Source organism: Amia ocellicauda, chromosome 2 (genome assembly GCF_036373705.1).
Source record: "Amia ocellicauda isolate fAmiCal2 chromosome 2, fAmiCal2.hap1, whole genome shotgun sequence".
In the NCBI taxonomy this organism is placed as follows: Eukaryota; Metazoa; Chordata; class Actinopteri; order Amiiformes; family Amiidae; genus Amia; species Amia ocellicauda.
The window spans coordinates 34,185,830-34,330,008 of NC_089851.1; the positions used below are offsets into that span (position 1 = coordinate 34,185,830).

At 39.2% G+C, this 144,179-nt stretch overlaps 1 protein-coding gene across 1 annotated transcript; it reads left to right on the plus strand.

Moving 5' to 3' along the window:
* The first annotated feature begins 24,012 nt into the window (after positions 1 to 24,012).
* cnbd1 (cyclic nucleotide binding domain containing 1) lies at positions 24,013 to 69,685 on the plus strand. The gene is given in 11 exon segments (XM_066689870.1): positions 24,013 to 24,143; positions 26,344 to 26,457; positions 42,422 to 42,567; positions 46,713 to 46,807; positions 47,096 to 47,233; positions 48,886 to 49,018; positions 55,930 to 56,019; positions 56,022 to 56,126; positions 57,284 to 57,351; positions 60,344 to 60,403; positions 69,560 to 69,685. Coding segments are annotated over 11 exon segments (1,206 nt in total).
* Positions 69,686 to 144,179: the final 74,494 nt, after the last annotated feature.

Here is a 144,179-nt window from a genome sequence, read left to right on the forward strand (position 1 = left end):
GTAGTTGGCCACCAGGTTTGCACACATCTCAGGAGGGATTTTGTCCCACTCCTCTTTGCAGATCCTCTCCAAGTCATTAAGGTTGCGAGGCTGATGTTTGGCAACTCGAACCTTCAGCTCCCTCCACAGATTTTCTATGGGATTAAGGTGTGGAGACTGGCTAGGCCACTCCAGGACCTTAATGTGCTTCTTCTTGAGCCACTCCTTTGTTGCCTTGGCTGTGTGTTTTGGGTCAATGTCATGCTGGAATACCCATCCACGACCCATTTTCAATGCCCTGGCTGAGGGAAGGAGGTTCTCACCCAAGATTTGACGGTACATGGCCCCGTCCATCGTCCCTTTGATGCGGTGCAGTTGTCCTGTCCCCTTAGCAGAAAAACACCCCCAAAGCATAATGTTTCCACCTCCATGTTTGATGGTGGGGATGGTGTTCTTGGGGTCATTCCTCCTCCTCCAAACACGGCGAGTTGAGTTGATGCCAAAGAGCTCGATTTTGGTCTCATCTGACCACAACACTTTCACCCAGTTCTCCTCTGAATCATTCAGATGTTCACTGGCAATCTTCAGACGGGCCTGTACATGTGCTTTCTTGAGCAGGGGGACCTTGCAGCGCTGCAGGATTTCAGTCCTTCACGGCATAGTGTGTTACCAATTGTTTTCTTGGTGACTATGGTCCCAGCTGCCTTGAGATCATTAACAAGATCCTCCCGTGTAGTTCTGGGCTGATTCCTCACCATTCTCATGATCATTGAAACTCCACAAGGTCAGATTTTGCATGGAGCCCCAGACCGAGGGAGACTGACAGTTATTTTGTGTTTCTTCCATTTGCGAATAATCTCACCAACTGTTGTCACCTTCTCACCAAGCTGCTTGGCGATGGTCTTGTAGCCCATTCCAGCCTTGTGTAGGTCTACAATCTTGTCCCTGACATCCTTGGACAGCTCTTTAGTCTTGGCCATGGTGGAGAGTTTGGAATCTGATTGATTGATTGCTTCTGTGGACAGGTGTCTTTTATACAGGTAACGAGCTGAGATTAGGAGCACTCCCTTTAAGAGAGTGCTCCTAATCTCAGCTCCTTACCTGTATAAAAGACACCTGGGAGCCAGAAATCTTGCTGATTGATAGGGGATCAAATACTTATTTCCCTCATTAACATGCAAATCAATTTATAACTTTTTTGAAATGCGTTTTTCTGGATTTTTTTGTTGCTATTTTGTCTCTCACTGTTAAAATACACCTACCATTAAAATTATAGACTGATCATTTCTTTGTCATTATGCAAAATCAGCACATTTTATATCATCATTTTATAATGAATTTTGATTTGTTTAAATTATATTGTTCCTATTGCTTAGCAATTGTCACTAAAAGTAGGGAGGTCGAACATCTAAACGCACAGCGACTGTCGAGACACAGGCTTGGATCTCTTAAAACTGGTATAGGGGTTATGGAAAATGATGATGTTTATGCTTTTTTTCTCCATTTTATGTTATATTGTAGACATTGGAAACAAAACAAAACAAACAAAAAATGTATTTTTGAGCTACAGTACGGAGGTAGTTACTTGGAAGTCTATAATGGAGAGTGTCAAGTAAAAAAAAAGTGTAAAAATAATCATCATTATGACTGATTTTTATTTTTACAGGCATATACTTTCATGACCACGAAGCATGTTATTTAAACCTGGTTACCCTGAACGCATAACCGCAGGGGCAGTGCCTCACCTGACTGCACAGTGCTGCTGTCATGCTATCTGACCACAGGCCACAGCACAGGCACTGCCGCCACAGAGAACATGTGCGCGGAGCTCTGGGCACAAAGTACGAGTTCACAGCGTCGCCTTCATCTGAGTACGATCAGACCTGCGGAAACTCACCTGGGTCTCCTGTGTTGCGCAGCACAGGCGACTTCATTGTTCGTTCGTTCTTTTGTTTTTTAAATGCACTTGGTATACTACTACTACTACTACAACTACCACAACAATTAAGAATAGTAACAAAACATACACATTATTATTATTATTATTATTATTATTATTATTATTATTATTATTATTATTATTAGGTGACAGGGTAATAGGGTTACTTTAAAATAACTGCTTTTCATTAAATATTGGGCCTTGAACATTTTATTTAATAACTACTAGTTAATTCATGTATGAATTGCTAATGTAATTGAAGCGTGGTTTAAAAACACCTTGAAAGACCCGCACAGTTCTTAGTTCAGAAATAAATAAAAAAAATGCAAAAGAGTATCTACACAACATGTTAACTGCTACAACATATACAATTAACAGTAAATAGACTTTAGATAAAGTATACCATACTAACTCTACCTCTTTTGCATAAAGCAAGGTCATTTATGCATGTATGTATGTAGATACCATTCGTTTAAAATGTGTTGAATAATATGCATGCAGCAAATTAGCTCGCTACAAAACGATGCAATTTAATAATTATTTACATCAATCAATCATTTGTTTGTATGTGTCATATATGTGTGAATTAATTATACAATTATGTTGTTTAGCAGAATCTCAGAACACTGTTGGTATAGACTGCTTTCATCTGCAGGCTTTGTGTAGTATCAAGGGGCTCCACCACAGGTAAATATACAGTTATGAATTAATGCTGATTGCAATAGTCTGTCATTTTACTTAGATGTGACTGATGTGTCCAAAGATATTAGATGGTTATGAAGTTGCATGCTATCTTCTGTAGTAGTTATTGTGTTGTTTGTATGGCTGATGTTTGGATTCATTTCCATTGTAACTTTATTTTTTATGTTTTTATTGTATGTATCTATAAAGCAGATATCACTGTTACATATTTCCGTCATTGTTCTGTTGCTTGCCAGAGACAGTTCACAATCCACAGATGAGGCCCATGAGACATTCATGATTTTGTACCCAAAGATATTCCTTAAACCTAAGAAAGTGTTGCCCAATATCCCTTCAGCAAACACTGAAAGGTAAGTTACATGTCTATACTATATTATATGGCTGCATTCTTTTCTTCCTAGTAAACAAAGTGTATTGTTTCTTTTCTAAGGTTATTTATATGGCAGGGAAAACTAAATATGACTGATTACTACTGCAAAGTAACCTAGTACAAATGCTCCAGTGTAGAACTGCAAAATAGTGACACTTGGTACATTATGGTTGGTTATGGTTTTCATGATAAATTAGATTTTCTTTGGTCTGATTATTTTCAGGTGTCTTAGGGCAATTGCTGTTAATGATAACAAAGAGTACTACTCAGACCTAGGCTTGTGTTATCTTTTGGTTAGTATAAATACAAATCCAGTGTGAGAAGGTGATAGCAGGGAGAGATTGCTAGAAGACTTGAGGATAATGAGCTGGACTTAAAATGCAGGATTCCTGTAGCCTTTCTTTTCCTCCAGTGTCAGTCTCAGTGTACCTTTTCACAAGGTACCAAACTTGATTGTGAGGATGGATTGTCATTTGTGTTACACCTGGGTACCCTTCATGTTCCTGTAATCTAATAAAATAATGATCTACATTTTGACCATGGTAGAACATTCCTCTTACCTAGGATTTTTATGGCATTGTCCATACAATGATTGAGAAGATCATGGCATGGAAAACTACCTATCTCTCATTCTGGAATTAAAAATCTTCCATGAATATAAAAGTGATGGGTAATTGAAGCTGGACAGTTTTCATGTCTATGCTTATCTTTTCTGGTCAACAAAAAAATATGGTGTACATGAAGCAGTTAAGTGCTTTATGTCTAGTTACAGTGCCCAGAAAATAACCCATTTGTATTGGCCATCATCAGCCTTCCAGGAATAATATCCCCTTCACAGCTGACAACCACAGATCCACAAAGGCTTTTTAACATAGATTAACCTGGCATTCAGGTTATCCCAATAGGAATTTTCACTTTGACCCCAAATGCTGGCAAACAAACAACGTGTCCCAGTTTTCAGCTTTACAAATCTGGTCACCCAAGCACTACGTCATTGAAATGTATTTACTTAATACGTTACTGAGTTTGAAATGTAAGAGACTAAGGTTATACCTTTAGCATTTAGAGAGAAACACATTGTGGAACCATCTCGGTATTAATCTTATTGGTTAAAACATCTACAGCTGAGCCATGGCAATGTTAATGAGACATACATGAAAAGAGCTGTCTTCACTCAAGACTGCTACTGATCTCTGGGAAGAAAAACCTTCAAAAGGTTGGCAGTGTGAGCTGATAACAGCAAACACTTATAATTAGCTGCATTTACAGGGGGCTGTCCTACTCTGCATTAGTCACAGAATGGGTTTTTCTATAAGACCTTCCCTTTTGTTCAGGATACAGAGTCAATGTCAGTGCCCGCCGATCAAATCTAAAGACCAAAGACTGGCTAATCCAAAGCTCATTTACTGCATCAGCACCATATGCATGCCCTGTTTGAGAAGCCATATGACATGTGATTTTTTACAAATGCAGGCTCATGCATGGAGAAAGTTAATTTGATTGTTTTTCTTATTTTTTCCCTCTCATTCCACTCCAGTGTAAAACCACTGAACATGCTTTATCTCATTCTACTCAACCATTAAGTGTTACGCACTGTTTCCCTGCACATCACATTTCAAGTGCATGGAATTTACCATTTAATTAAAGCTGTTGGAAAAGTGAAAGTATACAAGAAGCCATGTTTTCTTTTTATAGGGTCATTTTAGTTTTTCTCTTGATCTGCTGAAAAAAGCCAGATGAAAAATACAATCTTGATACAGCATTTTATAGCTATAGCACAACAGCTAAATGTATTTTGCCATATGTTACAAAATTAAACATGTAGGCCTAGACACAGCATATTGATGAAAGATAACATGTTTTATAAGTAGTAACATTTGAGTCACGAATAATGTTTTATGGGGGTGGGTGTTCAGATTTTTGTTTTTGATGTTTTGTAGAATTATATTGTAACATGGCAACATAGTTCTGTTCTGCAAGCAATGCAACAATGTCATTTGAAATAAACTTTTAAGGTATTCTTATGTGATGTGATTCTATGCCACTCTAATAAAAAACAAATACATATAACCATATAACATATAAAATATAAAAACTGTAAAAAAAAAAGTTATACCTGAGTTCGTAAATAAGGTTCCCTCGATATAAAAACATATTACTGTGTAGATATTTTTACCTAGCTTATCATATATAGTATAAATAGGATTTTTAAATATTATTTATTATATATTTATTTTATATTTATTTATGTATGTATTTATTTTGTTACTCAAAAGACAAAATAAAGCTAAAATCATGTTTGTAGGTGATGTTAACAGTCCCTTCACACTTTATTATAAAATTATACATGTTTAATTAAATATATGTATGTTTTGTAGCATTAATCCAAGACTGAAAAACAATGAAAAGAATGAGTCTTGGGAAATCTCCAAGAAACAGAGCCAATGTCAAGTGAGACAGAAGATACTGGAACCTACTAAGACCAACAATAACCAGATCAACTCATTGACAAAGATACTCAAGAAAATGTGAGTGTTGCTCTAAATTCAAGCATAGCTCTCTGATGCAGCAGTCATGTTTCTATCAGGATAGAAATACGGTTAAAAAAATTTGAACTGTCATTGATGTTGCAAGATGAATTTTTAAGCTGCAAAAGTACCTTTATTTACTACAGAATACAATACAAATTGAATTCCCTTTAAGTCTTGTCAGAATTACTTAGACTTATTGGCATAATTAAGTCTTCAGCTTTGTTTTAAGATGAAAAACTACCACTATAGCATGAGTGAAAGATTAGCTCTGAAATGAAGGGAAGTCAATTCTTGCAGGGCTAGGAATTCAGATTCTGGCGATTATAGCTTTTGCTTATCTGTGGATTTAGAGGTCAGAATGATAGCTCAATGAGTAGAGATAGGGGCAATCTGAATGATTAAAAAGATTTTAGATGCATTGCATAACCTGACTACAAAGCCTGTTGAGCTGAGATGACTACTGAGATATAACAAAGCAGGATTTGTGCCACATGCAATTGTGGACTCGCTATTTTGAAAGATGTGTAATCATAAGTTCAATGCAAAGGTTCAACTTGCAGAGATGTGAAGAAAAGGCAAAGGTCCTACAACTATTTTCACATCCACCGTGAAGATTTCCTGTAACAGGTAAAACTACATTTGTGTTCTAAGGGGAAACAAAATCCTGAAAAAAGTCCATTCCATTGTAGCAGGACGAACAGTGTATGCCTTCCTAAAGATTAAGGATGTTTTGTTGTTGTTGCATGTAATAACATTCAAGGCATATGTGTTGGAGTGTTTTGTACCTTTCCGTGTTATGCAACTTTCCCATTACAATATCACAAAAGAAAGACCAGGTAGAAAGTAAAAAGCTGGAGGGACTCCAGAGATAAATAAGTGTGTGGGCCATTCTCAATTGATTCTAAAAGTTGGAATGAAGGTATGATTCAGAGGAAAGGGCTGATGCATGATAAAAAGGGTATCTCTAAAGTGGTAGTAGTGATAAAGTCAAATAAAAACTGAATTTTCTCCCTTCAGTATCTTGCATGGAAGAAATCGTGGGAAGACTAAATGAAGTACAATTGATCTTGTATATCCTGGACATGACAAGAAAGCCGGATGAATATATCCTGCTGTTGAGATTTGAAACTGAAGCTCAGAAAACACAAAAAGCCTGGTATAATAGACACATATATATAACACAGGTTTTTTGAAACCACAACACAAGGTCTTATTATTGTTGCCACCTTTGGAAAGCAAGATGCTGTCTAAATGGCAAGGTTTTTAGATAATTGCCATTCAAAGTAAACAGTCAAACCTGAAGAGAAATAGATTAAAAATACTTATTGCATGAACTCGGTTAAAGAATGGATAGAGAGAGGTTAACCTGTTAGTTGATCAGGATACAAGCAGTCATTTACCCAAGTTTTGGACAAGGCTAATCCTGATTTTAGTCACCTTTTAAGAGCAAGATCAAATCCCTTTAACCTGATTTTACAACAGCCTCCAGATTTCTTTACACAATTTATCAAGGATGAACAAAGAAAATAAAATAACTATTATCAGAGGGTGCCAGTACTGATTTCCACAGCAATTTGGCACTTGGGGTTATTGATCTTTAGTCCCCAAAAAGGATAACCATATTCAGTTTTGTATAGACTTTCAAAGATTAAATGCAGTTTTGAAATCGGACCCCATTCCCCATCAAGTGATGACAGTGATGGAAAAAGCTGCCTACATTGCAACTCTTGATCTACTTAAAGTCTATAGACAATTTCCCAAGGTGACTAACGTAGGAGAGTTAACTGAATTCTTTACACCATTTGGCTTGTATTAATTTTCTATCATGCCATTTGGATTTAGTGGATTTCTAAGTACAGTTGCTGCCCGTGGACAGGATCTCTCTGCAGCATATTTCGACAATGGGGATGTTCAGCAATAGTTGGGAATAGGGCAGTGAACACATAGAAATAATCTTCAGAAAAGATTGAAAGAAGCTGGGATAAATATCAATGGCTGTAATAGAACTATTTCCAAATCTTAAGCCTACTATTTGATCTATAAAATAAATTAATCTACAGGTAGATACAGTCAAAGCCATTTTGTATTTTCTACTTCAAAGAAGTAGGTGAGTTATTTTTTAGGACTTGCTGGCTAGTACTGCCACCTTGACCAGGATCCCTCTGAGAATGCATCACCTGTTCAGTGCATTTTGTTCTCATCTAATCTGAAATAGACCTGCCATTTCAAATGTAAACTGCTGCTTCAGGTATGTGTGACTCAGAGCTGTTAGCACAACAAACATCCGCAGAAGAAAAAAAACAATCACTGTTTTCAGTCAAAAGATTTTGGATCACTATTTGGCAGTGGATAGCAAACGTTGGGCAGTAAAGTGGGCGTCAGACAGTTTTAAATTCACATATGCTGCGATGACACTTTGAATTAGATACTGCCATCATGCCTCGCAGTGGTCAGAAAAGATGCAGGAAACCAACAGCTGCATCATCAGATGGCGTATATCCTAGCATCCTTTTTCCTTCACTGTGCATTACTGTGCGGGACCAACAAACACTTTGTCAACCTACAGCTTACGAGTTGTGAGGAGGGAGTGAACCATGACTGAGCTGGTGAACATTCCCCTCATTGTCCCAGGACAAAAAAATGAATGTGGTTGTGTACATACTTTCCTCTGATGAAGACACTGTACAGAGAATGGTATTAAAGTTTATGAAAGAAACATGTATCCTATTGTTGCATAGCTGTTATGATTTCAAATACCCAGATGTAACTGGGAAGCCATATGATAGAAGAAGAAGAAAAACAATTAGAACCCCATGGATATTGCTTAGTTTGGTATTATTTTGTGCTGGGATTGTTTAGTTGTAATTGAGTCACAATGTTATTTTGGGGACTAGGTGACCACTAGGTGTGGGGATGGAGTAGGATATTGTATAGATGAGATCAGCTGAAGTGAGTCTAATGATAGCTGCTTGAGAGTGCAGTTCCACAATAGTGGTTAAAGTTATTTAGTTTATAGCTTTGAGTACATTCTTCCATTTAGTTTAAATGCTGATGGACTCAATTTTCTAAATGAAACTTATACAAACATGCATTGAATTCCTGTCAAACTATGTTAAATTAATATACTCATTGATGTTGTGTAGGAAGGGCTTTGTAGTCTATTTGTACAATCACAGACAATTGGCTATCTGTTTCTGTTCCTGGTTTCTTTTCCAATGGTTTTGTATAGCCTCTTCAGTTATAAATGTGACCTCTAATGAGGTTAAGGTTAATGACAAGATGTAACATTTTAGGCAAAACAACATTTCATAATCTGACAAACTCACAGCACACTGTTGAAAATGTACATGTGTACTGTGGTATAAAAGTATTTCAATGTTACTGTCAAGAAGTATAGTGGGGAAAAAGTGACAGCATGCAACTCATGTAGTGTTACTAAGTATAAGTAATATAAGGTCATAGAAGACTTCTGTGCTCTCCATTAATTCACTGATTCTGAAGCAAAATAAACATTTTCATATCCAGAAATACATTAAAAAATAACTATGTATCTGAGTTTGACTGTGTTTCAACAACACATGCAGATTGGTTTAATTAATGAAGTAAGTAATAGATTCATTTATACAAAGAGGTCAATCATGTCAATGGTGTCTCTGCTCTTATTTGAACTCTAAATGTCGCTAAATGGCATCATGCTCTGTATTACAACCTTCTCCAGCTCTATTAGTCACACATCCCCTCCGGTGTCTGGATGAGGGACTCTTTCTCTTCTCCAGACCCATAGTAGTGGAATAAGGTACCTGTGAATTTAGAGCTGCAGTGTCTTACCACATTACCACATTGTACCACAAAATACCAAAGAGATCTTCTATTACCCTTAGACTGGAGTGTAGTGAATGTAGTTAGCTTCTGTACTGGAAAGCAAATACACAACAGGAAAGAAAATGGTTGGCCCAATTTTTCATAGTAAGTGTATATAGTAACCACAAGAGGGCAGCTTACTCCTTTGTAAACAGGCCAGGCATGTACAGTATAATTTCCAATTCTCCTTGGCAACTAAACTTATAAAATGTTATTTTAATTAAAATTAGCCAGATGTACTCCGGGATAATTTTCAGTTCAAGAAGAGATCATGATATATACAGTGTATTAAATCAATAACATCTGTCTGACAAAACAGGGAACACTCACCAAAGGAAAGGAGTTTATGAAGTCCTTGGCAGCCTTCTTTGCAGTCGAAGCAGTAATTTAATGTAGTTATCTTAAACAGAGGTTATGTCTTTTTTTTTTTCATAGTCAGCGTATACTGTACTTATATTGTCATGTTTCCCTCATAAGATAAAAGAGTAATTTGGACATTGGCAACTTTATAATCAGTTCAACTTATAACTGAAGTTTGTTACTGTTTTGTAGTGACAAACATAAATACATTTATTTCCTGTTTATTTCAAAAGTTGTGTTAATTTGTACATTACATTTTAAATTTGTTACCCCTTCCCATTCCCTGCCCTATTTCCTGAAGTTCATTATTCATGGTTTTATTCAATGTATTTGTTTGCTATTCATTGCATGACTACAAGAATGTATGTATATAATTTAGCTGCCCAAACTCTGACCATGTATCTCTTGTTCTTAGAAGACATTTGAATGGTCTGGCACCATCCTACCTCAAAGATGTATTTCACAATTACAATCTCTTGCATAACTTGCTTATTACAGACTCTGAATCATTATGCATACCCGAATGAAGACAGTGCTCCAAGGGCTATAGGGCATTCTGCTACAATGCACCAACATTATGGAATTGTCCTGAAAAGCACAGATCTTAGAAAATCTTAGAAAATATTTTGGCCTTTACTTTTATTTCAGTTTTATTTCAGAATTTCAGAATAACATTACATTTAATTTGTTTGATATGTGGGCTATTTTTCTTTCTATGGCAGTTTTACAGGGATATTTTTAGGTGCTATATTGTTGTTGTCTTCATATTTTACCATTCATGCATTTACAACTTCTAAAGAATTAGAGAATGAAAAATAAGTGTTATCTTTTCAAGAATATAGTCAATTGTTTGCTTTTAACTGAGAGTGTCTTTCTATTCAGTATTTATTTCCTGCTCTTGAGAAACACATGGTACTCAGTTAAAGCAAAGGAAAATAGTAAAATCTCCCTCAAAATACATGTTTTTGCTTTTAATTTTTGAAGGTTTAATTTCTATATGAATCCATCAAAATTCTGCTTGAGTAAGATAGAAAGTTGCGTTTCTCTTCTTGCAACAGATATCCCATCTATTCTGAATATACCATTATCTGCCTGTTGTTTAATGTTGTTATTTATGTATGCTTTCTGTATAGGAGTGCCCTTCTACTTAGTCAGAGTAGGCACTTGACTGTGTGTTTTTAGATTAGAACTATTTAAATTTGCCTTACGGATACAAAATGTAATGGTGCCTCATAAAGTAGATCAGTAAAGTAATGTTTGGAACAAAAAGGAACAGTACAGAATGTGTGCTTTGTGAATTATGCCAAACAAAACTGCCATACTACAAAACAATTGGATCAGCTGGTAGCCGCAGCTGCCAATATGATTATTTTCTTCATGGGAAAACAGATTTTTACAGCAAAGGTAATTGCTATGGACATGCTTCTGCTTAGCTTTGTAGAAAGTGACAGATTCATAAAATGTGGTTAGCCAAAATGCTCATTACCAACATGTTAAACAATAATAGGGGTTGCTGGAAAAATGGCAAATCTGCCATAAGTCAAGCAAAACACAGAACAGGAGATAATGTTGCCATTATAATAGTCTTGTGTCCCGCATTGAATACAGAGCCATAACTTACCATTATGCTTCATTACATGTTGCTCTACAGACTCTGTTTAAAAGGAAGAATGTTGTAGGTTCTCTCAATGAAGCTGTAGAAGCTTAGACAGGGAAAGGACAGATTATTCCTGGTACATGCATGCATTTACTTGAGCAGGTATGTGGTCTGTGTTCTGCTCATGCACTTCAACTAACCATCAGTGAGAGCTTAAGAGAAGCATGTATAAATCCTACGGCTCCTGCTGGTAGTGGATTAGTGTCATTTTCACCACTGCACCATTGCTACAATTGCAACAGCGTATACCAGGATGCCATCTGTATGTCATATTTTGGAGACACTGTAAGAACAGAGGTGGCCTGCGACCGATTATCTGATAGAAATATTACACATTGTCCAAATATTGGAATTCAGCTGACAAAAATAATAGAAAACACTGAAGTCCCTTACATGAGTCGTGTACTGTATGTACTGAATCCACTGAGTCTAGATCAACGGTATACCCTCTTACTATTTATTTTTTCTATTTAGTTTAGATTAGCCTGCTATAAATCCTTTGTATCTGTTTTAATATATAGTTGATCACCTTCTGAAGACCAATGTGCAATTTTCTTAATACTGTTGTCAGGTATTTCATGTTGGGCTGCTGAGAAGGCAGAAGTTATCAAGAGCAAAGCATGATTTTGTGAGAACAGACGTGGTGGATAAATCAATGATAATGTTAATAAACAGATTGCTTAGGATTGGTTTAACTGGTATGATACTCATAAGTGGTAAAACTTGATTTTTTATTTGAAGTAGTAAAGACATGCTGTCCAAACTGATTGGTTTTGGGAGTTGACAGTCATGAAGTGTAGTGGCGTTGCAGTGCATGGTGGAGGGTGAGGTGGAATTGTGGATGTTGCGAAACATGTACTGGAGACCTACAAATAAACAGCAGAATAGGTCATGACAGAAGCACCTCAGTAGATGCACTGTGTCCACCTCTGAAGGCAAGCTGTTGTGGTACTCCATAAAATGGAGACCCAGTGAATCTTCATCAGGAATTATGGCCAGATAATCATTACGTTCACTGTTCAGGTTTTGTAAGCACCTGTCTTTGAAGACTTTTGAGTGACCGGAAATAAGCACATAGTCCAAGATGCTCATGCTGAGGGAGTGTACAGAATGACTAAGCAGGGTTCAAAAGGAACTGCACCTTGCAGTGTCTGCTTGCAGAAAGACAGAAGAATGGGGGAAGGGTTGGCAATTATAATATTTTGGGAAAGCAGCTGAGGAAAATATATAATCCCTAATAAACAGAGGACCTGGTAGAATTGAAATGGAGTTCAGATAATCAGTAGGATGCAGAGAGGTGGAGGTAGAGTGTGCCAAGTTGGATGCCAGCAGATGGGTGAATCACAGAGAGGACACCTGCACAGGTGGGACTGGAAGAGGCGATGGAGCTTGAGACAGGAACTGAAGCAAATGAGCAAAACAGGGGATTGTGGGTTGACACTGTGCCATGGAACATGCCAGGACAAAAGAGGTTAGAAGAGAGCAGGACTGCTGTCCCAGTCATTGGTAGGGCACTTGTGGGACACCAGGGGCCATGGTATATGAAGCTTGCATGTATTTCATGAAAGGAAATTAAATTATTTAAATTTACATTATTTTTGTGTTGTGTGAAACAAAGTAGAGTTATTTATTAAATGTGTATGGGGGAGGGGGACAACATGCAATCTGTCTAGTGCATAATTCTATTTAAATAAGTCAGACATTTGCATTTGTTTGTAAAATCTGTATACGCACAATGTAATAGATAAGTTCAGATGAAGTTCAGCAACATTAAGTTTGTTTTATTTATTTTTTCCCCAACTGCCCATTTTCCAGTAAGGAGTATGGTTCTACTAGCTAAAGACCCAATTATACATTTAGAGGATATAATCTAAAAAGACCATTAACAAAGAAAAATAAACAGTATTTTTACCATTTAAGATTTGAAAAATAATGTAATTAAAAACATAAAAAATAAAAACAAATAGGGCATTCAAAAGTCTGTGCATTCACAAAGTTATCAATTAAGCTTCATAGGTTATTCCAGGACTTTGATATTGGCAAATACCATTATATTGCAGTAATATTGTTAAGGCCGGTCTACATTTTTGAAAGTATTTATTATCTAATATGTCATGCATTAAGTTCAGAGGAATCCAACTGCACATCTGTCTACTATCTGCATTAAAGAAATACACTATTATGGGGAACACACTCACATTTCAGGAGACTAGACAAATGGAGGCAAAGTAATGAAAAAAATATATAACCTAAGGAAGCGTCTTTTTAACAGCTAGTGTGACCTCTGGCTACACTGTTTTGGAGAAGTAATTGCATTCAAGGGAAAAGTTATGTGTAGACAGTGTAGACAACCCAGGTTGGGAGTAATTGTTTTCATACCATTTGAAGCCAACAAGAATCTGTCTGCTGCCTATTTTGTCAGCTGAAATCTGTTGATAAAGTGCAACAGGAGTCCAGTCAGTAGAGCACTGTACTAGTCGAGGCTGAAAGAGATGAAAGTGTGACAGAGAATGCTGACATCTGCAAGAGAGAGATAAGGAGGTAACTTTGCAATGTTTTTGGAGACGGTAGAGGAAAGATGTTGTGATTATGAGGTGTGTTTGCATCAAAGAACACCTTCTAAGTGAATGCCAACCTTTTTGACTACAGGAGATGTCATGAGGTGACACTTTGTAAACTGAAGAGAGAAGGAAGCATGTTTATGAAGTTGTGGGGTGAGCTTGAGTTCTGTCCTACAGCTTTAAGACATTTGTACTTATTGCTTCTAAACACTAGAATATAAGGATCAACTTTCATGTCTCCGCCCTTTTTAATGCATGCTGTTAAGTTGCCTGTAATGTAGTTCAGGCTCTGATTTCTCAGATTTTACAGTCATATTTGTATTTGCAAAAGCATGCCTGTCTTCATAGCTTATTCATACATTAAATGACACAGCATTCTCATGGATAAAGGTAATTATTTTATATACCCAGCAAAAGTTATATACATTGAATGGATCCCAGGAGATACATAAAAGCATGTGGAAACATCTTGGGAGACCTTCATCTCGTACGCTTGTCAAGAAGATGATGAAGAATCTAACCATGGGCCATATTAAATCAAAACTTTGACCCACCTGCTAATTGCAAACTACAAACCTGTTCATCATGCAGTTTCATCACAACCCGGTATCATGGTATCACCCTCTGTGGAGTTCTTGGGAACAAACAAAAGTATGTGACATCATTGAAAGAGTGAAAAATGTTAAATGGCAATGGGCCGGACACACTTCAAGAAGAACAGTTCAAAAGAAGCTATAGAATGGATCCCAAGAGATTAATAAATATCTAGAAGAATATGTAAAAGATGGGAAGGTGAAATAAGAAGATTTGTTAGCATGACCTGGAAAACAATTGTACATTGACACAATTCATCGAAATATGTTGGGGAGGCCTTCAACCAGTAGTGGATCAATAATGGCTGATGATGATGAAGATTATGATGATAGATACATAGATAGATATATAGACGTTACTATTTATGTTTGCTTTTTAAATTCACTAATGTGAAAAGGATCAAATTCTATTAATTGTTTATTATCCAAATTTGGCATTTTTTCCATCTCAAACTAGTTGCCTGATACTAGTGTTTTTCTTAATGGAAAGTTTGGAAGTGCTTTTATGCTGAGGATAGCATGCTATGATCAAGTTGCCATCCCCCAACTCACCTCCCACAAAGGGGAAAGGAAAGTGGCAGGGTTTAGTGCTAACAAAGGCTTCCTGCATAAACTAAGCATTCCCGTGAGAGTGTGTGATGGGGACAGGGCGTATTGGCACCCACAGGGACAGGAAGTGCTGTGTTTCCATCTGTGCTGCTGCCTCTGATCAGCAGGAGGATGCGGTAACGTGCTGGCGGGAGGAGCCCTTGATGCAAGTGCTGGCACGAGACATCCGCTTGTTCACTGAAGGAAGCGAGCATGAAGAATTGCTATGTCTGCAGTTGTTTTGTTTTGTTTGCTTCATTGTGAATCAGCGAGCTGTCTCCCTTAACATTATCCCTTCTGACATAGGAGACACAAGAAGAGATCAGGTCTACATGGGCATATTTTTTCTTTTCTTTTTTGAAAGTCACACTTCTGATCTATCTTATGTTAGATGTATGTGACAGACACATTGCATCGCCTTTGGTAAACTGCTATGTTCAATATTGTTCAATATTGAGAGATTCTTCAAGTATTTTTGCATCTCTTTTTTTTTTTAAAGGCAATCTAGTCATTTTAGTCGTTAAACTCCACATTAACAATGCTGGTTCAGGGATCATTTTGACAGGTTCATTATCTTACAAAAAGCTTTTGATAGATCATGTTCAATATTACTGACAACAGAACATTAACAGAAAAACTATCCAGCTCAATGAATTACTTCCATAGCATTCTGAAAGTTTTCGAACAAGGAAAATGCAGATCAGTATCACACAAGTATTTATTGACATCATCTTGTCTAAAGTTGCGGTTTAACCTCCGTGTGTAATGTGCACAATCTTAATTGCTCTAGTCCACCTTTAGTTGATGAAATCGACAAATACAATGAAAGTAGTGATGTTTAAAGGAATCTGTAGCACTGACTTAATGCATCTCAGCATCTATAGTAGAGGAAGGACAGTGATAAAAGATACTGATTCAGATTATTCGACCATGTGGTGATAATATGGGTTCATATTACAAGTACATCTAAGAGGAATAGTGCATTTTATATATTGTGTATATTGGCTGTCACTTTGAAATCTGTTGGTCTCTTTTCTCATGAAATGTCACTCTGACAAGACAGCATAAAGCCAAAGGTAATACAGCAGACAGGTTTCAAAGCATGATGTACTTTAAAATAGGGAAAATCAATACCTATATCTCAAGCACTTAAGCTATTTATTTTGTGATTGATCATCTCAGAATTGCATTCTCACATGAATTGGCATGTGTCTTGTAAAATATATATGTTTAGTGTTTGCAAAAAGTATCAAGCTGTAACACTTTCACCCAGGATTTTTAGCTATCCAGCTCTCTTTTGTGAAAGTTCATAAGAAATGTAGGATTTACATTAGTTGTCATTCTGCTATTTTTAAATGTTTCCTGTGGGTTATGTTAACTGTCTGATAGGGTTACCAGGTGGACATTTGGTTTGAATATGAAGGGCAATATTCATAAAAAGGCAAAGTTGAAATGAAGAAAAACTAAAATAGAATGGAAAATCTAATATTATTTGGTTTTAATTGAATTTGCTTTTGTTAAATTAGCATTCTGGAAGATTTAAATGGCACTGTCCCATTCCCTTGTGTTACCCTCCTCTCAGAGGTATTAACTTAGCATGGTGGTAAAAGCTGTATGGATATGTTCCATAATATCTTCATTAAAAAAATACACAGAACAGCTGGATATTTTATACTTAAATGTATACAGAGATTTACTTAATTAACTACATAGAGCAGATGTCATATTATTCTTCTACTCAGTATTCAATCTTTATATATTTTCTATGTTTCTCTCTTTTTTCATTCTCTTTAATGTCTAATTCCTTATGCTCCTGTCAAACTGAGGGTAAGCATAACAAAATGATCTGCACCAGACCCCAAAAACTCACCAAATGCACCCAAACTAGCAGTTTTCATTATTTTTAAACAGTTAATTCATTTAGCTTGGAATGAAGGTTTGTTGAAGGTAAACCAATTTAAATGCAAGCATTTGCATACAGGGACCACAAATTCAACCCATTCTCCTGTTTTACCCATTCTTTCATGTGCATCATATGGTGTGAGCAGGAATGAAAGTTGTCATTTTTCTGGTCCTTAAAATTCCAGTCATACCACTCCTCACAATGCATATTTGTAAGCAGGCTGTTGGGTTCATCCTTGGTTAAATATGTAATTATGGGGGTTCCTCTATGCATTTTCCAAAAATTAGGTGAAAGTGCAAGGTCTTCTCAGGTTTCTCAAATATTATAATGAGATGTTCTATAGTTCTACAGTCATTTTTTTTAGAGAACATGTTTTAAACAGTCATCATTTTTAAAAAGACCTATGATAAACCCTAACCCTTAACTACATATTTTATGATTGCAGTAACAAGGCGGTGTATTTAGCAACAATGAGTGATATATAGGCCTAGATCTTTTCCCAGCCTTGGGGTCACAATTTTGCATACCAGGGTGATGAGTGTGCTGCCAAAACAACAGCAAGTGCATCCAGAAACCACAAAAAAATCTTAAACGGCACCATAGGTCACAATGCAAAGAACATAAAGGAGAATCAATAAATTTTTTGAGTGTCATCCAAAGCATTTGGCTTGCCAGAAGTTCATTTTCAAGAACCCTATTCAGGCACAGAGAGTTACATTTGAGGAGAGTTATCGTATTGCACAGCTCTGAAGGTTGTGATGACCATATCTAAAGCGGGTGTTCTAAATGTCCTATGTCTGAGCAGGGAAACATTTTTGAGGATTTACTATTTTTTCCTCCTCTTCCAAAAATGAAATAGCCCCCCCAAGAATAAAGCAACACAAGCAATGTTTGATTTACTGAAAGGCTACAGGCAGGAGGAAAACTTCAAATTAAATAACTTGTTAGGAATCTGCACTAATTTATAAATTCCATGGAGCACAGCAAGGGACATGGAAGAAGAAAATATTGATCTTGTGCACACAACTTACCTACATGCAATGCACATGATTTAGCTATCTTGTGGACAGAAGATAAGTACAATAGAACAAGACGGTAAACTAATCGGTTTACTCTGTCTAAGCACAAGGGGCAATATGGGAAAGAGGGAGTCTGAGGAACTCCCTTTCTTACTATCTACAGAGAGCATAAAATCTGCTACGCATCACAGTTTAATCACAATAAACTAGTGCAACCAAGTTCACGGAGACACATCCCTGTATGACTGGTCTAATAGCATTTTAATACCAGCCTTCCACTGCCAAAGTCTGTCCTGACACTGCTTGTGGCTCAATAAATATTATAATTACTTGAAAGGGGGCATTAGCTTAGTATGAGAGGAGTATCTGTTAGAGCAAATGATTATGTTTATAGGTGTTGAGGATAAGAGTCAGTATGGAGTATATAAAACAAATACCTACATATAACAACTTGCTATGTTCCAGAAGATACTTGCTTTGTCTCACTTTCCTCATTTTACTCATCTTGTTTGTAGAGCATTACAAATGCAGCACGTACTGAAGTCACACTGGATTTGTATAGAGCCTTTGCTGAAGCCATCGAATGACCAACCTCACCATTCAACATGACAGAAATTAACTATTTGGTCAGGAATAATAAAGTAAAGCTGTTTCTGGTCTAATGTATCCAACATGGTACCACTGCTTCACCTTCTGTTAAGCAGAAATCATCATGGGGCTGAGGTTCAAAATAGGAAGTCATTTTTAATTTCCCATGGTGCAGTATGATCAACAGAAGGGCTATTTAGTGTAGTGTGATGCATCTCACTATGACATTACTCAGATGGTCACACAAGCCAAGTGGTTAAATATCCAGGAATCCTGCTCATGTTGGAAAAACAATTAAACAATTAAAACATTAAGTTCTTTAGGAGAAACAGCATGCCTCACATACCCATGAAACTGGAAGAGTCTATACCAAAAATGCAGAATGTTCACAGGACTGAATAAAGGGAAAACTACATCACCCTGCTCCATTGGATGTCCACCTGGCAGCCAATTGCCCAGGATACTTTGAGACCAGAGAGGATTTTAATCACCACTAAACTGAAATAATTTAGCTTGTAAATGTAGTGTTAAACTATTGCTAAATATGATTGCTTTATTGCTAAAAGGAAGCAATGCAAAACAATATAATTAGGATTTTCAGCTTGTCCTACAATTCCTTATAGATATAAAAGATTAAGATATTCATTGACAACTAAGAAAACACAGCTTGGGCCATAATTGTAAATTATATTTTACTTTAGGGTTTTATATAGTGTCTAGCTCAAAACATAACACCTCTGAATTCATTAATCATACCCTGAGACCTAGTTTCATCATTTCCAATCCAGTGCTCACAAACAATTAACCTTGGCCTTCTCCTGAAGACAAACCGTATGCCACTAATTTAACTTTAAAACTGGGTAATTTCTAAATTGAATTACGCCATAACGTTAATTACCATATATATGGCATAGATCACTGACATTTTTCACAGGTACTGGACACAATTATTACTGGAATCACTGATTTTCAATGTTTTAGTTTTTATCAGAATTTGTTTGGTTAATTTAATTTGTGTAGAAGCCAAATTGAAAATGTTACTGGGAATGCAGGGCTTCATTTCCATATATTGTTTTAGTAAAGATAATAGATCAAAGAAAATTGCATGAATACAATTTTGAAGGACATTAACAGAAGAACATGATTTTTGGTTAGTTTTTTCCCCATTGTCATTTTACCATCATTTTAGACAACATAGTACACAGGGCTCTACTTATGGATTTATTCACCTATTTTCTGTAAATATATTCTTATTAAAACGTTCTGTGACATTACTATTTAGGTGTTTCTGTCAAACATTCTTCAATTAAAACTAGAGAGGCATTAAAGGACATCTTATTTTAATGTATTTCCTTTCGTAACAGTTACTACAGGCCATTATGTTGGTAAATATTCTCAGTGAGTCATTGCAACTTATTTATAGACAGCAACATAGCAAAATTTAGAAAACAAAACAAATCTCCGCCAAAACAAGCTGAGGAGAACACACTATTGTAGAATACCATACCCTAGGGGTAACCAAAGCCACATTTGTAGATTATTGGATTAGCAAACAGCAATCCTGCCAGTGTACTCTTCCTAACCCCACATTTGAAGATCATCATCTATATAATCTCTTTGACTACATTTTAGCCTCATTAAAATAAGCAAAATAACATAATCAACTTGACTGAATTGTCTGGTTTAGGCAATTCAGAGAGCAGGATTGCAGACCGTGTTAATACTCCAACTGTATGTCCTAAAACAACCCATTTTTAAATTTGTTGTTCACCTTAAATGAGATTAAGAACCAGTTAACACACCTGGATATATAAATTTATAAATATATAAATATATACAGTACTGTGCAAAAGTTTTAGGCAGGTGTGAAAAAATGCTATAAGTAAGAATGCTTTCAAAAATAGACATTTAAAAATATTATATTTATCAATTAACTAAATGCAAAGTGAGTGAACAGAAGAAAAATCTACATCAATATTTGGTGTGACCACCTTTTGCATTCAAAGCAGCATCAATTCTTCTAGGTGCCCAAGGGGGAGGGTTTGTCAGCACGCATCGCTGGAACGTATCAAAGACATTTGTCTATCAAAGCTGCCATTGGCCCTTGTGCCCATCACTCAAACAGGACCCCTCCGCTTCCTGTTTGTATAAAAGGTGACGTCTGCACAAAGACTTCTTTTTGCCAGGAGCTAGAACTCCCGCGTGACCTTGCAACCCTTGGGCAGGGTCCAACCCACGGTTGCATACACAACCTATTGTTATCTTTCGAGTTAGAAGCACTGCCCAAGGGGGAGGGGTTACTGTATAACCAAACCGTCGCAAAGGAGGAGGCAGTGAGCTGATAAGAGAGCCTGCCCCGAGGCGTACCTACTAGGAGCCGTACCACAGGGGCCCCATGGGGCCATATCTGGGCTGCCCAGACGCAAAGTCCGCAGTCACGCTGAACTGGGAAGAAATAAGCAATGGTGAATCCACAGGCAACAAGAACCTTGTGCCTACCGTGAAGCCTAGTAATAGCGACCTCCTGCTGTACTAGCAGGGCTAGGAGTGGGGCCAATACCAAGACCACACTATATAAGCACAGGGTGCAGTCTCGAACCCTGTGCTCATCATACAGCGGGCTAACCAGACAGGAATGCCACTGTTAGATAGTTCAATTAGATAATGGAACTATATACACAGCGGAACAACAAGAACCAACCCAAATGCCCTCCGCTGGACACAGCAGCAGTGGCTTCCAGCACATGTAGCATAGCTAGGGCGGGGCCACAGATTGCTGGCAAAGGAACTATATACATAGCGAGGCACGCGTGCCCTTGCTAACAACAGGAGCAGTTGTCCATGCTCAACTTAATAAGGAGCGGACAAGCTCAACTGTCTATTCCAATGAACTGTATACACTGCGGGGTGCAGGAGCCAGCTCATGCACCACACGCAGGACACAGGAGCAAGTTACACACTGCCGACCAGCAGCTAGCGGCAACAGATGCTGTACTGATGTCAATAAATGAACTATATACACAGCGGGGCACAAGAGCAAACTCAAAGCCTACCACTGAATACAGCAGCAGCGGCCCTCAGCACAGCTAGTATAGCTAGGGCGGGGCCAAGGCCTGCTGACAAAGGAACTATGTACAATGGCAGGGTACAGGTGTAATAAACACATGCACTCCTACAGAATGAACTATATACAAGTCACAGTCTGGTAGGAAGGGATAACGGTTCTGCATTGCTTTTCCCAAGCATGCTCAACAGGGGCAGACAGGGATAGAAAAGCCAGGAGCCAGTGTCTGATAGGCTACTGAGGCTCAACTGAAGCCAACACCGGATTCCCAATAGAAGGAACCGGGCCTGTCACCTCCAGCCTGTAGAACCGAACAAAGGTGTGCCAAAAAATTAGAGCCCGGAGGCTCGCCATCAATCCTGACATGACATGAGAAGATGGCGGCCAAATAAACCTTGAGCGTGGACGGGGACTTGCCCTGGTCCAACAGCTCCTGCAGGAATTGCAGAATGATACCTATATGGCAATTAACTGGGTCATGAGACTTCTCCTGACACCAAGTTTGAAAAGTTGCCAATATAGTGTGTGCGACCAGAGACCTCCCTGCCTGTTGATGTAGGCAACCACCGCTGTGTTGTCTGTCTGCACTAAAACATGACTGCACTGAAGGGCCAGCATGAAGTGACAGAGACCGAGGAGCACAGCTCATAATTCCAGGGCGTTGATATGGAGGGTCCTGACGGGCGCCGTCCAACTCCCCTGGACTCCCTGTCCATTGCAGACAGCTCCCCAACCTTGCTTGGAGGCGTCTGTTGTCAACACCACTCGGTGGCAGATTGGCCCCAAGGGCACACCGAGGGTTAAATTCGAAGGGCTCTACTACCAACGGAGCACCTTCCAGCATGCTTGAGTGACTGTCACTTGACATGCTCTGTCGCGGCGAGGATGCATCCCATGGGACCCAAACCACCACTGCAGAGGCCTTAGATGAAGGAGGCCGAGGGGGAGGGTTTGGGACGCAGCCGCTAGAAGGCCCAGCAGCCTCTGGCAAAGGGACACCCACATCCAGGGCTCTCAACCGGAAGAGGGAGAGACACGTGTGTATGGAGGCAACTCTCTCTGGCACCAGCCTGGACAGCATGGCAATGGAATTGAGGCGCAGTCCAAGGAACTGCGCCTGCTGAGTTGGCACAAGACAGCTCTTCTCTCTGTTGACCCGAAGGCCCAACTCGGAGAGGCGGTCGAGGATCAGGCTTGTGTAACTCTGAACCTGCTCCCTTGGAGTTCGAACAGACCAGCCAGTTGTCTAGATAATTGAGATCCAAGATGGGACAGAAACCGCCATCTTTCTTGGGCACAAGGAAGTATGGGGAAAAGAGTCCCTCGTGCTGCCCTGGAAGGGGCACTTCGCGGATCCTGCGTTGCTCCAAGAGAGCAGCGATTTTGATGTGAAGCGCCACACACTGCAATGGGTCCCTCACTCGCGTCCACACCATGCCTCTGAAGGGGGGTCAGCGGGTCTGGAACTGTAGGGAGTAGCCAACTGTTATAATTTGGAGCACCCAGGAGTCCTGTGTGCGGTGGTGCCAATTGGAGAGTTGCTGGGGGGTGTATGGGTGAGCCAGAGGCTGTTGGAACGCTCCAGGGCCGCGACGTGGGAGGTGAGGGTCCGCTGCCCGTCCTTTTTGGCCTGGTTCTACCGCTGCAGGCCTGGGTAGATGCCTGCCTGGCGGTGAGTCGCTGGCACAGGTCAGCTGGAGGGCGGGGCTGCTGTTGCCTGGGGGTGGCCTTCTAGTCCCTGCAGGTTGTCTGCGGGCCTGGCCAAGAGGTGCTGCTTGGGGGTACACTCGGGCGAGCTGTAGCGACTGCTCTCTCTCCAGGAGGGAACGTGCCAGCATGTTCTCCATGGATGGTCCAAAAGTGAACCCGGGCAAGATGGGGGCATCCATCAGCCGGGTCCTGTCTGTGTCCAGGACTCTCCTCACCTGGGACAACCAGAGTTGATGGCGTGCCTCCACAATGGTTGCCAGGGAACGGCCATTTGCACATGCCCCATGGCGCATGACCGTCACTAGGAGGTCTATCGCTGCAGCCAACTCCTCCGCGGGCCTCCCTCTCTGTCCCCTAATTCTCATGGCCAGTGTGGGACAGAAAGCAGGGTCCACCGAACCCCCACCCTCGCTTGGAGCGGAGGACAGCCTAACAATGCGGCGGCGACGCTGGCTTCCAGGACATGACTGGGACCCCGCGCACACGCGCACCCGAGCAGGGGAGGGCGCCACAATTGCTCTGCCCCCCTGGTCTGGTACAGGACAGAGGGGGAGGATCATGTCACCACTCCAAACAGGTAACGTGCAATGGCCACAAACAGCACAGCGGGGGGGGCGGGAGGAGGAGGAACGGGGTCTCTCCATCCAGTCAGTGCTGCGCTGGTGCACGCTCTGGTCAGCGCGAGCACCGAAGGCACACCAGCAGCCAAGGTGCTCTCGTGACTAAGTGCGTCTCCACTGGCAACCCAACACAGCACAGTGGGGGAGAAGCACTACACCCCAACCACACGCTACTGCACTGGGGTGCTGGATTAAAAAACCAGGGAACACTTCTACCAAATTGTGCCTTTTCTTTTGTGGCAAAAACACAGGAGGTCCCGAGGAGTAACACCAAGCACTGCAAAAGTACGCCTAACAAAGCACTGCACACTGCAAGTGCCGCACGTGCCGTACAAGCCTAGTCGCACCACGTGTGCCGGGGGGGTGGGGGTATCAGGGACACTGAGCGCCTCACTCTTCGGGATCCGGAGGGCTCACAGTAGAAAAGCCACCAGCCAAAACAGGGCTTAACACACCAGAACCACTGCACGGATGAGTGAGCGCAGCAGAGCTCAATCCAGTACACTGTAAGAGCGAGACCTCCTACAGCCACAGCTGCAGGCTGTAGTGAGCGTGGAAGCCCCTCTCACAAGCAAGGTCTCTTATGAGAGACCGAGGTTTAGGCCGGGCGGCCGGCCTCGACTATTACTGCTTCTGTGTGTGCTCTCGCTGTGGAGGAAAGTCCTGTGGGCAAAAAACCAACACAGCGAACTAGCCTGAATAATAATAGTAATATTAAACGACTAGTAGTCATGTGAAAGCTCCTGGCGCAGAGGGAACAAAACAGCATGGCTAATTTAAATAAAATGTAAATAGCGTAACAACACAACTGTAGCGAATTCTTTTTTTCTGGTTTTTATTCACAAACACAGAAGCTCTCACCTGTCTTAATGAACCAAGGCGAAGGGCAATAAGAGGAAGTCTTTGTGCAGACGTCACCTTTTATATGAACAGGAAGTGGAGGGGTCCTGTTTGAGTGACAGGCACAAGGGCCAATGGCAGCTTTGATAGACAAATGTCTTTGATACGTTCCAGTGATGTGCGCTGAAAACCCCTGCCCCTCGGGCAGTGCTTCTAACTTGAAAGATAACCACAGTTCTTCTGTGGATTTAGGCAGCCTCAGTTCTGTGGGGGCCATACCATCACTTCCAGGACTCCTTGTTCTTCTTTAATTCCATTAATTCTGACCAAATCCCCAACTCCATTTGCAGAAATGCAGCCCCAAACTTGCAAGGAACCTCCACCATGCTTCACTGTTGCCTGCAGACACTCATTCGTGTACTGCTCTCCAGCCCTTCGGCGAACAAACTGCTTTCTGCTACAGACAAATATTTAAAATCCTGACTCATCAGTCCAGAGCACCTGCTGCCATTTTTCTGCACCCCAGTGCCTGTATTTTCATGCATAGTTGAGTCACTTGGTCTTGTTGCCACGTCGGAGGTATGGCTTTTTGGGCGCAAGTCTTCCATGAAGGCCACTTCTGACCAGACTTCTCCAGACAGTAGATGGGTGTACCAGGGTCCCACTGTTTTCTGCCAATTCTGAGCTGATGGCACTGCTGGACATCTTCCGATTGCGAAGGGAAGTAAGCATGATGTGTCTTTCATCTGCTGCAGTAAGTTTCCTTGGCCAACCACTGTGTCTACGGTCCTCAACGTTGCACGTTTCTTTGTGCTTCTTCTAAAGAGCTTGGACAGCACATCTGGAAACCCCTGTCTGCCTTGACATTTGTGCCTGGGAGATACCTTGCTGATGCAGTAGAACTACCTTGTGTCTTGTTGCTGTGCTCAGTCTTGCCATGGTGTATGACTTTTGACAGTAAACTTCACCTTGTTAGCGGAGTTTGGCTGTTCCTCACCCAGTTTTATTCCTCCTGCACAGCTGTTTCTGTTTCAGTTAATGATTGTGTGATTCAGCTTACGTATTGAATTGAAAGCATTCTTACTTTACAGCATTTTTTCACACCTGCCTAAGACTTTTGCATAGTACTGTATTTATATATATATGTGTGTGTGTGTATTTTGACTCCATGGGGGGTTGCCATGCGAGGCCTCAGGGAACAGACACAGTAACAAGGGTATATGGTGGAATAGTGCAAATGTATTTATAGTGCCAGAGTGAATTGATTCAAAAGAAAAACAAAAACAAACCACCGCTGCTTGTTGAACCTAACTGCACACTAAAAACAGATTCCTCACATCCATATAATCAAACGATTGACAAAAGACAAACAGGCAACAAGTCCAAATCACAATGCAAAAGTTTCGAAGCCAAAAGTTCTTTACTAGGTTTGTTTATTCACAATGTCTCTGTTCTCAGTTCTCGCCGCCGCCGCATCATCCTCATCCTCATCCTCATCCTCATCCTCATCCTCATCCTCATCCTCATCCTCATCCAGCTTCCATACCTCACTCCTACTCTCCACAACAAATAGTGCTGACTTCCTTCTTTTATGCAGAAGCTGGCCAATCAGGTGCTTCCATAATATGATTCATCATCTTGGGGCTTCTGGGAGATTTGGTGTTGCCCTGCCAGCGAAATAGTGCTACGCCTAGCACTATGCTACATTTAGTAGTAGTGATGACAGTAGTAAAGAAGAAGAGGTCTCAATGAACACAAGTGAAATACCAGATGTGAGTCCAGAAGATGTAGGTTAAGCCATAATGAAGATGAAAAATGGTAAAGCACCTGGAGATGATGGAATCACAGTGGGGATCCTTAAAGAAGCTGGGGAAGAAATTGAGAAGATTCTGGCAAAACATTTAACAAAGTGTCTCAGAAATAAACCAATATATAAATGGAACACTGCAACTGTTACCCTCCTTCACAAGAAAGGAGACAAATACGATCTGAAGAACTATAGGCCCACTTCCCATCTTATACGAATTATTTACAAAGATATTAACACATCGCCTTCAAGACACACTGGACTTTGCCCAAACAAGAGAACAATCAGGATTCAGAACTGGATATAACAAGATGGATCATATACAAATTGTATGTGAAGTATTGGAAAGATGCAGAGAATATGAGCTTCCTCTGTGTCTGGGCTTTGTTGACCATGAGAAAGCATTTTATTCCATTTTTTTTCCGAGCTCAGAGCTCTAAGAAATCAAAACCTTGAGAAAACCTATATAACCTCTTATTAAATATATTTACAACAATGCTATATTAAAAGTCCAACTCAATATTTGTTAAGGAGTATGCCAGGGAGACACAATCTCTCCAAAGTAAGTCTTGAAGTGTTTTAGACTTTGGCCTGGCAAGAAAAGGGAATCCAGATAAATCAGCTTCAATTAAAAAGACTCTCAGATGCAAGTAAGAAAACTGGACTTAAAATGAACCTGAGTAAAACCAAAGTCATGTTTAACAGCTTGTTAAATCTAAGAAAATTGAAGTAGATCAATGGATACCCAAATAAGTTAAAAGTTATGTCTACCTTGGACAATATATCAGCAAGATGGAGATATTATGGAAGAAATCAAAAGACGAGGAAAAATGGGTTTGGAATTTGGAAGAAACAGCATGCTGTTGAAAGGAAATCTACCCACTTGCCTGACAAGAAAAGTATTTGATTGTTGGATATTACCAACGCTCACTTATGGCTGTGAAATCTGGTCAATTAATGCAAGAATGATACAGAAACTATGGATGAGGAGCATACACAGGAGCATGGAAAGATATATGCTTGGAATAACATGAAGAGACAGCAAAATAAATTAATGGATCGAAGGTAAAACCAAAATATGTGACATCATTGAAAGAGTGAAAATGATAAAATGGCAATGGGCTGACACATTGCAAGAGGAAAAGATCAAAAGTGGAAATAGGAAGATATTGAATGGATACCAAGAGATGAAAAAAGACCCTGAAGATGACCACATAAACTTTGCAGGCATGACATGGAAAAGAGAAGCTGTAGGTCGAAGCAAGTGGAAAAACACACATATATATGCATGTGTGTGTGTGTGTGTGTGTGTGTGTGTGTATGTGAATGTGTATGTGTATACACTCACCTAAAGGATTATTAGGAACACCATACTAATACTGTGTTTGACCCCCTTTCGCCTTCAGAACTGCCTTAATTCTACGTGGCATTGATTCAACAAGGTGCTGAAAGCATTCTTTAGAAATGTTGGCCCATATTGATAGGATAGCATCTTGCAGTTGATGGAGATTTGTGGGATGCACATCCAGGGCACGAAGCTCCCGTTCCACCACATCCCAAAGATGCTCTGGGTTGGGATCTGGTGATTGTGGGGGCCAGTTTAGTACAGTGAACTCATTGTCATGTTCAAGAAACCAATTTGAAATGATTTGACCTTTGTGACATGGTGCATTATCCTGCTGGAAGTAGCCATCAGAGGATGGGTACATGGTGGTCATAAAGGGATGGACATGGTCAGAAACAATGCTCAGGTAGGCCGTGGCATTTAAACGATGCCCAATTGGCACTAAGGGGCCTAAAGTGTGCCAAGAAAACATCCCCCACACCATTACACCACCACCAGGAGCCTGCACAGTGGTAACAAGGCATGATGGATCCATGTTCTCATTCTGTTTACGCCAAATTCTGACTCTACCATCTGAATGTCTCAACAGAAATCGAGACTCATCAGACCAGGCAACATTTTTCCAGTCTTCAACTGTCCAATTTTGATGAGCTTGTGCAAATTGTAACCTCTTTTTCCTATTTGTAGTGGAGATGAGTGGTACCCGGTGGGCTCTTCTGCTGTTGTAGCCCATCCGCCTCAAGGTTGTACGTGTTGTGGCTTCACAAATGCTTTGCTGCATACCTCGGTTGTAACGAGTGGTTATTTCAGTCAAAGTTGCTCTTCTATCAGCTTGAATCAGTTGGCCCATTCTCCTCTGACCTCTAGCATCAACAAGGCATTTTCGCCCACAGGACTGCCGCATACTGGATGTTTTTCCCTTTTCACACCATTCTTTGTAAACCCTAGAAATGGTTGTGCGTGAAAATCCCAGTAACTGAGCAGATTGTGAAATACTCAGACCGGCCCGTCTGGCACCAACAACCATGCCACGCTCAAAATTGCTTAAATCACCTTTCTTTCCCATTCAGACATTCAGTTTGGAGTTCAGGAGATTGTCTTAACCAGGACCACACCCCTAAATGCATTGAAGCAACTGCCATGTGATTGGTTGGTTAGATAATTGCATTAATGAGAAATTGAACAGGTGTTCCTAATAATCCTTTAGGTGAGTGTATATATATATATATATATATATATATATATATATATATATATATATATATATATATATATATAGTCAGTGATTACTCATAGATTATGATTAGCAAGTTGTGAACTAGTTGAGTCTTATCATCAATCAACTGAAAATGTATGTCTTGGCTGTCTTGATTTTAATTGTTTTATAACCGTTGGTGTTGCATCATATCATAAGCTGTTTCATACTGATTACATGACCTGCACAGTATACAACTCCAGACTCAGCTTCCTGATTAGGGTGTTAAAACAATTAACACGTTTATCCCTCTGGAATAGGGAGATTTGTCTTAGTCCAGGAGCGGTGTAATTTGAATATTTCGAATAAGGAGGAATCATAATGCTTTTCATTACACAGATTATAGAAGAGTGTGAAGTGTGATACTTTTATTTGTAAGTCTATTCCGATTTTTTTAGCATCCCTGTTACAAGTGGTCTACTTGTTTTTTTAATTTATTTATTCTTCTAAGGTATGCAGTGTGAAATGCTGATTATTGCTGTACTATACAAATACTATTAGATAACAAAAAGTAAAGTGAGGGGAAAAAAGTATTTGATCCCCTGCTGAGTTTTTAAGTTTGCCCACTGACAAAGAAATGATCAGTCTATAATTTTAATGGTAGGTGTATTTTAACAGTGAGAAACAGAATAACAACAAAAAAATCCAGAAAAACGCATTTCAAAACAGTTATTAATTGATTTGCATGTTAATGAGGGAAATAAGTATTTGACCCCTTCGATTTAGTACTTGGTGGCAAAATCCTTGTTGGCAATCACAGAGGTCAGACGTTTCTTGTAGTTGGCCACCAGGTTTGCACACATCTCAGGAGGGATTTTGTCCCACTCCTCTTTGCAGATCCTCTCCAAGTCATTAAGGTTTCGAGGCTGATGTTTGGCAACTCGAACCTTCAGCTCCCTCCACAGATTTTCTATGGGATTAAGGTCTGGAGACTGGCTAGGCCACTCCAGGACCTTAATCTGCTTCTTCTTGAGCCACACCTTTGTTGCTTTGGCTGTGTGTTTTGGGTCATTGTCATGCTGGAATACCCATCCACGACCCATTTTCAATGCCCTGGCTGAGGGAAGGAGGTTCTCACCCAAGATTTGACGGTACATGGCCCCGTCCATCGTCACTTTGATGTGGTGCAATTGTCCTGTCCCCTTAGCAGAAAAACACCCCCAAAAGCATAATGTTTCCACCCCCATGTTTGACGGTGGGGATGGTGTTCTTGGGGTCATTCCTCCTCCTCCAAACACTGCGAGTTGAGTTGATGCCAAAGAGCTCGATCTGACCACAACACTTTCACCCATTTCTCCTCTGAATCATTCAGATGTTCATTGGCAAACTTCAGACGGGCCTGTACATGTGCTTTCTTGAGCAGGGGGACCTTGCGGGCGCTGCAGGATTTCAGTCCTTCACGGCGTAGTGTGTTACCAATTGTTTTCTTGGTTACTATGGTCCCAGCTGCCTTGAGATCATTAACAAGATCCTCTCGTGTAGTTCTGGGCTGATTCCTCACCGTTCTCATGATCATTGAAACTCCACGAGGTGAGATCTTGCATGGAGCCCCAGACCGAGGGAGACTGACAGTTATTTTGTGTTTCTTCCATTTGCGAATAATTGCACCAACTGTTGTCACCTTCTCACCAAGCTGCTTGGCGATGGTCTTGTAGCCCATTCCAGCCTTGTGTAGGTCTACAATCTTGTCCCTGACATCCTTGGACAGCTCTTTGGTCTTGGCCATGGTGGAGAGTTTGGAATCTGATAGATTGATTGCTTCTGTGGACAGATGTCTTTTATACAGGTAACGAGCTGAGATTAGGAGCACTCCCTTTAAGAGAGTGCCCCTAATCTCAGCTCGTTAATTGTATAAAAGACACATGGGAGCCAGAAATCTTGCTGATTGATAGGGGATCAAATACTTATTTCTCTCATTAACATGCAAATCAATTTATAACTTTTTTGAAATGCGTTTTTCTGGATTTTTTTGTTGTTATTCTGTCTCTCACTGTTAAAATACACCTACCATTAAAATTATAGACTGATCATTTCTTTGTCAGTGGGCAAACGTACAAAATCAACAGGGGATCAAATACTTTTTCCCCTCACTGTAAACTGACACTGAATATGTACTGTTGAAGTAGAAAAAATAAGCATAAGGCTTCTGAGAGAAGGTATACTATAGTACTATCAGGACACCTATATGTCAGAGTCAAGTGAAAGAATATGTAGGTTTTATTCTAGTATAATTGGGCCATTCTAATAGAATCACATTCTTTTAAAGTGTATCGTCTTAATCAGTTTAATGCTGTGTCATTTGTAGGAGAAGCAACAATATTCAGATGTTCAGATGCACACATCAGATAATATCTAGTTTAATGAATATCTGCTTTTACATATTTATGAAGTTATGTTTTCCCCCTGGAAATCTCCATAATGAAAGTACCTCTATCATACGCTTGACTTACAGGTAAAACATGTAAGCCTTGACCAAAATAAAACTTTGACCTGCCTGTGATTAACAAATGCCTTGTATCTTATTGTATTTTGATTTATAAGTAGAAGAAAATGGTTTGAGATAAAAAATGAATCTGCAATAATGTAGAGGTTTGTACTAATCATGGTTAGGTCAATGATTGTTGATGTACTAATGCAAATTACATAATTCATCAGAATATATAGGAGAGGAAATGCAAATGTCTGTGATTGTCTGAAGTCTAAATCATGGCTCTGATGTAAGGACAGTTTTATGGTTTGCTCTGCAACATTTGCAGTGGTGGTATGTGTATTTGTGTAGCTTTTGAGCTGGGCAGTGCTTGACTTCTGAATTCTCATGAGACCCAAGTATGATTTCTGCTGTGGTTTACATGGCTTTTTAAAGCTATTTTAAGGTGCACCAATTAAGGGACATGCATTTGCATCATTTTGAGGATGTGCATATTATGTGTGATCTATGCCACAAATGTCTGACTTTTATTAATATGAAAAAACAGTTAATAATAATAGTTTAAATTTTGATCCACAAGTCAGTTAGCAAAAAACAAAACAAATGCAGATGTGTACTCTGAGACTGCCTTATCTCACTTTGCAGTCGCAGTTAGTAATAACAATTACTGTATTCCTTACAATACCCATTCATGCAAATGTGCAGTAAACAATATTTAAAAGACAGTAGCAATTTAGATTTGTTGAAATCAATTCCATCAGCCTTGAGTTCAAAGTATTTACATAATTTGTGCAATTAATCATTTAACCTGCACATTTACATGTGCAATGAGGAAAAACAGAACTCTTTGAATGCAGCATAATAATATACATTTTAATTTAAAGATTAACATAACTCAAAAAGATGTATATAAATGAAACTAGAAAATTATTTTTTGCGTATAATCATCACTAGATAAATAAACCTATGAACAGTTTAACCATTATCTGTTAAGTAGGTAATACTAGTATAGATAGGAATTTGATTTGTAATGCCAAACATGAATACATGTAAAACCATATAACATTTGGTCCATAAATATTTGGACAGTGACACAATTGTTATCATTTTGGCTCTGTACGCCACCATAATGGATTTGAAAAGAAACAATCAAGATGGTCTTGAAGTGTAGACTTTCATCTTTAATGTGAGGGTAGTTACATCCAAATTGCATGAACAGTGTAGGAATTACACCCATTTTTATATGTGGTCCCCCCAATTTTAGGGGCTCAAAAGTAATTGGACAAACTAATATAATCATGAATTAAATTGTGAGTTTCAATACTTGGTTGCAAATCCTTTGCAGTCAATGACTGCCTGAAGTCTGGAACCCATAGAGATCATCAGATGCTGGGTTTCTTCCCTGGTGATGCTCTGCCAGGCCTGCACTGCAGCTGTCTTTAGTTCCTGCTTGTTCTTGGGGCGGTTTCCGCCCCAATGTTACGAAAATGAAGGCAAAATGCCCCAAGAACAAGCAGGAACTAAAGACAGCTGCATCTTGATTGTTTCCTTTCAAATACATTGTGGTGGCGTACAGAGCCAAAATGATGACAATTGTGTCACTGTCCAAATATTATGGACCTAACTGTATATGTATCTCTGTACTAACCAGTTATACATATATATGTTTTTACTTTTTAGTCAGCAAAACTCATGTGATTAAGTGATGTTTATTAACGTTGTTTTACAATTAGTGTACATGGTCTTGTGGCACTGGCCTCACCCTTCAAGGGGCCTCTGCCCACCGGTATTTTGGTAACATTTGCCTTCCTGACCAGCTGCAAGTTGTGGGCTTCATCTTGAAGCGAATGGGCTTAAATTTGCCATGTGTATAGTAGTTAAAGTTACATTTAATAAAGTCTTAATAAAGTCATTTAATTAATGCACTAGTTGCTCTATATTTGCATTTGCTACTTCACATCATGAAGGTCAGCTAACATAAGAAAATACATTTTTCTACTGCTTTTAATTGGGATTATCATGTTAATAAAAATGTGGTGAATTAAAACTGATCTCAGATTCATACCATGATATACCTTTTCAATTTCTAACATGCATTATTTAAAAAATAATAATATTCAGAGTCATAAATAACTGTCCCATCTATTAATTGGTAATAATATTATGGGTATTTAGATATATTATTCAGTTATTTAGGTGTTTCTGGTTCTGGTCTATGTGAAAAGTCAGTGTGACATCATTCTTTGCAGATAGCCCACTCCCATTTTACATAATGCTCCCCATCTCCATAGAGTTAGAGTGTATTAGAAGTAACTGAATGAGATTATTATTCTTAATCATTAAAACCTGAGCTCCAGAACAAAATAAAGCAAACACATGACACATCAACCTGATATTAATAAGCACATGGTTAGAGTTTAATTAAATACTGCTCAGCAGACCTTTACGTTTTGGGTTTTGATGTATATAAAAATAACTTTCTTCCTGGAAAGGGATGGATTGGCCTTGTGGTCTTTCACAGGCAACACGGAATTGACATGTAATGGAAGTTTAATTAGTTTAAATGGTTTGCATAATTGAATTAGTATTTGCTTCTCTGTAGTTATTTTGGGTGGGGTGGACATTTAAACATTTAAACACTAGACGCTGTACAGAGTATGATTTATGTTTTCTGATGTAATGGGGTACTTCAAAGGAAACAAGAACTTTTCAATGTGAATAAAGTTTCCATTCAGATACTGTTTTGTGGCTTTTCTTTTCTGGCATATTGCATTTATCAGTAATTTTATCCTCACACAGTATTTTTCTGTCTGGGCCGATTTCATATTTTTCCTTCAGCTCCCGCTTAAGCCGAAAGATGCCCTAACAAAATGAAAATAAGTGGCTTTATGATAAGATACCACCATGGCTGGACTGAATCCTAGATAAAGCCGATCACAGTTATTTGTAAATAAAATAGGCCTCATCCAGTGACTGCCAGACCCAAACAACTACGGTGCCTGCATAAAGCCCCTCACTGAAACTGATCCAATAAGATCCATTTCTGCTGCTATCGCTCTAACCTTTTACTTACACAAAACTGCTTTCCACTTATCAGTATACAAGAATTATAGTTTTTTTCTATATGAAGTCTTTATACAAAATTGTATACACAGTAGAGGATACAAGCTTGCAAGTAATAAACAATACTTGTTCTAAATGTGTTATATGCAGCCTAAACAGAATAAAACATGCCATCAGAATAATAAAAAAAGAGTTTCACTTACATCGATATGTTATAGGATACTTTGTTTTGCTTTTGCATCTAAATACAAATGACTGTACACATCATGTTTTGGAAATGATCAACAGACTCCATTAATTAGTAAAAAAAAATGAGCAACTGTAATTTAACCCACCAGCCACTGTGTGACAAGTGCCCATAGAGAAAAAGTTAATGCATGTCTCACGCAGGTTATCTCTTTGTGCTTAAGATGTTCTTTCAAGGGCATCTTTGCTTAAGTGACAGCCTCTTATGCACAGAATAAAACATCTGGCTTCAGCTCTGCCGGTGTTGTGCATGATTTCTTATGCGGTTTACGAGTAAAAAACTCCTGCTTCGTGTCCACCATGCTAAGAGCCCTGTGTTGCCTCTAGCAGTACATTCCCACTCAAAGCACACATCAATCCATTGCTCCATTTACAAGAGCATCATTTGAAGCTGCTGCTGCTGTGGGATAATGCATGTCTGCTCTTGAATTGCAAAGTGTCTTAAATATTAGTCGACGGGGCTTTGCGGAAATTGACTATCCATCTTAATCTTATTACATTTTTAAAATGTGTGTTAAAAATTGGTGAACCTTGTTTGACTGCTGCGATAACCAATGTCTATCCAGGTAATTCACATCGTTTTAGGATTAGAGATAGCGATGTGTATGTAATAGTATCTATATGAGACGTGACTGTTTTTAAGTGTGTGACAGAATGATAAACAGGTATGTAGTGAAAAGGTCACTTTCAAAGTCAGAGGAACCAATCCTGGTACCAGGTAGGTCCTTAGCTCACCAGCTCCTGAGACAATTTTGAGATACACCAGTGGTTAAACACCTAAAATACATTATGTGGTTGCACAAGGTATCTCAGTAATCTGGTATTCTGTGGCTGGTAGACATCTATTTTGAGGGTGCTATCTTCCAAGTAGGAGATGTTTGCCCACATTTATGAATTATGAATGTGACTGTGTACACTTATCAATTAGGTATGTTTGAATTAGCTAATGGTTACCAGCTGGCTCAGTGCGTAAATGTGGTGAATGTTGACCTAAACAAACAAATGAAGGTCTTTGTCTGAAGCATTTTGTTTTTAATTTGAATAAATGAATTTATGAGTCTTGGGGGGACAAACATTTTTATGTTTTGATCATATGATATCTCTAAGTAGATAAAATAAAATGATGGGTATGTGAGGAATACAAGCTAACTGTCAGAAACTGGGTCAAATTAATATGGCCAAATCACAGTACTATTTAAGAAAAGACTGATGACCCCATATAATTTGGTACATTTCTTAAAGTCATTGTAACACCTCCGCTGGTTTTACATAATCCGATACATGTATGGTAACTGAAATGTATTGACATTCTGAAAAAGCTTGCCATCAACAATACGTATCTCAATATGTAAACCAACTTGAACACATCCCTCATGGTAAATTAGAGGCCCGGGATAATCATTTAACATCCCTTCATGAAGCTCTGTGTACCTGTTTTCATCCTTTCATCTTCACAGACCCCTCATGGTGCCACATACTTTTTGAGGGTCACTTTAAATACATTAATAATAACTTGCTAATGTACAGTGTTTGCTTTAAATGAGTCTTGGTGGTTAATAGCATGATTTTGCTTATTTCATTCCAATTTTTAATAATTGGATATTGAGAACCCAAAGGGGATTTGGATGAAATGTCTTTACACTGAAAAACCTCCCAAACTGTGTTGTGTAGGTTGATACTGTTTGAATGTATTGCATATAGCATCAGGGCTAGACTCCAATAAGCTTGAGCTGCTAGATTAAAGAGAACTAAGCTGTGTATCTTCACATCTCTTAAAGTTAATTATTTTCCCAGAGATACGTAGGTCCAATGTATTGCTACTTTTACAGGCTTCATAAGTCGATGTGAAAAGCAATGGTGAGAAACTATTTCTTGACATATTGTAGAGTAACAGGTAAGAATCTGTTTATTGAAAACAAGGACCATTGCAGACTGTGTGATTTATGTGAGCCATCGCCTTCATCAGTAAAAAGCCCATCACCTTTGTGAGGATAAATTGTATTTGCCTTCCAAATCAATGACAGCTTTGATTGCACCTCACCAGGGCAGGAAGCAGCCAAGCCTTTGTCAGGGTGAATCTGAGACACAAACCTGGCAGGGGTCTTACAGACATGGGAAACGAAGGGTAACAAACCAACAGGGAGTGATAAACACCATACGCATTTCATTAGCCAGAATTAGAAACAGGCATGGGCAGCCAGATGGATAGAGTAGTCTTCTGTCAGCATGGCAGAAAAGATAGGAAGCTGAGGAGCCAGGTAGGGGGCTGTGTTTCGTACTCTTCACTGCTATGAGGATGGTGTCTTATGTAACTGCAGCTCTTTTTGAGGGCGAAGTTTCTTACTAGTATTACAACAGATTCTCAGCAGGTTTTAAATTCTAAGAACAGCAATAAATAAATGAAGTTAAAGTCACACAATTCATGTGTAATGAAAGGGAATATAGTAAATACATGCACTTAGACAAGACACAGATTGCCAAACAAGACTACTATGTACCTTGCCTGTATTTGTTTCAGTATTTTCTTTTCTTCAACTGAGTTTTTAAATGAAACCCGCTGGTCTTTTCCTTCAGAGCTTCAAGCTAAAAGTTAAAATTTAAAATTTCTGATAGTCACTGATGCTCAAGTGTTGAATGTAATTAGTTGTGCAACATTTATTTTTTCTTCCAAAATAGTTTATTATTATTATCTTCACTCATAAATATGGATGAAACGTCTAGAGATGTTAATTTGGGAGCTGCAGAGTTGGCTGTCATTACACTTTGACCTGTTTTTTTTCTCGTGTGCTGTCAAATAAGGACAATAAAAAACTCTCTCATTTCTATTGCCAGTAGCATTAATTATAAAATTAAATTCCAAATTGCATATTAAATACACCTGAGGTTTTAAACATAATCTGACATATCTCTCCAGCAAATTATTAGACATGTCTGATTCCAGTGAAAACAGCCCTAGGGACAGTTCTGAGTCCGTTCGACCAACTCGGTTATAAATACCTACTGGCCATAGACAGAGGCCTAATAAAGGCTGAGATAATCCCAACGATACATTGAGACTGGGTGATCAATCAGCAGATAATTAGTTATATGTATGTTCATATTTTGTGAGATTAATAAATCAACCGCACTGAAGTTCTGTGTGAGGAAAAGTTGCTTAGGTTCCATCAGATATAAGATTTGGGAACACACATTAAATATATATTTTAAATATATAAATGACCTGTGGTATAGTATTTCTATTGGATCATACTTTCTTGCATATGCTTATAATGTTGTAAGTACATTATTATATTGCAATGCACTCTTTTCCTGTTAGTTGTATTAATATTACTACTACTACTACTACTACTACTACTACTACTACTACTACTAATAATAATAATAATAATAATAATAATAATAATAATAATAATAATATTCATCAACATTATTACTCTCAATTCTAGCCATCACATATTGTAATTTTTCCTAATTATCAAATGGTTAAGTAAACAGTTATCATTATGTCCTCCTGCAAGAGACTTGTTAAAATGTAAAGTACAGTTATTTTACATGAATTAAAAAACAAACCAAAAACTGTTAAATGGTTGCAAATATACAAAAATAACTTCAATGACCAAATGGGATGATTTAAATCAGTGGTTCCCAACCATGGTCCTGGAGAAGCCCCTACCCTGCTGGTTTGTGTTCCAACTGAGCTCTCAATTACTAAATTGAACCCTTAATTGAACTAATCATTTTCTAAAGCAGAACCTTTTAATTATTTTAAACAGTAGGGGTTTTAAGTTAAGTATAGAATTGTATAAAGAACTTATTAAAGAACCAACTCTTTTATTACACAATTTAAAAAGTCAAATCAAAGCAGATTGTTACTGCATTTAAGGTTCAATGAAGTAATTGAGAGCTCTGTTGGATCAAAAACCAGCAGGTTAGGGAGTCCTACAGGAGCAGGGTTGGGAACCCCTGATTTAATGACAATAAAATAATGTATATGTCACTTAATGTTATTGTTTTCTAGGTGGATTAAACATATGTATGGGCAGGTACTATGACACATGGCAGGATGTGCAATTTAGGCAGGATATAATGAAACACTAACCATTTAACAATGCAGGCTGACACTTTTCTCACTGAAGTTACAATAAAATAAGCAATTATGCAAAACAAGTAATAGGAAATACAGATTACAGTTAATGTAATGGTTCAAGGTATCTTGAAATTGTTAAACACCAGGCTTGTAACATAAATGCATTTGTTTTTCTCATATAAAAAAAGCAAATTGCAACTTATTATGCATGACCAAGAATAAAGAGCTGTAATTAGGTTTTTAAGTACAGTGCTGTAGATTGATTTCAAATTCTCTCTGGAGTCTACCACACTGTCTGCTTACTTCTCAGCAAAGCATTTTGGAGTCACTGATAACTGTTCTTTATTGTGCACGATCGAGCAATGGAAATTACTCCGTTCTTGTCAAAAACAACTGAGAACATGCTAAAGGGCTTACTATTCCCCAAACAAAAGCAGCAAACAGCTGTGAATCACCAAGTAAACTGCTGCAGCTGCTTCCTTTCCATAATGTAAGAGAATTTGGAATGCTTGGTTTTTCAGTCAATCTAAATAAATAGTTGAACTGAAAACTCATAGGTCAATTGGTTTCTCTTTTAAGATTTTTTTTAGAGGGAAGATGCGGTCAAGTCACAGATGTGCAATAATCATTTATTTGGACAAAAATAGGAAACTAATATCATTCAATTATATTACTGAAAATAAGTAATATTAAGCTTCTGCTGGATTACAGTAAGAAACAGATAATAGCCATTTTCTTCTTTCTCCTCACAGTACAGCTTATAGGCCAGTCTGGTCAGGCAGGAAGTGGTGTGTCTCTCTCTGTCTCTCCTCTCCAGCTCTGTCTTGTGTCTTGTTGCAGGATGAAGAAGTTAAGAGAAACTCAAATTCTCTTTGTTTTCCCTTTTATAAGGTTTCCTTCCAACCAATAGCATTTTGCCACCACCATGACTTGGGTGCCTTATGCTAAAGTAATTTAGAAGTGGGGGTCATTTTGAATTTGGCTAGGAGCCAATCAGAGGACAGGTCCCTTTTTGGTCTCTGGTCATAAAGATAGGGTTACCAGAGCTACCAGGGAACTTAGATAAAAGGGAGGAGGTCTGTTTCCTCTACCAAACAAGATGATATAGAATTTCCCATAGAAAAATATATTCTAACAAATAATATCTTACAATAACATTCAACACAAAAGCAAGAACACAGGCTAAACTTAACTGAACTTAACAAGAGGTTATTGGGAGTGCTGGGACACTGCAATTTAGTTTCAGAAAATGTGTCCCTTACAGACTCTAAACAAGTCGAAGTGCAATTACGTTCCAATTATCAGTGGTAGTTACAGCTTACCCAAGTGAGAAGTCCAATCAATTTACAATCAAAACCTTTCCATTGGTTGTTTTAAAATCAGTTCATTTGTTAATGCAGGTACTTGCAACTTTAACTGAGTACAAACCTTGGCAGCAGAATACAAGTAGGTTTTTATTTTCATTTTTTTGTCTCACATTAAGTCTGACATTAAAACTAATAGAAGTTAGGCTATAGGAAATCACAAATCTATACAAAGAAAGTATTAAATGTAGTTGGGCTATCCATTCTCATGCAGGACTTATTTACATCAGTATATTGGGGAACCATTAGAGCAGTCAATGAACAGGTTAACATAGTTCATTTGTGTAGCAGTGTCCATGGAAAATGAGGATTCCATTAATAATAGTTTCCTGGAGGAATCTACCAGTCATACAGCAATAGTGCAGCATGTCTAGAATGGAAAGCAGCTGTTTTTTTCTGAGCAAAATACCCTTTCAACAGCTGGAACATGGGAACTCTTGAATAAAATACACTGGAATCCATCAAGTCAGAAAACAATTAGGATGGCAGAACTGAGATTCAAACACTTGTTGGATTTAGCTATAATATCAGGGTGTGCCCCCCTTGCTCCCACACAAATGGATCAGGATCCTTCAAGACTGCATTATAAACAAAGCTGTAATTTTACACCGCATTCCAAACCACACAACTCAGGGGCTGATCTATAATTTTCTTGTCCAAAGGTAAGAGTCCCATCAACTGTTCCAATAACACTAGTTCATAAGACACCTGGGTCTCCCTCCATCAGAGCATAATCGTGTTTCTCTGTAGATGCAGAGGTCGTTTCTCTCCAACTCCTTCTATTACATGTATTGTACACCCAGTCGTAACAACCTGTTTCGGTGATCTGCGAATTGAAAAACGGATAACAAGCCAGTCTATGTTAAACAAAAGTGTCAGATAAGAAAATATGGGAGGTGCACACAAGCAAAGCTGATTCTCTAAAGGAGGTGGCAGAAAAATATATATCAGTTATTTGTAAAGCGGACTAGCTCCAATAACCCAAGAAACCAAAAGCAGGACAAAAAAAAAAAAAAAAAACATGTAGGGGGATAATGTGATTTCTTCTTCCACAGTACAATGTACAATGTGTAAAGTTATTATATTGGATATGACTGAAAGCTTTTAACATAACATATATTCAGAAGATACTTGAAATACAGCAGATTACAGGATTATGTGCATTTGCATACAAATAAACATCATTTGACGATTGATTTAGATTGTAGTCAGCTGCTGAATTTAATTGCGTTTCTTTTTTTTCAAACTGAAGCTTTTTGTGAGTACCTGATTGCACTACAAATTAATATTCTTTCAAATTGCCTATATACTGCTACTACTACTACTACTACTACTACTACTACTACTACTACTACTACTACTACTACTACTGCTAATAATAATAATAATAATAGATTAAAAATGATGTAAAGAGCTTCAAAGTAGTACCGATTCCAAATTGACAATTCCAAATCAGGGGGGAAAGTTATAATACTAATAATATTTAAAGGAGCCCTTGTTTGAATATTGAAAATAGAAATTAAGCACTGGTCTGCTGTCAGCCAAAGCAGATGTGTTGGGTACGGTTTATGACTCAATTGCTTGTGACTGAAAGCTGCCAGGGGTATATCACTAACTTTCAGTCAAACCTGATGGACAGTTTGAGTGATGCCAATGACCTTCTGGTAGAAACCACTACATTGGTGCCATAATTGTTTGATTGTGTTTCAATGGAGCAGATGTCTTCACTTCTTTGTTGTCCATGGAGCCTCCCTGAGTAAAAAAACTTTTCTACAAACCGATTTTGCATTTCTTTATTTTTTACATCACATCTCATCAATGTAGCCAGTAAATAGGTTTGATGCAGATCAAACTGGACCATTGCTGTCATGCCCTATTGGACACTGATATCAAAGCCCAAGGCATGCTTTCTCTGACTTTCTGTTGCACATTGATTTCCAGTCCCATTGAGAGATCCCAGGCTGAACACCAGGCTGTCTACAAACTGTTGAAAAGCCTCACCAATGTCACAGCCCAGCTCTCCCACCAAGAAATGCGACAGCTGAGCCCCTTTGTAACAGTGGAGTCTTGGGAGAAAGGGCAGAGCAGTAAGTCGGATTGTTTTGCTCAATAATTTTGTATAACTCCTTTTATTTATATAGTAAATCATATCATATTCGTATTGTGTCAGGAAGAAGCATGTTTACGTTCTCCCGCAATTGTTAATGAAGCACTGCTGTATTGAAAAACGTGTTTATGTTTCAAATCAATGCTGGGATGTAGAATACATTGAGAGATACGTTGGCCATTACATTAAACCATTGCCCTGGCTATATGTGTATAAAATAGAAAAGACTATGTTATAAGTGAAAGTAAGAGCTGACAAAGCTGAAGCAGACAGGAAATTGTTAAGTAAGACTTACTCTTACTCCTCCCATGTTGTGACCAGGCTTTCCAGCACACACTGCTTAATTGGTATTTCAAAAGGTATTTCAAGGTTTCAAAAGCTTTCTGAAACAGCCTAATATATGCCTTAGAACAGTGGTTCTCAATCCTCGTCCTGACGATAGGATTGTTAAACTGTTGTCAACCATAATTCACATGCACAGGAATTACTGTTAGATTACTGCATAACTGGAGAGATGGCAATCAATTGGTCATTAGTCACACTGTATGTCAGCTTTATCAGTAGAGGAATTAGAGTTTAAATAACGTATGAGTCACACATGTGGTTTGAAAAAGCACTGTACCATAAACTGCATATCACTATACTGTAAATACATTATTTGTCCTTATCTTGTTAAACCTGCTGTACACTGCTTTTTTCCCCTCTGTTCTATGCTCAGTTTATTTTACCATGAAATCACAGTGCTTGAATATGATTGGATAGTAAGACAAGTTTCAATAAGAAACAATTTTACTGCATACTACAACTAGTAGTAGTTTTAGAGATAATAATACAATAACTAATTAAACAAATGTTGTTTCATGGAGCAACATAACAAATCAGAACCGAACAGCTCTGTGATTAAATAAAAAACATTCACTGATTGAGAAGACATATTGCATGTTTTGTGAGAGCTGTGCCGCAATACTATCCTAATGACTTTTTTTAGTCTTTTCTTACAGCTCAGACATTGGCATTCTGCACATTTTCTATTGCTGGGTATATAGTCCAAGGCAAGGCAAAGAAACTGTCTAGATATACAAGAGTGTTTTTGTGGTTTTGTTTTTTCCACCCAACTATTGCCATTTATTATTCAGAAACTATTAATATTTCATGGTGCAAAATTGTCATTCTGAAGCATAAGTCCATTCAAAATGTGTAAAATTGCAAACACATGAACAGATATGGCATAATTACCGTAAGCAGAGGCATTACAAAATGTGAAAAACACAGTACTGGAGCATTCCTCCCATGTCCCAAGAAATGTAATAATAGATTATGTTGCTGAATTTGTGACTATATTATGAAAGAGGTAATTTATATAATCTCTTTTTAGGAATTATCCAATTCCTCACATGTGCATTTTAAAATGCATTATTCTGTATTTCCCCAGCCTGTTATATACTATTAAAAAATTACAACATGGTAAAAGCACAGCGTTCACAGCACTGTACTGCAATGCTTCACAAATTGGCCAGGAGATCACAGATTAACTTAATGAACTGTAATACCAGAATATTTAAATAATGTGTAATTAAAAACAATAAATCTAAGAGTCCCACAAGAGATCTTGCAGTACTAGTTAATGTACAATGAGTCATGAATGCAGCTTTAATTGCACAGTATTGTATTTATTAATCACATTATATATTTATTATGGCAGTGTTTCCAAATATTTTCCTTGTTTTTCAAATAATAGCATGGACTATTAAAAAAAATGCTTATTTCCTTACTGATAATCACAATATGTTAACAGGAAGGGAAGTAGATAAGAAAAGGTCACCCTTTACAATAATGGCCACAAATTCCTAATGCTGTAGACATTATATGAATATCTTGTACATCCTCTGATGTTGATTGCATTTATAATAGTTAATGTTAGGGTTACAGAGAGGGTTGAGGCTTGAAGCCTATACATGTATCAACATCAGAACTCAGAAGAAGTCCATACGATATTCAGGTTTGGTATTCATGCATTAAGTGGTGAGGAATTTGTGGCCATTGTAAAGTGTTACCGAAAAAAATATCTAATATCATACATTGTCAATGGTGATACATCAAGTTGAATGTTTGTTGCCAAATCAAATGGAAAATGGCAACATCTGACTTGCCATTGCAGTTTTGTTTCTTTAGAAATTGTTTCTCACCCTACCTGTCAATAATATACACTTTCCAGTGTCTGGTTCACAACACAGAATAATTGTCATGCTTTACTGAATTGCACAAACAATGATTTTTTAAATGTGTTTTGATGAGATGTGTTTTTTTTTTTTGTACTAGTTCTATGCAATCATCTGGCATAAAAACCAAACAAAAATATTAGGCCTACAACCTGATTAAAGTAAGAATTAAACTACATCAAAAGACAGCATAGATTAATAATAATAGACTAAACATGACTGACTAAAAGACTGACGTTTCATATCTCGTCAAATAGCAATGCTATAGTGGCTATATGTTGTGTGTTCCCTATTTTTTCTGATTAACAGCAATGCATTATATCTATACTCCTCCAGACTGTATTCAGTGTGTACACTATCCATGTCATCTCTTCTTCAATTCCCCACATAGCTTTACGTGCTGGTGGCCTTTCCTCTCTGCATTTTCTATTCCAGAAAAAAAACAGACACAAACACTAATACTATCTTATGCATCCTTCAGGGATAGCTGTACTACATGAACCTCCATCATAGTGCTCCTATTCTAAGTCATTGGATCCCTCTGGGTAACCATTGCATAAATCATTTGCACCTGTTTAAATACACCTCTTTAATCACATGACTCGTGCTGACATGTTGGTTGATGTGTGTATCTGTGATGCACACTGAGACAGGCTAGCTGTCAGGGAGGAAACCAATTATGACTGAGTCTGAAGTGAACAAAATATTCAAAATATAATGCTGACAATGCCTTTATATTTACCGCACAGTGGTATAGTCGAGGGCATAAGCAGGGCCCACTTAATTTGAAGGGAACTTTGTGTATGCCCATGTAATTTTGCATATACACACAAAGATGTAACTAATTAATTCTAAAGTCCAAAATTCTGATGTGAAAAATCTGTCCGTCCGCCATTCAACAAACCACTAAACACTCAAACCCCCCAGTCACTGAAAACATATATATTGTGGTTCCGAGCTGGGCAGATCCCGGGGGAGGCGAATTAGCTGGGCTAGCACCTGCGGGTTGTCAATAAAGCAGGAAGCCAGGCTGCTTCTTGGTGTAGAGAGGCAGGGAGGTGTTCCAGCAAGCAGGGAGAGGGGTGTGCCCATATATATATATATATATATATATATATATATATATATATATATATATATTATATGGCGAATACTACATAAACAAACTCTGTCAAAGTCATGAGAAAAAAGCACTTTAGGGAGATTTTGTAAATAAAATGGCTTATTTTTATTGTAATTGAATTCTAATAAAATCCAGATTTTTTGTGTGCAATGGATCTGTTCTTGGCTACACTGGCCTTTTCTCTGTTACAGAAGGCCGATGAGTAATCATGACATAAGAAGGTCAGCTCTTGTGGCATTTGAAATGGGGTCAGTTCTCATAACCTTGCTTTATTGAACTGAAGGCACTGATGCCATTTATGATCTCCTGCGTCCTCGTTGCTCAAGTTACTGTCTTTTTTTTTTTTTTTCAAATGATCTGATTAAGGAGTCTGTATATTGGCCCTGGAAGTACACTGGGAAGTTGATCTCATTCCTTTACATTATATTCCCTATTCTGGCTCTGCCTTTTAGGCATTTCTTCAATGCTTCTCTTTTCCAGCTGACCAGATGACTAATGGATTGAGCTGAGCAAATCTGACTGTATGCATACATGAAGTATACTGACATTAGCATACCCTCTTATTCAGCAACTTGATTTCATAACGCTGGATAAGCAAGACTACTACACATTCCCTAGGACACCTACTCACTGCACTGTTACTTTTACATAAAAAGAATTGACAGGTTTATTTAGAGACACTGCATCTCGTGTGACATAATTATAATAATAATAATGCATATAACTACAGCTGTGCTCTTAATTGTGTTGCACATTTCAGTTCTTTATACTTTTGTCTTGTAGTATTTGGAAATAATGGATTTTATGTTATACTGAAAGGATCTGTCAAATCACAGACACTACAGGAAAAGAAACAGACTGGAGAATCAGATATTGTGGTAAGGTTTCCTAGTGTTTAGCATCATTAAGTGTTTTAGAGTACTGCGATGAGACTTCATAATGACACATTCCAGGACTTCTCTTATACTGATGTTTTTTATTCTTAGGACAATATATTTTAACAGCATGTATATGGTACATTAATATAAACATATAAAAAAAAATCTCGTTTATAAAATACATCCAAAATACCTGTATTTGCCTATACATTTTTTCGTATTTTCCATAATTAAGTGTACGAAGGACACTTTTTACTTTTACTGAAATATTTTTCTCCTTATTTATAGCTAGATGTTGGTTGTTCCTTTGGAAGTCTGGAAGGAGTCCAGAATGGTGAATTAAACAGTAGAGTCCCGTGTGCCATTGCTCATGAAAATTGTGAAATCCTGAAAATCTCCCACAGAGATTATGAAATAATAAAAAAGGTTTGTGACAACAATATTAGGCTGTAAAATAATGTAATCTGCATTTTGTATATATACTAAATTCTGTGTATATATATATACACACACACACAAACAGAAAAATGTTCTTATGGGGCAAATAAGATCTAATTTCAACCTCTACATAATTCATATGCTGAAGAGAACTACACTTGAGGGAAATAATTCACCTACACTTCCTGCCCACTCAGAACTCTGTCCTTATTCCAAACTAAACTGAACACACATCTGATTTATGTTGCTTTCTCGTAGACTATAAGCTTGATTTGAATTGTTCATTAGTTCCTTATTTTTAATCTACATCAAATTATTTATTAGGTTTTGTATTGTCACCTTTTATACAGTGTTTTTCAGCACATCGTTAATTGTATGCTTTTTATTGAATTACTTGAAAGGTAAACTAACTTGAGTCTCATATCTATGATCTTATGTCATACTTTTATTGGTCCATGATAACATATACTTTAAAATCCAAAGCTGACTAATTAATTGAACATGAAAAATAAAATATTTATTGGCAATCATTCTTTGAAAAGGTTTGTGGCCTTAACAGACTAATTAAACTATAACCAGGCTCTACATATACAGCTGACTGTGTGATCAAGCCAAATTCATGTGTATCACCAGCTGTTATGCAAATCTGTTCTTGAGAGTGATCTTCATTGTGTGCAGATTATAGTTTTCACCATTGAAAGAGAATGTTTATTAAAGTGAAAGGAATATTTACCTCTTTACGTGCAAACTTTGGTTGGGGTCAACTAGTCATTCTGGTAATTGTGAATACTGATTGCTAGAAAATACCTAATCAATGTTTCTTCCCAGTGAAAAGCTTGATGTTGTTTTTCGCACTGGGGCAGTGGAACACACTAGGCAATTACAGTTGGAGAATCTACATTTTGTGCCAATTTCCTATTTACAAGAAATGATCAGGCAGATAAAAAGGTATTCATTTCAGGCCACTGATATTCAGAATACAACATGTTTGAATATATATTCATCAATGTAAACATCATATTCGTAAAATGAAGCAGAATATTTCAGCTCTGAATATTCAGTATATACTTCTAGTATTCCAAATACTAAGGTTTTCAGAGCCATGGAAACTGCATATTCTGAATATGAAGATGAACTATATAAAACACGTGTCAAAGGAGAGCCAGTGTAACATAAACATGATGACAAGAAACATTTTTTGTTTATAATGATAAAACAGATTTTGATAAGGATTTTCAAAGAATCCTTAATTACATAGAAGCTCGCTGGTCTATCCTGCAAACAACACAAAGAAGCATGGGAAAGACGCATGCTTGGAATTACAAGAAGAGACAGAACAAGTAAATAGATCCGAGAGCAAGCAAAAATATGTGATGTTATTGAATGAGTGAAAATGTTAAAATGGCACTGGGCCGGACACACTGCAAGAAGAACAGAGGAAAGTTGGACAATAAAACATAATGATGATGATAATGATGATACATATATACACACGAGATGTTATACTCTGACAATTAGGGAAATAAACGGCACCTTTTCAGATGATCGGGCACTTTCCATTTTTCCTTATCAGAATAACTTCCTTTAACACCATGCTGTGTGTAAAGCTTGTAAACAATAAAGCAATATCTTTATATCAGGAGATTGCAGCACGAGATCAAGCCCTGAAGGAAGAGCTCATTCAAGATTGCCCTTCCTACCATCAGTGACCCAAACTCTGCATTTGCAAACTGGCTGATCTGATAGAGATGAGAAACTTGCACGCTAATTACGGTAAGCTGGTTTATTATATAGTTGTATTATATCTATCATCAGTATAAATCAAATGTATCAGTGTGCACAAGGTAACAAGACTGAAGAATTCATGATACAGCATTACATAGTATGCATTAATTTAAATGTTGTATTGATTCTAAAAGGAATGTTTTATTGCAATGATTCCATATGTCTATTATTTTTTACTTTATGCACTTACAATGCTCTGTGAGATCCTGTTTTTTTATATAATTATTTCCTATTTGAACTAAATTAATTCTGACTAATGGAGGGGCATGATATATGGTAGTTTATGAGTAGTGCATCATAATGCTGTTACAGATAGGTCCAATTTGAGTTCCTGGCATTGTAAGCAAGTGTAACTGATGGCATATAACTTGCTGCTATATTTAGTCTATATGACACGCATGACCTACACTCTGGTATATTGGGTGAACATGTTACAATTGCAGACAAACTATGTGGGATAGCCATGAATGCCACATCAAACAAAATATAAAACCATCTATACTGAATCTAGACATAGACAAACCTTTACTTTACTGTCTTGATCTTTGAGTATTGTTGTAGTGCTGAGAATAATACAATGCAAAAGAGTTCATGTGTGTTGATTTTGTTTTGCAGGAAACAATGGGGACAGACAACAAAACATGATAATTAAATCAGCATTCAATTTAAATGAATCTCCTGTCATCCACATTTATATTATCCTTGCAGTACTTAGAACACATGAACATGCTGTTTTTAAACACATATTGCACAAACAGGTTCTCATTATTTAGGTTGTACCGTTTCAAGAATGCAAATTAGCTTCTACTGCCCGAGGTAGAAACCCAAATTTTTATTCATTTAAAATGTGAACGCACACTGTAATTCAGAGTTTTCAGAGGGAATGAAAATATATGAGCAATTTCTGAAACAACCCTATACATTAAAGTCAATTTCGAAAGTAAAATCCCACACTAATGTAATGTAATTCAAGAAACGGTTCTAAAGTTCAGAAGGCATCATTTTGTAAGAGTCTCCCGAAAACATGGACTTTATGTTCATTCAATCAGACTTAGTTCTAAATATGTTCACATAAACAGGGCTTGGTAAATTAAACTGTAAAGTACTGTTGTATATACAGTCTATACTTTAAATGAGATTCCTGGTAACTTTGAAATAAACCCAGTCTGATTGTTGCTTATCTGACTATGCACATGATGGATTGGCAGACGAGCATGGAAAAATGAGATGATTAGACCGGTATTTGAGCGGCTGTAGCTGGGCTTAATCAGCAGGCCTTATGGGTTTGACAGAATAGGATTTTTATTTTTTTCCCTGTCTGTCAATGTGCAATTGCTCTTGTCAAAAAAAAAAAAAAAAAAAAAAGTAATGGAATATGTCTCCTCTGTCAAACTGCTTTCACATAAAACTTCACTGCAGATTGAAATGGAATTTTCACTGTTGATTACTGGATGCCTCACAGGATATAATTGTCTATAATATCCACCTTTTAGATGCATTAGTGTGGAGGTGCACAACTGATCCTAAAGGGGTGGAATACAGATGGTCTTATGGGTCTTTGTTCATCATCAGCACCTTAAAAATGGAGAAGTGCTGTTTAATTAATCCGATGAAGCCAACAGTAAATTAAGTGAGGGTGTTAAGAGCTGAGGTGGAATTAAAACCAGCACCGAAATTGTGAAGCCCTGCTTTAGTACTTAATGACTGAAATTGTGACAAATTATGAATTCTTGGGATACGACTGGAAGCGTGTGATTAAATGTGTGAATGTGACATGCAGTGTTGCAGGCTTTATTTTGAAAAACAAACCCATGACAGGTACAGTACAGAAGTGTTACTAGTTACAGTGACAATCACGGGTAGTATGAAGCTCTGTTACCATTTTAATTACCTTTTTTTCTGGAATTAACATTATCAGTCCTCACCGGTGTATTTCACAGCTGGGTTACTTAACAAAAGAGAAATTGAAAGAGAAAGACAGACAGACCCACCAGATTCCCTGAGTATATACTGCAGACAGATTCACTGAAGCTTTCTGATTTTGCAGAAATGCTTACCTTCCTACCACTTCCTTTCTAAAGCTTAAAAAACACCAACAACCAAACAACAACAACTATAAAACAGGTTTCCTATGTAAACAGCAACAGAACAGCTTTTTCAAAAAACCTGCACAGCTTAATTCCTGTTATTACAACAAATGGCCAAGAAAAATAACAAGCTTTGTTTAACTGATAATATTTCAACTGCGTTCCTCAGCCAGCCCTAGAGACACCGCTCTATCAGGAAAGTATAACCCCCTCCAGAGATCTCTCAAACTTTTTTCGCCAATTATAGATCCCAGCACTCTCAATTAAAAACTCTGAAAGTCCCCTGTGAGGGTCCCTTTTTTTGAGGGTCCCAGTGAAATTTGGTGGTGGTCTCTATAAAGTTTATTTTCGGTGTAAAACGTTTCAGTGTAAAAAAAACAGTGTATTAATTAATTTCTTCCAAATATTCAGAATAATGTATCAGTTAAAGTAGGTTCACCGTGATTCAGTTTGACAGATGATTATTTTGTTATGAGTGCATTGTGTTCTGTCCTTTCAGCAGAATACAAACATTTTAGCATATAGTAATTGCATGTTAGAAAAAGTTGTTCTATGCATACCCTCTGAAGACCACACACAGCATCTTTGTCATTAGCATGATTTAAAAAGAAAACAAATCTACAAACTGCATACATCCCCAAACCTTGCAACTACTACAATTTATTTTTGTTTTGCTTTACTTTTAACTGTTATTGTGCCAAATATTTTCTAAGTCAGAAACATGTTACCTTTCCAGTATTTTGAGTCTAGCTGTAACAAATCTAATGTGCCCAAATCAGTGAATCCCAACTTTTTATTGTTGAGACCATTAGTTGGCCATCAACAGGACTTTGTGACCCACAGGGTTTATGATACAATTTAAATATAAAATTGTATTCAGTATTCAGAAGTATTTAGAATTTGTATTCATTTTGTTGCTTTAAAGCTTGCAAGTCATGACACTTTGAAGTAGGCATTAATATGTTATATATACACAACCTACTCCACACATTCAAAGCAAAAACTAAAAGAAAGAAGTAAATAGATTATAAATATGAAAAACATTTTGAAAGCAGGGACTAGAAACCTTTTTAGGATTCAAGGAAGAATGGAACAAAGTACAGCCAAATACTATAGGAAAGATTTAAAACAGGGGTGAAAATCCAAAGCACAAGGCCAAAGGTACACTGAAGTGGCTAAACAATAAGAAAGTGAATGTGCTTGAGTTACCCAGAGTCCTGACTTGAATCTCATGGAGAATCCCAAAGTTGGTAGTTGTCATATTTCATATTTTTCTCTTTAGTTGTTGCTGACATTTATTGTACCTTATCTCACCCTTAAAAGTCTTCAGATTGAGCATTCAAGTTTTGAATAAAATATTGGGGGGCAGGGGGGAGTGTATTTTGTAATTTCACAAAAAGGGACACCAAATCTGAGGTAAATTCAGGGTCAAATATGCTTTTGAAACATGCAAATGTACACTGGGCCAATGATAATGTTCATTTAATCACATACAAAATGAGTATTTACTTTAACACAAGCAGAACTAGCTAATTGAAATTACAAAACATTAGGAAAAATTAGACATTACAAATGCTTTAAATTTCTAATTAGACATTAGAAATGTAATGGCTACCCTGAAGCTGCATTAACAATGACATTTTGAAAATTGATTGAAAGGCATGGGAGAGTGAAGGGGGACAATGCTGACGTTATGTTGTCTGTGCTGGGTTTGCTTGCTGATGGTGTCAGCACTTCCAGTTGTCTGTGGATTGTGGAATTCGTTTTTCTTGGTCTGGTTTAACAGATAGAGATCACCCTACTCTCGCATCATTGGCGTTATTTGGTTTGATACAGGCCCATTTATTTTCTGTGAGCTCATGAGCAGAACTACAAACTAAAAAAAGTTACCACAAGTTGCTATAAAGTTCCCACAAATAATGAATGCTTGTTTTATGCTTTTCCCATAAAAATAATATAGTGTCCAGTGATTATCAATCAGTCATTTGTTGGAATCAAATTTGTATTTAACCATAGCTTCTTGCCATGTGCCATACAGAACTAAACAGCAAGTAAGGCATACATTTAATCTTCATATTTTAGTTAATGCTAATCTGATTAGCAATGAATACCTAACTGGCCCCTTTATTTAAATGTGTTATACAAATTTCATATTTCATGGAAAATATTCATGGAATATAAGGCAAATGCTGGTAAAATGCCTTACTGATAAGTGGTTACTGAAAAGTGAAGCATGGCAGGTGAAATGCAACTGTGTACACGGTTTGTTTGACACATACCGTGTTTGGGTAACCAACTGTATAATCATTCTGTGACTTATGACCTATGTTGAAAGATAATAGCTTTCAGTGAAAACAATGGTGACCCCGATTAAGCAGTATACGCTTGAAAGAGCCCTGTCGATAAAGATCTTTAGTCACAGACAGCATTCAGGTTGAGCTTCAGTAGTATATCTGAGATTGTATTAAGGTCGATGGTCGGGTTGTGTCTGGTATTTAGAATAAATTACATTCTAGGGTCTGGTCAAACCATGGTAGGGTTTAAATTTATGCTGAAGCTGACCTACACACCTCAAGAATATATGATTGTTTGGAAATTGTTGGTTAAAACCAGGCTGATGGAAAAAGTATCATCGCTTTTAATTTAGTGCTGGAGTATGGAGAGACAAAAACAACAAATGCATTGCCTCAAAAAGCGACCCTACTGAAGAACGACTGATTTTGGTTGCAATCTGAAGTTGGGAACGAGGGCCCTAAACCTTATCTAAGCCTAACTCAATCCCCATACGCTTCCCTAAGAAAAAACCTTAGGCATCCATAAAAACAAAACAAAAAATCAACAACCAAAAAAACAACAATAAGAAAGAATTGCATGCACATTTACTACAAAGGAGATATTTAGCATGCATTTAGCATATCACAGAAACCAAATGTTCACTTAAATACAACAGCTCATAAACTAATCCACCTACTTCTATTAATAATAATCATCATCATAATCATAATATGATGGGATGATGTGTATGAGAGAAATATATAGACAGTTTAGATACACAATACAAAATATAAAGGCCTATGTTTGCTGAACATTTTCTAAATAATCTCATTAGTGAAATGCACCTTGCATTACTGTACTCTCCTTCAAGTTGCTTCAGTGATCAAATTGTTCTGTACTTTGTGTTATATTTAATTGGCTTCCACTTTCATACCCGGGGGTGGTTCAGTTTCAGTGAATGCATATTGATTCAGTTCAGCTGTCATTCTGAAGTGTTCTGAAAATCTTTAACAACATCAAATATGCACAATTTATGAATATAAAAAAGCTGCTAATTCAGTCATGACACCTTGTTTTTAATTTCTGTACATTAAGTAAATGTCATTTTAGTGCAAAATAACTACTAAGATCTGGCTGTGAAAATTTTGCACATTAGTAAAGTAACCATTTCTGTAATAATAGCCCTGTGTCATGATTCCTAGTAGAGCCTCAGTTTTATGATTCTAGCAGCTAAAATTAAAAGTAACATTAACCGATACACTGTGTCTGTTTCCCTTTTTCAATGCTCCCTTTGGTAAACAGATTTAAGTGAGAGGCGACATTGCTGTCAGAAGGCAGAAAAATGGGCTGCATTAGTCCTCTGTGGCGCTCACAGAAATGGGATTTAAAAACGGCTGTCAGTGTTGATATACAGTGTTTCTCCTGCAGTTAAAGGCCCTTATAAATCAGTTTAATACTCACCTCCACAACTTGACCTTAGGTTTGTCACATGAAGAAATAATTCTAGTTCCTGTGTCTTTTGCCAAAATTGAGCACAGACCTCCCACTTACACTCCTACCACAAACATTACCAATCTATCTGCCCAAGAAGGCTATGGAATAACGAGCAATAAGGCAGATTCACAACCAAAAGCAGGGATTGTTTCAATGTTCGTTTTCAAATAAGAACCAGCCACCTAGAAACATTAGTACTGCTCTGACAGCTTCCTGCTGCCCCCTCAAAACTAATCGATTCCAACTGCACCTCTACAATATAGGATGCATTATTTTGTGACTTGAAGCCTCTCACCTGTACTGCTCTACTAAAAGTACAATTCTTGTAACTATTGGTTCTACTACATGCTTGCTATTCAACTTTATTGTATTGTAATATTTAGCTTTTATGTTATTACATGATTGAATGCATGTTACCATTGTCTTTAATATGTAATTTACTTCACTATCTTACTATTTAAGGTACTGACTAAATATACTTCAGATATAGCCTATTTAAAGCTTTAGGGTGTCATAAAATCATAACATTCATAATATTACAGTCATATAGAAAGTAACATATTGATCACAACATCCTACTATTTGGTAGGAAGGTACAGAGGATATATAACATATATATATATATTTATATATATTGTGAGCCGACACCCAGGAGGCAGGAGGCGGAAACTGAAATAAATCAAACAAAAATGGACCTGAAATATCAAACCTCAAAAATTGTCAGTTGCCTCTGTCTCCACCTCTCTCTTCTCGACACTTGGGAGCAGAGGCTCCTTAAAAAGGGTGTGGTGTCAGCCCAGGGGGATAATAGAGTAAATTAATGTAAATACATATGAATGCTGAACACTAATGAGTGTTGTACAATGTGAGTTTCTTCATTTGCTATTTTTTTATATTCATGCATTATCCAGTGTGTTTTTTTGTGACATTTTAATTACAGGGAACTTATACAGTATACCTTAACATAAGATACCATAACATGTAAGTGTTTGAACAGACTTTGGTCATGACTCAACAGTTCTTGAGTTTCTCTTGTTTCTGCAGTGATAGTGAAAGAAGGCAAGGTCTGTCCTTTCACTGCCTACATTCGGCATGGCCAGTGCACGATTTTACGGAATATAACAGTCACAGTGAAGAAGTTGTATGGAGAAGTGGTAAAAAAATAAATGTGAATTTTGTAAATTTACTGCATATGGTTTCAGAGGTTGAACTAGGAGTCATCCTTCCAGGTGCTTTGAAAGGTAGTCATTTCTTCTCTAAAGTACAGTAGCAGAGGTAGGGAGGGTGGACCGCCCTAGGGCCCGCTACTCAGATCCGCTTTTAATTTTTCTCCTGGCAATGCTTGCAAACAATCAGCACATCACTGACCAGGTCAATTTGCTAATTCATAGACAGTTTTCAAAGACCAACCAGTATTAACAGACATTTTGTTCAGTTCATGTTTTTCAGTTTTGCTAGTGAGACAAATTGATCAGATATGATGCATGTTGCGTTTTTATTTTCTGTGTCCTTCTGAACTTCTTAGTGCTAATGACGATGCACTGTGTAAATCAGTCCCTGGCAGCACAGTTCGAGGAGGATTGAGCAAGTTTCCTACATAGCTACTGTTGTTCAGAACAGTAGACGAAATACAGCAGATTGCTGGTGGTACAATTAAAACTAATCTTTTATTTTTGAAACAACGCTATATTGCCTAGTGTTTTGGATGTTGCAATGGCACTGAAACTCTTTTTAACTATACCAGCTGTGGCGGGACCAAGACAATTCTTAAAGCGGCATATTGATTCCTCAACCAACACTGCTCCAACCCCCTCTCCCCTTCACACAGGTACAAAACCAAGGGCATCCATTATTACAGAAAGTTAGTTTTCAAAACTAAAATTGACAACAAGTAAAAACTACCTAAGAAGTTCAGTGTCCCAGGGGAGACTGTCAGTACTGTAAACTTTGCGTATAGAGAGCGACCGAGCAAGGCAATTAGATGTGAAAGCCTTTTGCACAAAACAATAACAAATAAAAATAAAAAACAAAGCACCGGTTCCCCAGTTTTAGAGCAACAAGCAGCACAGATGCAGTCCAGACAGGACAAACGAGGGCTAATTCACAGAGAACAGTCCCAAGCAAAAGGTCAGATAATGGTTCTATATACAGTATGTTGGGGGGAAAGCGTTTGGTTTCTTAGGGTAGGGAAATTTAAAGTAAGATTGAAAAGAATTACATGATTGTAAGTGACTGTTGTTCATGTTGGTTAAAGGTGTTTATATATGTGTGTGCTGTATGAGAGAGGCTCCTCAGCACTGATGATGTGCTTTGGGCCCCACCGCCATATTTGTCAGGGGCAAGGGCGATTCTGAGGGGGGCCACTTACTCATACTGGTACTTTTGTAATGTTTTTCAGCTCTTGATGCAGTGGCACAGTCTCTGATGCTACAAACAGCGCAACCAACATATGGGAAACTGACTCAGGTAGGGAGAAGAATGCAGAGTTCACATTCACAAATACTCAGTACTTACCTTTTATTCCTCCACCTGCCCTATGGGACACCTTTCATCAAGACAATAGGTTACCTTGCAACCTTTTTTCAAATATATGAATTCATAACATTAATTCAAATATTGTTACATAAGAAGATCACCAATCAGCTGTAACTACAAATAGACTGTTTACCCCTGTTGCCCTCATTTCAGTTAATTTGATTACCATTCAAAATGCAAATGTTGACAACTAAACCATAATGAAGCCCTATGAGATATGTGTTTCCCGAGTCATAAAAAACCTCTTTGCACAGTCTCTTGTGCTTTGTGTGAGCTTTTTGTTGTATTTTAAATATGATTGCGTTTGTGGAACAAGCTGGTTTCTTGCACAATATCAGTTCTTCTGAATTTAGTGCTAGAGAGAGTGAGCTTCCAAGATGCATCTAATTATGTTTCCCGAATATATTTTATTAATTCAATAAAATGCATAGACCTCAGCATTTAAATTGTCATTTGATCAAAATAAATAAATAGCTGATGTTACTTGGTGTGCCATTTTCTACTGAGAAACAAAATTAATAGTTTTACTCTCAAGCGGAATTATAATTCCCTCTGAAGCCATCAACGGTAGCATCTATGCAATATATTATCATATTTGAGAGGGATTTACAGGGCCTCTGTCCTTGTCGCTTTCACCATTTAGTCAGGGATCACAGAGTTACCAACCCATCAGCATCCATGAAGCTGATCCAGAAAAAAAGAGAAGCGAAAACAAGAAGAGTGCAGATGGATCACTGTGACAACGTAATATCTTGAGATGTGTGGATAGCTGCAGGAGTATGAGAGTTAATCGCCTTAAAAGGAGCAAAGTATTTTGAATAAGAAATGGTGTTTATTTCCTTTTAAACTAATATCCCCACAGGGGGAGGGTAATTCAGTGCGGTTGTTACTTCCCATGTTGTATTAGGAGCTAAATCATAGTTTCAAATCTGTGAAGCTGTTGGAAATTGCCTGACTTAATGCCCTTGCTCTTGTTGATGGGCTTCAATGTAACCCTTCCCCCCCACCCCCCCCACACACACACACACATACACATGAACATATCCCCCCAAAACACATTAGGAATGATTGCTTACTCACAGAGCTGTTTCCGGTTGACAGAGAGCTCTTTTTCTAATGTAAATGGCCATTGATTTAATGGAAATGTTCCCATTTACACAAATAAGTCAGTTGTTTTCTAGAAAACTACAACACTGACAAAATCATTTTCACATTTCCCTTCACAGCTTTACTATCTATGAGGGGGGGAAAAATCTAATCCATAAAGCAGCTTTTTTTGTTCACTCACTCACATGGTCACAGAAGATACACTTTTATGACTGCAAAGAAAAAACCTACAAGCATCATGTTTTTACCACAATTTTCCAGTTGTAGCATTCAGAACAAAGTATAGATTCATATATAGATAAGTGTGGTGTTCAAAAATAAAAATAAAACACTGTAAAGTAATACATTATATTTTAATTGATTATCACAATTGCTTGAGTATAATAGGGAAAGGTAATGGGGACTAATTTCCCTTTCAAATACTAAACAGGGTAGAAAAGAGAACATCTGTCTGTTTAAAGATGTCAAGCTATTCAAAGGGCAAGTTTAAATTCTACATGGAAATACAGTGCCTTGTGAAAGTATTCACCCCCCTTGGTATTTTTCCTATTTTGTTGCCTTACGACCTGGAATTAAAATGTTTTCTTGTTTTTGGGGGTGGTGGTGTATCATTTGATTTACACAACAGACCTGCCACTTTGAAGATGCAAAATATTTTTTATTGTGAAACAAACAAGAAATAAGACAAAAAAAAGAACTTGAGCGTGCATAACTATTCACCCCCATAAAGTCAATACTTTGTAGAGCCAACTTTTGCAGCAATTACAGCTGCAAGTCTATTGGGGTACGTCTCTATAAGCTTGGCACATCTAACCACTGGGATTTTTGCCCATTCTTCAAGGCAAAACTGCTCCAGCTCCTTCAAGTTGGATGGGTTCTGCTGGTCATACCACAGATTCTCAACTGGATTGAGGTCTAGGCTTTGACTAGGCCATTCCAAGACATTTAAATATTTCCCCTTATACCACTCGAGTGTTGCTTTAGCAGTATGCTTAGGTGGCCACTTTTGCATAAAGCCCAGCTCTGTGGATGTACAGCATAAAGTGGTCCTATAGACAGATACTCCAATCTCCACTGTGGAGCTTTGCAGCTCCTTCAGGGTTAGCTTTGGTCTCTTTGTTGTCTCTCTGATTAATGCCCTCCTTGCCTGGTCCATGAGTTTTGGTGGGTGGCTCTCTCTTGGCAGGTTTGTTGTGGTGCCATATTCTTTCTATTTTTGAATAATGGATTTAATGGTGCTCTGTGGGATGTTCAAAGTTTCGGACATTTTTTAATAACCCAACCCTGATCTGTACTTTGTCCCTGACCTGTTTGGAGAGCTCCTTGGTCTTCATGGTGCCGCTTGCTTGGTGGTGCCCTGTGCTCGGTGGTGTTGCAGACTCTGGGGCCTTTCAGAACAGGTGTATATATACTGAGATCATGTGACAGATCATGTGACACTTAGATTGCACACAGGTGGACTTTATTTAACTAATTATGTGACTTTGTACATATGCACACACCACTTTTCCGTTTTTTTTTTTTTAATTTTTAAAACAAGTAATTTTTTTCATTTCACTTTACCAATATGGACGATTTTGTGTATGTCCATTAGATGAAATCCAAATAAAAACCTATTTGAATTACAGGTTGTAATGCAACAAAATAGGAAAAACGCCAAGGGGGATGAAAAAACGCCAAGGGGGATGAATACTTTTGCAAGGCACTGTACACTGTATATTCACTTGGGTTTCAAAGGTGAAAAAAGTTATTATATAATTTATAAGCAAAATACATCTTTACCTTATCTTCTCATCCCCCCTGTGTTGTCTCTCAGGAAGAGATTAACCAGGAATACCTGAGGCAAGAGAAGCACAAAGAGTGGGAGCACATTAAGGTAATGTACACACAGTTAATACAAAAAAACTCTAAAAAGACTTCGGAGAATAAACTAATTTCCATGTGTATCAATATACATATATAACATACCGTTTGCTACAAAACGATCCAAAGTCAAAGAAAACAAAATAAAGCTTGCTGAAAAAAAATATGGTTTGACTAAAGTAGAGATCTAAATGTGGTATCTTAATTTATTTTAGCATCACAGACCTGCATATCATTTTCTTTTCCAGAGCTTTGTAATGTAGTACCCAATCAATTTATTCTAGTTTCATATACAGTGTGAACTAAAAATATAGAACAGCAGACAGGAAATAATGCTCACTAAATCACTGAGAAAAAAATAAATATATTTAACAAAACATCTTAAATACAGCTTTAATACATTTCGATAAACTAACTACAAAATATGTTATAAGAGAGTATGAAATAAACAACTAAATATCTATCTATTAGTTAGATTAGTTTTGTCCTAAGTATACATCAAGTAATTATTTACAAACGTAGGTTTAGCATTAATTTAATGAGGACACTTTTTCTATGGTATTCAAGTGTAACAAAACAACTACTGGAGTACCATTGATTTATATTGTGCCATGGGAGATGTAGAGCACTAATAACTTGGTTTACATATTTATAAACTGTAATTTATATATCTTCGATGTGTAGTTAAAAAAATATATATTGTTGCAGCCTTTTTAATTTTTTTTTACATAATTTTACATAACAGAACTCAGCAATGAAAGAGCCCTCTTAATATCTGTTGCAGTATTATAATGACATTTTGACAGTAGGTATCTTTTCCCTGCAGTGGTGATAGGAGATGTACAGTGAGGGAAAAAAGTATTTGATCCCCTGCTGATTTTGTATTTTTGCCCACTGACAAAGAAATTATCAGTCTATAATTTTAATGGTAGGTGTATTTTAACCTTGAGAGACAGAATAACAACAAAAAAATACAGAAAAACGCATTTCAAAAAAGTTATAAATTGATTTGCATGTTAATGAGGGAAATAAGTATTTAATCCCCTATCAATCAGCAAGATTACTGGCTCCCAGGTGTCTTTTATACAGGTAACGAGCTGAGATTAGGAGCACTCTCTTAAAGGGAGTGCTCCTAATCTCAGCTCGTTACCTGTATAAAAGACATCTGTCCACAGAAGCAATCAATCAATCAGATTCCAAACTCTCCACCATGGCCAAGACCAAAGAGCTGTCCAAGGATGTCAGGGACAAGATTGTAGACCTACACAAGGCTGGAATGGGCTACAAGACCATCGCCAAGCAGCTTGGTGAGAAGGTGACAACAGTTGGTGCGATTATTCGCAAATGGAAGAAACACAAAATAACTGTCAGTCTCCCTCGGTCTGGGGCTCCATGCAAGATCTCACCTCGTGGAGTTTCAATGATCATGAGAACGGTGAGGAATCAGCCCAGAACTACACGGGAGGATCTTGTTAAAGATCTCAAGGCAGCTGGGACCATAGTCACCTAGAAAACAATTGGTAACACACTATGCCGTGAAGGACTGAAATCCTGCAGCGCCCGCAAGGTCCCCCTGCTCAAGAAAGCACATGTACGGCCCGTCTGAAGTTTGCCAATGAACATCTGAATGATTCAGAGGAGAACTGGATGAAAGTGTTGTGGTCAGATGAGACCAAAATCGAGCTCTTTGGCATCAACTCAACTCGCTGTGTTTGGAGGAGGAGGAATGACCCCAAGAACACCATCCCCACCGTCAAACATGGAGGTGGAAACATTATGCTTTGGGGGTATTTTTCTGCTAAGGGGACAGGACAACTGCACCGCATCAAAGGGACAATGGACGGGGCCATGTACCGTCAAATCTTGGGTGAGAACCTCCTTCCCTCAGCCAGAGCATTGAAAATGGGTCGTGGATGGGTATTGGCTCAAGAAGAAGCACATTAAGGTCCTGGAGTGGCCTAGCCAGTCTCCAGACCTTAATCCCATAGAAAATCTGTGGAGGGAGCTGAAGGTTCGAGTTGCCAAACGTCAGCCTCGAAACCTTAATGACTTGGAGAGGATCTGCAAAGAGGAGTGGGACAAAATCCCTCCTGAGATGTGTGCAAACCTGGTGGCCAACTACAAGAAACGTCTGACCTCTGTGATTGCCAGCAAGGGTTTTGCCACCAAGTACTAAGTCGAAGGGGTCAAATACTTATTTCACTCATTAACATTCAAATCAATTTTTAACTTTTTTAAAATGCGTTTTTCTGGATTTTTGTGTTATTCTGTCTCTCACTGCTAAAATACACCTACCATTACAATTATAGACTGATCATTTCTTTGTCAGTGGGCAAACGTACAAAATCAGCAGGGGATCAAATACTTTTTTCCCTCACTGTACAGTAATGTTACAAATAATTTACACCCTGTATGATTTTCTGCATTTTTGCATATTTGTGACACTAAAGGTTATCAGATCAGACAAAACCTAATATTAATTAAGAAGGACCCTGAGTGAACAAATAACAGTTTGAACCTTAATTCATGTATTTATTAAAGACAGGTATGCAACATCCAATACCCACTTGTGAAGAAGTAATCACCCCCTGATTATGCCACCTTTAGCAGCAATAACTGCAACCAAACGCTTCCTGTAGTTATTGATTAATCTCTCACAGCACTGTGGATGAATTTTTGACCACTCCTCCATGCAGAACTGCTTCACCTCTGTGACATTTGTGGGTTTTTGAGCATGCACTGCTTGTTTCAGGTCCTGACTCAACATCTCCATGGGGTTTAGGTCTGGACTTTGGTTTAAGAAAATTATTTAGTAATTTGGATGTAGACTGGCTTTGTGTGTTTCGGATCATTGTCTCGCTTCATGACCCACCTGTGCTTCAGCTTCAGCTCACGGACAGATGGCCTGACATTCGCCTGTAGAATTCTTTGATTTGAATTCTCTGAGCAGAATTCATGGTTTCTTCAATGATGGCAAAGCATCCAGGTCCTAATGCAGCAAGGCATCCGCAAACAATGACACTATCACCACCATGCTTGACCGTTGGTTATGAGCTTCTTACAGTGAAATGCAGTGTTTGGTTTTCGCCCGACATAACAGGGTCTACATTGGCCAAAGAGTGTCACTTTTCACTCATCTGTATATAGAACATTATTCCATAACTCTTGATCATCCAGGCAAACTTGAGATGAGCATTTATGTTCTTCATAGTAAGCAGTGGTTTCCCCTTTGCTTCTCTTCCATGAATCCCATTTTCACCCAGTGTCTTTCTGAGGGTGGAGTTATGAACATTGACACCAAACGTTCGTGTCATTTTTACCCTCATAGATTTTTCTCCTTTGTATACTATTGCAAACCACAAAAAGAACTAACCAAATTATATGTGAAATATGTTGAAAATCAGACAGGAGGCCAATATTTTTTCACAGTTCTGTCCATGAAAACACATGGATCAAGGAAATGTCAGCTGTTGTAACCTTGTTCACATAATATACAGAAAATTCCTTTGTTACATGTCAAAGATGGGGCGGGGACAAAAGAAAAGGCCAATCACATGGGTCAAGTGCATGCCGATCTCTCATTTTTCATGGTGTAGATAGGGGCTGAACTCTCTGAATCATAGTATCACAGAGTAATTTATATATTTGCATTTGCAATAACCATTACTATTACAGGTAATACTTAGGTACATTATATCACAGAGCAAACAGACCGTAAACTCCAAAAGCTCTTATTTCTTTCTGAATGAATAAGTCTTGCAATAAAAAGTAATTCTAACATGTTCAATCTGCATATTTTTAAGATTTCCTTTGTTCAATATTTACACAGGCTTCCAGTCACCAAGATTACATTTTTCAAAGGAAAATACTAGAATGAAGTTCTGTGCAGCTCCTTAGAACTAGAAACATTTTTTTTTCATTATTAAACTGAAAGAGTTTGTCAGGACAGAGAGTGATGGAAAACTCATTTTGAGCTGTAATGTATTGCCTTGACCGATTTTCCTTTCATTTCTTCTTTCCCTTTTTTCTTATTTTTGCAAATGTTCCACTTGTGTCAGTAGCTCTGTTGTTGTTTATTGTAATAGAAAAAGCAAGTCATAGTACTTTTTTGTAAATGCCAGATAATGAGGTATGCCAGCCACATACTGTATTATATGCACATTATTATATATATATACTGACAGTGAAGGTTATGCGATCACTTGGAAATGTAACTAAAATACAACTCTGTAAAAAAAATGCAAGAATGTTCTCAAAAGAAAATGCAATGCATATTATGATTTTCTGGCATACACTATGGCAAAGTTTTCTAATTAAAGTTCCACATTGTAAGCTTTTGATTGGGTTCAGGGCTTGGGGGAACAATCAAAATATTTTCTTAAAGAAACAGTTTACATCACCTGCATCATTCCTATATTGAAATTTGAATATGTTGCATATTCTGTTCTTTTGAAGTCTTTTGATGTTCCCTGCATTGGTGTCTACTTGGATTGTCAGTTTACATGTTAACCAGTGATTCCAGTAAAGGCGTTGCTGAAGGGACTTATCAAAGCTGATCACAAGGAAGCAAGTTAGACTGACCGATTTATCTGAAGACAATTAACAAAGTTTTGTCCCAAACTTAATGCACAATGATGTATTCCTTCTAATTGTTAACATTTATTATATGGGTGTGAGGTGTCCAATCAATAGAAATGGGGAAGCATGAACCTTATTGTAATTTCTGCCTCTCCAAATATAGTGTATCCATCCGAGGTGCTCTTAGCTGCATGATTAACATAAACTGACATCAACACTTCAGTTGAGCATCAGTAACGTTAATAGTTTAATTAATTTTAATGCAATTATTAGTTCAACATCTAAAAATAGATTAGTTATGAGAAATGGTTTTACCACTTAAAACAGTCTTGGGAAATCTTGGGGGAAGGAATCTGTTCCTATTGTTGAGATTTGTCAGATTCTTGATTAAGAAGAAGAATAGCAACAACAATAGGAAAAGGCAAGCTATTTGTGGAGTGTCTCAGTGTGCCGCAGATCGATGTGATATTCACATCTCCAGGACACTCAATGATTTGAGCAGATTGCAGTTTTACCATCTGTCTGTTCCTCCATTCATTAGCTCAGCTCTCTGCCTGCTGTGTCTGTGTGCTCTTTAACTCATCCAGGCCTTATTTTGTCTTTCTACCTCTTTGACTTTCCTTTCATCTGACAGGGTTCCTTTTCAATGCCTGATACTAATCACACATATGCATAACAAAACAACAGGAGGAAACAAATAAGATAAAGTGAGAGAGCACTATTAAGGCCTTGGTGTAGAAAAAAAGTGAGTTTTAATACAATAAAAGCCACTTGTTTGTGTATATATGTACGTACAAAGTAAGGCATTCCCTGCATTGGTAATCACAGAATATCTACCATCCACGGCAAGCTGACCTCCAAGGTTATAAGCAAGAGCAGCCCAAATAATGCAGAGACTGTCTGTTGATATTTATGTTAAGCTGTAAGAGTGAGATTCACATTTATCGATTCCATCTCCACGCCTAGTTTCATGAGCCAGGAAGAGTCAAGCAATCATCACAACTGGACCACAGTGTAAAGGGATGAAGTGAGGCATTCTGTTTTCATGTGAGGATTGCAGATGGGTAAATTTGGATATGGTAGCAATGCGTTCAGTGGTTCTGTCCTGGACACAAAGGGTCAATTGCAACGAGTCAGTACGGAGCTCTGTACTTGCGTACTTTCTAGTATGGTACTATCTCAGGATTATCCCCAGCTACGGACTAAAGCTAATATCCATTGCATCAAAAAAAGAGCAAAGTTGGAGACTAGCTGATCCCCAGCTTTAGTACCGTACTAAGGATTAGTCAAGGTCAGTGAAGAGGCTGGGCGTCGGCTCAACTATCAAGCCTGAGCAAAGCGCCGGTGCTGACATGCTAACGCTGCTGCGCTTTGGCAATGCTAATCGAGTTAAAATGCGAATGCCATATAACACGATATCATGATACATTTATTTTAGTAGCATATTGTGATGTAATATATATCTATATATATATATATATATATATATATATATATATATATATATATATATATATATATAATTTAATAATTCAATTGAATAATTTAAACTCAAGACATATTTATGGCACACAACTATATAGCTAAAGCTAAATTTCATTTCCCATTGCACTTTATTTACCTAAACAAGACGCAAAAACATTATTTAGACTACACATTTAATACTTTGTTCTGAATTATTTTAAAGAAAATAACGGGTGTAATTAACAGGCGGAGGTTTGCAGCTAGCGACTCCAACACCGCAACCCAACAATACCCTGCTGTATAGAGCTGCGGTCCAGAGTGGAACGCTCAGTCCTGCCTGGGCACGGTATACTGTAGAGACTGATGGTTCAAGAGATATGCTATGAAAAAAAGAAAACCCATAAGAAGGGACTGGGATCTTTCCCACCGATAGGGGACTCTGTGTCCAGGCTGGTTCAGGTGAATGCCATATTAGACAAAGACCTGCTTTGCCCTAATACACAATGCAGAACAATGGATGCTATGCTGAAGAAAGCTTATTCTGCAGAGACTTCAGCGGTCCGGGCCAATAACGCATAGGCCATCTTAATCCTGTACATGGGTCATCTGACGTGACGCCTGAGGGAGCGCCAGTCTATGGCAGATGTGGAGGAGATGGAGCTAGTCAATGCCTATATGACTGACTTGCTGCGAGATGGGGCAAAGGCCATGGGGAGATCTCTCGCAGCTATGGTTGCAGCCAGACGCCATCTATGCTTGACGCAGGCTAAGCTCCAGGACAAGGAGAAGTCTGTCCTAACTCGATGCTCCCATCACCCCATGTCAGATGTAGAGATGGTGGAACTCTCTATCGAACGGTCGGTGAAGGCTAAGGAGAGAGAGCACAGAGGCTTCAGGCCCATTCTCGATCTGAGGGGCCTCAACGTGTTTCTGAAGAAAAGACAGATGTTGACTGTACAGCGTATCCTTCAGTCCGTCCGGCCGGGTGACTGGTTAACGTCAATAGACTTCAGGGACATGGCATGGCAACAACTGAAATAGGAGATTCACTCTCTTCTCATGGTCAGTGGTGTTTAACAAATATAGACTGTTCTTGGCCAAGAACATGCACAGTGTTGAATGGCCTGCATGACAAGATGTTGCCAATAATAAAGTAGTTGTATGAAATCAGTTATTCAGAATTTGCAATATTTCCCACCAATTTTACTTAATAGTTCTAAATCATTAGTCAATCATATTGATACTAATCTGATAAGTAAATTCCTCAAATCAGTGTCCTAAACACTACATGATCAAATACACTATTTTAACAATTCCTAAATGATAGAAAATGGTTGACATAAATGCTTTATAAGATTAATTGTATAATTATAATTAGCATTCACTTTTACATTATCTACTTAATCCTTTTTTCTGATGAACGACATGGCTAACATAGCAGGTGTCTTAGAAATATTCATAAATATATCCATTTGTAACTCAATTCATGCATGCAAGTGTTCATCCACGTAACAGACCATATTTCTGAACAACTCAGGGGGAGAAAGAAAAGTCATGAATGCAAAAGTGGTGGTTAAAGTGCTTTTTCCATTTATATTTTAACAGTAGGTAGGCGTCTTATGTTTACAACTTGAAACTGTTAGAACAGAGCATCAGGTCAATAATAATAATAATTATTATAATAATTATATTATTATTATTATTATTATTATTATTATTTTAAAGAATCAGAAAATATTTTATTTTTGTTTAAAGATTTAAGGTGTCTGATTATACATTGTGCATTTTCACCCCATATTAGAACCACAACTTACTGACTCCTGCAGCTCCTCTCTATGGTGAGGAAAAGCACATCCTCCCATACGCATGAAGTCAAAGACATCAAATATTCTTCATTCTGCTATTTTTGATTCTATCACACTAATTGGAAGATTTAATGGAAAACTATTGTCTTTCCATAATTACTGGTTTTGATGTGTGTTAGTAGGAGTGTATAAGTTAAGTTTCAGTGATTTTTCTGTTCAATTTTATTTGTATTATCAACTTTAAACACTTAAAAGCAGATTCTGAATATAAACGAAGCAACCTGCTATTTCACAGTTATTATTAGCCCATTATTATTGTTATTATTATTATTATTATTATTATTATTATTAATAATATTATTATTATTATTGTAAGATGTTAATGCTAAATTAATAGTGAATGCTTCATTTTCAATTGATACCCGATCTCCAAATTTAAGGGGTTGGTATTTGCCATTGTGTATCTAGGCACTTATTTTATTTACAGATTTGGGTTTGAAACTTGAGACCGAAAATTCTGTTTTTATTTATTTGTATTTACGTTTTTGTTTCTTTGTCTCCTCTCCTGGAAACAGAAGACACCACACAAATGATTATTTTAAGCCCCAAAGGTTCATAATTATAGAAGACAAAGACTCCACACTTGTAATTGTGGTTCTTGCTATTCATGGAAAATTGTAAGCATAAGCTTGAGAATGGCTTTGGCCATTTCATCAAAGGGAGGCTGCTTGCACATTCCACAGAGATATAGGGTGTGACGCATACGCAGCCATACACATAATTGTAGAAAATAATATAAACCAAATGTTTTATTATTATTATTGTGATGATGAGGAGGAGGATTATGACTATTATAATAATAAAAAACATTAACCTAAATGGTGGCCATTGGTTTGAAAAACAATCAAACTTTCTTACATATTTAGACATAAAAAAAAATATTTAAGTCAGAAAAATCAACTGTTACTCAAGAATGCATTAAAAGAGCAACCTTTGTTCACTCGATTTCTTAAATAATATTTTAGAATTGAAAGGTATTCGCTTTTTTAATGTTTTGCTTTCCTTTGTAAGAAAGGGAATGCAATATTTATAGTTGGCATTCTTTCAGTCTGATATTCCTTTTATAAGATTAAGTAGTCATCTTGGTGCCCTGGAAGACAAACAATACAAGCTCCACTGCCCACAGAAATGCTTCAGCTGAAAATGATGGGAAATTAAAGTGTTGCTAATTAAAGACAGTTAAGTTCTGCTGTAAGTCATAGGAGTGATGAATGACGATGATTTGTTTTGAAATTCCTTTTCCTTTTTCCTTCCCCTTTCAGCAAAAAGTGATTTCTGAGACCCTGTAATACAATGGGATCCTGCCTGGAAGTGGGAAATGGTCTCTTCAAAGGGGTGGGCAACGGTTACATACTAAACTAAAGGCCTGTCACACACAAGCTCAATAAATATGCATTGGTATGCTACATAAATAAACATGCTGGCTTTTTTCTAAAGCAAAAGAAACTCACATCTCCCAATGGCAACTTAATGTCTTTTGTGCTGAACCCATATTTACAAGTCAGAATACTGACTGTTCTCGCAGATAATCCCACTACTAAACAAGCTAGAATACTGTTCTTTGAGCACTGTTCTTCAACCAAAACTTCCAGCTGTAATCCACAATGCATCATCAAAAAACTGAAACAAGTTGTAATTATTCTCAATTAGCCAGCTTGAAGTGCTTCCTAATGCCATACCAATGACTGAAAGGAAGGAAATCTCTTCCAGAGCACAAAATAACCTTATAATTAACCTACTTATCCTGACAGAGGACAGGCTTCAAATGCCTGCATAAAACAAAAGATATTTAATAAAAGCCAGGCCTTGAGTGCTTGATTCATGGTCAGCTATTACGACTAGCCACTTGAGGGATAATCCTTTTATGCTTATAACTGGAAAACATTTTGTTATTGCTGATTAGTGTTATTTAAGCCATTTTAAAAGAAATAACATCTCTGCCCAGTTCTCTTAAAGCTGTAGTTCCCTCCAATCTCTGACGTTTGACAAGGCTTTTTTGGTTGGCACTCCCAAAGGATGAGCTGCCTTAATTTCCTTTACTTTTGCAGAAAATTAAAACTTTTTTTATCTTCAATAGTAAAGTGCATTCCAGTCTTGCATGAAGCGATATTGTATTGCAAATATAGTGAATCTTTCATGAGGGCTTTAATAATTTACTGATAAGGGTATACTGCACACAGCCAATGCCCACATTTCATCAACATTTTATGAAAAAAATGGTTTCTTGGTAAGGCAATGGGACAGCAAAGAAATCATCCAGACTAGCATGGAGTCTCATAGCATCATACTGGTTTCATGCACCTGTATTTGCTTAGGTATATTATAAACACAATATAGATTTTCAGAGGATTGCTGGTACACTAGAGCAAAATAGCCTCCTTTCGTTTTTTCCTCTGGAAAAGGGCAAAAGGTTTTAAACAAACTCAGTAACACGTTAGATTGAGGTGTCATTAATAATTTAGTGTATACATGATCAATAAACCTTTATAAGATATGATTGACCATTTATAAAAATACAAAATAAAAAAGGAACAAAATACACTGCTCACAGGGAACACGTAATCATCACAGTATAACACCAAGTCAATTAAACTTCAGGGATATCAATCTGTCCAGTTAGGAAGCCTAAGCCATTGTGAATCAATGTCACCTGTTTTGGTGCAAATGAAAGTGACAACAGGTGCACTGGAGAGGCAACAGCAAGATAACCCCCAAGAAGGGAATGGTTTTGCACGTGGTGGCCACAGACAATTGCTCCCTCCTTATCCTTCCTGACTGATTCTTCTCTAGTTTTGCATTTTGCTAGTGTCTTCGTCACTACTGGTAGCATGAGGCGGTACCTGCAGGTTGCACAGGTAGTCCAGCTCCTCCAGGATGGCACATCCATATGTGCCAATGCAAGAAGGTTTGCTGTGTCTCCCAGTACAGTCTCAAGAGTATGGAGGAAATACCAAGAGATGGGCCGTTACACGAGGAGAGCTGGACAGGGCTGTAGAAGGGCATCAACCCAGCAGCAGGACCGGTATGGGCTCCTTTGTGTGAGGAGGAACAGGAGGAGCACTGCCAGAGCCCTACAAAATGACTTCCAGCGGGCTACTGGTGTGCATGTTTCTGACCAAACTGTCAGAAACAGACTCCATGAGGGTGGCATGACAGCCCGACATCCTCTAGTGGGACCTGTGCTCACAGCCCAGCACTGTGCAGCTCGATTGGCATTCGCCAGAGAACACCAGAATTGGCAGGTCCACCATTGGCGCCCTGTTCTCTTCACAGATAAGAGCAGGTTCACACTGAGCACATGTGACAGACTTGAAAGAGTCTGGAGACACCGTGGTGAATGTTATGCTGCCTGCAACATCATCCAACATGACCGGTTTGGCGGTGGGTCAGGGATGGTCTGGGGAGGCATATCCTTGGAGGGTTGCACAGACCTTCACGTGCTAACCAACGGTACCTTGACTGCTGTTAGGTACCGGGATGAAATCCTCTGACCCATCGTCAGACCTTACGCTGGTGCAGTGGGCCCTGGGTTCCTCCTGGTGCAGGACAATGCCCGGCCTCATGTGGCCAGAGTGTGTAGGCAGTTCCTGGATGACGAAGGCATTGATGCCATTGACTGGCCCTCACGTTCCCCAGACCTGAATCCAATTGAGAACCTTTGGGACATTATGTATCGGTGCATCCGACGATGTCAAGTAGTGCCACAGACTGTCCAGGAGCTCACTGATGCCCTGATCCAGGTCTGGCAGGAGAGCCCCCAGGACACCATCCGCCATCTCATCAGGAGCATGCCCAGACGTTGTCAGTAGTGCATACAGGCACGTGGGAGCCCAATTATGAGTTGCCGTGATGAAATCCACGCAAGTTGGAACAGCCTGTGATTTCAATTGTTTACTTGAGTTTGAATCCAGCCCTCAATCGGTTGGTGATTTTGGTTTCCATTGACTGTTGTTACATCATTTTGCTCTCAACAAATTACACAATGTACACTAAAGATTTTGATCTTTAATATATTTCGTTAATCGAGATCCGATGTGTGATTTAAGTGTTCCCTTAATTTGTTTGAGCAGTGTAGTATGGCTGTCACTGTTTCATCCCACACATCCCGCAAAAGCTCACCACCACAGGTCTGAAAGAAATAACATCTCAGGCTCATCACCCGAATACTAGCCCTCACATTCCTCAGTAATCAACCCCTTATGCTATGGTCCCGAGGAGCGGTCTTAGGTCCCTGCCTCCAATATCTTGAATCCCTCATTACTTCCACCGCAATCATCCCACGGCTCCGGCCCCCTGACCTCAGGGTCGCCTTCGCCACTGAGCCCATGTTGCATCAGGAGCTTCTCATGAGGAGGGGGGTTCTGTCACTCTTTCATCCCACACATCCTGCAATTCACAAGCTCACCACTAGAGTTCGTCATCACCCGAATACTAGCCCTCACATTCCTCAGCAATCAACCACTTTACATTCCTCAGCACCATGTGCACTTGCTCTATCTTTCTCAAACTCCCATTGGACCAGCACTCCCCTTCACTGCCCCCTGCTCCCCTCTGCTACACATAGAAACCCCTCTGTGACTCCATTCAATACTAAATCTAGTCTTCCTTCATGCTGCTTTTCTCAGTGTTCCCTTTGATTATTGATTCCCTGTTTTTGACCTCCTTGTGTACCTCGACCTTCGATTCCCGGATTCTCCCAACCAGCCTGTTCGCCTCATCATTGACCCTTGCTTGCCTTATCGACCTCGCCTTTGGATCCTCCTTGACATTGCGGTTTGCCGGTTTTGACCCTCACCTGTTCCTGGAATCCCTTTACTCCGCACCTGGGCTACTCACGCCTGAGCTGCTACGTTACAGTGGCTTGAGGAAGGCCAGGATTGGAGGAGTCTGGTTGTGCTTCCTCACCCTCCCCATGTGTAGGTGGTGGGAGTCATGGTGACAAGCCCAGATGCATTAGCACAATTGATGATTCCATATTTAAGGGGGGAAAAAAACACAACAAATATTTGGTGATTCCATTTTAAAATAATAATAATGTGTTAAAGGGTAATATTTTAATCGTAGTAACTATGGTATAATGTCAATAAAATGTGTCCACTTTTGAAATGGATAATTATCCATTTTTAGTTTTTGTAGTTTCCTTTTCATAGTAGGTCTTTAGCGACAGCAGAACATTCACCCTCAGTATATATATATAAATAACTTTATTTCATAAAGATCTGTTGCCAAAGTCTATTGGGTAGACCGGAAAAAAATTAACAAAATGTGTCAGAGAGTTGATTTATTTAAAGAGTAGGCTAGGTTCAATGGAAAACCTAGTGTATGTGATTAAAATAATGTCTAGAAAAAAATCACAATTTTAAAAGGTTATGGGTGTTGGCAATACTGCAATGACTGTTTTTTTTATTGTACACAAGGCAGTGGCTGTTTTAACAAAGTGTTTTGATTATATGGAAACTGTCATTTCAGCCCAAGATAAAGAATGACTGAGCAACAGCTTCTGCACTTGCAGTCTGTTTTGTGGAAGGCAAGAATAGAAATTGTATACAAGCGTTGCTGTATCATATGACACAGTTTGCAGGCTGATACCATTTGGATTATGTATGGTTTAAGAAAATAATTTGCCTTCAGCTAAATGTATTCTGCTTTGAATTCCCTGAAAATGAAAGACCAAAAAAAAAACAGTTTACTGTTCCAATACCTTTAAGCACTCCATACAGAAATCTTTCCTGTAATGTAAAAAACATACATATTGTATCATGCCTCAAAGTTACACTCCAACAAATGTATTCAGACCATTTTATCCCTGTAAATGTATTCAGTTCCTGCGGCTGATGACACTTGGGTGTTTTGTGACTAAGGTGCTTAAAAATTGTTTTTGTTTTCAATTCATGTCATCAAATTATATTATTTAATGTAATTCTGCAGCACTCCAATTGTATTTGTGTAGGTCCTCATTGAGCATGGATGGATTAAAACAATGTCTGAATTTATCAAATAAGTTGACCCCATTTCATACCGAAGAGTGGAATTAAGTGGTTAATTCTTATTCAAAAGCATGTTCAAGTAAACAGTATTACCATTTAAAATAAGAAGTGCACTTTACAAGCACTATTTGGAAGTGGTTAACTCAACAGGCCAGAGAAGGCAAGAGAGGGGCCAAAAGTTCAAAGGAAACAATTTATTAGATCAAATATACAATTCTACTTGCCCTTTTAATAAGAGCCTAGACAAAAATAAAATAAATAGAACAGAGGGTCCAAAACAAACCACGATTATCCTGACTGAAAGAAATCGAACATTATTGAGAAGTTAGCCAATTTCTGTGTGTATTAAACAGCACAGACATACTAAATTGAAGCTCATTACAAATTTCAATAATCAACTTGTTGGTGACATACAGAAGTAATAGTTTTTTTCTCAAATAATTTCAAATATTGTCATTCTTAGTATGTTATGGCATCACATTTGGCAGATATGACTAAGGCCTGTGAGCTTCACAAGTGCATAAGTGCATTGGAAGCTGTGATTAATCAATTTTTCAGTCTGCAGCCTTGTGTCAAACAAAGCGCTCCACTGAAATTGATCTAAAGAATAATTAACACACCAGCTACTGACAAGCTATAAAATATTCCCACATGATGAATAAAAACCATAAGTAAGTAATGGTGATGAGAGAAACAAAATAATATATACATTTTTAGTTAGATACCTCCCTGAGGAAGAAAGCTACTTGAATTGGTGGAATTTAATAATGGTGCTGTGCTTCATGTCTGTCAACTTGGGTTACCTACAGGTAAAAGCGAACAATTAAATTGTTGTTCACGCTAGCCCTCACTATTGACTGATACACCAATATACACTTCATAACTGATATTTGGGCAGTCAAGAGGCATATAAAGGAAATTTGCATCCTGTTCCAACCACTTCCTTCCAGCAAGCCCAGAAGATTGGAACAAATGGCATTTGAATGTGACAGTTACTTGACTTTTTGATTCCTGGAGTCCACTATGGGGAATATAGTACGGACGTGGAAGACTATGGGACATGGTCGTGGGCCAGATACAGAGAACTCGGAAATATGTGCTGAAGACAGACAGGATGTTAGGTCTAAAACCTCAGTCAGGGAGTTCAGTGGTTGTACAGGTATGTCCACAAGTGGGTTCACTGTACGAAGGGAAATGCTGCCCATAAGCCAATGATCATACCTTTGAAGGAACAGAGGATACAGTTGACCCAGGACCATCAAAGGTGTGATGCAGGACACCAGGCACACATTCTGGAGGGTCATGCAACTTCCTGTTTGCTTTCCACAGGATTAACTTGCTATAGCAAATGACCAGGAAAACCCTTCAGTGTGTTAGTGTGTTGCCCAGGCTGTTTGATGGCATTGTATGTGTCACGGTTACCTCGTGGGACGACCGTAAAGCTGTTAGAGAAAAGGACCTAAGTGCAGAGCTACTGCAATGAGCAGACAGAAACCAAGGAGAATCCAAAGGCGAGGTCGAGGTCATAGGCAAAAGGTCGTAATCCAGGAGGTCAAGAGAAACAGATACAGAACAGAAAGAGAGAGATAGAGACAAGGACAGGACAGAAAGCAAAAGAGGAAGGACAGGGAGCGAACCAGGAGAACAAGGCTTGGTGATGCAGGGAGAGCTGACAACACTTCACAAAGTGTGAGGGCAGTGAGGGGTGTATAAAGGAGAGCAGAAACTAGGAAGACAAGAGCAGGACCAATGAGAACAAAGGACAGGAGCAGAAGTGCACAAGGGTGAGGAGGAATGTTAATTGATAGAGTGAAAAAAGGAAAGCAGTGAAGGGAGCAGGAAAAGGCAAGGGAACATTGGCGGCCTCTAGTGGGGGAAGAGGGTCAGGGCTATGGTGTCGGTGCCTTTTAATTGGTTTGGATGAGGAATTCTTTGGTTAATGTAGACATTTTTAACAAAAGAATACCTGTACATTTATTAAATGAGAACACACCATATCAGAAAAGTGTGAAACTTTTTTTTTAACTGGACCGAAAATTAAATGCTATGCAAGATATGTATTGTTATATTCCAGCCAACACCTGTATCATTACACAGGTCAGTGTAGAAAATACAAATATTAAACCCCAAATAATAAATTACACATATTTGAAGATGAATTACTGCCTAATATTCTTCTATTTGAGGCCTGCTTGGCAAAATAATGAAACAAATGTGTTTAAATAGAAATTGTGTTTTACTATTGGGTTTACTAATTGGGTTTTGGGTTTTTATTGTAAGGAATATGTAGTAAACTGATTATAGAAGGAACAGACTACATAGTTAAAATACAGAATGCTTAGCATCCGCAAACCCTTTAAATAAGTTTAATGAGTTTTCATTAGACACTGTGTGAATCAACACCTTCTCCAAGTAAAGACCTGCTGAATATTAGCATCCAAGGTAATGCTGAAACAAATGCAAAACCAACTGCTTTTCCTGTCACTTAAATGTAAGTTGTAAAAAAGCAACAGTAACTCTGTGGATTTACAACACATACTATTTATAAAGCTAACAAATTACAGCCTGTGACTTGAACACCTCAATGAACAGTTAACATATTTATTTATTACATACGCTTTTGCTAATACGAGCTCCTAGATAATTGCATAATATAAATAAGGAGCTAAGGAAGCAGCTTTTGCGAAGATTAAGGCATTGATTAATAGTGAAATAGAAGTGTAGTGCTTGTATATGAGTTATGAATAATTTAAGTACAGACTATAGTTAATGACATGGGCAGGAAAGCTTAGCCCTTTTTATTATATGAATTTAATCCAAACTGACATTTATTCACTTAATTGACACTTCACTGAAAATTGGCCTTGCTGCTGAACATCACTTCAATTATTAAGGATTTTGTTGGGGAAAAGACTTGCAATGGAAGACAGTACAAGTGGTAAGATTGTTGGGTTCATTTTTCACCAATCAAAATAAAAGATATTGTGCAATTTTAGTTTGTTACATAACTTATCAGTGCTTTTCCAGTTTACAATTGTAAGTCTTGCTGGGATTGTGTGTTTTGTTTGCTGGACTAATGCAGATCAAGTCACTGTAAGAGTGAATAATGAGATGCTCAGTACCTCAGTACCAGTGGCAAGTAGGCACTGTGGATATCAAGATTTTTTTTTCTGTGTTTGATTATTTGATTTGCCTCTGCATATGTAACCTTAATGCTTAACATGCCCTATTTATATGTGCACTTTTAAGATATTCTTCTAGAGCTGCAGCTGAACTATGCAGGACAATACATAAATGCACTGCACTTTTATACTTCTTGTGTGGCCTGACCTCTGTGCTCTCTACATTCAAACTCTCAAACAGTAGAATTTTCTGCCCAATCTAGCTGGCAGTGTGCTGTACATAGTGGGAAGAAAATAATCCTTTGGGATGTATACAATGTTATTTGTGGAGCAATTATCTCACACAGGCCCAGGCAATGTAAAACTGAGGCAAAGTTACATGCAATGGAATGAAACCTCTTTGTGTGTCACTCAAAATCACCTCCTAAAAGAATGACCTGCAAAAGTATGAAATTGTGTTGTGTAATCACTGTGTTTTCTTACACATCAACCTTAACTCATAAAGTATGTTCAAGGTATTCCTTAATCCTTGATTCAGAGAGGTCTATAAAACCATCAGCATTGTGGCTTTCCAGGAACAACTGTCAGCTACCACTGCCTGAAGTATTCATAGAATGTGATTATGAATCAAACACAATCATATTCCAAGCCATATTTATTCCTTTGAAAGGGTATCCTCAACTGTGGCACCATGGGGAGGATGACCATGGTGCTTTGCTCTTTATAAAGGTGGCATATGGTGAAAGAAGGGAATTTCTTATACTACAGTGATCTGTGATTCAATTGAAATAGACATCAAAGGTAAACAAAACCTACATTCCACCTACCTAAACTTTAAACACAGATCCCTCTCTCCGGATATACAGTTAGGTCCATAAATATTTGGATAAGGACACAATTTTCATGATTTGGCTCTTTATGCCAACACAATGGATTTGAAAGGAAACAATCAAGATGTGCTTTAAGTGCAGACTTTCATCTTTAATTTGAGGGTAGTTACATCCACATTGGGTGAACGGTGTAGGAATTACACCCATTTTTAGATGTGGTCCTCCCAATTTTAGGGTCTCGAAAGTAATTGGACAAACTAACATGATCATGAATTAAATTAGAGTTTCAATACTTGGTAGAAAATCCTTTTCAGTCAATGACTGTCTGAAGTCTGGAACCCATAGACATCACAAGATGCTGGGTTGCTTCCCTGGTGATGCTCTGCCAGGCCTGCACTGCAGCTGTCTTTAGTTCCTGCTTGTTCTTGGTGTTTTGCCTGTAGTTTTGCATTAGAAATCAAAACACACCAATCAGAGAGATAGCAAAAATATTAGGTTTGGCCAAATACAGAGGGTTTACCACAAGATGTAAACAGGAAACAGGAAGGCCAGATTAGAGTTTGCCAAAAAACATGCAAAGAACCCTGTACAGTTCTGCAACAACATCCTATGGACAGATGAGAAAAAGATCAACTTGTACCAGAATGATGGGAAGAGAAGAGTATGGAGAAGGGAGCATGCATTTCACTTGCTGAAGGCAAAACTAAATGCAAAACACCCCAAGAACAAGCAGGAACTAAAGACAGCTGCAGTGCAGGCCTGGCAGAGCATCACCAGGGAAGAAACCCAGCATCTGGAGATGTCTGTGGGTTCCAGACTTGCAACCAATTATTGACACTCACAATTTAATTCATGATAATGTTAGTTTGTCCAATTACTTTTGAGCCCCTAAAATTGATGGGACCACATATAAAAATGGGTGTAATTCCTACACCGTTCACCCAATTTGAAAATCTACACTAATGAACATCTTCTTTGTTTCCTTTCAAATCCATTGTGGTGCAAATGGAAATCCAGTAAATCCAAAATTATGACAATTGTGTCACTGTCCAAATATTCATGGACCTAACTGTACTTATAAAATACACAAGACACATGTTCCAATCCAAACCTGTAATCATAGTCGACTTCTTGAAGCAAAGTTCATTACCATTTTAAAGATCTTTATGCATTCCCTTGCTTTCTCTCATTCATCTCCCTCAAAATACAGGCAGGGACAGTGCTTCCTGAAGTGACCCCAGCATGGCATACACAATTTTAATTGCTCTATTTGCAATGATGTCATTGGCTTTTCTAGCAGTCATCCTTGTTTATTCCAGAACTCATCAAAGCTGTCTTTGATACCTCCAAGCCCAAACCTGAACTGTGGTTTATTTGCCTCAGTGTGACTAAGATTAAGCGCTCAAGCTGTATTTCCATTCACAACAGTTACAATGCTTGACTGGCATAAAGCAAGATTTCCAATTCTGCTGGTATGTACAGTGAGGGAAAAAAGTATTTGATCCCCTGCTGATTTTGTACGTTTGCCCACTGACAAAGAAATTATCAGTCTATAATTTTAATGGTAGGTGTATTTTAACAGTGAGAGACAGAATAACAACACAAAAATCCAGAAAAACGCATTTCAAAAAAGTTATAAATTTATTTGCATGTTAATGAGGGAAATAAGTATTTGATCCCCTATCAATCAGGGAGTGCTCCTAATCTCAGCTCATTACCTGTATAAAAGACACCTGTCCACAGAAGCAATCAATCAATCAGATTCCAAACTCTCCACCATGGCCAAGACCAAAGAGCTGTCCAAGGATGTCAGGGACAAGATTGTAGACCTACACAAGGCTGGAATGGGCTACAAGACCATCACCAAGCAGCTTGGTGAGAAGGTGACAACAGTTGGTGCGATTATTCGCAAATGGAAGAAACACAAAATAACTGTCAGTCTCCCTCGGTCTGGGGCTCCATGCAAGATCTCACCTCGTGGAGTTTCAATGATCATGAGAACGGTGAGGAATCAGCCCAGAACTACACGGGAGGATCTTGTTAATGATCTCAAGGCAGCTGGGACCATAGTCACCAAGAAAACAATTGGTAACACACTACGCCGTGAAGGACTGAAATCCTGCAGCGCCTGCAAGGTCCCCCTGCTCAAGAAAGCACATGTACAGGCCCGTCTGAAGTTTGCCAATGAACATCTGAATGATTCAGAGGAGAACTGGGTGAAAGTGTTGTGATCAGATGAGACCAAAATCAAGCTCTTTGGCATCAACTCAACTCACCGTGTTTGGAGGAGGAGGAATGACCCCAAGAACACCATCCCCACCGTCAAACATGGAGGTGGAAATATTATGCTTTGGGGGTGTTTTTCTGCTAAGGGGACAGGACAACTGCACCGCATCAAAGGGACGATGGACGGGGCCATGTACCGTCAAATCTTGGGTGAGAACCTCCTTCCCTCAGCCAGGGCATTGAAAATGGGTCGTGGATGGGTATTCCAGCATGACAATGACCCAAAACACACAGCCAAGGCAACAAAGGAGTGGCTCACGAAGAAGCACATTAAGGTCCTGGAGTGGCCTAGCCAGTCTCCAGACCTTAATCCCAAAGAAAATCTGTGGAGGGAGCTGAAGGTTTGAGTTGCCAAACGTCAGCCTCAAAACCTCAATGACTTGGAGAGGATCTGCAAAGAGGAGTGGGACAAAATCCCTCCTGAGATGTGTGCAAACCTGGTGGCCAACTACAAGAAACGTCTGACCTCTGTGATTGCCAATAAGGGTTTTGCCACCAAGTACTAAGTTGAAGGGGTCAAATACTTATTTCCCTCATTAACATGCAAATCAATTTATAACTTTTTTGAAATGCGTTTTTCTGGATTTTTTTGTTGTTATTCTGTCTCTCACTGTTAAAATACACCTACCATTAAAATTATAGACTGATCATTTCTTTGTCAGTGGGCAAACGTACAAAATCAGCAGGGGATCAAATACTTTTTTCCCTCACTGTATATTACCATATTATATGACCATATGACCATATGATATGATATTGCAGATGTTAGAACTAGTGATGTCCTGACTTTCACCTCCATGTAGTAGACTGGAGAGTTCAGTCTAGTGGCAGTAACCTTCACTGGGATATAGGGTGAAGTGAGGAGACAGACACGCTCACACACACACACAAAATGTACAAAATGTGCTCACACTGTATTATAAAGTGCAAGTATTTCCCATTGTGAACTGTTATCAAAATGGTTATAAACACGTTTATAACAACATTTTAACAGTAGTGACAAAGAGCCCCCCAACAAGATAATCCTCCGTGGTCTGACACCAGGAGAAATTACACTGCCCTATTTTCTAAAATAATTCTCTCATCTTAGCCTTTGACAGCCAAATTGTCACTATTCAGACGCAGGATGTGGACTGGTGTTATAAATAACATGAGAGGTAACGCTCTGTGGCCCAAGCACTGTCCAGTGGGATGCATTAATATTGCATTAGACCAATGAAGAATAAAACCTAATGGAAAGAGTGGTCTTATTTATCATTGTTCTAATGCGATATGGGTTAGTCTCCCTAAAAATGGTGTTTGAAACGTTTGAAAACATTGCTGTGTTCAGTTTTTGCTGCTACTCTGCTGTGTAAAGAAATAGCCTGTCTATTTCATGCTATATTAAAAGAAACAAGAAGAGGAACTTCAGGAGAAGGACCCAGAATCCAAGCTTCAGTGCCAAGGACCATACACGCCGGTAAACAGGAGAGAGCCTAATGGTTTTTATCCCAAGTGCTAACCCAGCTTTTCAAATTGCCTGATCAATTGGAAAATACACAGCTAGCTTTTGGATTAAATATCAACTCTTATTGTATGTTCTTGAGACCTCAGTTAATGTTTCATTAATAAGAACATAAGAAAGTTTACAAACAAGAGGAGGCAATTCGACCCATCATGCTCATTTGGTTTCCATTAATAACATAGTGATCCAAGGATCATATCTAGTCTATAATAATCTCTGTCCTTTACTGTTATTAATGTAAGTACAGAGTGTTCAATGTCATATTGTTGCTTTGTGTGATAATACATGTATGTGCCTAGCTCTATATGTCTATCTCTCCCTATATATAATAATACAGGTATCACTCGGGTATCATTCCAGGTGTCTTATTGAGGTTTCTATATTTGTCTTTCACATTACATACACTCACCTAAAGGATTATTAGGAACACCTGTTCAATTTCTTATTAATGCAATTATCTAATCAACCAATCACATGGCAGTTGCTTCAATGCATTTAGGGGTGTGGTCCTGGTCAAGACAATCTCCTGAACTCCAAACTGAATGTCTGAATGGGAAAGAAAGGTGATTTAAGCAATTTTGAGCGTGGCATGATTGTTGGTGCCAGACGGGCCGGTCTGAGTATTTCACAATCTTCTCAGTTACTGGGATTTTCACGCACAACCATTTCTAGGGTTTACAAAGAATGGTGTGAAAAGGGAAAAACATCCAGTATGCGGCAGTCCTGTGGGCGAAAATGCCTTGTTGATGCTAGAGGTCAGAGGAGAATGGGCCGACTGATTCAAGCTGATAGAAGAGCAACTTTGACTGAAATAACCACTCGTTACAACCGAGGTATGCAGCAAAGCATTTGTGAAGCCACAACACGTACAACCTTGAGGCGGATGGGCTACAACAGCAGAAGACCCCACCGGGTACCACTCATCTCCACTACAAATAGGAAAAAGAGGCTACAATTTGCACAAGCTCACCAAAATTGGACAGTTGAAGACTGGAAAAATGTTGCCTGGTCTGATGAGTCTCGATTTCTGTTGAGACATTCAGATGGTAGAGTCAGAATTTGGCGTAAACAGAATGAGAACATGGATCCATCATGCCTTGTTACCACTGTGCAGGCTGGTGGTGGTGGTGTAATGGTGTGGGGGATGTTTTCTTGGCACACTTTAGGCCCCTTAGTGTCAATTGGGCATCGTTTAAATGCCACGGACTACCTGAGCATTGTTTCTGACCATGTCCATCCCTTTATGACCACCATGTACCCATCCTCTGATGGCTACTTCCAGCAGGATAATGCACCATGTCACAAAGGTCGAATCATTTCAAATTGGTTTCTTGAACATGACAATGAGTTCACTGTACTAAACTGGCCCCCACAGTCACCAGATCTCAACCCAATAGAGCATCTTTGGGATGTGGTGGAACGGGAGCTTCGTGCCCCGGATATGCATCCCACAAATCTCCATCAACTGCAAGATACTATCCTATCAATATGGGCCAACATTTCTAAAGAATGCGTTCAGCACCTTGTTGAATCAATGCCACGTAGAATTAAGGCAGTTCTGAAGGCGAAAGGGGGTCAAACACAGTATTAGTATGGTGTTCCTAATAATCCTTTAGGTGAGTGTATAATTACAGTTTGACTACATCTGATGATTATTTCATATTATCTTAGGTCCCAGGAACTTTGAGGCACCATGCCACCCCTGTGAATACAAACTATTATTTAATACATTTTCCCCCCATTTTTTAAGTGTAGATGATTGTGGTGTTTTCTTTTCCCACCCTAAAAAGTTGTACTGTTTAAAGTTATTTAGACATTTTAAAGAAAATAAAATGCTTTTTTCAGTTTCTAATATTTCATAAAATTAAGTGGAAAAAGTGAAAAGGGTGATCTAGTCCCACTCTGTCACTGATTTGTATTTCTTAGGGTGTGTAAGGCATTTTTTCTATTTAGAAGATCACGATCTCATGTCTAGCAATCTTGACCATTTCAGAGAACACGTACAGCTTTTCCATCATGGTTTTATGAAAACCACAGGACTCAGTTGAAGACATCTTTACAAGGCCATTTTCTCTTTTACCATATTAATAAGAAGCAATATCCTACAAGTTTAATAATATTTACATGAGCAGTTGTCAGTTATTGTTTAGTCTAAGAAATTTTACTTCCCTTTTTAATATTACTTTGCTTATTCAAGTGAACAGGATTTCATTATTTTTCCATAAATGGACACATTTGATAGACTTCAAAAGATATTCTTAAAGTTTGTGATGATATGCTGAGAAGAAATAGGTTAAAGTGCATGGGAAAAAATATTTAACTGTGTGTGTGATAGAAGTCAAATTCAGTTCTGAAAAATATATTCTACAGTCCTATAATGAGAAAAATACATTTTAGTTACACTTGAACCCTGTGTTGTGCCCTGACTATTTAAAGATACAGTAGAATCAAATACATTTTTAATACAGAGATAGAAATAACTTGATTTTACAATTCTACTGCCAGTATTATTATATTTGCTACGTGGAACAGGGAAAAGTGGAAATTAAAATAAGCCTGAAGTATTCAAAGACTGAAAAAGCTGTCATGTCTAGTTAGTGAGTTCAATACATTGAACCCCTTCTTGAATACATAATGTGATCTGTTGAAATGGCTTGTATTAGTGAAATAGAAACATATGGTGAAGAGATATGGCTTTGTAGGTTTGACAGGTTACCTAGATGCCTCAGTGGTCAACACCTGGGAAATGGTGATAATTTAGACCAAGTCAGTTTTATAGCCGTCTAAGTCATGAACAGTTGAATGAAAACCAGAAGGCCCTTTTGTTTTCCACTACAAAATGTACATATAGTGTAATGTAAAAATCTGTTTTTTCTGACCCAGATGCTGAAATAACCTATAACCATATAACAATTTGTAACTTTCCAATCCTTACTCAAATCACCATGGACTTAAATGTTTCATACATTTACCAACCTAAAGTAAAACAAGATCACTATACATACTATATCAAATTAATTTAAAACATTTCTGATGTTTGGGATAATCCCTCCCTTTTGAAATTCTCTCTCCATTGGATTTCCAATATAGTTAACCACTGGAGAGTGATGTTTAGCTGGTTCTTATCACATTTAAATGTTTGAAAAAGTCAAACATGTTGTTCAAATTTATTTTGAAGCAAGGTTATTTCTCAACAAAGCTTTTCATTTTACTTAAGTAAAAGGAAAACAAGGCTTACATTTTTTTAATTGAGCATGCTTTTTAAAATATATTTACTTAGAAGGCTGTCACAGACTATATTCTACTAAAGCCAAGTACAAGTTTATTTCTATTTAATTGCTTGTATATTATATTTCTTATCCAGGCAACTTACAGTATATCACATTACTTTTACATACATCCATTCATTACACAGCTGGGTTTATACTGGCGCAATCTAGGTAAAGTCCCTTGCTTAAGGGTACAACAGTAATGTCCCCTACTTGGGATTGAACCCACAACCCTAACCACTACTGCACAGACAGACAGATATGAGGTGTTACAGGTTATGAAAATAAAGTCATCTTCTTGCAATATGTACTGGAAGCACACTTAAAATTCTATTTAGATCCATTTATACATTATTAAGGCTGGTATACCCAGAGTAACCCAACTAGGATTTCTAGTTTTCTTTCTTATCAATGTTCCTGTGGCAATTCTCAAAACTCATTTTAGATTTAGAGATTTAAAAATTATTTTCTTCCTTCCCTATCAATTGGGAACCATCTTGTACTTTTAAGACAGTCTTACCTGTAAGGACAATACCTGGCTTCCCATATCAGTGCCCATCTGTCCCCTCATTAATTATCGTATTTTTTTTATGGTACACTTTCATCTTTTATTTTTTTGTAATGGCAAAACTAAGGACTGCAGGAAATGTTAAGGTAAGGCATTGATCCATCAAACAACTATAGTAGTCAGCCATTGATTGGAGCTACTGCCGAGACCTCAGGGAAAAGAGTGTGATAGGAATCCACTTTAATTCAATTGGTTCAACGTGCAAACAAAGACAGCTAACACTCTAGCAAAGTGTGAAAGGCCAGATTTAAAATGCTTTTTTGCCATTGACCTGGATTTTCTTTTTTTTATCTTTAGCCACAGAAACTCTATCAACTAAGCAACAACAAAACAGAACAATCCACTTCTCGCTCTCAAATTTGTGAAGCCACAGATTTTGAAATGTATGTCACTGTGTGCCATGCATTCTGTTCGGTTTCAGCACGAGGTTAGATTAGTAGTTGAGAAACACTGAACTGGGCATCCAGAAATATTTTCCTTTGTGTGTACGTTTCATTTCAGTGTTACATGAGTTGGATCATAGATTCCTTTAATATAACATTATATGCTAACAGCAGTTAGACCTCAGTGGTGACTGGCTGGGGGAAAAAAAGTCAGGAAAAGCAAGATATTCAACATTGCCCCAAAATGTAATTGAATACATATTTACTATGTAATGAAATACATTTTTGAATATGTGCCTGAAATGTATGTAAATGCATGTAATCATATTGATTTATCTCTATATATATAATGTACATGGATATATATATATATATATATATATATATATATATATATATATATATATATATATAAATATATATATATATATATACACACTCACCTAAAGGAACACCTGTTCAATTTCTCATTAATGCAATTATCTAACCAACCAATCACATGGCAGTTGCTTCAATGCATTTAGGGGTGTGGTCCTGGTCAGGACAATCTCCTGAACTCCAAACTGAAAGTCTGAATGGGAAAGAAAGGTGATTTAAGCAATTTTGAGCGTGGCATGGGTGTTGGTGCCAGACGGGCCGGTCTGAGTATTTCACAATCTGCTCAGTTACTGGGATTTTCACGCACAACCATTTCTAGGGTTTACAAAGAATGGTGTGAAAAGGGAAAAAACATCCAGTATGCGGCAGTCCTGTGAGCGAAAATGCCTTGTTGATGCTAGAGGTCAGAGGAGAATGGGCCGACTGATTCAAGCTGATAGAAGAGCAACTTTGACTGAAATAACCACTCGTTACAACCGAGGTATGCAGCAAAGCATTTGTGAAGCCACAACACGTACAACCTTGAGGCGGATGGGCTACAACAGCAGAAGACCCCACCGGGTACCACTCATCTCCACTACAAATAGGAAAAAGAGGCTACAGTTTGCACAAGCTCACCAAAATTGGACAGTTGAAGACTGGAAAAATGTTGCCTGGTCTGATGAGTCTCGATTTCTGTTGAGACATTCAGATGGTAGTGTCAGAATTTGGCGTAAACAGAATGAGAACATGGATCCATCATGCCTTGTTACCACTGTGCAGGCTGGTGGTGGTGGTGTAATGGTGTGGGGGATGTTTTCCTGGCACACTTTAGGCTCCTTAGTGCCAATTGGGCATCGTTTAAATGCCACGGCCTACCTGAGCATTGTTTCTGACCATGTCCATCCCTTTATGACCACCATGTACCCATCCTCTGATGGCTATTTCCAGCAGGATAATGCACCATGTCACAAAGGTCGAATCATTTCAAATTGGTTTCTTGAACATGACAATGAGTTCACTGTACTAAACTGGCCCCCACAGTCACCAGATCTCAACCCAATAGAGCATCTTTGGGATGTGGTGGAACAGGAGCTTCGTGCCCTGGATGTGCATCCCACAAATCTCCATCAACTGCAAGATGCTATCCTATCAATATGGGCCAATATTTCTAAAGAATGCTTTCAGCACCTTGTTGAATCAATGCCACATAGAATTAAGGCAGTTCTGAAGGCGAAAGGGGGTCAAACACAGTATTAGTATGGTGTTCCTAATAATCCTTTAGGTGAGTATATATATATATATATATATATATATATATATATAAATATGTATAATAAGCAAACAAACAAATTAATAAGAAATCCTAAGGAAGTTTTAACTTCTTACTCAAAGATTTATAATTTTTCACTCAATAGGTAATGAAATACAACTATAACTAATAGAAACTAGGAGAAATGGCAATAAATATAAACTACAAACTTATAAAAATCTAAAGCATAAACATGCAATTAATACATATGAATTAGAAAATAAAATATATACCCCATAGGTCTAAAGTGCATTTTTAATGATATAAAGCAATGTCTTCAGATAACATTAATATATGGTATATTGCAAGAATATACACAGTGAAGAACCTCTTGACCCCTCATTGAAAATGGGCCCTGTTTGGGCTAAAAACTGTTAAGTGCATATCATAAAGACACATCCATTGTTGGCATAATCCTTCTCGAAGAATACAGCAAAATTGTGCCCAGAAGTTCCACAATGTGCACCGAACTGCCTGCTGAAGGATTGTACAGAGACTTGACATGTTAAAGCATCATACATGGTTGAGAAATCCTGCCGCACCTTTTTAGTAAGATATATAAATGTCTCCGGTGTGGCGGTAACTGCTTTGATGGAAGCATAAGTTTGTGAAAGAGCGCTACATCCCACTTCAGCTCCTTTTGACACTTTGCACTATGAGAACCTGCTGCTGCCTTGAGCCATGTTTACAGTTATTTCAGAAAGGCCCTGGCTTGGTGGTTTTAGCAAAGAATACTAGATAGATTGTCCTACAGATAAGCAGGCAAGACAGAGGGAGTTTGAACTGCAATCTGCATTTTTTCTCCCCACATAACCATAAATCTATATATCAAATAAAGAAAGGTCAGCTGTGTCAGTAATGAAGGCTGCCAGTTCAGCCTTTAGAAGAGCGATAGTTGCTGTCACCTTTTCCACATCAGGTGCAACATTAGGGTGTGAGATTTGGGTTTCACTTGCTTAGGAATTGCTTAGTAATACACTAAGATGAAGAGTGCATAACCAACGGTGTGCAGATCATCTTTCTTTCCTTCAATATTGTCAGTTTCTCATTGTTTTATATGCACTTCCCATTACCATTTTTCCTTGCAGACCTAAAAAGTATAGGTGTTGAAAATAACATAAGTGGCACTTTATTTTCAAAAAGAAAAACTGCTTTAATGTATTTGCTATGGTTTACAGTTGCTAAAGCTTTCAATGTCATTGCTCAGTGAAAGCAATGATGGATGGATACATATTAGAGAATGTCAAGTATGTCTATCCACTGCTGGATGGAGGCCTTATAAGATATTTTTACTTATTTCCATGTCATGCCAGCAAAGCTTCTGTTCCCATCTTGCCATCTTCTATGTGGGCTTCTTCTTAATCTCTTGTGATCCATTCTATAGCTTCTTTAGTCACTCTTTGGTCTGTTCGTGTTGTCATATGTCTGGCCCATTGCCATTTTAACATCATCACTCTTTCAATTATATCATTCTCTGATCCTTTGATATTTGGTTTTCAATCTTTTCTTATTACAAGCAAATATATTTCAAAGATTTTTGGGGTTAGAGGCTTCTGTATAATTGTAGCATTTATTGACCAGATTTCAGAGTAATAAGTGAACACATGCATTAGTATGCCTTGATCAATTAACCGTCTCTTCAGGCAAATGGGTAGATTTCCTTTCAGTATTGTGTCATTTCACACAGATTTATTCAGATTTATCAGATTTGTAATCTTCATTGATTTCTTCCATAAGAACTCCATTTGGATTGATTTCTTGGCCACGGTAGACATAACTTGACTTTTTCAAATATCTTTTGATCTACTTAGTTTTCACAAAGTTATTTAACATGACTTTGGTTTTACTTAAGTTCATTTTGAATCCAGTGTTCTTACTTGCATCTGAGAGTTCTTGAATTTGAAGCTGTAGGTCAACGATGATGTAGCTGTTTTGACAAAGATCATGTCATCTGCAAATTGCAAGTAGTTAAAATAGGCTCTGTTTATTATTATTATTATTATTATTATTATTATTATTTATTTATTTATTTATTTATTTATTTCTTAGCAGACACCCTTGTCTCACTCTCGCTCACTCCCAGTCCTGTCTATCTCTCTATCTCTCTCTCTCTCTCGCACACTCCCAGTCCTGTCTCTCGCTCAGCCTTCTTGATCTTGACCATTGCCAGCAACCTCAACCACGTCCTTGTCTAGTCCTTTTGTCTTGTCTGCCAGCTCTTCGAGCGCTGCACCCGGGTCCTTAACTCCCATGCCCTGCGGTCCTCCCCTGAGAGACCGTGACAGTAACATTATAATATTACATTATACCTCTTCACTCCTGTATGATGTGTAAACTTCAGATGTAATTATACATGTTCTGAAGTTGTTTGTATTGTTGTGTGTGGGGGGTTATCTTATAGCTATTCAGTATAGTAAAGTATAATAAATAATAATACAATTATACCAAGAACCCCAAAAACGATTATTTAAGTCCATGGCACCAATCTGCATCCTATTCAGTTTCTGTAGTGGGAAGGAATCACTGCTAAAAGTGGCGTGTTAATTCATCTGGTACTGTACCTCTCAGCACTTAATTTTCAAGTAGTATGTCAAGCACATTAATGTCAGAGTACAAAGAAAACCCATCTATGGATTGCCTGATTATGTGAAAAAACTGAAGCTGTAAGAAAACAAATAGCTTCCTGTCAAGAGTATGAAAGCAGTGCACTAATGTTCAATCTCACTCATTTTCTGGGCCCTGTTCTCTTTTTATTATTGAAATTGAAGCTTCAGATATATTGTCTAGTCACATTAGTAGGATTAGTCTACTCCCTCAGAATCAGTGTGCCCCTTATTTGCCGGTACATAATTATTAATCTTGGGATGTGACACAGTTCACCCAGTACCATACAGTTACAGAAAAGATAACTGATATTTGTTTTGAAACAAGGTTTCAAGTGTGAATACTGAGATCTCATAAGAATCTCAGTGAGTAATTTTAATGAGGAGGAACAAAAATTCACCAAAAAAAGGCATGTGCTTTTCATAAAATGAAAATAAATGTTTTATAGTTTTTGTTTTGTTACAAAAGTGGATTATGACCAATAGCAGCATTTGGCAAGGTTGTCCAAAGGTTGTGCATGCTTGTAAATACTGCACCTTCTCCACCTCATCGAAGCAGGTTTGCCTATTTCTACAGATTTATCATTTAAATAGCATTTGTGTGTGACACATTTCAGAGCAGTATCAAAGACTAGGCTGTGAGCACCTGCAAAGGCCTTAGCAAAGCTGGGTGCAGATTGTATAAAGGTTACTAATTATGAGCAACCAAGTCAGACCTCTTCTGGGGATATACTAAAAGGAAGGACCTAGAAAAATCATAGTTCAGAATGGAATGACTTAAGTTGAAAGTAGGACTTCAACTTTGTATGATCCTATTTCAGATATCAGTTATGTATTACCAAATCCATCTTCAACTATGATCATTCTAGGTCTATGTAGTTTATACCCTCTCCTGCACAATTGTTTGCACCTGTACAAGTGACTTTTAGACTGATGAAACATATGGTACCAGTGTAACTGTGACATCAGGTGTGGCAGGAGAGTGGTCAATAAGGCAGGCAAAGGGTCAGGCAATCAGTTCAGAGAGGGCAATCCAGGAAGAGAAGGTCAGTACAACAGGCTCTAGGAAAAGTTCTACTATGCAACAAGGCTTGGCAATGACACTGAGAGTTAGAAAAACTTCACAACACTTGAGTGCAGTGAAGGGATATATATAGGAGAAACCGAGGGAGGCAGGAGACTGTGGAGGGAGTGTTGGGCCAATGGGAGCAGAGGGTTGCTGTAACAAGTGCACATGGTGAGGAGGAATGTTAATTGGATTATTGCACATATTACTGTGGAATGTCAGATACAGGGTTTAGAATTCTGGGGATGACGACCTCTGGTGGGTAACTGGGGAAGTTTGGGGAGAAGATCCCACAGGAACAGATCACTCTTCACTGTGAAGCAGTTGTACTGTACTTGTAAAGGAGATACTCTCTTTACTTGAGAAAACAAAACAAAAAAACAGAGAAGAAGCAAAATGTCCAATATTAAAATAAACATTGTGCAACAAGCAGACCAAAACTCTCACCAACTTTCCATGTATGATGGTTGATGTAGATGCTGTAGAAATGTAATTCTAAGTAACATCTTTTAATGTGTCATATTTTAATTATCAATTATATAATGTTCGGTTGCATGTTTTTCATGAGGATTTTCTACCAACACAAACCTGAATGTCTGCATAGTCTGTGTACAATATGATGTTGTAGCGTTAAGGGGGGTGTATTTTGATAGAGCATGCTAGCCCTGAGCTGGAGCTCTGATCTAAAGAAGACTTCTCCCCAGAAGGTGTTACCAGAATTCCTGAGCTCATCAGCCTATGAACTGTTCTATGTCAAAGTGGCAGTCTTGGGAGGATGGCACTGAGAATGGGCCAAATGGCTTGGAATCCATTCTGTGAAAATGTCTGGGGAATAGGGCCTGGAGGTAATAAAAACCCTTTGAAGCAGACGAGAGCCAAAATCCCGAAACAGAGCTACGAACCCAGGCCAACCGACATTTCCAAAAGATGGCATGGATTAACATCAGTCATAAATCGAGCCCCCTCCAATAGGAGACTGGGGGGTCGGCACAAATCCAACCTCGCACACTCAAGAACCAATCACCTATGATATCAGGCATTAAAAGGCAGCGCACAGCAACTTTTTCTTGCTCTCTCACCTCTCTCTCACCCGAACCAGTAACCCGCTACCACAGCTCAACCTGTAGCTCTGTTGCCAGAACTGAAACCGGAAACCAACTAAGTCTTTGCCGGCAACAGAAGAGTTGATTGAGCCGTACAAAGAATTATTTAAAGAATTTTATTAAGTAAAGAACTATAGAAACTGCGCCTGCCTGCCTGTACCCATCTGATCAGTGAAGTTTTACAGCTGGACAATTGACTGCATTACGAAAGTGTTCAGTCATTTAAATAGCTATTGAGTCTTAAGAAACTTGACCCTTGGAAACGAACAGGGCCCTGCTTTCCTCAAAGACTTTGTCTTCAAGTAACTATGGTGGAAAACCCTTGCAAAGAAGATCCTGTGCACAACCGTGGAGCCTTCAAACCAGTGGAAAATCTGTTTGGAAAAAATTCTACTTTCCCGAAACCCCAACTTCCAGGTGCATCGACTGAAGTGGAAGTTATTGGACAAAGCCGAACCGAACTGCCTTTGTTCAAAACCACAAGGACCTAGTGCCGTGTGTTTTTATTTGAGACTGACAACAGAGACAGAGACAGAGGCCTCTCTGTGATGAAGTTCAGATAAGTTTAACAGTTTGGAGTTTATTATTCATGACATTTGAGAAATCAATTAGAAATGTTATTCTGTGAGTCATAAACTTTAGAATGTGTAATATCATTTAAAGGGGTCATGAACTGAGAAATCAAAATCAAAAATTTCCAGCAGCCTCTGGGCACCCTTACACCCTTACAGCACCCTTACACCCCCCAGCAACTCTCACATTGGCAACAACACACCCAAGACTCTTGAGTGCTCCAAATTATATCAGTTGGCTACTCCATGCAATTCCAAGTACACCCACCCCCCTTCCGAGGTGTGGTGTGGACGGAAATGAGGGACCCAGTGCAGTGTCCTACAGGACAGACAAGGTTGGTCCTACAACTGCTGAATTAATTCTTAGTAGGGTACTTAAGGGATGGTGGTTGAAGGGCTGGGAGTGCAAAGCATTCAGGGTTGTTGGTCCCATCAGGGCAGATTCCAGAAGCCCAGTCTTAACATGTCCTCATCAAGGTGAGTATAACAGCTAATCAGACAGATTGGGTGAAAAGGTTGTCAAGGCTAGAAGAAAGACAATCATAAATCATGACAGATTCACTTATGGATTACAAGTGGTGTCAAATCAGGAAATTGCATTTACATTTTAAAGAGCATGCCATAATACAAGGTTGACAAGTATTAAGCTATTTTTTTCTTTAAATGATGGCCCATATCATTACCTTGTCTAGGCATATCCTCATTATATATCAGAATCAATGTATTTATTTATTTTGCTGTTGGGGTAATCACATACAGGGTAGACTTTTAACTGTAAAGTCAGCTATCACCCTCCTAGAGTATGGTTCAGCTTGTGTGGGGATTCAGGGAGACCACAAAATTGAGTTTGTCACCCCAAGTGCCAAGAGATCGGTGATGTGACGTGCAAAATGCTGCAAAGTTGCTTCCGATTCTGTTGATGCCGTGGTTAGAAAGGATAGACTGGTTGCACGTTTTACTGTAATTTTGACATTGAATCCTTTTATTCATTGTCTAATAGGGCTTGTACCTGCCTGAATGAATTATGTTTTTTTGTTTTCGTTTTTTCACAATTGTGGTAATGATGACTGGAATAATGTATGCGGTCCATCAATGATTTATGATGTATTCACCCCAAGGGAGATTGTGTAAAGGCTCTTAACTTAGACCTGAGTAAGTTTAAACACTCAGTCAAGCAATCTGCAGAATGGCTTGGACATATATTTTCTTTAATGCGATTGATCTCTGAGCCACTCCAAATGGATATAAATCCTGGCCCAGGAGAAGATATTCCCCACAGCAGCCAGGTATATGTATAAATTAGATAATTATGCATTTTCTTTTTCAAATGCCTGTCCCCCTTCAGAGATTAAGACATTAGATGTTACAAGAAAATTAGCTAGTGCTGTCCGCCTTAACGCGTTAGCACGTGATTGATTTTAAATTAATAATGCGTTACACAATTAATCGAGTTTCTCTATTTTAAGCATTCTGTGCAGCTGTAGTTGTGATGGAGAAGAATGATGGATAAATTAATGACTGCTTCCATTTTAAAACACTTTTGGATGGTTCAACAGACAAAAACAAAGTGATATTTAATCTCTGCAGGTGAATTTCAGTATCATAGGAGCACGTCAAGTCAAACATGTTAATGTTCAAAGTGCTAGTCAGGGTGGTGTACAGCATCAGTAATAATATAGAAGAGAGCAGCATTATCTTCTGACAATGTTTTACAGTTGTTTTTCTAAACAACTGACTCAGTGAGAAGAAATAGGTGAATTGCAGAACTATGATTTTAGCTCCTATATTGAGCCTATGCCTTTAAAAAGTCTGTAAGATGCAATGCAGATTTTCTTTTAACTTTATTCACTTTTTCAGTTTAATGAATCTGATCTAACTTCATTTAGAATATTTACAGGACCTTTTTTAGTACAGGCAGATCTCACTTAACATGGAGATTTAAATTTTACACCCATTCTGCTAGAATTACACTCATACAGACGGGTGATAAATTAAAAGAAAAACCTGAATAAATTAGTGGAGGAACATAAGGAATGCAGATGCCCCCAAACAGGTGTACTGCTTGATACAATTTAACAATTAACATCCTATCATCCTCTGTGCTTGTATAAAAATGCTAAACAGGCCCAGTTGACCTTGATTATGGATCAAGATGGCAAGAGGAAAGGATCTAAGTGACTTTGAAAGAGGGGTGATTACTAGCAAATGGCAGGAGCTTCAGTCACAAAGATGCTCAACTGGCTTGTGTTCTCGACAAGTGGGCGAGTGCATGTGTGGCGACACCAAGAGAACAGTACAGGCCTGACTGCTTGACCCCTACAGTGAGGGGGTCCGGAGGCTCTGTTATGCTGTGGGGGGCATTTTCCTGGCATGGTTTGGGTCCACATGTCCCCTTAGAGGGAAGGGTCACTGCAAATCATTACACAGTTATTCTGAGTGATCACCTTTATCCTATGGTGAAATATTTCTATGCTGTTGGGAGTGGTCTCTTCCAGGATGACAATGCCTAGGGCTTGACAATGCACAGGGTTCGAGGGGTCACTGAATGGTTTGATGAATATGAAAATGATGTGAATCATATTCTATGGCCTTCACAATCACCAGATCACAACACAATTGAACACCTATGGGAGATTTTGGACCGACATGTTAGACAGCGCTCTCCACCTCCATCATCAAAACACCAAATGAGGGAATATCTTTTGGAAGAATGGTGTTCAGCCCTCCAGTAGAGTCCAGGGACTCGTAGAATCTGTGCCAAGAGCATTGAAGCTGTTCTGGTGGCTCGTGGTGCCCAACACCTTACTGAGACACTTTATGTTGTTTTTTCCTTTACTTTGATTGTATATTATGTAAATGTAATTTTAACATGTGATTAAAAATGTGATTACTCACAATTAATTTGTGAAAATGTGATGGTGATTATATATATATATATATATATATATATATATATATATATATATATATAAATATGTAATACACAATTCTGCAGATGGTAGTCTCTGTTAAATTTCTACAACTCTGTCATTCACCAATGAACAAGTATATGTGACTGCATGTCCTTAAACTTTTATTCTGCCTTTATTGTAAAGCCAAAAGGATTTTAAGAATTACTTGTTTTTCTGTATATGAGAATTGTAGAGTATACATCAGCTTTGACTGCTCTGGTAAATGAGGATTGGGTTTTTAATGCTGCAGGAGCAGTTATAATGTTTCCCTGAATGCATTCTAATGACTTTTCAAGAGGTTAATGTATTTAGTCATTCATGCTTTACCTTTGTGATCCATCTAAACCCTTTCTATAAGCAGTGTGTTGGAATATGATTTTCAAATATGTTGATTGGAATCAAGGGTTAACCTGAAGTGCTATAGTCTACTTTTGGAACTGGTACTGTATAATAGTCAGTGGACCTAAACTTTGCTTGCTATGGAGTTCAGAGAACATGATAAATAAACATATTTGCCTCCCTCTGCAAAATGTGTAACACAGAAGATTGGACAAATCAATTAGAGTATCCTGTAGATTTCCACCGTATTTTTTGATAAGACACTGACAGGTAAGAAAAAAGCTGTCACAGAAAAAGTTGTGTTTCTGCCATCTCCAAGCAGCAGCTCTGCTGAAATTCAACAAGTTTTGTTGCATTTGGGAAATAGCCCATAGCTCTGGATTATAACTTGTGAAATCTCAAAAGGAAAATATATAGAATAATGTGGACACTAGCAAATGCATTGAATTTGTGTGATGCCTGGTCTTCATATCTAGCTCAGATTTTCTATTAAGTTAGTGCTGAATTAATATTATTTCCACACACCTTCCTGACAGCTTCATCAAATTCAGGCTACCCAGTCATTAGGGGTTCAGCTTTGGTGTGGTCCCACCGTGTAGTTGATGTCATGCCCTTAACAGTCATATCCTCCATATATGTGACTAATAAACTGCTTTTTCTCCTCTCACATAGAAAATAATGGTTAGTGGCTGTAAAACAGAGTGACACATCAAAGTCAGAATTAGACACAGCCCCCTTGCACCATTGAAATGGAGGGTCTTCTTTTATTCCAGGACTGTCTATAGTGGCAATAACAGTAAAGGAATGAATAAATCATCCTGTAGACCCCCAGTCACTTTCAGAACAATCTCTCATCCCCACTTAGAGACTGTGACATAGTACAGTAAATCTGAGTAGACTTTACTTTCATCACATGTAAAAGGTTTTGAGATTTTAAACATTTTATTAGTCATGAGTGTCAGAGTGTTTAATGTCAATGGCGGCAACTCTTGAACAACTGTTCGGAACTTTGGACTGGGAAGAAAATGGAATCAAGTAAAATGGACTTTGGACAACAAATCAGCACAGATGGAGATATTATGGGAGACATAACAAAAAGAGTGAACATGGGATGGAAAGCATTTGGAAGAAACAGCATGCTGCTTAAAAACAATCACCCCACTTACCTGAAGAGAAAAGTATTTGATCAATGCTAACTACCAGTGCTCACGTATGGCTATAAAATCTGATCACTAAATGCAAAAATTATACAGAAACTGCAAACGACACAAAGAAGCATGGAAGGATTCATGCTTGGAATAACAAGAAGAAATAGAAAAATAAATGAATGAATCCAAGAACAAAATATATTATGGGTAACACTTAAGATGCTGTGTATGAATGTGTTATTGATGCTTTATAAAGGTTTACTAAATTATTAATATATACATTATAGGTTATTAATAACTCAGTTATAGCAATACATGGAATGGTCACAAGAACAGGTAGCTAAAAAGTGCCCTTTTTCAAATAATTTCTGAACAGGTTAATTTAGCAAACCATTACTGCTTTGACACATTCCTATGAAATTATTTTACACTTTCTGAGTATTAATGTTGTAGATCCTGGTCACTCAGATTGGTTGCCTTGACACCGGCTCACTCATGGTAGTTCTAAAGTAATGACAAGGGTCTGCAAGTTTATTATTGATTTATGTAGTATATGATCAACATCAGAATTCAGATGGAGTGCATGAGGTATTCATGTGTTAATCCTATGGTATCATACATAAATTCAGGGGGAATTACTGGTCATCATTTTTAAGTATTAAATGTTTTTGAAGCTGATTTGCTGAGAACACACCATTTTGGGAGCACAACAGGTAATGTTTGAAGATAGAGAAAGTAAGCTTTCAAATAATATAAGATGTCGTTTTTGGAGTGGACACATTCAATTCCAAACTTAATTAACTCTTCTCAAACTGGCTACTCATCTGAGGAGTTCACACAATGCAAGTAAGCTTACTTGCAGTTCTAATGTGTTTTATTGTAGTGGAGAATATTTCAGAAAGTGGGATGGCAGTGTTTCTAGCTCACAGTTATCTAGATGCTGTAATAAGATGCTGCTAATCTAATAGAATGGAGGGATGATGGTTGAAATACTATTTCACCCTCCCTAGTCCTTGATCTTTTGAACATTGAAAAATCATTGTCATTAATTGTTTCTACATCCAAGTGTTGCAGGCCCCAAATAATGTATTACACATCTTATTCATGGATGCTGGTAGCCAGAATAAACCCTGTTTAATAGCCTATTACACTGGATTTAAATTGGTGATTATTGATATTCAGATCTATGTCATTATTATTATAATTATTATTATTATAATTTGTATTGCTATTGTTACTACTACTACAACAACTAAAGATTACTTAGATTAGATGCATATATGTTTAATCTATTATAGTTTAAATACTTCAAATGCACAACAAATATGGCTATATTCTATACATACATTGAAATGTACTCTGAATTGTCACAATAGCAAGCTTTCATTGAGATGCCATTTGAATACACTGGAATTTGTTTGTTATTTACAGTAGGTCAACACATTGTTGTTTTCTTTACAGGGCTGCATTGCCAAATTATATCTAACAGTTTTGTGTTATACTGCACCACACTATGTTATGTTATTCAAGTGAAGTTTGGAAACTTGCTTTAATTAATATTTCTCAGTTTTATGTCCTAGTCCCACTGGGGCTAAGACATGTCTTTCTGTCTTTTATAGATGGCTAAGATTTTGATGTCTATAAATGTATTGATATTATGCAAACTGTGTTCTTATTTTAAAACATTATCTTTGGAGAAAAACAAAGGTGTCATGTATTTGTATATTACACAGAATAGCATTACCACATTTGAACCTATTTATTCATTTTATTTTGCAAGGGGCAAAGCTAATTAGTTTGACACTTTTAATGATATGAGCAACACTGCCACACATAGGACAATGAAGCCCTTGTTGCCATGCTAAGGCACTGGACTGTGAAATCTCCACCATCTGTTGTGTGTGATTCAGCTGGGGAGATGCTTGGTTTGACTAGTTTGCAATGAAAACCCATTTTTACACAATGTAGATGTCACAGAAGGTGACTAATTCTCATTATCACCAAGTCCTTTTTACTAATTTATTTCTGTAACACTTTCTGTATTATGATGATGATGATGATGATGATATTATTATCTGGTATTATTATAGTCTTTTTTTCAACCATTTTACATTTTGTATTTTGCACTTTCTTGAGCATATTTTTATGAAAACATGTTTACCATCTGCCTACTTGGAGGTGCTCCCTAGTCTTATTGGCCAACTGGACTCAATAAAGGTAGCTCATTGGCAGGTTCAGGAGAGCCAGGACTGGCCTTGAGAAACAATACACAAAGCTCAGAGTAAAGAGCAAGAAGGGTCTGCAGGAAGGATATGGGCCGTGAGCTGCTGCAGAGAGATGTTGCAATTGCTGTTTTTGTGTTTGTTTGTTTGTTTATTTGTTTGTTTTGAACTGTTTTGTTGTCTACCTTCCACAATTAACATCAAAGAGTCACTCATGCTGCAGAAGAAGAAATGGTTTTATTGGACATTGACAACAGCATATTATTCTGGGTAACACTTTTTGGGTACCATGATTCCTCATGAATTATATATGAATAACACATGATTTAAACATCAATACATCATGAACATCATCTGAGTTCTAATGTTGAACACATGAACCCACACTTCCCCTAACCCTGACCCTAACCCTGTTATACATGTGATTAATATAAGAACTCAGATGAAGTGCATGACATATTCATGTGTTTATCCTGTGGTATTCATATATTAATTCATGAGGAATCATGTGTTTGTGTTGTTGTATACAGTGGGGGAAAAAGTATTTGATCCCCTGCTGATTTTGTACATTTGCCCACTAACAAAGACATGATCAGTCTATATTTTAATGGTAGGTGTATTTTAGCAGTGAGAGATAGAATATCAACAAAAAAATCCTGAAAAATGCATTTCAAAAAAGTTATAAATTGATTTGCATGTTAATGAGGGAAATAAGTATTTGACCCCTTCGACTTAGTACTTGGTGGCAAAACCCTTGTTGACAATCACAGAGGTCAGACGTTTCTTGTAGTTGGCCACCAGGTTTGCACACATCTCAGGAGGGATTTTGACCCACTCCTCTTTGCAGATCCTCTCCAAGTCATTAAGGTTTCGAGGCTGACGTTTGGCAACTCGAACCTTCAGCTCCCTCCACAGATTTTCTATGGGATTAAGGTCTGGAGACTGGCTAGGCCACTCCAGGACCTTAATGTGCTTCTTCTTGAGCCACACCTTTGTTGCCTTGGCTGTGTGTTTTGGGTCATTGTCATGCTGGAATACCCATCCACGACCCATTGTCAATGCCCTTGCTGAGGGAAGGAGGTTCTCACCCAAGATTTGATGGTACATGGCCCTGTCCATCGTCCCTTTGATGCGGTGCAGTTGTCCTGTCCCCTTAGCAGGAAAACAGCCCCAAAGCATAATGTTTCCCCCTCCCATGTTTGACGGTGGGGATGGTGTTCTTGGGGTCATTCCTCCTCCTCCAAACATGGCGAGTTGAGTTGATGCCAAATAGCTTGATTTTGGTCTCATCTGACCACAACACTTTCACCCAGTTCTCTGAATCATTCAGATGTTCATTGGCAAACTTCAGACGGGCCTGTACATGTGCTTTCTTGAGCAGGAGGACCTTGCGGGCACTGCAGGATTTCAGTCCTTCACGGCGTAGTGTGTTACCAATTGTTTTCTTGATGACTATGGTCCCAGCTGCCTTGAGATCATTAACAAGATCCTACCGTGTAGTTCTGGGCTGATTCCTCACCGTTCTCATGATCATTGAAACTCCACGAGGTGAGATCTTGCATGGAGCCCCAGACCGAGGGAGACTGACAGTTATTTTGTGTTTCTTCCATTTACGAATATTCGGACCAACTATTGTCACCTTCTCACCAAGCTGCTTGGCGATGGTCTTGTAGCCCATTCCAGCCATGTGTAGGTCTACAATCTTGTCCCTGACATCCTTGGACAGCTCTTTGGTCTTGGCCATGGTGGAGAGGTCGGAATCTGAGTGATTGATTGCTTCTGTGGACAGGTGTCTTTTATAAAGGTAACGAGCTGAGATTAGGAGCACTCCCTTTAAGAGAGTGCTCCTAATCTCAGCTCGTTACCTGTATAAAAGACACCCGGGAGCCAGAAATCTTGCTGATTGATAGGGGATCAAATACTTATTTCCCTCATTAACATGCAAATCAATTTATAACTTTTTTGAAATGCGTTTTATTGGATTTTTTTGCTGTTATTTTGTCTCTCACTGTTAAAATACACCTACCATTAAAATTATAGACTGATAATTTCTTTGTCAGTGGGCAAACGTACAAAATCAGCAGGGGATCAAATACTTTTTTCCCTCACTGTATGTCTTTTCTTATTCTTTTTCTTTTTTAAACGACAGTGGTGTTAGAGAGCAAGGGGCAGTGCTTTCTAGTGTCTGACAGTGAACCTGGCATCCAGACAAACTCAGAGAACATACAGTGGCACAACTACGGCGGGGTGCACCAGGGGTTCAAGATAATAAAAGGCTCTTCAGGTCATGGTAAGAAGGGATGTGTCCAACAGAAAGTTACATATGTGTATGAGTGTCTTTTTTGTTGTTTGAAACAGATGAGGGTACTGGGATCCAACTACCAGGCAGTTTACTGTGGACAGAGAGACATGTATGTTCTGGTTGATCTCTTACTAGGGGATAGTATATGAGTTGCATATGGGGAAGATGTCCTCAAGTTTTCATTCATGTTCCTTGCTCTTAAGGACTTATACAATGGCTGCTTAAGTGACAAGCGACAAGGGAGACTGGGCAGCATCTACAGCACAGAGAGAGCATAACGGCTGTGAAGAAATATATTATAGCCATTATTGTTTTTTTAATTTGTTTATAGACACTCCTTGCCTTAGGGGATCTTACTAATTTTTAATGTTTAGAATTGGCTTTTTTTAGGACTGTTTTATGGCCTCTCATCGCACCATTTATTTATGGTCCTTTTAGAATAGCAATTAAAAAAAAATGCCATTGTTTGGCTTAGCCTCTGAAATGTCTTACAGGATGGTGACATGACTGGAGTGCATTGCTGCATCACTGTGGAGACTGTTCTCATCAGGCCCAGCGAACAGATCAATTACCCTTAAAGGTCAACTGCATGGTATTTCTGGGGAAAAAGTAATTATTATAAAAAAACACTATTTCCTTAGTAGTAATACAATTATGTAGCATCTGTTTGCTTTATCGAATTCTGGACCTGTACTTGTAATATTAAATATAATAATGGCAGCCCTACTGAAGTTCCACCGAAGACTTGTGACATACTGCCTCAATTCTGCTAGTGTAACATCACATGCAGGGGGTGGAGCAGAGGAGCAAATTTTAACTCTCGGCCCCTGAACCAACTCTTTTTCTATCTCTCACTAATTTTAAACATTATAGAAGTGCATAAGTGCTGTGCTAGTAAAGGCATCATCCACTTGAGTGAAAATAAATAAAGAAGATCACATTCTTATGACCTGAAGGACTGGGATTTGTTTAATGTTAAGAGTGCAGAGATAGATTTATTGTAACAGCTTTGAATGAGGACTTGGCTTTAATTGCTTAAATTGGCTTTTCAAATGGGTTCATGTGTTTCAGATTTGGATTAGGGTTTTGGCTTGCTGTAGAATTACTTTCAGGAATAAAGGTCATGTTATGTTGTTGTTGTTTGGCAAGTAATTTCTACAATTATAACCCCTATTTCATCCAAATCGTTTCTAAATCTCTAACCTACCTTTATACCTAAATTGAACTATGTCCTCAATATTCTTTTATGACCTTTAATTTTAATCCTTTAATTTCACTCTAAGAAAAATACTAAATAAAGTTTCTAGCTAAAGCCCAGATATGACCCTAACCATAGCCCTAACCCTTAACCCTAACCTCAGGTCAGGCACATCAAGAAGCTGTTTCAGAATTGGAGGTTTCTAATGTGTCTTGTGTTTCTCATCTGAGCAATAACTCAATGATATGGAGTAAAGCTGGATTAGGAATCCATCCAAGGCATGTCTAAACTTGTTCCTACAAAAAGAGTACATTTCTGGTGGTTCTTGAAAGACTTCCAAAAATGGCTCATTATTTTTTCCTGCACATTTAGTTCTTGCTTGCTCATTATTTATTTAAGGGAGAAGTTCCTTCCTTCTTTGCATTTCTTCCTTTTCCTTACTCCCACCATCACCACCCTGGCAGCTAACTCTTGGCGAATGCTTCATGGGGTTTCCCACAACCTCATCCTCAAGGCCAGACTGTTGTCCCTCATCCAAGTGGGTGTGTGCCAAGGAATGTCTGTAAACACATCTAAACAAAATTTCTTTATCAAAGTTAGTTGTCTCAACTCCCAGAGCACTTTCTTCACATTTGAATTTCTTGGTGCTTGACAAGGTTGATTTTATTGAATAAATAACAAAATCAAATATAGAGATTTTTGTATTAGTTTAGAAAGCCCATGGATATATTATTGGTCATTATGCTGTTCGGGTTTGTATAAAGTGTTCACGGAAGTATAAAAGAGGTCCAGATATTGATATTTTCCAATAATTCAAGCCCTGTGGTGTCATATGGGGGCAAGTGAGTAGCACAACTGCCTAAAATAAATCTCCCTCAGCATTGTGAGTAGATTAAGAACAGCTCTTCATGGGCATAACTACAGGTAGACAACAAAATTGGTTTATAGGTATGTTTACTGTCTATTATTATTATTATTATTATTATTATTATAAATTAATATTTAATTTGATCTGTTTTGGACTGAGACTGATTCTGAGGGAGAACAACAATCCCCACGATGAAGGAAAAGACCCACTGCTTCAAGAGATTCTCCAGATGGTGCACTTTGTACAGAGCTGATCAAATAAGAAAACGATATACTACCTAATTTCTGTGCAAATATACAGTGAGGGAAAAAAGTATTTGATCCCCTGCTGATTTCGTACATTTGCCCACTGACAAAGAAATGATCAGTCTATAATTTTAATGGTAGGTGTATTTTAACAGTGAGAGACAGAATAACAACAAAAAAATCCAGAAAAACCCATTTCAAAAAAGTTATAAATTGATTTGCATGTTAATGAGGGAAATAAGTATTTGATCCCCTATCAATCAGCAAGATTTCTGGCTCCCAGGTGTCTTTTATACAGGTAACGAGCTGAGATTAGGAGCACTCTCTTAAAGGGAGTGCTCTAATCTCAGCTCATTACCTGTATAAAAGACACCTGTCCACAGAAGCAATCAGTCAATCAGATTCCAAACTCTCCACCATGGCCAAGACCAAAGAGCTGTCCAAGGATGTCAGAGACAAGATTGTAGACCTACACAAGGCTGGAATGGGCTACAAGACCATCGCCAAGCGATTATTCGCAAATGGAAGAAACACAAAATAACTGTCAGTCTCCCTCGGTCTGGGGCTCCATGCAAGATCTCACCTCGTGGAGTTTCAATGATAATGAGAACGGTGAGGAATCAGCTCAGAACTACATGGGAGGATCTTGTTAATGATCTCAAGGCAGCTAGGACCATAGTCACCAAGAAAACAATTGGTAACACACTACGCCGTGAAGGACTGAAATCCTGCAGCGCCCGCAAGGTCCCCCTGCTCAAGAAAGTACATGTACAGGCCCATCAGAAGTTTGCCAATGAACATCTGAATGATTCAGAGGATAACTGGGTGAAAGTGTTGTGGTCAGATGAGACCAAATCCAAGCTCTTTGGCATCAACTCAACTCACTGTGTTTGGAGGAGGAGGAATGACGATGGACGGGGCCATGTACCGTCAAATCTTGGGTGAGAACCTCCTTCCCTTAGCCAGGGCATTGAAAATGGGTCGTGGATGGGTATCCCAGCATGACAATGACCCAAAACACACAGCTAAGGCAACAAAGGAGTGTCTCAAGAAGAAGCACATTAAGGTCCTGGACTGGCCTAGCCAGTCTCCAGACCTTAATCCCATAGAAAATCTGTGGAGGGAGCTGAAGGTTCGAGTTGCCAAACGTCAGCCTCTAAACCTTAATGACTTGGAGAGGATCTGCAAAGAGGAGTGGGACAAAATCCCTCCTGAGATGTGTGCAAACCTGGTGGCCAACTACAAGAAACGTCTGACCTCTGTGATTGCCAACAAGGGTTTTGCCACCAAGTACTAAGTCGAAGGCGTCAAATACTTATTTCCCTCATTAACATGCAAATCAATTTATAACTTTTTTGAAATGCATTTTTCAGGATTTTTTTGTTGATATTCTGTCTCTCACTGTTAAAATACACCTACCATTAAAATTATAGACTGATCATTTCTTTGTCAGTGGGCAAACGTACAAAATCAGCAGGGGAACAAATACTTTTTCCCTCACTGTATCATTACAAGTTGATTATTCCCTCATTACACAAAAATGCATGGAAAAGGTAATCTGTGCTAATTTAATTGTGGAGAAGTTAGATAATGCCATACAAAGCTTTGTAGTATTTGTGACCATGAAGTGACAACAAACTATATTTGCAAATATGGAGTTCCTTAGTCAGTAGAACCCAAATTTATTTGAATAAATGAACACAGACACAGGTTTACAGCAATACAAAATTACACATTTTATTAAAGCATCAGATATAAACTAGGTTCAATCTAGAGTAAATTCAGCAAATGTCTTATCTCTTCAGATCCTGTTCTGAGGCTGTTGGGTGTTTGTGCTCTCGAATCAGTGAACCTGTAGAGCTCAGATTGAAAGGGAAGTTGATACAGGTGCTGCTTGGCTTACTCCCAGTTGTGGGTCATGGTCTGGTCTCTCGTGATACATTCCTCATTGGTAGGTTCCACAGGGGGGTTGAGTTACCACCTAGCAGTGGCATGTCTCTGGGGGGCCCAGAGACCTGGAGAGGGAGAAGATCCACCACTATCAATTATTTTTACTAAAATAACCGACACAATATGCTGGTTGCCTTGATATCATTATTATTTGCAAAAGAGGAATTCGTCTCTCACTAAAACGTCATATTTTGTCTGTTCTTACCTTGAAAAGGGACCACTGTGGGCAAATACGGTAAATATTTATTAGAAGTAAAATGTAGTCATATCTGATGATTATGTAATAAGGTGTTGCCAAAAGTTTAATATACATTTTTGTCATTTAAAACCTTTGAAACTAGAAGGTCTGTCAAAGATTTCAAGATTTCCTCATAACTCCAGCTACATTATCACTGACAGTTATTGGTCAAATTACACAGACAGGCACAAATCATGAAGGGAGGACATTTCCCCACACTAATAAATAAAGATACGGTTCCACGACATGATAAATAATTTAAATTATTTAAATTAAATTATAGTTGAATATACAACTGTTGTATCAACCCTTTTACTGTCATTTTCTTTCAAACACTTGCTGCACATATGAAGTAACTTGAGACTGATCTCTCTTGCATTTTATTTTTTAATTGTTGCATTGTGCTGATCCATGTTCCTGAGTTCCTTCGTTTTTTTGTCTGCTGCCAGATTAATGGTGACTGTTTAATTTATGTCTGGGCAATCTCTTTGGTTAAAATTGGTGTCCTGGGTAGCCTCAGGCAAGCATCCTGTATTCTTGTTAATTCAACAAGGCCTGAAACCAAAATAAAATAGAATAATCTCCTTTGGAAAATATTATTCAGCCCTACTTCTGTATACACACAGTCTGCTCCTGCAGTATACACAAATACAGATGACTTTTTACTGATGTTCTGGCATGGGCAGTGAGGTAATTTCCTTTCTTATGAATGCTCACTGAATTATAGCATCTCTTGTTGCTTAAATGTGAAAAGGAAATTACCTTCAGTTTAGAAATGGCAAAATTATAACTGCCTAGAACAAACATACAAACATGAAAAAATAACAAAAAATGTATTATGAAAATAAAATATGAATGAATAAGAAATAATTATTTTGATAACAAAAAACTAAGAATAAGGATAATGAAGGAAGAAATTACACTGCAGTGTAAAAAAATATGTATTTAATTGAAGTTCAAATCTTTGCAAATTACAGTTATTGCAGTAGAATAGCATCTCGTGACCATTAATCCTGGTGGGGCAGTCCCTAAATAACTAACCAGGCCCACTTTTGAAATAGTGTCACAAGGCGAAACTCAGTAATTACAATAATTATTTCATTATATATTATATACTGTATTTTCATTTTATTCGTGTTATATTGGAGTGTGGTTCATGTTTATTTTGTTTTTTCTTTCTTAATTTACATGTTTGTTGTATTGATTATTTAATTGATCTATTTTCATTGTTAGGCTTTTGGCTACTGTGACCTAGAAGGAAACCAAAGTTAACAGCTGATTTCAATAATAATTGTCAAGTGCTTGTACTCACCATCATTTGTGTTCACCTTAGGAGAGCCAACTGGAAACTCTGTGGAAAGCCTACCCTTTAGATAGAGAGCTGTTTTGGTATAGGATTTTATTACTATCGCCCATTTTTATTGAAGGCATTTTAGCACAGGTTTTATACTGCTCTTAAGATTCTCACTGATTATTTATTTGATCTTTATTGTGCCCAGCAGCTACAGACTTCATGCCCTGTTCTGCTTGTTGATTGTGTGTTTTTTGCAAAACCTGTAATACATTATTCTTTTGGTTTACTTACCTGTGAACTTATTGGTGTGCTCAGATCCAACTGTCCTGTGCGGGGAAGAAGTGGGCGTGTTCTCTGGCACTAAATCAGAGTGGTGTAGTCCTTCAGTAAGTGTTCCCTAATTATAATACACCCGATAGAGTGGAACAGTAGTTCTTTGAATAATGATGTGAAAATTAAACGGAATTCAGGCAAGCGGAGAGTCATCTGTGACTGAAATTTATTAAAGCTATTAAAGCTGAGCTATTAAAGAATAGACAGTAAATAGCTTACTTGAGACCATTGCAGCTAGTAGCACACAAAATGCTGTGGTTGCCTACATACTTGGACAGATACATGGTTTTCCTTTATCCTATAACCCAAGTGTCCCGGACAAAAAAGGCATGAGATAAACTAAAGTCTAAAAATAGCCTACTCCAATTTAAACGTATTTTCACAACATTGAGAAGGATATGTTCATTTTTAAATTGACTAGAAATAGAATTAGCCTTCAGGAGAAGGAGTGTTGCATTCTCATTTCAGTTTATTCTTGTGTTTCGTGTTTCTTAGCCCGTTGTGAAAAGTGTTTCAAATCTCTCACTCCTGTGTTAGTCCATATATCTCCAGAATACTGTATTCCGTGTAGAGCAGCCACAGAGCCGAGTCATCTTTCAAATCAAAAGCACTTGAAAGATGCAAAGAGGGAGTGAAGAGCCGCCTCATGCCAACTCAGCAGGCACATTTCCTCAGAGTGCACCTCAACTCCATCGTCATGCTTTCCAAGCTGGTGCCTGAAAGATTTGCTTCCATGTGCACATGTGCTTCTTCCTACTGAGGCCGCTGCAGTGGCGGTTCAGGTCCCTCTGGATGCATCCAGCCACAATCGAGCATGCCAAGTCACAGTTACTTCGGCGTGCTGGAGGTGCGCTCTGGTGGTGATGGAGCCCTTAAACCAAGTTTAAACCGAGTGGTCATGAAACAGATGCCTCCTTAAAGCATTGTGGAGCAGTCTGAAATGGATGCGGAGTCTGGGACAGATGGGTGGTGCCCACACAGGGCCTACACATCAACGTCCTGGAGCTACAGGTGGTGGTCCTCAGACTCTGTCATTTTCTGCCAGTCCTACAGGACAGACATGTGTTGGTTCGGACGGACAACACAAAGTATTTTGGAATGGTGCTTCCACCTGCTGGTCATCGAGCAACTGTGGTGCCGGTACGGCAGAGTGGTAGTGGATCTCTTTGCCTCGGCAGAGTCCACCCACTATCCACTATGGTTCTCCGTCCAAGACAGTTCAGGAACCCTGGGGATCGACGCGCTAGCTCAAACATGATCGTGCTGTTCCCTCTATGCATTCCCACCATTTCCCATTCTCCCGGTGTTCCTGGAGAATATCAGGTGCAAACAAGTGACAGTTCTACTGATAGTGCCCTGGTGGCCTTGCAGACTCTGGTTCGTGGACCTGGTTTTTCACCTGGACGGAGAGCCCTGGCAGCTCCCAGTGTGAGCAGACTTGATGCCCCAGGTGCAGGGCACACTCTGGGACCCCAACCTGGGCCTGCTCCAGCTCTGGGCCTGGCCCCTGAGTGGGATTGCTTGATAGCTTGGGGTCTGTTGGAGGCGGTAGTGGCCACTATTCAATTGGCGAGAACTCCCTCTACAAGGTCGCAGTATTCCTACTGCTGGTGGACTTTTCACACCTGGTGCCAAGATGGGGGTCAAGACCCAGTTACCTGTCTGATTGGGGTCATATTACAATTTTTACAAGAGCTGTTGGACCAGGGCAAGTCCCCATCCACGCTCAATGTGTATCTGGTGGCCATTTCTGCATGTCATGTCCCCCATGCCATGACACATCTGAGTGCATATTCTCCCCTCCTGTGTTGGCCTCTTCTCTTAGTGCTGCGGCCCAATTACCGTCCTCGTGGCCACTGATGCCAGTGTCTATGTGGTCAGACAGGAGGGAGCGGGATGGTAGAAGCATACTATGCCTACCATACTCTGGTAAAATTAATAAAGAAACTAACTCTGCTGATTCCAACAGAATGGTGGCGATGCCCAGGAATAGATGGACAGATTAATTAAAGGTGCTGAAAATAACATAATTTATCTTGCAGGAAAATTGGAGAAAGGCCTGAAGAAATCTCTGGAAATGACAATATATTGAAAAGGGAATTGCTGTGTATGCAAACAAATAATGAGGTTGTTAGTGGAGTTCCACAGGGATCAGTACTAGGGCCTTTGCTTTTTCTAATCTATATTAATGATCTGGACTCTGGGATAGTTAGCAAACTTGTCAAATTTGCAGATGATACAAAAATAGGTGGCTCAGCAGATACAATCTTGGCAGCATAGGCTATTCAAAGGGACTTAGATAATATTCAGTTGTGGGTCGACACCTGGCAAATGAAATTCAATATGGACAAGTGCAAGGTATTACATGCAGGTAACAAAAATGTCCACTATAATTACACTATGGGAGGTACAGATCTAGATGAAGTAACACATGAGAAAGATCTAGGAGTCTATGTGGACTCCTCACTTTCTCCATCCAAGCAATGTGGGGAAGCAATAAAAAAGGCAAACAGGATGTTAGGTTATATTGTCAAAAGTGTAGAATTTAAAACAAGGGAAGTAATGTTCAGACTGTACAATGCACTAGTTAGAGCTCATCTGGATACTGTGTACAGTTCTGGGCTCCACACTTCAAGAAGGATATCGCTGCTCTAGAGGCAGTTCAGAGGAGAGCAAACCAGACTTATTCCAGGTCTGAAGGGAAAGTCCTACTGAGAGACTGAGGGAACTGAACCTTTTCACCCTGGAACAGAGGAGACTATGTGGGGACTTGATCCAAGTCTTCAAGATCATGAAAGGCATCGACCACATCAAACCAGAGGAGCTTTTCAAGACACATGCACCCGGGGACACAAATGGAAATTGGGCTTCAAGGCATTCAAATCAGAAAACAGGAGACACTTCCTTATACAGAGAGTCGTCACAATCTGAACAAACAACCCAGCGATGTGGTAGAAGCTGAAAGTTTGGGAACATTTAAAAATAGACTGGATAGGATCCTTGGATCACTTAGTTATTAATGGACACCAAACGAGCACAATGGGTCAAATGGCCTCCCCTCGTTTGTAAATTTTCTTATGTTCTTATGATAAGAGATGCCTTTTATAAGGAGGATCTCTGATGTTGTTCGAACCACACATTGTGTCTTCAGATAACAGATTCCTTTCCACATGGCAGATATGCACATTATGAATTGTGTCCTGAAGGAACCGATGTTCGACCCGTGGTGGCAGAGGTGCATATGGAGAAGACGCTGGTGTTCTCGTTGAGACATAGTAGGCCGAGGGCACAGCTTTAAAGACAGGCACACGGCATCTTAAACAGACTAATGTTGAGGTGCACAATGCCGAAATGATGGTTGACTTAATAGAAAAATAAGTTAAAATACTCTAATTAAGGGCATTATTGTTTGCCTGACCAAGCAAAGAAAAGGACATTCATATCCTCTTATTATTTGAATACCTCGCCGTACATACATACATACCTCGTAAGTGGCAGACTGGGATGATTGGAGCTGAAAACGCAGCACTACCTGCCCCTCAGGAGGAAGAAGATATAGTAATTAACAAACACGATTCTTTTGGCTTGTTTCCGCTTCGGTCTATTTCCTTTCTTCTTCGGCTCTATCTCTCTCTGTGCTCGCGGGTGGCTGGCAGGAGGGACTGAAGATGGTGTAAAACAATAGGAATAGAGGGGACCAGTAGAAGCTCAGGAATCGGTGTAGACTCTGCTACATGTCTGATGCTAAGTCTGGTTACCGAGTCTCCCGTGGCGGACTGCCAGAAATGACATGGAAACCACAAGGAGGAAGTGCACAGAGAACCATAGGACTAAAAAGAGTCATCTGACTATAGGTAAGGAACAGAATGTACGTGCCTCAGTCTTGGGTGGGAAAAGGAACTTGTTCTATAAAGAGGGTAAATGGGAACAGAACAAGTTCTATGAAAGATTTTTCTTAAAGTGTATGTGTGCTATGGGGTCTGCAGCTAAAGAGGAACTGAAAGATTGTATACGCCATAATTATATATATACGTCTGGCCTCGTGTATTGCCAGCGTGAGTCAAGGCTGCCTAAACTGTCTATACTCCAGCAACAGAGGTGGAGCAGACCCTCTAAACATCTAAAACTGCCATACGCAGGGCCACCATCAGGATTTATGAACAATGGGACAACATTTTCCAAATTGGGTCCCCTCATCCATGGGGGGGGTGTGGAGTGCTTGTAAGCTGTCCGTGGTGCTGGATATGAAAAACTAATATTCTAATAAAGAACATTGTCTTACTCTTAATGATTTTTGTTTTATTTATTTATTTTTGGCTAAAAAAAACAGCAACCCCTACTTCCCACAGCACTGAGTAGACCTGCTCTGCATGGCGGGGATGCTTGTCTCTCCCTCAGTTTCTGATAGAGGGTGATATCATAGGAAGAGTCTGATTATTTTCTTGCTGACTTTAGGCCTAACAATTTGCTAATTGTAAGCTTTAGTAATACCAGCAGGCTGCAATATAAATGCCTTTTAATTAGGGATGGATATTGTTAGGATTTTATCAATACTATTACTCTTATCGATAATCCTTATCGGTTCGTTTTTATATCAATTACGTAATAATTGCTTTTAAAAGTATATTTTTTAAAAGAACGTTGTTTCTAGAGGAGCAACAGTAATGTTTACAGGAAAGTCACTATATAAACTCAATAATATCTAACTGGAAACAAATCTATAATGTCAATAAAATGTTATCTACTGGCTGTGAAGAAAGAGGGAAGGCTGTCATCACGGGGCTTTGTTTGATATCAAGTGCAGGTGCACCTGAAGTTTTATTTGCTAGTCTACTAGCTCCTCACTTTTGCCACGTTCAGTTTCGCCTGTCATACCTGGTGCTTCATGCTTGCAAGAAATTTGGCCATTGCCTCTCTGCTTCTTTCATTTACTTTTCCTCTCTGTGCCCTGGCTATTCTTGTCTGAACCCCTGATGTTTGCCTTTGATGATGCATTTTGACTCGCTAGTCAGTTCCTGCTTTACATGAGCTGCACGATGCACATTGTGTGTGTTCTGCACATCTGACTGGCCAAGTGTTTCAACCGCACCATTTTCACAATAACAGTGGGGGGATGGGGTATCACATGACAAGTTGAAATGTGTTTTAATGATAAGGATACATTTATTTATCATGTAAATACATATACATTCTATTTTCAGTGATATAAGTCAGTAAGTAAATTGTTGTACTTGATCCAATTTAAGGGTCAACCATAGACCTTTGCATGGGCCCCCCTGGGCCTTCCTCATTTATGTATAACTATGACTGACTGTGGAATGTAACTTTGGAGTAACTACACTGAGACCTCCTCTGTGTGAGATTCTCCCAAGTTAACTTGTGTATGAATACACTTCTCTGATCAATGCACTCTACCTCTCCAGTCTTAATTATTGAAGGGAAACATGTACCTGGCTCTGCGATTGCTGCCGTTTCTTCACTGGCAATCACATCTTCCAAACGCATGAGCAACGTACAGTGGGGGAAAAAAGTATTTGATTCCCTGCTGATTTTGTACATTTGCCCACTGACAAAGAAATGATCAGTCTATAATTTTAATGGTAGGTGTATTTTAACAGTGAGAGACAGAATAACAACAAAGAAATCCAGAAAAACGCATTTCAAAAAAGTTATACATTGATTTGCATGTTAATGAGTGAAATAAGTATTTGACCCCTTCGACTTAGTACTTGGTGGCAAAACCCTTGTTGGCAATCACAGAGGTCAGACGTTTCTTGTAGTTGGCCACCAGGTTTGCACACATCTCAGGAGGGATTTTGTCCCACTCCTCTTTGCAGATCCTCTCCAAGTCATTAAGGTTTCGAGGCTGACGATTGGCAACTCGAACCTTCAGCTCCCTCCACAGATTTTCTATGGGATTAAGGTCTGGAGACTGGCTAGGCCACTCCAGGACCTTAATGTGCTTCTTCGTGAGCCACTCCTTTGTTGCCTTGGCTGTGTGTTTTGGGTCATTGTCATGCTGGAATACCATCCACGACCCATTTTCAATGCCCTGGCTGAGGGAAGGAGGTTCTCACCCAAGAAAATCTTGCTGATTGATAGGGGATCAAATACTTATTTCCCTCATTAACATGCAAATCAATGTATAACTTTTTGCTGTTATTCTGTCTCTCACTGTTAAAATACACCTACCATTAAAATTATAGACTGATCATTTCTTTGTCAGTGGGCAAACGTATAAAATCAGCAGGGGATCAAATACTTTTTTCCCTCACTGTACATGCCCTCTCCATACATCCTTTATGTGTCCGTTTTGCGGGAGATTAAGCTTTGGCCTAATCCTGCATTCCTCCTGAGCTGGCTCTCGTTGCCCTGCTGTGTACATAGTTTGTTGGTTACAGCATGGTAGAGACACTGTTGCCCTGCACTCACTCAGATTTGCTACCCAGTGTGCTACTGGCACGGGCCTTGGACCTACACAGTAGTCATGCATAGTTGGGGGTTTGTGACAGACGGAGCCCTCACACGGAGTGGAGAGCATAACTGCTGAGTGACCCAGACACTGTTCCTTAATAAAATCTCTTATTTGTTTGAGAGACAAAATGTGTTGCTGCCTCAGTTTATTACAATATGATGATGAAGATGATGATGATTATTATTATTAATATTATTAGATAATATAACTAGCTGTTAAGTAAAGGAATTGCATGTTTAGTAAAGCCATGTCCCATTTGCATGTCTGCAGCATCCTCCTCACCGCCATGGTACAGCCTGTTTCTGAGTTCTCTCACTTCAGCCACTGTGCTGTGAGAACATGGACAAAATAGAAATTGAAAATGCAGTATGTGGTGTGCATTTTTTTTTAAATATGAATGTTAATCCAAAATTTAAAAAAACTCTTCTAAAAAAACTGAAAATGTAAAATAAGATCACCATTTTTCAGAACTTTCAGAAATTTGAATTCATAAGCATTACACAGACTATAAAAACGAGTTTATTTGATTGCTCTTTAAAAATATATATATTTATTTCAATTTAGACTATCTTATTCTATATTTAGAGCATTTATTTTATATAGTGTGGATGTATATTCTAAATATTATTTTACTGATGTTCTTTACTCTCATGATTATATATAGACCTTTATTCTAATTGTTTTAAATATTATATTGTTGTTCTTTACTTTCTTTATTCTAATTATGGTTATTAAATAATGAGAACATATTGAGAGATGAATATTTTGACACTCATAAAAACAAAAGTGGGGTAAAGATCAAATAAATACTTATGGCAATTGTTAGTATTTCATAAACTTGGATCTTTCAAGCCTGGGTTGTATTTTGGACTTTTGTTAAGGACACTAAACCTTTCCATTATTTTCCTCTGTAAACGTCATTAATTAACAAAAAAAACAAAAAAAAAAACACTCTGCTGCCAGTCCTACACATTGATCATAACAGTTTCTGCTACAATAAGAAACACTGAAATAAAGGTAATCACATATGTCCACATTATAAATTGTATAGGTAACACTTTTCAATAAGGTACCGTGATTCCTCATGAATTAATATACCATAGGAATAGCTTCCCCCGAAACCATCACCAGGATAAGCGCTTTCGAAAATCAATGGATGGAAGTTTTAGGGTGTTTTTCTTCCGGTGCAAGAGTTGGGTGGTGCTGACAGTTAATTCTTCATTCTTGGATTCTTCTTGTCGTATTATTTTCTGAAGCCCCCTAGGGTCTAGCGATGCCCCTGCTGCTTATTGACTTCCTGAAGCCGGTGGTGTTTGTACTGAGATCTGCACAGGGAATACTGGGTGGCAGAGAGTCCCCATCTCGCATTAATAAGCTTTGGTGTTGTAGTGGGACTAGGTTTGGGTCCAGGGTTCAATGATCAATAGTAGGTTAATGCGTTTCTAATTCCATACATCATTTCCCATAATACAGGGACTTTTATTGTAACTTTGAAGCATACTAACAATCTGTAGCTTGTGTATTTTATATAATCAAGGTTTTTTTTTTTTTTTATTCACAGAGCACAACTTCAAATTTCGAGCTGTCTTGTTTCGTAAAGGAAGTCTGACGTATTCGTGCTATTAATAATTGGAAAGCCCCGAATGGTCTCTTGCACATAACGCATACATTCCAATAGAGTTCAGAATTCGGGCTCTTGAAACTCTTTTGAGGTTCCAGTTTCTCCAGTGCCAGTGCTGTCAGCGTCCAGGCTAGTGGACACCAGTGACTAGACAAGTCAGGACAGAAGCGTGCAAGGTAAAGATACTGACTGTAAAAGACAGAAGCATTATGTATTCACTGTTATCATGAGAAGTAGTTGTAACAAACCTAGTTTTTGAAACGGGTGAGGTCCATTTCTCTTTGGATGTCTTATGCTATTCGAGTTCTTTTATCTTTATCTTAATTTACTATATTCATATCATACTATATTATTTTAATTGTTTTGCTTTTATAAAGACTAGTTAATTTGATTGCTCTTTAAAATCAATTTAGTCTATTATTCTATAGGTATTGCATATATTTTATATATGTTGATGTATATTCTAAATATTATATTACTGATGTTCTTTACTTTTAATTATCATGATTATATTGCTGATATTTATTCTAATTACACTCTTATTATGTTATTATACTGTTATTTACTCTTATGATTCTAATTATGGTTATTAAATGGATGAGATTAACATTTTGACACACATAAAAACAAAAGTGGGATATAGATCAAATAATCACATAGGAATTGTTTGTATTTCATGAACCTGAATGCTTCGAGCCTGGGTTTTATTTTTTCCTTTTGTTAAGGATACTAAACTTAATACAGGGACTTTATTTATTATTTTAAGTATACTAACAATCTAAAGCTGTGTATTTTATATAGCCAATGTGAGTTATCACAGAGCAGAACTTAATATTACGATAGGAATCCATTTATATGCTAGTTTAAATATTATAGCACAGATATTGACATTTCAAAAACTATAGCCAGAAGAAATAGAAAAATCCTGTCCACATACTGTTTTTAGAAAAAGAAAGTCCAAGAAAGTATTTTCACTGAAACCACATTTAATTTATTTTTGGAATCACATGTAAAGTGTTACTTTTTAATTTTTTTATAACTATAGCCAAAAAGACAAAAAAAAAAAAGTTGTAATATTAAGAAAAGTGCAGTGTATATATCTTGGCAACTGTACACCTAAGCAGGCCTATGGTCAGTTCCTGTAATCAATGTGCTGCTCTTTCCTGGAAACAGCCTGCACACTGCATCCTGCTTTTGAGGAAGAGCAGCACACTCTAAGAGGGTGGTCTCTTAGTAGTAGAGCAGATAAGTGTGATTTTTTGACAAAATCATTCAAATGGTGATACAAGCATTACATTTGGTATGAACATTCCTTCAAGGTCTCTCTGTAAGAAAACAGTGCTAACCAAGTGAAATTTCAACATGGCATACATTTTGTCCAAGATGGCCTCTAGGGGCTGTAAAAAACAGCGTTTAAACATAGAAATCATAGATTTATCATAGATATAAACTTGGTGCCAATTTATAGGTTTTTGACCTTGCTTTAGCTGATTCTTCAGTGTACTGCTCAACTTAATTTACCAATATATACATTTTAGGATGATGTTTGCTATCCAACCATCCATTTTTGAAACTGCTTATCCATGTGGGTCATGGGGGATATCGTTTGTCCCAACACGGTAAGAGCTGCCGTTGTCCTGCATTAGCTGTGCTAATTGGCAGGTGTCAACTGCTCCTGTGTCGTGTGAGAGGTGCATGAGCTGGCTCCTGCACCCGACAGTGTATCTTGTTAGTTTATTACGACATTGTAGAGCTTGGTGTGGCCTTGCTCCTAGTTGTGCTAGTAGAGCAAGCAGCCACCTCTCCTGTGTTATTTGGAGGGTGCATGAACTGCTTCCTTCACCCCGCACACAAATGTATATAGTTATCTTTCAAGTCGGAAGCACTGCCCAAGGGGGAGGGGTTTCTGCGCACTTCCGTGGGAACCTGATCGAAACGTCACTATCAAAGCTGCCATTGGCCCCTGCACTTGTCACTAAGAACAGGTCCCTTCCCACATCCTGTTCTATAAAACGTGATGTCAGCGCAGGTTCGTCCTCTTTTGCTTCTTCGCCTTGACCTGAGAACGTAAGCTCTCCGTGTCTTGTCTATTGCATTAGACTCTGATTGTTATTAACAATTATTATTGCTCGGTTGGTTGGCTTCACGGCAGTGCTGTCACCACCGTTGTTATTATTGTCTGTGTCTATTTGTGTTATTAGTTATTATCTTTGATAGCTAATCTGACTCTGTTCCGTCTGCGCGGTTTCAGTTTCGGCTACAAATAGCACACTTTAAAAATAATAGTCGTGTTTATATAGTGTCTTATATATTCCGACTGCTTGCTGTGTTGGTTTTTTGTCCACAGGGCTTTTTCCTCCACAGCACGAGCGCTAGCAATCCGAAGCCCGGCTGCCCGGCCTGAGCTTCGGTGTGTCGTAAGAGATCTCGCCCGCATGAGGTGGTCCTCTGCCGGCTTGCGCCCGCACTACAGCCCGCAGCTGCGGCTGTAGGAGATCTCGCTCTCTCAGTTAGCTGAGAACGAGCACTGCTAGCCCTCCTGGTCCGTGTGTGCGTGCCTCGGTTTTAGATCCCGCTACGGCTGGTGGTCTACTACCCTCGGCCCCCACGGACCCCGGACTCCGCGTCACCCGGTGTCCCCAGAAACACCGGCACACACGGTGTAGTTAAGCCTACGGGCCTACGCGGCGCTTGTATCCAGCACCTGGTGCTTGGTATACACAGTGTTCACTCCGGCAACAGCAAGGTTGTGTGTGGTTGGTGTCGCAGCACCCTCATGTATATAAACGTTGCTGGGTGGAGACGCACTTACAGCGGCGGGCCCGCTAGGCGCTCCACTTGTTGCAGAGGCGTTCCAGTTGTTGTGTGCCTCAGGTGCAAACACTGATCGGCGCCTCTGCTGCACGTTTCCCTGTGCACACGTGTGTGCGCTCGGCTCGGCGATGAGCTCCTCTCGCCCCCGCCACTGTGCCGCTTGTGGCCAGCGCACCTTGCCCACCTGGAGTGGGGAGATCCTATGCCCCGTCTGTCTGAACACCAACAGCGGGCGCAGTCTGGCCGCGACTTCCAGGTCCGCTACGGCTCGCTTGGAGGCCCGCCGTTTCACCGGGCGCCACCGCATTCGCCACCGCGTCCAGAGATCCCCCACTTCGGTGAGTGAGTGATGGGGGGGCTTCAGCTGCTACAGCAGCTGCATCCCCTGTGGCAGCCACGCCCCCCCTGCCTGCAGTACCCACGGTGCGCGCCCCCCATGCGCGTGCACGTGAGCGACAAACAAGAGCGGTGGAGCAACACCCCCGGGCTCCCTCCCCCTCTTCCGAGTCTTCGTCGGCAAAGGAGGTCAGGCTCAGTGGACAGAGAGCGCGATGAGGCCATCCTTGCTCTCAACAGCAGGATGGACCAAATCTGTACTCTCCTGGCCGTGCAGGCAGCGCAGGCAGCGCAACAGGTTTCTGCCCCCCCCACACCATGATGCTCCGCCACCGGCTTACACCGGTGGAGACTGAGGGTAGTCTGTCTGCCCCATCCCAGGAGGAGGGCAGCAGACAGGCCACCTGGGAGGCGGAGCACCTGTCTCTGGGTCCTCATGAGGACTCAGAGCTTGAGGCGGAGCTCATGGAGGAGGAGCTGGTCGCTCCCACCCCTGGAATTTCTCTGGGTTAATTCCACCATAATTCCACCATTTCCAGAGGCTGCTGGGCCTCTTAGCGGCTGCATCACAGACCCTCCCCCTCGGCCTCCTCCAGTTGAGGCCGTTGCAGTGGTGGTTCAGGTCTCTCAGGATGCACCCTCGCCGCGATCGAGCACGCCAAGCCCCCACAATTTGACCCTCTGTGTGCCCCTCGGGCCAGTCTACCACCGAGCATTCATAACGACAGACACCTCCAAGCAGGGTTGGGGAGCAGTCTGCAACGGACGTGGAGTCCGAGGCTGGTGGACGGAGCCAGTGTGGGCCCTCCATATCAACATCCTGGAGTTACAAGCAGTACTCCTTGGACTGTCTCATTTCCTGCCAGTCCTGTGGGACAGACATGTGCTGGTCCGGACGGACAACACAGTGGTGGTTGCCTATATCAACAGGCAAGGAGGTCTCCAGTCGTGCAGACTGTACTATCTAGCACGCCATCTGCTTCTGTGGGTGCAACCACGGTTCCGCTCCATCAGAGCAGTTCACCTCCCAGGCCTGTCCAACACGGCGGCGACCTCCTCTCTCGGGGAGGCCCCCCGGTCTCGGAATGGCGCCTCCACCCACTTGTGGTACAACAACTGTGGAGCCGGTTCGGCAGGGCGGATGTGGGAATCTTTGTGGGTAACGACAGTTCTGCTGATAGCCCCACAGTGGCCTCGCAGATTTTGGTTCGCGGATCTGATCTCCCTCCTCCACGGAGAGCCTTGGCAGCTCCCAGTGAGAGCAGACTTGTTGTCGCAGGTGCAGGGCACGCTTTGGCACCCCAATCCGGGCCTCCGGGAGCGATTGATTGCCTAGGGTCTCTCGGACGCAGTAGTTGCCACTATTCAGTCGGCGAGAGCTCCCTCTATGAGGTCGCAGTATTCCTACCGCTGGCAGGCGTTTAGCACCTGGTGCCAAGACGGCGGTCAAGACCCAATCCACTGCATCCACTTCCACAACAAAAGGCAGAGAGGGGTCAGGATGTTTTAAGATAGGAGCCGAGGTGAAAGCTGTTTTGAGGCGAGAAAAGACATCTAAAGCTGACGGGGTCCAGGAAAGGGAACGCGCAGCTCCTCGGAGAAGGGAAGTGAGAGGTGAGGCAATGGTGCTGTAGTTACAAATGAAACGCCGATAGAAATTGGCGAATCCAAGGAAGCGCTGCAACTCCTTGATTATGCGAGGTTGTGGCCATTCTGTGACTGCTTGAATCTTGAGTCTGGATTCATGTGAACTCCTGTAGCATCAATTATGTATCCCAAAAAGCCGATATGTTGCCTGTGGAATTCGCATTTTTCACTCTTGACGAACAGTTAATTATTTAGTAGACATTTGAGAACAGTACGGACATGAGAAACGTGCTCGGAAAAGGTTGGTGAATAAATTAATATGTCATCTATATAAGCAATAACAAAGCGATTTAGAAAAGGGCGTACCTCGTTGACAGAGGCTTGAAAAACCAATGGGGCATTTACCAGTCCGATGGGCATCACCAGGTACTCGTAGTGTCCATTCTGAGTGTTAAAAGGCATCTTCCACTCATCGCCCTCTCGGATGCGGATCAGGTTATAAGCACTGCACAGATCCAGCTTCGTAAAGTATCGGGCTCCTTGAACTTGTTCCAGAGCTGCAGGCACTAAAGGCAAAGGATATCGATATTTCACAGTTATGGCATTAAGACCCCTATAATCAATACAGTCCTCCATCTTTCTTGGCCACAAAAAAGAAGCTGGCTGTTGCAGGTGATGTGGATGGTCGAATAATGCCCAGCTCCAATGCTTCCTTCACATAATCCTCCATGGCCTGGGACTCCGGGAGAGAAAGATGGTATATGCGCCCTTGAGGAGGTGTGATACCTGACAGCAGGTCAATTGCGCAATCCCACGGGTGATGGGGAGGTAGGCAAGATGTTTGGGTTTTGTTGAAAACTCCCGCCAGGTCTGATACTCTGAAGGGACCTCTACGGTTGTGGAAAGTAGTGGACTCTCAACGTGGGTGGCTCTGCAGGGAAAAGAAAGACAGTGAGTAAAACAGTCAGGGCTCCAGGAGAGAATTTCTTCCTCCATCCAGGAGATTTTTGGGTTATGATAGAGGAGCCATGGAAATCCAAGAATAATATCCACTCCTAGGGACTCGATGACCAGGAGTGGGAACTGTTCTGTATGTAGAAGTCCGATTTGAAGAGTTACAGGTATGGTTTTTTGAGAGATCCGACCTGAACCCTGAACCTGAACCTGAACAGGACTGGACCCTTGAAAGTGACCGGACTGAGCGCAGTACAGTCTTTGTTGAATTCTTCTCTGTCTTTCTTTGGACGATAGACGGGTTCGGCCGAGTTCCATAGGTTCGGGTCCAGACTGAGAGGTGAGTGAATGAGCTGAAGTAGAACGAAGACGAGGAGACTCAAAAGTGGATGTTTTCCTTCTAGTTTTAAGAAGATTATCTAAGCGGACAGCGAGTTGAATTAACTGTTCCAAGCCAAGATTCTCATCTCTACAGGCAAATTCTGTTTGTAGATTAGAATGTAGTCCCTGTCAAAACGCCGTAATTAATGTCCTCTCGTCCCATCCACTGCTGGCTGCCAAAATGCGTAATTTTAAGGCATAATCTGTAGCTGACAGGCTGCCCTGACGCAGAGTGAAGAGTTGCTCTCCCGCACTTCTTCCTTCGGCCGGGTGATGGAATACCTCTTTGAAGTGTGCAAGAAAAGCGTTCAGAGACCGGTGGACGGGATTGCAACACAAGCTGATTTAGGGTAGTAGCAATCTCCTTTAACATTGCTTTGTGCCATCCTAACATCACGCCCTGGGAGGAGATGGCTGCAAAAAGATCTGTGGGTTCCGCTGGGTCCGCAGCTGTGGCAAAGTCATCTGTCATGTCAGTCATGGTTCACTGACCAGGCGAACGGGTACCCAGGCGCGGATTGAGCTCTATCCAAGCAGGGAGGTCGGGGCCAGTAAACAGGAGTAGTAGAGACAGATCCGAAGACGTGGTCAGGTAAACAGGCAGAGGTCGGGTCACAGGCGAACAGGGCAATGTAGAGAATCCAGAGGTAAGCAAGAGGTCAGGAATCCAGGAAGCAAAACAATAGGGAGATCCGAAGAACAGTGGTCAAAGGTAAGCAAGGGTCTAACACAAAGGAGTGAGGAAACTAGGAAAGAGCAAACAATGACTTTGCGTTGATCCAGGGTTTCAGCTGGGCTTAAATACACTGGGAGTTGAGTAAGGGAAATAAAGAACAGGTGCTAGGGATAATGGAATAATGACATGAGAGAAGTAAAGGGTGATCTCTGGTGGTGAGCTGGGGAAGGTGCAGACAGGCAGCATGATACCTACATGTCCCACATCTACATGTATTTCAGCATTTCCACACAGTAGCAGATCACATTGGACTAATGTTTATAGTCACTGAAGCCACAAAGACTGGAAGAGCATAATAATAATAATAATAATAATAATAATAATAATAATAACAACTTCATAAATGTTCTTGCCCTGAACTGGCAGTGCTGCTCTTTTGCTGTGTTATTTCTGTTTCTGCAGTGAGTGGAATAATCAGGAAAGGTGTTTCAGCGGTGGTGTTTGCTCTTATTGCCGCCAAGAGCTTCTTCTGTCTACCCCCTCCATCTCTCCTCCATTCACTGTCTCTCTCTCTCTGGTTTCCCTGCAGCTCTGAACAACGGTGACGACACAGAGGAGTCTGACACTGTGTTTTCCTCTCAATAAACTGACACTCTGATCCCCACTCTCTGAGGCTGAGGAGCAAATCCAGGCTTAAAAAGAAAAACCTTTCACTTCCTGATAAAACTGTGCACATCACTGAAACACAAACCGCACACAATTCACTGCCATTAACAAATGAATACATCACAGACACACAAAACATATAAATACTGAAAAGTACACACAGCTCACTTCCTCTAAGAACTGTACACACTGCAGGTACACAAAACACCTCACAACAACCACAATGCTACAGAATGGCATGGCATCTCTGTTCAGCACAGCCCTCACCAGAATCTCAGCAGGCTCTTTCCGACAGCTGCTGGTGACCATCTCTGTGACGCTGATGCTGTTCCTGCTGGAGTATATTTTGCAGGAAGGCTTCAATTGTCCCTGTGAGTATTGGAAATGGAAGGTGGCTCTGTGGTTCGTGGGGCCTTTTGTCACCCTGGCTGTCTTCAGCCTTCTGCTCAAGAAGAAACATGTGATGCTGTGCGGGATGTTCAACTCTGCCATGAATTGCAAGGTTCTCAGGTTCCAGTCCCACTGCAGATCATTGTTCCAGATCCTGTACCCAGGGCTGTGCTGGTGGTTCATTTTGCTCCTGGACGGGCGCTATGTGAATTGCAGTTTTCAGGACCCCTGTGCCAATGGAACACTGCGCAGGGACAAGACTCGGACTCTAAACGCAGAGGAAGAAAGGTTGCAGGCAAGTGCAGCACAATCATATTTACCAAGCTAGCACTTTAAATAAGAAACCGACTTTACTTCTGTTAGTACTGCCAGTTAGTTGTTCTAATCATTACAGTAACACAGGAGTTACACTATTGGTGTCACATTATTGGTGTAGTGAAATAATTCAAGTACACTACTGTAAAATCTGTGAAGAGTTATTGAATCATACACACATTCCTGACTTGACCTCCCCCTGGCAACTCAGTGTATCACAGACAAGACCATGCACCCCACCGCAGTGGGGGAAGGGCTTCGTGCAAGTGCAGCACAGTCATATTTAATGCACCTCAACCAAGCCACACTCCTGATTTTGTGAATTAATTAAAGTACTTCAGTCAAATGCCCCATGTTAGGAAACATGCTCTGCTGGTTTATCATTAGGGCCATGTGTTCTGTGTAACCTGCTTTCTAAGGCTGCATTCCAATCCTCCCTGCATAAGGTGGCCACGTAGTCTGCTTGATTAAACCACTTATTGATTAATAATTTCACAAGTCTTTTTATTAAGGAGCATTGACAATTACACAGCGGCAGCTATAGACATTTATTTAAAGGGACATGCAAAATCTTATTAGTCATATGTCTTATTTAATATTATTTGTTACAACGTATGCAATAACAAAAAAAAAAAAAAAATATATATATATATATATATATATATACACAGACCAGTAGGTACACATCATTTGTTAACAAAATTATTATATAAAAAACAGCATTGATTCTTAAGGCAATTCATATAAAATACTGAATTCATCACATCAATGCTAAAACATATATATTACAAATATAAAATAATAATAATAATAATAATAATAATAATAATAATAATAATAATAATAATACATAATGCAAGGTTGTTCAGCACATTAATTGTCACTTAGTTATCTTTCAAGTCGGAAGCACTGCCCAAGGGGGAGGGGTTTCTGCGCACTGCTGTAGGAACCTGATCGAAACATCACTCTATCAAAGTTGCCATTGGCCCCTGTGCTCGTCACTTAGAACAGGTCCCTTCCCCTTTCCTGTTCTATAAAACGTGACGTCAGCGCAGGTTCGTCCTCTTTTCCACTTCGCCTGGACCGAGAACATAAGCTCTCTGTGTCTTGTCTGTGCATTAGACTTATTATTATTATTATTATTATTATTATTGTTTTTAGAATAATTATTATTATTATCCGGTTGGTTGGCTTCACGGCTGTGCTGTCACCACCGTTTATTTCTGTGTCTATTTGTATTGTTTAGTTATTATTACTGATAGCTAACTCGACTCTGTTCCGTCCGTGCTCCGGGGCTCCTGTGCGCTTCGGTTTCAGTTTCAGCCATAAATAGCACACTTTAAAAATAATAGTCATGTTTATATAGTGCCTTATATATTCCGACTGCTTGCTGTGTTGTTTTTTTGTCCACAGGGCTTTTTCATCCACAGCAGGAGCGCTAGCAGCGAAAGTAAAATTTGAGGCCCAGCTGCCTGGCCTGAGCCTTGGTGTGTCGTAAAAGATCTCGCCTGCGTGAGGTGCTTCTCTGCTGGCTTGCACACGCACTACAGCCTGTGGCTGCGGCTGTAGGAGATCTTGTTCTCTCCGTTTGCTGAGAATGAGCACTGCTAGCCCTCCCGATCTGTGCGTGCAGGCCTCGGTTTTAGATCCCGCTATGGCTGGTGGTCTTGGAAATGAGCTCCTCTCGCCCCCGCCACTGTGCCACTTGCGGCCAGCGCACCTTGCCCGCCTGGAGTGGGGAAGCCTTATGCCCCATCTGTCTGGGCACCGACAATGTGCGCAATTTGTTTCACCGGGAGCCGCCATGATCGCTGCCGCGCCCCGAAGATCTCCCACTCTGGCGAGTGACGGGGGGGCCTGGGGGGGTCCTTTTGGGTGCTGGATCTCCACGCCTCTCCCCGAGCCCCTCTGCCTCCTCCTCCAGGGCTGCAGTGACAGAGACAGCCATCCACCCGTTCCCCTCACCCGTACCTTTCTCGGAGGTGATTAACTCATCCCTCCCAACAGAGACAGACTGTCTCCATACTCATCTTTATCAATAGCTTTTGATATGCTATTGATACAAGACTGGTAAGCAAACTGTCTCCTCAACAACCTTTTGTTCCTATTGACACCAGGGACCCCAACCTTGCTCAGCCATCTGCGTTTACCTTCTGTGAATTAGGACAATATCCAAGAACATTTGGGGAGATTTGTGGAATTGTATCATGGTGGAATTTTCCCAGCTTCAGCAATTGCATTTTTCCATACATAAACCCCTCTTAAACCTTGACCCACTGGTGGAAACGAGCAGAGAAAGGTTTACCAGTGGTGTTATATGACTAACTTAGGTTGACCCGATTTCCATACCAAGTTCTTACCCATACATCATACAACCTATATTGAAATCAGCATTACAGTGCTTTCTGTCCCTGATTTCGCCCTAAGTACTGTGGGAAAAACCTTAGTGCTTCAATGCTTAATTCTTTCCCTACTTACAAATGTAATAGGCATACAGGATATTGTTAAAAAGATTCATGGTCTGGCAAAGAAGGTGCTTTCCTGGAATGCCTTCCCATCTGGTTGTATGTTCAACTTCAAATAATTCTGGTCCCAGCTGTCTGCCATTTTTGTCCACCACTTATATTCTTCCTCAAATTTGCGGTTCAGCAAAGAAGATGCTTTCCATGGAATGACTTCTTGTCTTGTTGTAGATTCAACTTCAGAGAAATCCAGTTCCAGATGTCCGCCCATTTTGTCCACCGCTGGCTCGCCAGTTAAGTAAGAAAATGGACCCTCATGTACAAGTGACTGGAACTAAGACAGTTCAATGTGATTTATTACAGAGTCCAGAATATAGATCACGGTATACAAGTATACCAGGTACAGTAAGGCAAAACTAATACAAAGACATTATGGACACGTCAGCTTTTATAAGTTGAACCCCTGTCCAACTCCACCTTTCAGAGTGACCACCCCACCCACCAGAGTATCCAATGGCAGCCGGCGCTCAGACCAACTATTTGTGTCTTATGGAGCATGGACACAGGGCCAGGCGCTTTCAAAGCAGCACCTCTCGCATTGGATTGTGGACACCATTACTATGGCCTACCAGTCCTCCTGGACCCCGGTGCAGGCAATCAAGCAGCTTGTGCGGCCTCCGCACAGTATCATGGCATCCCATAGGATCAGGGCCACAGACCCAAGAAAAAAACAACAGGATACATAGCTGGCTAGTCAACAGAGTATCCGAGCTGAACAAGAATATGCAATATATACATATTGCGTGACAGCAAGACCTTCATGCTTGTCAGCACAGGAGCATTCAACTCAACTGAATAGTACAGAGTGAAAGACCTCCATTGTGATCACCTGGTGGCCCACTCGACTCAAGGCGTTGCCACATCTTACATTTGCCTGGTTCTACAGGTTGGATGTGATGGGACCGGTCCCTTTCATTGGGAACCCGGTGTTGGCTGCAGTCGAGCCCCAGCAGCCTACGGGCTCTGGCTCCTGCCTTTCCTCTCCCAGTCTGCCCCTGTTAAGTGCATCCTGAGGGAACTAGTGAACCGTGAACTATGCCTTCCAGTCGAGCACCCACGCAATCTGCTCCTGGATTTACTGACAGCCCTGTCGTTGAGTTCCCAGGGTCTGTCATTCAGCCTACAGGCACGTTTCCTTTTTGCGGCCACCCTGTATATAGTTCGTTCTTTATGCATTGTGTCGCGGTGGTGCACACGTCTGGCCTGTAACGCGTTTTGTGTATATATATATATATACACTCACCTACAGGATTATTAGGAACACCTGTTCAATTTCTCATTAATGCAATTATCTAACCAACCAATCACATGGCAGTTGCTTCAATGCATTTAGGGGTGTGGTCCTGGTCAAGACAATCTCCTGAACTCCAAACTGAATGTCTGAATGGGAAAGAAAGGTGATTTAAGCAATTTTGAGCGTGGCATGGTTGTTGGTGCCAGACGGGCCGGTCTGAGTATTTCACAATCTGCTCAGTTACTGGGATTTTCATGCACAACCATTTCTAGGGTTTACAAAGAATGGTGTGAAAAGGGAAAAACATCCAGTATGCGGCAGTCCTGTGGGCGAAAATGCCTTGTTGATGCTAGAGGTCAGAGGAGAATGGGCCGACTGATTCAAGCTGATAGAAGAGCAACTTTGACTGAAATAACCACTCGTTACAACCGAGCTATGCAGCAAAGCATTTGTGAAGCCACAACACGTACAACCTTGAGGCGGATGGGCTACAACAGCAGAAGACCCCACCGGGTACCACTCATCTCCACTACAAATAGGAAAAAGAGGCTACAATTTGCACAAGCTCACCAAAATTGGACAGTTGAAGACTGGAAAAATGTTGCCTGGTCTGATGAGTCTCGATTTCTGTTGAGACATTCAGATGGTAGAGTCAGAATTTGGCGTAAACAGAATGAGAACATGGATCCATCATGCCTTGTTACCACTGTGCAGGCTGGTGGTGGTGGTGTAAAGGTGTGGGGGATGTTTTCTTGGCACACTTTAGGCCCCTTAGTGCCAATTGGGCATCGTTTAAATGCCATGGCCTAGCTGAGCATTGTTTCTGACCATGTCCATCCCTTTATGACCACCATGTACCCATCCTCTGATGGCTACTTCCAGCAGGATAATGCACCATGTCACAAAGGTCGAGTCATTTCAAATTGGTTTCTTGAACATGACAATGAGTTCACTGTACTAAACTGGCCCCCACAGTCACCAGATCTCAACCCAATAGAGCATCTTTAGGATGTGGTGGAACGGGAGCTTCGTGCCCTGGATGTGCATCCCACGAATCTCCATCAACTGCAAGATGCTATCCTATCAATATGTTCCAACATTCCTAAAGAATGCTTTCAGCACCTTGTTGAATCAATGCCACGTAGAATTAAGGCAGTTCTGAAGGCCCGCGCCGGATATTGTGCAAGATTCGGCTTCGCTCCTAGCTGCACTAGTAGAGCAGCCGGCCTTGCTCTTGTAAGCGGAGGGTGTAAGAGTTGACCTCTGTAGCCCCACCTTGTATATGCTGATTCTAGATAGTTCCCGGTAAGAGCGTGACTACGGTCCTCACTCCTGGGTGGCTCAGGTGCAACCCTATGGGGCCCCTGAGGTTACTCTCTGGAGTTGTTATACAGTAACCCCTCCCCCTTGGGCAGTGCTTCCGACTTGAAAGATAGTGATAGTTTTGTTTTTTATTTTATGGTTTTATTTGTTTTATGATTTATCTGATGCATTTTCAGTTAATTTCAATGTATTTGAACAATGTAAATGCAGTTTGACTTTATCACAAGTTTATTGTTTTACTGATTTAATCACAGGTTTATTTGAGTTCATGTATTTTGTTTAAATTAATCACTTTTAAGATTTTAATTTTTTTAAGTGATTTTAGAAATTTAGAAAAAAAAAAATTAATCACAAGTATTAAATTTTTTTGAATGTTTTATTTAATTGAAATGTAAAATACTAAAACCAATAAACAGTATTGAAAGATACTGATAGGTTTCGTATGCAACCCCGGTTATCTGAAAAAGGAAGCACTGCATTTTACAGAACAGGATGTGGGAAGGGACCTGTTCTGAGTGACAAGCGCAGCGGCTAATGGCAGCTCTGATAGAATGACGTTTCGATCAGGTTCCCGTGGAAGTGTGCAGAAACCCCTCCCCCTTGGGCAGTTTTTCCTTTTTCAGATAACCGGGGTTGCATACGCAACCTATTGTTTTATGAAAGAAAATGTTCAGTGCATTAGTTATTCCTATTAAATATAAGCATTGTCAGTTGGCTAACCTGCCTTTTGTCAGAGATTGACGTTGTTGGCTATAAGAAGAAACACTTATTTTAGCATCTACAGAACTGGTAGCAACTGACAAGTCTAACCTTTCATGTTACATTGTGGGGAGATCTTTAGCTTTAATGCAAACTGATTTTAAACTGTGCCACTTGTAAGCAATTCTAAGAGTTTTTTTAAATAGAGTTTGGTGAAATTTCATGAAGCCTGTGTATAAAGGGATGAATTTGGAATGATATTCAGCAGCAGAATACCAAGTGCCCTATTATGTTATGTATGGCTCAGATTGATGGGTAAATACAGATTTCTTGCTGGATTGTTTCTGAATACATAGTTTTCTGCTTGGTGATATAAATATATGGTTTTAACGATTGCAGCCAGCTTTTGTCTGCTTTTGGTAATGTATTTGCCCAGATATTGCCGACAAGGGCTATTATGTGGTCAAATGTATTGAATTTTCCAGTAAACCTCAAATATAATTGTATGCCTTGATCATGTAACTGGCATATCAATGACAAACCCAGTCACATTATTAAATGTGTATTATTTTTATTTGTGTTATTTTTGTAAATGTTACTTAACTGTCATTGTTGTTTTTCTCCCAGCTAGTTATGTGTGGCATTTCCTTTGCACTGCCATTGCTGTACATCCTGTGCTGTTTTCCTTGGTGGACCAGCTGCTGTGCCACCTGTGCCTGCTTTACCTGCTGCTCTGCGAAGGCTGTGTTTGAGGAGTTGGAGCGTGTGGAGCTGGAGAGCGCGATGGAGGAGTTTGTGGTGAAGCTCAGTCAAGACCGAGTGCACAAGGAAATCAGCCAGCTGTATGATGACACCAATGCCATACAGCACTGCAAGAGCTGCTGGAGAGCTGGCTCTGCCAATAGGAGTAGGCAAGGGCAAGAACAAGAACAAGTACCCATTGGCACCCTACAGGATAATATTCAAGTGTGTCACCATGAGTTCGTAAAGACCTCTGCACAACCCAAAAATTTGAATTGGGAAACAATTTATACAACTCTTGCCTGTTGGAGGTTGGGAAGGGCAGGAGCAGAGGGGCAGGAGCGGGAGGGGGGGCAGGAGGGGCAGGAGCGGGAGGGGCAGGAGCGGGAGGGGGAGCGGGAGGGGCAGGAGCGGGAGGGGGAGCAGGAGGGGCAGGAGCAGGAGTGGGGGCAGGACCGGCAGGGGAATTGGATTAATGGGGAGGTGGAATTGAGCCTATTGAGGCAGCAGGGGGATCTGTAGACAAATGAGGTGTAGGATATTTGAGACGTAATATTGTAACTGTTAAACAGTAAGTGTACCTTAATTCATCGAAAGCATTTTTAAGCAAAGTAAACTTCCAGCAAATTTGAGTTGCTTCATTAGCTATTTGCTTTGTCATATCTGCCAGTATTGGAAGTATATCTCTTTGAATTGCTATAGCTATTGATTGCTATTTTTTTAAAATTAAAATAACATCCTACTTTTTCATTATATTACAATGCTAACAAAGGAATACCCAAATAACATCGCAAGCAGCAATCAGGGGGCAAACATATCTGCAGGGTTATACCACAAGACTAAATTACCCAGGCTTCTTAACAAGCCTTCAGAATTGCAAAAATATGATAATGCTAGTACATAAATATAAAAACTATCATAGCTATAAGCAGCCAAACATATCTGTATGGATATTACATATTGTAAGATACTTTAGGGTTCCATCCATGGCAAGACTAGAACCCTGTTTTCCCATACCCCAGTCCAGCAACCTTACTATCTGTGCCATATTTAAGTAGTCATGAGTCATCATTTATAATGAGTGTGATATGTTATTAATACATATCACAATTTATTGTATTTATCCTGCAATATACTACATTAACTAAAGTATTTTTATTCTTACAGTGAATACATAGACAATATAAAATTGTTAAATATTTAAATGTTTTTTTAGATTACTATTAGTTAACAGCTCCCTGTTTTTTCAGGTCCAGATGAATGTATAACATGTAACAGTTAATAAATATACTCTATTATAAATCCATTCCTCAATATCAAGCTCCCCAGTCATGCAGAGGGTAATTACATGAAATGCAGGACTTTGAGGTGTTCTCATATCATTTATATGCCAACACCTCCTTGTGTCTGAGATCCTATGATTGAAACCCCTTGCAAGCTTGGGATGATGGCTGAGTTTCAGAGCATTTGGTCTGTACTGGAAGTACCTGCAAGTTGTGGTATTGTCTGTGATCAGAGCATGTGTCCTGTCTCAAGAGCAGCTGTATGTTCAGTGTGATAGGATGTAATTGGATTAGATCAAGTTTGTAAAAGAACATTTATTCTTGTAAATCTTTTTTAAAAATGTACATTTACAAATCTGAATAAAGGTCATAGCATAACTTCATGCATCAAGTTTCACATGTCTCATAAGCGTTTTCGAAGAAGAGGTTTGAGTATCGTCACTTATCGTCCAATATAGACACCACACCAAATGACGTATGATCTCCAAATCTCTTGTGGGACAACTGCGTATAGGTATCTACCACCATATCAAGTTTCTGTTCAATAGTTTTCATTTCATGGTCATTTGAAATATATGCCAAAAAAAATTAAATAGTTTTTGCTAATGGTAGTCATCATGTTTTATTAATCACCTTGCCTTGAACAAATCTGATAGACAACCTAGACAAGGTACCCCAAACTTTATCACAGACTTCTCCTTTGTCTTCTGTTCTCTTTTTTTCTAAAAATCAGCTTCACAGAACTACTGCAGCTGGCTTTCTGGAGCAATACCCAAAGTAGAGCCCTGCATTTCAGCCCTCGGGCCGGCCAATTTTCATGTCATAGTTCACATGCGGGCTGGGCATTGGGCCTGTTTTAGGCTCCTCCTTCTTTTTATATTTTAGACATTAATTCATTAAAAGAAACTATAACTATATTGATGATGGTAAAACAAACATAGAAAGACGTTTTATAACCTATCACACTGACACACACGCACACAGGTTTCCCACGGAGAGCATGCTACTGTAGCGTAAGGTACACTTATACATTTCAATTAAAGAAGTGAATTTATAGTATCACCTTATCACGAATCCTGGAATCTTGTAGAACTCAATTTCTGTAATAATTGGACGCAGACACCAATTCCAAAGATATAAATTGTCAAATGTATTCAAAAACAAAGACTAAATGTAGCACTACACTAATTATACAAAAGGGAAAAACTAATTAAAATTCAACTCTAGATCAACAAATCAAAGACAAATCACTTCCGTGACCAAATCAAAGACCATGGGATCGCATATGATAACACACAAATCGTTAAACAAAAAAGGTTATAAACACATTGACTACAATACCGGTTAGTAAGACGAAGGTGAGTCTCTCATTAGTATTGTTAGTCAGACATTAAATAACTACGTAGGTTAGTATTTATGTCAGGTAACTTCTCATTATATATATATCAGTCTCATTTACGTTTAGGTGCCGAGAAAGATCCTATCATTACTTGTTACCACAATTTCCCTTAACTGATTATTATTCAATGATTAAGGATAGGCAGGGCCACCAATAATCTAATGTCTATTAACTTGTGTCTATTTCAGACTAAACAGTTAAACAGGAATGAGAAGATATTTCTCGGCGTTGACAGATTTTATTTCTAAAATTATCAACAAAACAGTTTAATGCAACACACATTTATATTTAAGAAAACTAAATGATATTACACATTCTAGAGTTATGAATCACAGATTAACATTTCTAATTGATTTCTCAAATGTCATGAATCATGAACTCCAAACTGTTAAACTTATCTGTACTTATCTGTTCGCAGAAAGGCCTCTCTGTCTTCGGGCTCAGATAACAGCGCACGGCACGAGGTCCGTGTGGTTTGGAACAAAGTCAGTCCGGTTCGACTTTGTCCAAGAACTTCCACTCAGTCGATGCACCTGGAAGTTGGGGTTTCGCGAATGTAGCGTCTTTTCCAAACAGATTTTCCACTGGTTTGAAGGCTCCAAGGTTGTGCACAAAATCTTCTTTGTAAGCAGGGTTTCCACCGTAGTTACTTGAAGACAAAGTCTTTGAGGAAAGCAGGGCCCTGTTTGTTCCAAGGGTCAAGTTTCTTAAGACTCAAATAGCTATTTAAATGACTGACACTTTCGTATACAGTCGACTTAGTCAATTGTCCAGCTGTAAAACTCCACTGATCAGGTGGGCACAGGCGGGCAGCGCAGTCTGTAAAGTTCTTTATTTAATAAAGTCCTTTAAAAGTATTCTTCGTACGGCTCAATCTCCTTCTCCCAGTTTAACTCTTCTGTTGCCGGCAAAGACTTGGTTGGTTTCTGGTTCCGGTTCGGGCAACAGAGCTACAGGTTGAGCTGTGGCAGCGAGTTACTGGTTCAGGTGAGAGAGAGAGAAAAAGAGGCCGTGCGCTGTTCTTTATACATCTGTCAGATCAATAGGTGATTGGTTCTTGAGTTTTTGAGATTGGATTTCGGTTTCAGCCCCCAGTGTCCTATTGGAGGGGGGCTTGATTTATGACTGATGTCAATCCATGCCATCTTTTGGAAATGCCGGTTGGCCCGGGTTCATAGCTCTGTGTCTGGATTTCGGCTCTCGTCCATTTCAAAGAGTTTTTTATTACCTACAGGCCCCTTTCTCCAGACATCTCATAGCAGGATTCCAAACTATTTGGCCTATTCTCGGTGCCATCCTCCCCAAAACTGTCACTTTGATGTAAACCAGTTCCCAGCTGATGAATTAAGGAAATCTGATAACTTTGGGGGGGAGAGGTCTTCTTTAGATCAGTGCTTCAGCTCAGAGCTAAAATGCTCTTATCAAAATACACCCAACATAACACTACACTACCGTGCCTGTGCAGACCGGCTCGCACAGTGTTAGTGTCCCCCGGCAGCGGCAGCAGCAGCAGCGTGTCTTCAGTGCAGCTGGAAGAGGACAGAAGAAACAGGACTGGACTGAAGCCATCCACTGTGGATGCTCTGTAAGCAAAATAATAAAAACTGAGGAAAATGTTTTATATTTTATTAATTATAAAATGTAGGATGCAATATAGATTTCACACGTTGTGACGTAATAATTTTGAATATTAGAAGTCGTTAAATTTAGTTACTAGATTGTGCAGCCTGTTTGTGTTATATACTGTGGTATCTTGAGAGTACAGGTTGTGTGAGTGAGGTTAACTTGTTCATCTCATCCTTCTTGGCACGCAATACGTTTTGCGGTGTGATTGGCTGTGGGGTGAACCATTGGCCAATGAGCACTGCAGCATGACAGCAGGGGCATGTTAAGGGTGGTATTGTGGAAAAAAACTGTCGAGATTTATGCAGCCGGAGCTCCCAATCGATTCGAGCCGCAGTATAGTGTAGTTAATATCGCTACGCCAAGAGGTCCGTTGCCAGAGAGTTATCACTATACTGTTTCTTTCTGAGGGTTACATAATTTCTGTTAATATATGTTCATATGGCAAGGCAGATTTTGACTCAAACATATCTTTGTTTCACAACCACACACAATATGGCACACATCCAGCAAAAAATCACATAACAACCGACATGCAGGCAAACTAGATGCGTTTGCTGGTGCTTGTCAATCACAGATTTATACGGTGGAGCTCTGTAATTGAAAGGGGTGAGGATGCACAACTTTCGATTTGTGCGCCTGCTAGAAATATTCGTCTTCATTATAAATAAACTGTTTCTGCTGCTGATGTAGGAGTTTCTAGTTACATTGTTTTCTCCAAAGCTGAAGAATATTAAATACAATTGTTCAAAATTATTATTGTTTAAAAATAAATAATATTTTGAGTGATTTGGAGGAAGTATCAGGAAAGGACAGTAATAATGACAATGATTTTGAGTTTATTGTTGCTTATTGCTTATTTTTGAGTCAGATTTAAGTGATTCCAAATTAGATACAGAATATGAGGAAGAAAGTGAACAGGATTTTGGTGGAAAACTTGCAGCATATAGTCAGTGCACTCTGTCGGCATTAAATGATCTTCTCAGCATACTTAGAAAAGAAGGCCACAGACTTCCTAAAGATGCACACACACTGCTGCAAACACCAAGGACCATACAGACAGAAAACAAGTGTGGTGGGAAGTATGCTTATTTTGGGATTGAGTCTGGCATTTTGAAGATACATACTGGCACAAAATCAAAATTTCAAAGAAAAAGAGACTTATTGCTCTGCTAATTAATGTTAATGGGTTACCCCTGTTTAAATCAAGCACAGCTCAGTTTTGGCCAATATTATGCAGATTCCATAATTTTGATCCTTTCCTGGTGGCTTTGTTTTACGGTGAGGCAAAACCCAACTCAAATCATGAATTACTGAATTACTTTCTACTGGAATTATTAAACCTGAAAACATTTTTTAACCTGGCATTACTTTAGATGGAAAAAGATTCCATGTGATTGAGAAATGTTTCATTTGTGATGCTCCAGCTCATTCTTTCATGAAAGGCATCAAAGGCCACACTGGTTTTCATGCCTGTGAACATTGCACAATAAAAGGTTACACAAATAATAGAAGAATAGTTCTGTATTCAGAAGACACTTTCCTCAAACGGACAGATGAAGGGTTCAACAGCAGAAGTTATGTGCAACACCAGATTAGGGAAACTCCAATCACAGACTGTGGTATGTCATGTGTAAGGGGGTTTGGCCTTGATTATATGCACCTAGTCTGTTACAGGCAAACTGGTCTTGAGGAAAGTACTCCCTTGTACAATGTATGACCATTTCCTGACTCTAACAGTTGCCTTATCAATTCTCTTGGAAACCAATGATGACAGAATGAATGAGTATGTAGACTATGCACAGGTGCTGTTGTCATACTTTGTTCAAAAAAGCAAAGACATTTATGGAGAGAATTGTATTGTCTACAATTTCCACAGTTTAATCTACCTTCCTGATGATGTGAAATGTTTCCCTTAGTGACATTTCCGCATTCCCATTTGGAAACCACCTTCAAAAATGAAAGCGCTTACTCAGAAATTCAAAAATTCCATAGCACAAGTGTCTAAAAGGCTGACAGAACCAGAAATGTCAAGTGGAATGAAAAGGGGAGTGGAGATGCATTAAAATATGTAAATATTTTTCACTTTTTAAATTTCTCGTCATTAATTTATTGTTAATTCTAACTTATTTAACTGTTAAAAAAGACATTCCAAGTTTAGTCCATCTTGTAAAACAACAGTGGTAGATAAGGTAAACCACATCTGATAGAGACCTTTAACACAACTTGTTTGTTTAATGTCTCCACTTAATGTCAGTTCTCACAGTACTAAGAATCAGTGTCTATTTCAGAATGTGGTGCCGAGCTGTATGGCGAGAAAGGGATTGTGAGGAAAAGGGGGTCATCCCAGACATATGGATCAATGACAACCAGGTATTCTGGCCACCCGGAGTTAATGCAGAGAAAGCTCTCATTGAAAGGCAGGATCCCACTGATAAATGGAGAAAGTTCAGCCTTGTGAAGATCAAGATTTCATCAGGTACAATACTTACAAATCACAACATGAGCACGTTACAGTGGGGGAAAAAAGTATTTGATCCCCTGCTGATTTTGTACATTTGCCCACTGACAAAGAAATGATCAGTCTATAATTTAAATGGTAGGTGTATTTTAACAGTGAGAGACAGAATAACAACAAACAAATCCAGAAAAACGCATTTCAAAAAAGTTATAAATTGATTTGCATGTTAATGAGGGAAATAAGTATTTGATCCCCTATCATTTAGCAAGATTTCTGGCTCCCAGGTGTCTTTTATACAGGTAACAAGCTGAGATTAGGAGCACTCTCTTAAAGGGAGTGCTCCTAATCTCAGCTCGTTACCTGTATAAAAGACACCTGTCCACAGAAGCAATCAATCAATCAGATTCCAAACTCTCCACCATGGCCAAGACCAAAGAGCTGTCCAAGGATGTCAGGGACAAGATTGTAGACCTACACAAGGCTGGAATGGGCTACAAGACCATCGCCAAGCAGCTTGGTGAGAAGGTGACAACAGTTGGTGCGATTATTCGCAAATGGAAGAAGCACAAAATAACTGTCAGTCTCCCTCGGTCTGGGGCTCCATGCAAGATCTCACCTCGTGGAGTTTCAATGATTATGAGAACGGTGAGGAATCAGCCCAGAACTACATGGGAGGATCTTGTTAATGATCTCAAGGCAGCTGGGACCATAGTCACCAAGAAAACAAGTGGTAACACACTACGCCGTGAAGGATTGAAATCCTGCAGCGCCCGCAAGGTCCCCCTGCTCAAGAAAGCACATGTACAGGCCTCTCTGAAGTTTGCCAATGAACATCTGAATGATTCAGAGGAGAACTGGGTGAAAGTGTTGTGGTCAGATGAGACCAAAATCGAGCTCTTTGGCATCAACTCAACTCGCCGTGTTTGGAGGAGGAGGAATGACCCCAAGAACACCATCCCCACCGTCAAACATGGAGGTGGAAACATTATGCTTTGGGGGTGTTTTTCTGCTAAAGGGACAGGACAACTGCACCGCATCAAAGGGACGATGGACGGGGCCATGTACCGTCAAATCTTGGGTGAGAACCTCCTTCCCTCAGCCAGGGCATTGAAAATGGGTCATGGATGGGTATTTCAGCATGACAATGACCCAAAACACACAGCCAAGGCAACAAAGGAGTGGCTCAAGAAGAAGCACATTAAGGTCCTGGAGTGGCCTAGCCAGTCTCCAGACCTTAATCCCATAGAAAATCGGTGGAGGGAGCTGAAGGTTCGAGTTGCCAAATGTCAGCCTTGAAACTTAATGACTTGGAGAGGATCTGCAAAGAGGAGTGGGACAAAATCCCTCCTGAGATGTGTGCAAACCTGGTGGCCAACTACAAGAAACGTCTGACCTCTGTGATTGCCAACAAGGGTTTTGCCACCAAGTACTAAGTCGAAGGGGTCAAATACTTATTTCACTCATTAACATGCAAATCAATTTATAACTTTTTTGAAATGTTTTTTTCTGGATTTTTTTGTTGTTATTCTGTCTCTCACTGTTAAAATACACCTACCATTAAAATTATAGATTGATCATTTCTTTGTCAGTGGGCAAACGTACAAAATCAGCAGGGGATCAGATACTTTTTTCCCTCACTGTATATCATGTTTTAACATGTTAAAAAAATGTTTTTCAGCTGCAGGAACTGGGAGACTAGTCAGGATCGAGGGAAAGATGAATGCAGAGACATCCTTGATGAAAACCTGCTCCAGAGCGCTCTGGACCTCAGACTGCGGCGAAGGTTCATCTTCCAACAGGACAATGACCCTAAGCACACAGGCAAGATAACAAAGGAGTGGCTACAGGACAACTCTGTGAATGTCCTTGAGTGGCCCAGCCAGAGCCCAGACTTGAACCCGACTGAACATCTCTGGAGAGATCTGAAAATGGCTGTGCACTGACGCTCCCCATCCAACCTGATGGAGCTTGAGAGGTCCTGCAAAGAAGAATGGGAGAAACTGCCCAAAAATATGTGTGCCAAGCTTGTAGCATCATACTCAAAAAGACTTGAGGCTGTAATTGGTGCCAAAGGTGCTTCAACAAAGTATTGAGCAAAGGCTGTGTATACTTATGTACATGTGCTTTTTTTGTTTTTTATTTTTAATAAATTTGCAAAGATTTCAAACAAACTTCTTTCACGTTGTCATTATGGGGTATTGTTTGTAGAATTATGAGGAAAATAATGAATTTAATCTATTTTGGAATAAGGCTGTAACATAACAAAATGTGGAAAAAGTGAAGCGCTGTGAATACTTTCTGCATGCACTGTACATATACATTTAAGTGCCAAATTCTTTACAGGAGTCCCAGTGATGCCCAATCCTCCAGAGAAAAGAAAACTGCATTTATACAGGAATTCATCACATGGCACAGATAAATATAAAGCCAGATATAGACCTTTCTTAAAGCAAATGGATGTTAGTGAAAAGGGCAGGCATAGTCCCTCTCAATCACCTGTTTTATCTTCAACTGGTCGCTGCCACAGACCTTAACCAGTACCAGGTTCCTCCAATTTGCATTCCCCAAGGTAATTTCCAGCTGCTAAGTCATGTGAATACAGACTGAAAAACACATCTTTGATGTTACTTATTATGATTACTAGTTTTAGCTTGCAAGATACTTATACTTGCTCTATAATTTAACTTGCTCTTGTTAGGTCTGAAGTAATTTTGTATTGTACTTGTTCTTACTATATCTGAAGTCACTGTTTAGGATACTTTTTAAAATATTTTAAAATGCTATATGAATGTTTTGTAACAACTGTAATTTGGCCTGGATAAGGGAGTCTGTTATGAAATCAGTAATACTAATAATAACAACAACATGTTCTCCTTTCTGCAGGAGTGACAGGGATTTGCATGCCTCACAGCCCCAGAAAGAAGCCTCACATCTAGATGACAATGACGACTATGACTATGATGATAGATCCAGTCATAGTATTGGGTCTCAATCACGTATATCCAGGTTATCTTATCATTATATTTCTATAACCTCTGCCCTTAGCATCCATCCTTGCTTTAAATTGAAATGAGAACTCCAATACATAAATTGATTAAGATAAGATAAGTAATGGAAATAGTTTAATATATTTTTGTTGAACATAAGATAAGACACAGAGTGCCAATATCATCTTATTAAACTATATTTATTACACTAAATAATTTACAAATACTATTTTAAATTAATTATGCAAATAGTTTTGTCTGCAATTGTACAAATGGTTTTCACCTGGCCCCAGCCCCATGCACAACATTATTAATTCAGCAGAGGAGAAACTAAATACATGTTATTTTCGGTTTAGAAGTAATTTTAAAATGTAGTTCTACCTCAAAGTCCCAGGGGATTATGGGGCCAGGTGACACCCCCAATTGTACATCTTTGAAATAAATACATTAATAATAATAACAAATAATCTCATCCCTGTAGGAAGGACAGCAACCAACCATCTTTCCAACCATCTTTTTTGAGGGGGGCAAGTTCTTCTAGGAACAAGATGAACAAAGAGTTTCAGACAATTTTCTACTACCTGAAGAGAGTAAGGGATCTAAACATAATTTATGTAATTACATAAACAATCGTTTCTGCAAGTTTTTGTCATCCTAGAGTTCTATACCTCCCGACTGATCTACGGCAAGAGATGAAGAACCTATGTGAAAGGGTGGAGACTCTAGAGGATGGTGAATTTAATGTTAATGTTTGTACATCACCAGAGGAGCTAGCTGTTCTAGAGGGTAGTATTTGAAATGAAGAATATCAAAAGCAGTTGGTAAGTTTCTTAGGAACTCAAATCAAAATGTACACAAAATAGTTTCTTATAATTTTACATTACGAAATATTACCTCTTTGTATGTTGTTGGGACTGAGTATATTTAGTGTTGCAGGAACCATGTATGCTGCAGATTTGGGTCACTGCATCGATTAGATAGTTTAGGCTCCCGTCCCTTTTATGCACTGGAGAAGAGGACCTTAGATAAACCACACAAACAGTCTGGAAGAAACATGTATTCTGGAAAAAAAAAATATATACAGGGTGCAGGGCAACGTTCCTCATTCAGCAAAAAATGCAATGGGTACTAACTTAGTACACAGCTGGGGATGATCCAGAGATAGTACCGCACTAGCTAGTATACAACTTAGTACACAGCTCCTTACTAACTCTGCAAGTTTGTTGACTTAACTCCGTTACACAGACACTTTAATTATTGATTTAGAACCAATCTTTTCAATGCCTGTTTTACTATCCAATTTGGAATATCCAATCGTACCCTGGTCAGTCTGGTTCACAGCTGCAACCCCCTACACCAAGATGTGCTACATGTGTCCTCATGTACAGACATGTACAGTCAGCCATCCAATTTTGACAGGGCACTGACAGGGAAATCCATTGCACTGAATGGAGCATAGTACTGGTCTCTCCGCCCCTGGTTTGCAGGTGCCTGGTCAACCAGAGGTGCAGGTGCTGAAGCATGGTGAGCGGAGGAATCTAATGTTGACTCCCCCCTCCCAACTCTGGGCAGTGTTCATAAAATTATATGGCTGCTGTAGACACTGTTTTAACGTTGCATGGTGGACCAAATTCCCTATCAGAACCAGTTCTGTTTAATACAACACGTGTATTGACATACATTTCAATAATTTCAGATATCAAAACTTGGCAATGTAGGTGGGAGTTCTGTAAGAGACATCGTCCAAGGAGTGAGGGAATGGAAAATTTTCCTTTTTTTTTCTGAATAGATTGTGGTATAGCTTTTGCTTACTTTCCAGAAAGTGTATGTGGGGTTAAAAAAAGGTATATTGTATACTAAAACCAAACTTTGCAGGCCATATACTTAATTTTATACAGATAAGTTCACTTTATTATTCCAATAATAAGCTTTCTTTTGTGGTTATTATTATTTTTTATATACGTTTATCTTTGTGACATTTACAGACTCATGACAAATGAGATTATGGCTTCAATGAATCTGAAAGGGAAAGGTGGGAAAAAAAAACATTTGTGGAATCAGACATTTGCAAAACTGTTACAGGTAACCATCAGATCCAATATATTTAAAATTACATTAATTAAATCAATCTCACATTAATTAAGCCTTTGAGCCTGGGGGCTTAATCATTTGGTAGTGCAGTTATATAAACATAAGAAGAAATGCTCCACAGGCTTATGATCGCTCCTGAAGACTCAAATGCTATTAGAATATGGATACATTGCAAATAAAATATTGATATATTTTGTATAGTATTTTTTGTGAATTAAGGATTTGTCAAATTACTATGATTTGAATACTAACATTCACCATGCTTGTTCAACCTTTCCTTCAAAATGTAAGTTTAGATACAAAAAATTGTATCTAAATATTCATATATTTTTAGTTTTAATTTTCTGTTCTTATAGAAAGTGCGATGAAGACCACAGAGGCAGAAATATATCAAGCACTGGGACGGGTCCTCAAGTATGCTCCTGATAGACAAGAAAAATTAAGATGTCAAACTTAGTGTTTAGATGCTAATGGCAAGGTGAAAAATATTTAGATCTGTCCTAATATTTATTTTTCATGCATTTATATTTTACCAGAAAGTAAAAATGTCAGTAATGTCATCATGTCAGTAACCTAGCTGAGTGATTCTCATCGCTGGTCCTGGAGGACCCCTTACCTTACTCTTGGTTTGTGTTGCAACGGAGTTTAGTTTTTAATTGAACACTTTAATTGGAGTAATAATTTACATACATTTGACTTTTAAAATTAGTATCTTATAAAAAGTTCCAATTCAAATTTCTAATACCATATTATGCTTAACTTGAAAAAACTTGAAAGGCTCAGATTAGGCTCAGTTGGAACAAGAAATAGAATGGTTAGGGGGTCCTTCAGGACCAAGGTTGAGAACCACTGGCCTAGCTAAATGCAGCTTATGTAGCTATCCCAGGTTTTTTTGGCTGTGTTTTTAGGGTGTGATTTTGTTCTTGTTGTTAATTTTCCTTTTAAAGCAAAATTGTATTCAATAAAAGTATGACTTTCTACAATAGTCTCACGTTATTTCAATTATAGTAATGCCTAAAGTGGGGTATTAATAGCATTGTTTAATAATGTTATACAGAATCTGACATCAGATTTTGGACATGTAATTGTTATATATGAAAGTTAATGTTGTTATGATGTCAGAATCTGACATCATTCCAACTTTCATATACAACCATTATATGACCAAAATCTGATGTCGGTTTCAGACGTCTATACAATGTTACACATAAGTTAGCATCTGACGTCAGATTTTGGTCATATAATGGTTGTATG